The sequence below is a fragment of the Mauremys reevesii genome, linkage group 16 (assembly GCF_016161935.1).
Source record: "Mauremys reevesii isolate NIE-2019 linkage group 16, ASM1616193v1, whole genome shotgun sequence".
NCBI classification, from domain to species: domain Eukaryota; kingdom Metazoa; phylum Chordata; order Testudines; family Geoemydidae; genus Mauremys; species Mauremys reevesii.
The window spans coordinates 11,347,118-11,450,124 of record NC_052638.1 but is presented as its reverse complement, the minus strand read 5'-3'; the positions used below and the strand labels follow the sequence as shown (position 1 = coordinate 11,450,124).

General features: G+C 39.9%; 3 protein-coding genes across 8 annotated transcripts; 1 reads left to right on the top strand and 2 right to left on the bottom strand.

Annotated features, from left to right (window-relative positions):
* Window positions 1-783: 783 nt before the first annotated feature.
* On the bottom strand, window positions 784-44,401 carry MBTPS1 (membrane bound transcription factor peptidase, site 1). Of its 2 annotated transcripts, XM_039503403.1 has the most exons (24): window positions 44,258-44,342; window positions 38,077-38,302; window positions 35,699-36,198; window positions 34,633-34,890; window positions 33,131-33,334; window positions 30,087-30,197; window positions 28,786-28,895; window positions 28,202-28,318; window positions 26,950-27,017; window positions 26,303-26,405; window positions 24,359-24,510; window positions 21,391-21,552; window positions 20,516-20,660; window positions 19,150-19,338; window positions 18,322-18,494; window positions 16,627-16,742; window positions 14,024-14,180; window positions 12,870-12,994; window positions 11,659-11,736; window positions 7,740-7,880; window positions 4,905-5,036; window positions 4,244-4,370; window positions 3,352-3,482; window positions 784-1,606 (listed from the first exon to the last, which is right to left on the bottom strand). In XM_039503403.1, exons 3-24 carry the CDS (start codon window positions 35,883-35,885, stop codon window positions 1,410-1,412), a joined length of 3,183 nt encoding a protein of 1,060 aa, XP_039359337.1. In that variant the 5' UTR covers window positions 35,886-36,198; window positions 38,077-38,302; window positions 44,258-44,342; the 3' UTR covers window positions 784-1,409. The 2 variants fall into 2 exon arrangements, with proteins under 2 accessions (XP_039359337.1, XP_039359336.1); XM_039503402.1 differs by lacking the exon at window positions 38,077-38,302 and having other exon boundaries at window positions 44,258-44,401.
* Window positions 44,402-48,037: 3,636 nt separating this feature from the next.
* Window positions 48,038-67,635, bottom strand: HSDL1 (hydroxysteroid dehydrogenase like 1). 3 transcript variants are annotated; one of them, XM_039503530.1, is made up of 6 exons: window positions 67,502-67,520; window positions 65,750-65,858; window positions 53,843-54,075; window positions 52,545-52,990; window positions 50,371-50,601; window positions 48,038-49,078 (listed from the first exon to the last, which is right to left on the bottom strand). In XM_039503530.1, exons 3-6 carry the CDS (start codon window positions 54,060-54,062, stop codon window positions 48,977-48,979), a joined length of 999 nt encoding a protein of 332 aa, XP_039359464.1. In that variant the 5' UTR covers window positions 54,063-54,075; window positions 65,750-65,858; window positions 67,502-67,520; the 3' UTR covers window positions 48,038-48,976. The 3 variants fall into 3 exon arrangements, with proteins under 3 accessions (XP_039359464.1, XP_039359465.1, XP_039359463.1); XM_039503531.1 differs by lacking the exon at window positions 67,502-67,520 and adding an exon at window positions 61,640-61,695 and having other exon boundaries at window positions 65,750-65,975; XM_039503529.1 differs by lacking the exon at window positions 65,750-65,858 and having other exon boundaries at window positions 67,502-67,635.
* On the top strand, window positions 67,579-101,211 carry DNAAF1 (dynein axonemal assembly factor 1). Of its 3 annotated transcripts, none has more exons than XM_039503528.1 (14): window positions 67,579-67,726; window positions 71,950-72,099; window positions 77,880-78,014; window positions 78,531-78,669; window positions 82,474-82,565; window positions 86,034-86,255; window positions 87,024-87,190; window positions 88,248-88,369; window positions 90,904-91,118; window positions 92,460-92,717; window positions 93,410-93,519; window positions 97,592-97,660; window positions 100,288-100,669; window positions 101,009-101,211. In XM_039503528.1, the coding sequence occupies exons 2-14, from the start codon at window positions 71,958-71,960 to the stop codon at window positions 101,110-101,112; spliced, it is 2,157 nt and encodes a 718-aa protein (XP_039359462.1). In that variant the 5' UTR covers window positions 67,579-67,726; window positions 71,950-71,957; the 3' UTR covers window positions 101,113-101,211. The 3 variants fall into 3 exon arrangements, with proteins under 3 accessions (XP_039359462.1, XP_039359461.1, XP_039359460.1); XM_039503527.1 differs by having other exon boundaries at window positions 67,633-67,726; window positions 71,724-72,099; window positions 78,534-78,669; XM_039503526.1 differs by having other exon boundaries at window positions 67,633-67,726; window positions 71,724-72,099.
* Window positions 101,212-103,007: the final 1,796 nt, after the last annotated feature.

Here is a 103,007-nt window from a genome sequence, read left to right as displayed (position 1 = left end):
GGTATATTTTAACAACAGCAAGAGTGTTAATCCAGGGGCATGTCATAAAGCCAGATGCACTGTGTGGCGGGGCCTTAATTCTAACCGATACCAAAAATAGTAGACCATAAATTAGAAAGAACAAAACTTTCACATAGTCAAGGTTTTAGTTTGGCTATTTATGTCAGTTACCATACGGTTCGATATTAGCCACACTACAGATTTTTAACCGAGTTGTAACTCCTTCTTGAGACAGCATATTGTAGCAAAGTCTCCTGGTGTGGTTCAGTGATTCGGGGCTTGTCTACGTGAACATCTGGTTTGCACGAACAATCAGTTTCTGGCAAGGTGGGATGTGAATCTACTCCATACTAGCCCGTGCACATCAACTGTCTGTATGGACCTGCTGATGCACATTAATAACTCGTTAATGCGCCTTTGTCTAGTCCCATTTCAAAGGAGACTAGATGATTAACAAACTGTTAATGCACATCGGCAAAGTCCACATGGACAGTCCATGGCAGGCTAGTATGGGATAGATTCATACCCCAGCTTCCCGCATACTGATTGCTCATGCAGACAAACCCTCAGAATGACTCTAAAACATTAAAATGAATTTTAAGAAGATAACAAACATGTGAGGCTGTCAGGTTAAATACTTAAAAGCAGAAATCCTGGTTTTATGACACTGCTCACTAATATGCAAAATGGAAGGGGAAAAACATAAAATAGGCATCAGAATTACTCTCTATTTTGGCAGCCTGCTCTCCAGGCTGGCATGGGAAAGAACCATTAGTGGGCACATTTTTTTCAGCGTCATATAGATAACATATTTATTGAAAATTTGCTCCACCAACAATGGTGAAATCATGACCAAAAATTACAAAACATCATGGTAGTTGGCTTTATAAAAATAAACAAACAGATATGTCTCATTGATTTGTACCAGTTTCCCTCCTCTTACATCGTTAAAGGAGTAAGATATAATTTCTACTCTTCGTCACAACACAGTATTACAAAATTGCATTCCATCTGAAAAAAATGATTTTGCTTCCAAATAGCAGAGGTCCTTAAAGTGACTTTTCTCCCCCTTCCCAAAAATAAATATAGAAAATAGCTTTTACAAACAAATTTTAGTTTGGTCAGTTGGGAGGGAAAAAAAAAAAAAAAGGTCCTTTCCCCTCTCTTGTAATGACTGAGCAGGCTTTTAAACAGTGTTCAAGTCTTTGGTGAGTTTAGCTGCTGAAAATCGTAGTTCTATGTATATACGATCAAATTAGTCCCTTTTGTCAGAAGCCAAAGACTATGAGATGATGTCACATGTGAATCACTGGTTACAATCACCATATATGATGAATCGTCATCAGGAGCAACCACCTGTCCAGTAAAGCAGCCAATAAGAGAAGGTCATCTTTGGCAAGCGTGGTCTGTCAAACGGAAGGCGTCTTTGGTGGATGAACCTGTTGCATAAGTTGTGGTCGCTTGACTCTTGGTTTCCGTCTCTTTGGCCTGCTCTTAGCTTTGTTGATCTGCACCACAAAGAACGCAAGAACCACCATCGCACCAAGGAAAGCAAAGACAGGTATTGTCTGTCCCACATCCTGGTTATAGCGGCCAGGCATTATACCTGTCAGAGGGAGCGGTGGGGAAAGAGAACAATTAAGAAATGTACCTGTTTCAATACTTTTTCAACAGCATTTACATTCTTTATCTACAGAACATGCCATACAGTAACTATTCTTAACTAAAGCAGAGACCAATTCACTCAGATTACATTTTTAAAAGGCAGATTAATAAACGCAGAGCAACTACTGCAGAAGAGGAGGATCGATAAATCTGCAAGAGAACACAAGAGATTTCATCTGGAGCTAGTTTTGACAAATGAAGACCTAGCCTGGATCCGTATATAAAGTTTCCCCAGAGATAGCAATATCTTGCTTCTTATAAAAAGAAAAAGCAAGTTTAAAAAACAAACCAACCCACCTTAACCATTAATTTACTACCAGATATATATTTTACATTGAAACAATACATTAACTACAAATTCTGATGCAGTGAAAGGATTGGTTTTGCACTCAGCTCAAGCTGGTGTAGAGAGAAGGACAATTTTGGGCTTGGTTTTTTTTTTTTAATTCCCTTAGTTCTAGAACCCTGGAACTGAAGGCTCTGCTCTTGGTGGAATACACACACAAACGGCTTTGAAATGGGCTCTTGCAGGGCATATGATGTCACGGTGAAGGCAAATCCCATGAAGGAGAATACACGATATTCAAACTGAAGACTCTGCTAACTACCCTACAATTCCTCACCAGAACCTCTTTCCCAAACCACAGTTCATGCAAACTATCTTGGAGTCAATTTTCAACTCAGTGCACTTGGTTCTTTTTATCTTAATGGGAGCTGCTATCCACTAATGTTGAGTACAAAACAGACACCAGAATGCAATTTAAAAAGCTCCCCTGTAAATTATCAACATCCAGTAGCTAGCACCCAGGCAAAATAATCTAGGCCCTGCAAAGAGCACTCATCATAAAAAGTTTGATTTCTACTTCAGTACATTGTGGTCAATGGATACTTCAGCAGAAAAAGGTTGACGATAATCTATTTTGACTTATGTAAAAAGGGTCTATTTGCTGATTTGAGAGGCACCATTAGTTTGCAGTGGAGCCCCAGGACAGGGTGAATGCCAGATGAACATGGTATTGTTAACATAATATGTTACAGAAAACTAGACTACTCTGAATTTTTACAGTATCAGATTCTGTAGCTTAAGCTATACCAAATGTTTGCTGCTGTTTCAGTTCTATGGGTGAAGAGTTCTTCCTAGTAGTTGCATAGTATGAAAATGCTTAACATTAATTACATTACATAATGTAGCATGAAGTCACTGAATGACAGTTAAAAATATACTTACAAAACCTGTTAAAGTGCATACAACTTTAAAGGCACCCCAAGCATATTCAGTTGCATTCAGATCACCTTAATTTATTGTAGGTAATATAACTAGTATTATAATAGATCTTTAAGTCTTAAAAATAGCATCTACTTGTTAAATTTCAAGAGTCAATATTGAATTGCTTCTAGCCCCATACTGAAGGTAATAAAACTCATGAACAACAATTCCTACACAATCTGAAAGCTACAAAGTTATTACAAACAACTGTCAGTATTCCTTTGCCTCCAATTAACCACCTTTGTTAACATTCAGTACAAGCTTATTTTGAACAAATAAACTTACAAAAGTTAATTTTAATTTTCAACACAAACTTTTATACTGTGGCAGTCACTGACATTTCTGAGCGCTTTAAACATTTTAAAGAAAACATGTAAAATCTCTGTCTCTCTCTGTCCCCCAGGCAGATTGATATTCACCTCCTGGAATGTCCCACGCTCCACTTTCTCCAGGGGATAAAGGTCTTACTTGGGGTCGGTTCTGTCGAAAGCTGGGTAAAGCCACTTTATCCAAATCAATTGACAATAATTTTTGATGTTTCCAAAGGTTGCTGGAAGAAATTAAAATATAAAAGCATTTATACATTGGTCCAAGAAGTCCAATGAATTCTGCAGAAATGTTATAGATTTAATTATATAACATTACATACAAATGTATAAAAAGAAATTATAGAAAAAGATCATCTGAACCAATAAATAACTCACTAAATTGGATGCACAGATTACTGTGTAATTAATTTTATTGGTTTCAAAGTTCTCAAGTATACAAAATTCAAATCAAATACTGTAGATACAAAGTCCGTTAGGTATCTACTTACCTACAAATTTGTCTCTTAGGGGTAGCCTACCAAAAGTTACCCATAATGGTTTAGTGATCCATTAATGGAGATATTGGTTTGTCTACCTCTAAACTACCAACAGATGATACACTGGAAAGTAAAGTTAATCAAAAAGTGATTGAGAAATATTTTTCTGAAAAAACATGAATTTTTATTGCTGTTATTTGCAAGATCATATTAATTGTAGTTTGGGGCACTCAGATAACTACCATTTTATTTCTGGAAATGTCTGTAAATTCCCTAACTTTCATAAATCATAGTATGAATGATGAGTTAGCCAAAAATTTGTATCAGAAGTACATTAACCATTATTTCCTATTTATTATTCATCTTTTGTTGTTCTCCTATTTAAGAAGTTCCCTGTCATCCACTCAGAAAGCAGAGACAATACCATTTGATTTAAGTGACTTTTTGATCAAATTCAAACCTGAAAATTTCTTATTAAAAACATTTAAAAGAATAAATATAATAACCTGGGTGCAGTTTCATTCAAAGGCTGTGGTTTTGCCCAGGACAAGTGAGGACAAGCTGGAAGAGAACGGGGTTTGGGGTCTCCCAAGTGAGCCTCCAGCACCTTTGAATACCGATGAAGATGGTTACCTGTAATTCCATATTACACAGACAAAGAGAGTTACACCTGACAAACTATGAGGACATAAAATTTGTGTAAGATTTTCAAATATTTGTATTATACCAAACAGCATTGTGATTAAGAAAGAGTTTCATATATAAAATGCCTTAGAGCTAAACCTCATTCTTATAAATAAAAGTATCTTATAAAACAGAATTGTGAATGTACAATGAGTTGCTAGGCAACTTTAAAATCTCTAGGTTTTGGTAGTCAGCATATTAGATAAAACTGAGTGCTTTAAATACACACTGTATCTATCAATTGGTATTTACACTTAGAAGAACAATTTGCATACAGTGCTACAGATAACAAAAACTGTATATTTAAAATTACTGCACTGTGATTTTAATAATTGCTGATGTTTTTAAATATGCACATACTCTGAAAATGCAGTGTTAAGAAAACAAGAACATTGAGGGAGCTACTCCTATTTCCTAAAGTACCACAGGATTAAGATGGTACTAAATTCTAGCAGGCTCTGCTAAGAAACCAAACACTCTCACCTTCCATCCTCTCTGGAAGAGAGTATCCTGCTCCTGTTGGTGGTCGTTGTCTGTTTTCAGAATGACTGAGACTTGGTGGCATCACCCCATAGGAAGTGTACTGAAGAAGAGAATCTAGCAGCCAAAAGCAGTCTGTGTGGATTTAATGGCCCCCCCGGTTCCCAAAAACAACACACATTATGATACAGTTTGGTCTTTTAAATAAATAAATAAATAAATAAATAAGAAAAGTTTTAACTAATGAATATGACTGTGTTTTAACCAGGATACCTAAAGCTTTAACACCTGGTCAGTTTCTCTCTTTCTTTTTGCTTTACAAGTAGTACAAGTAGGGTTGTTTCTTTTGGCATACCCAAGAAAAAATATCCCTCTTTTCACATATGGGGTGGGTTTTAAAGTGTCGAAATTACAACGAACTGTTCAATTTTAAAGGAAAATATTTTCTTCTTTTCTGAACTAAACAAATGTTTAGCTCTTAATGCTGAGAGTAGGTTATTTAGCAACTGCATCAAGGATGGGAACTTTGGTTTGGGCAAGACTTAGAGCTTATGATGCCTCGAGTGAGATGCCCCCCAAAACAGCAGGTTATTTGCGTGTATATGGAAGTTATCAATTTTACTGATGTGGCAATGTAGGAAGCACAAAGCTTAAAACTTTGCTTTCATCATTTAGAGACACAGCTGTAGCTGTTCTTACATGGACAAAGTATATTTTTGGTGGGAGATGATTCTAAAGGGCAGAGGTTCTCAACCTGCTATTATGCCCCACAGAAGTGTGCCAAACACTTATCAGGGATCCCGATCACCCTGCTCTTCCCATACTGCTAAGTAGGATGGGGGTCCTGCCTAGACCCCAGCATCCCAGCTATAGGTGAGGTGGCTCCCACAGTGATCCCAATATGGAAAAGGGACTTGTGATATGGAAAAAGCTGGGAAACACTGAGTAGCAAATTTTTTTCCGAGTGTTCTTTACACTCTAGTACTGCTCATGAGCACTGGTTTCAAATGTTGCTAAAACTGTCCTGGTCTTGCTGTAGAGCTTGCTGTTGCTAAAATTATGATCCCAGGTCTCAAGCTGTCTGAAATTTTAGTTTGTAGAATAAGGACAAGTGACTCTTCTCATTCATTTTTAACATAGAGCCAAAAAAAAAAAAATCTCACAATTCTTTGCTTGAACAGCTGTTTGGTGGGAATGGAAGTTAATCTTCATAATCCTGATAACACTTAACCCTCACCTTTGATTTTTAAAGAGGTCAGTCAACCACATTTTAAGGATTTATAGTCACATATGTGAAGAATTTAACAGCTTAAGGTCAATGTCTTAAGCAGGAGATATAGCTCTTAATTCGTAACTTAAAAGCCAATTTAATGGAATTCTTTAAAGCTTTCCAGACTGCTTGCTACACAGAGTTACACCAAATATAACAGCATCAGTGTTCAAAAGGCACAGCATTCTATGACTTATATCATTGTTAAAATATCTGTCCTTGCAGTAAAGGCTTTTAATAACCTTTAGTGAAGCTGTAAAGCTCTGGTGTCACCACACTTGGGTATTAATATGATGCCCAGAATTTATCATTAACAGAAAAGTATCGAAAAAAATTGGAGGAAGTGATTTATGAGAAAAGATGGAAAGAGAATTTCACTGAGTGATGGTCTAACATAAAACATGATAATCTACAAATATTTGTTGGGTTTGAAAATTAAGTCAGGAAATGAATTCTTTAATGTTATATACTGATGCATTACTTGTACTAAAAGGAATAAAATTAATAAAAGGAAAAATTAGGCTGAATATCAAGAAATATCTCTTGATACTGAGACCTACCAGATTGTAGCTTAGTCTCACAAGGGAAATGATAGAAAAACAACTGCTTCAGAATTTTAAAATCTAGACTAGACAAAGCACTAGATAATGGACCATAAGGAATAATCATGGTTTGCAGGGAAATAGATTGTGTGATCCGATAAGTCTTTTACACCTCTATCTTCCATGATTCTATGAACCTGTTACCGATCAATTTAAATAATTAAAGGTTCTTCAAGGAGCAATATTTAATTTCTCACAGAGCTACCGTAACAGTTCTGTGTGAGATGCAGAGTAAAATAGGGCAGCACAGCTGGGAAGCCTTGTTATATAAATCTACACTGCAACATGTTCTGAAAAGGATAAAGGCTAATGCGTCCTTAAGTTTTGCTAGACCTACTGATAAAAAACAGTAATGCAAAAATACAGTTTAAACAACAATTATACTATGCAAAGGACACTATAAAAATAGGATCCTGGGGTACCATATTTGTGTCTCAATGACTCCAAATCAGACATGCCCTCAATTTACAAGTTTTTTAACTGCTAATCCTGGAAATCCACCCTGATATCTCAAAGAAATGCTATGTTCTATTAGAAACGGGTTCAGAATACAGACAGGAATCTGTATAACTACAAGGATCAGAACTACTGGATATCATGAGGTTATTTTACATAGTCACTCTTCTAGCCATAACTGGATTTTACAAATATACTAGATAGAGCATATTCAATACAGCTATGAAGAAATCAGACTGCCCTATGATTGGTGGCATTTAGATTTTTTTTCATAGCAAATATAAATTTTGCTGATGGGAGCTGTAAACCAGCCAGCACCGCAGGTGTCAATATATAAAAGCATACATCCAACGAAGTGGGTATTCACCCACGAAAGCTCATGCTCCAATACGTCTGTTAGTCTATAAGGTGCCACAGGACTCTTTGCTGCTTTTACAGATCCAGACTAACATGGCTACCCCTCTGATACTATATTAAAAAAGTCCATTCTGCATATCTCAGTTCATATACCTTTTTGCCGATGACTATCATCTAAACAGTTAGAGTCTCCATACAGAACTAGTCTGCCTCCACCTTCAGAAGGAATTTGGTACAGTCCCAAAATGGGGACATTTTCAACTACAGCAGTCTCCTGCTTTAAAACTTCAAGACCTAGAACAGAGGGAGAAGGAATTTTAAATTTTACTAAAAGCCATATGCAATTTAAACCTGATTTCCCCCCTCTCTCCCCGCTCAGGATACACAATCCCCCACATTGTACAAGCTATAAATAACAAACATTCAATAAATGCAGTTGTCTGGCTCTTAATTTGAGATTACATTCAAGAGAAAATTTCCTAGACAAATTTGGCAACAAATTAAACCACTCCAAGGCCTTGGTTTTGTCAGTCCTACACTGAGTTTTTAATTTTCTTTACTTTAGTGCAGTTGCAGAATCAAGACTCAAGTGTTTCACTGTTTTTAACGTTCTTTAATGAAAAATCCTAAAATTTCACCTACAATTCTCCTAATTTCCCATGTTTTAAAATAGCAGATAATTAAGGTTTTCTACATACGGTTTTTTCCCATTGAGAAGAGTGAATTTTTTATGAAGAGTTTAAAGGGACTTTATGAAATTAATTTCTTGTAAGGGTGTGCAATATCTACTAATTTAAACACTGACCATTATAAAACATTTTGCTTAACATCCACATACATGGCTGCCATGTTTAAATATTATTAGATGCCAAGCACTGTTCATGGAATTAGAAGCAAGAATACAGTAGTCTCAAAGTAAGGCATTCCCTCTTTTTGTAAAGAGTAACAAAATGGAATTTCTAACTGAAGAATGTTCATATACAACATGTTTAATAGTAGGGGTTATGAGGAATAAAGGCAATTGTTTTCCAATGTGTGCATCTCATTATGTCTATGCACTACAAACTTCTGTTGTATTTAAACTCCTGTTAAACTTTCAATTTATGAACAAAATACTAAGTTTACAATGGAGAAATATGCCAAAAAGAAAACTATTTAGTTTAAAATCAGGCACTCATAACTCAAAAGGGCACTAACTGTACCATTGTAAGATACATTCAAACTTGTGCAGTTTTTAGTTCACGATAAATAAAAAGGGGAAAAAAATCATGATCCATAAAGAAACAAAAGGTATTATAAAATATGCACAACATTACTTCTTGATAAAATGCTTTTCTGCTTCCAGTCAGAGATTATCTGAAGAACTGAAACAGCAATATAAACTCCAAAAACACAGTGATTGCAAATTCCTCCAGTTAACACATTATCTCCAGACTAGACTAGAGAAATATACAGCAATGTCTTTCTTTTGAAAGTGAACTGAAAGGGGCTCAGTAAAATAAGAAGACCTAACTGACTACTTACCAAACTTTATGCATCTCTTAATGATGCTAAAATATGTCACCATAAAAAAACCCAAAACAAACAGAATTCCTGAGTACTAAACATCTTCCAAAATGCTCACAGCTTTTCTCCACTGTGGCAGAATTCTAATGAAAAGTAATTATATGCCTCTTTTACATCCTAGTAATCACCAACAAAATAAACTCAAAGTCCTAACTTCATTTGAAGAGGACAAAGACATGTCAGTCACAATACACACATCTTCTGTGACTGTCCACAGATTAAAACACTCAAGTCATATACACATAAAAATTCACAGGAAACTTCTGACACCAAGTATGATAAAAATGGAATTTATTATATCCTGGAAGACACTCTGCTGAATCACAGAAATGTAGGGCTGGAAGGGATCTTCAAAGGTCATGAAGTCCATCCCTCTGCGCTGAGGCAGGATTACGTAAACCTAGACCATCTCTGACAGGTGTTTGTCCAACCTGCTCTTAAAAACCTCCAATGACGAGGATTCCACAGCTTCTCTTTAAACTCTATTCCACAGTTTAACTACCCTTATATGTGGAAAAGTTTTCTAATATTTAATCCAAGTCTCCCTTGTTGCAAATTAAGCCTATTACTTCTTGTCCTTCCTCCAGCGGACATGGGGAAAATCACCATCCTCTTTATAACAGTTCTTAACATATTTGAAGACTTATCAGGTCTCTCCCACCTTCCCCCAAGTCTTCTTTTCTCAAGACTAAACATACCCAGTTTTTTTTTAAGCCATTCCTAATAGGTCAGGTTTTCTAAATCATTCATCATTTTTGTTGTTCTCCTCTGGACTCTCTCCAATTTATCCGCCTCTTTCCTAAAGTGTGGCACCTAGAACTGAACACAGCACTCCAGTTGAAGCCTCACCAGTGCCAAGTAGAGCAAGGTAATTACCTCCTGTGTCTTACATGTGATACTCTCTTAAATATATCCCAGAATGATATTAGTAGGGTGACCAGATGTCCCAATTTTTGTGTCTTTTTCTTATATAGGCTCCTTTTACCCACCGTCCCAATTTTTCACATTTGCTGTCAGTAGTACCACTTAGCCAGTTATTCCCCATTTTGTAGTGGTGCTTATGGTTTTTCCTTCCTAACTGAAGTACTTTGCACTTGTCTTTATTAAATTTCATCTTGTTGATTTCAGACCAATTCTCCAATTTGTAAAGGTCATTTTGAATTCTAATCCTGTCCTCCAAAGTGCTTACAACCCTGCCCATCCACATATTTTAGAAGCATACTCTCCACTTCATTATCCAAGTCATTAAGGAAAATAGTGACTATTTGGTGTCACTAAAATAGTGGTGTCACTAAAATTCACCAATAGTAAATATGTGGTGTCATCCACATATTTTAGAAGCATACTCTCCACTTCATTATCCAAGTCATTAAGGAAAATAGTGACTAGTACCAGACCCAGGACTAATCCCGGCAGGACTCCACTAGATATGCCCTCCCAGTTTGACAGTGAACAATTGATAACTAGTCTTTGAGTATGGTCTTTCAACCAGTTATGCACCACCTTACAGACTATATTTCTCTAGTTTGCTTATGAGAGTATCATGGGAGACTGGGTCAAAACTCTTACTAAAATCAAGATATCTCACGAACAATGTTTCACCCATCCACTAGGCCAATAACTCCATCAAAGAAGGAAATTAGGTTGATTTGGCAGGATCTATTCTTGACAAATCCATGCTGGCTATTTCTTATAACCCTATTATCCTCTAGGTGTTTACAAATTGATTGATCAATAGTTTGTTCCAGTATCTTTCCAAGTATTAAAGATAAGATGACTGGCCTATAATCCCCTAGCTCCTCTGTATTCTTGCTTTTAAAGATAGGTACTATGTTTGCCTTTCTTCAGTCCTCTGGGACCTGACCTGTCCTCCACGGGTTCTCACAGATAACTGCTAACAACAAAATGTGATACTCGTTCAAAACATTAGCTATAGCTTTATGATAAATGCATCACCAATTTATGGCTTGGAAAAGAAAATCCTAAACTGAGATATAGCTAAAGATAATATAAAAAAAAATAGAAGATACTGTCAAATTTGATAGTACCAAGTGTCTGAGTTTAAAGACATTTAGACTTCAGCTATCACTTTAACTGAAATGTACAAGCAACAATCTGAACTAAAACTGCACACACAAAAAATCACACTCAGAAAGGACACTAATAATTACCTATGCCCCTAGATGCACACACAATTTCTGCTACATCTGTAAGTGTATATATAGATACACAGAGAGAGCAGTGTTACAATAAATGTGTGTATATAGTTGCATATAACTGTCTTATATCAAAAACATGCCTGTACCTGGTTATAACAGTGATGCATGAATTGCTTGTGTCCTAAACTGTGTGTAAGAATGCTATACCAAAAGAAACAACTTATCTACTTAATTATTCTGCATATTTCTGGTAACTTTTGCACTCAATTATAAATGTTTGCCTATGTACCTACCTAGAAATACCATTAATAAAAAAATAATAAAAATAAGGAAATGCAGCTGTATACCTTGGTCCTTAAAAGTGTGTGAAATTACAATGCCATCTTCTGGAAACTTAGCAATACTGCATCCTGATGCATAGTTCACTGAAAAACAGACATATGAAGTTACAATGCATAGGCTAACAATGAATGCTCTTTTCTCTCTCCCCCACCCCTTATTCAGTTAACTGTGAAGGTCAATAAAGAGAAGAAATGCATCAATCATGCTTATATGAGTTCTCATATTCCGATTAAAATCACCATATAATCTGCACAGTCAGTGAGGTTTTGTTTTTTTTTCCAATTAACTATTGAAGAATTTCCAAGCAAAGCTTTCAAATATTTCATTTCATATATTTCACTCAAGTATACGCTCATTTTAGAAGTTATGATGTTATAATCTTTCTCAAACCCAAAAGAGAAGCTTAATTATATTATCTTTTACAAGCCGCTGTTATCACTATGAAAGGTAATTGTTATTTGTATTCCAGTGGCCCATGCCAACAATCAGGGATTGTACAAACAAAATTAGAGGCTGAAGAGCTTACAGTCTAAATAAACAGAATAGACAAAGGGTGTGAAAAAAGGAAACAATATACAAGTAGAAGATTGGAAACTAAGGCAAAGGGAGATTAAGTGACTTGTCCAAGGTCAACTAGAAAGCCTGTGGCAGAGCTATAAACTGAATCCAGATTTCCTGATCCCCAGTCCAGTGTCTTTCATCCATCATAATAGCTATAACCTCAAACAATGAAACATATCAATCTATATGGGTAGACATATTTAAAAATCAATCAATTATGGGTAAAGAATTCAAAGGTCAAGAGGGCAAGATGTGCTAAAGAACATCCAAAAATTATATATATGTGTCAAAAGTGGAATGTTTTGAGGAATGACTCCACAAGAGAAAGAACTTCAAAATTCAATTTAAAATATTAAGTTAAAATAGGACAAACCGGAACCTTGATATCTGTATATTTCTAATTAGTAAGCAACTATAGTTTCAAATTAAAAAATAAATAAAACACTCAGAACATCTGGAATGCAAATACAAAGAAGACCATAGAGTTTATTATACAGATATTAATCTAAAATCTAATAGATTTTTTTTTTCATATAATTCCATAGGGGTGTTAGAGTTGCAGTATCTCTGAAAGTCACATGTCCCATAAATATAACTATTTCCCCAAAGAACATTCTGTTCTTGGAGTAGTCAAGTACTGTATTCCATGACTTACTTTCATGGTTTGCCATGGTAAAATCCCCTTCGTACAGCCCATCACTAAAGGCCATGTTCCAGACAGAGAGAAGATCATTGAGAGCTGGAATATTAGCACCTCCAGTATCTGGCATCCACCACTGCCTACAAAATTAGAGCATGGCACAGGTTATTAGTATAGAAGATCTAAAATTTTGTTTCATAACAGAAGTCCAATATCTTCCTGGATGATATTCAGAATGCACCAAAGCAATCAGTACCAAGGGCATAAATGTCAATGTTTATTTGGTAGTGACAATTTGAACACGATGACTGGGATTTTCAAAGAGGTCTGAAGTGATTTATGTGCCCAAACCCCAGTGCATTTCTGTGAGATACAGGCACCTTTAGGCTCCTTTGAAAATCACAGCCTAAGTTAATTAACATTACAAATGTGGTCCAGCTTTACAGTGAAACGAAGTGTGCTTTACCAGAACAGGACAAAAAACACCTTGAAATAAAACAGTTTGACATATATGTCTACTTGGTTTGGCAAGGAAGGAAAAAAGCCAACGGCCCAAATTATTTAAAAGCTGTCTGAAAGAATGAGGAACTTCTGATATCTCTAATAACAGAAAATATTGTTTGTTAACGGTTGGATAATTTCTGTTAAAAATAACACAAAGCTGACTGATGAGTTTTCTAATCTTTAGTTATTTTTAACCCCACAAATATTAAATGTTTCATTATTAGTGATGCTAACATATTTCCCCCTTTATAAAATATATAGGAATTATTTCAGATACTTGAATACTGGGTCATTTAGCTAATTGATATCATTCATAATCTACGTTCTCCTTCCCATTTGCCTCCCAAAAACTGACAACTGAGAACTTAAGTAGTCATTGTTTTTTCTAGTCACTGTATTTGTGACATATGTTGCCTTAAGATTATATATAAATTTACAGCAATTGCTGTTAAAAACATGCCCATTTGCCATTAGATAAAGACAAAGTGAATTTAGCACCTGCAGTATTCCCTTCCTTATACATATTGTGGGAAACACTGTAAATACTAAAATAATGTTACTTCATTATTTAAGACAATTGACACTTTTTTTTTTAGATGACCTCCTTATAAAGAGCAATTATGTTAAGTTGTGGTTCCCACAGACCCTCCCCGACAAACTGATACCTTGTGTTTTCATCGTAGAACTTGACTTTTCTCATCACTGAAGTATTGTACCAATCACTGAACACTATTAGCGAGAGTCCATTATCAACATCCCTCCTTAGCTTGGTGATTTCTTCAGGAAAATATTCTTCCTCACTGTCCACCATCAGTAAGGTCCCTACATAAACAGGGCAAACAGAATTCATAATCTCTGACGGTCTAACCAATGTAATGTTACCTCTAGCCACAGAACTTATGCAGAAGGTAACATCTGTGCAGTGTCCCCATGCTGTCCTAACTGACTTGAAGGAGCCACCTTTAGGGTGTCATGGTCTCCATGCATTTCTCCATGTCCTTTCAATCCCTAGTTTCTTGCAAGAATGCCAATAAGAAGTGTCAATTGTAATGATGGTTTCTAGGCTGTAGATACTGGATTAAGACCACCAGCTTCTTTAATGTGTCATGCTACAGAGGAAGTTATAGCAAAGAATAAAGGATGCACTGATAGTGACTCTATAGTTATGTTTCAGCCAGGATTTTTCCTTTGACAAGACCTTAAAATCTTTCAAACAAAATCAGTGGTTTGCCATCCTAAGCGGGAACATACAGCCATTAAAACAGGAAGGCTTCAACATGTGTAAGAAAATACCAACATGAAAACAACTCAGTAGTGAATATTACATGGATCAGTGTTTGTTTTGAAGCTGTGCATATGTAGGGGAAGAGGAATTCTGCAATGTCTCTAATGTAAATACACAAACCAGTGATTAACTCTTTACATGAGACAGACTGGATGTCCTTTAATATGTAAAGCGTTTTACTTTGATGAGAAATTTAATTTTTAGGCTTGATAATACAAGAACGAAGAATGACTCCTGGCCAAAGAAACAGTATAAGATTTGAATGGTAATTGCTTGCTTTAATACAGAAGACTGTAAGCTTAGTGATCTATCTCCATGTTTTCCTTCTGTTCAAATACTAGCTTTTATTACTGTGGCTGCTGTGAAGTCATAACAGCTAGATTTAAAAAAACACCGAGACTTCTTGCTGCCTTTTTGATGCAGAAAATTAAAAAACAGTCTTGTTTATTTCATTTAGATATGCCCCTGAGTATGTCACAATGTTGTTATAAATAACCAAACAAAATAAGAAGGTGACTAATTTGCCCCACAGGAAAAGTAATTGGAAAAATATACTTGATGCCCTGGATAAACAAGTGAGATGTTACATTGCTACTAGTTATCGAGGCACCTTAATTCTTCACTCTCTCTGTAATAAACATTTCCTAATAAGAGGTACATTAACATTTTTCTTTCTTTCTTCTAATATCGCAAGAGCTCTTCTTTCAAAGCTGTCTGTTGGAATTGTTTTTTCCCCTCCTATTTGCTTTGTTGTATATAAAATGGTAATAGGACAAAAGCATTTCAACTAGAAGTGTTAACAAATTGCAGCATCACCAAGAACACAGAAGAGAATCCCATCACCTCCTCCCCTTTCTGAAAATGTCCTTATACAGAAAATGCTATTCAATATATTGGACAGTTGTGTAGAATGAACATCAAATTAATTTCCACTTTTGACTGAAAGTAATGTTGTATATTTATCCATATGTGACAGGATATCCTTTAGAGTTTATACATTTATGCAAAAGAACAGTCCTATTCTAATTTCTGAAAGCCCAACAGGCCATTTGCTTTTTCAGATAATGCTGTACAGTTTAAATATTAAATTCCTCAAATTGTGTTAATGAAATCTCTATGTAAGTTAGAGTATTTAAATGCATAAGGCTGAAACAAAGTTCGGTGTCATGCAAAAGAACCTTGTTTGGCAGCACCCATGTGATTATGTCACCAGAGACCCATTCATGTAGGTGTCCCTTTCAAGAGGCATTTATCTGAGCTACACTGGCCTTTGTCTTAAGGGCTTCCTATTTTCCAGCAGTGAAATGAAGACAGCATGCAAGGTGGTTCCACTTATTATTGCAAACCCTATATTAAGGTTGCCTAATGCTGTCCATGAGAAAGGATTCTTGCAACCTTTTCTTTAAGGTCTCACACTTTCCTTATTTGCAGCAGTCCTTTGATATTTGGGGGGAGGAGGGGAGGGATGCCCGAAGGCGATCAACGTGCCTTCTCTTTGTCCCATGAACTGTAAACTGTTGAACACTGCCATTCCCCTTCTCTCACTTGCCTTCCTTGGGAAGATTTTGGCAGCCTGCCATAAGATTAAACAAACCCATGAACAATGTAAGACCAAGATTCACCACCAAAGCAACGGCCCCAGACACTGTAGTGAGAATACATTTCTAGGATTCGATATACTATGCGATACAGGGGCTAGGGAAATCAGAACATTATGGCAGATCGAGTGATGAGTTTTCCTCCTTCACAGCCTATTAAATATTTTTGGATACAACAAAGGGGGAATTGACTGATTTTACTGCCGAAAATGGAATACTACAGAGAAACTTCCTTTGTAAAATTAAACACATATTTATAATGCATGCGGTTATTTTTCTAATAGCATGTACTCCTCTAGTATTTTTTCAAATCTTTTCAATCCCTTACAAAGATAAGAAAGCTTCTAAAAGAAATTAACCAAACAAATAATGCATGACTGCTTACCATACTGACTAGCATCAAAACATGTAAACGGTGAACCAAGAACTTCAACAAAATATCCCATGCTTCTTAGATGCTGGTACATATCCCTGAAGTTTGTATGTATGTGGTCACCATTCCTAATAAAAATAAAAGTAAACAAAAATAGTGGTCAAGAAATGTAAACATCACATGCACAAACCTAAACTACATTATCTTGTTATAGCGTCAAAGTTTATTTTCTTTTCCAGAAGAGACATTTTCAAATGATGGCTTCTAATTATCCATGCATAATCAATTCTATGCACAATTATGTGCAAACTGTATCATCTGTGATCGCAGTAACAGAGTGCAATGAATTACACAAACAACACTAAGGGCTGGGTTGAGGCCTCTTATGAAATACGTTAGTATCTGTTTATTACACATCACAAAAAGAAAAAATTACCCCATATTAAAACCAGCTGCTTACTGACTTTCCTTCCCACAGAAGAGCTGGTGAGAGCAACGCCAGCTACCAGGAGATGAAGCAAGTAAGTGGGACTGACTTTGGAGAACTGCTGAAACCAGTGGAAGCTGCTCCTGGCCACTTGCCAAGAGCCATTCTAGGGAGACAGGAGTATCCCTGTCCCCCAGGCAGCTGTTCAGAAGACACCCAGCACCTGTAACCTGCTTGGTTCCCACTGCTTTCTCACTGTATGCTCCCTCCCACACAGTGCCCACAGTCCTTGTCTCCACCCAAGTCAGACTCTGGAGTAGGTTCCCTTTTTGGTACTAACATCAACTTCTTTAGGAGTGAGGGACCAATATGGAGACATTTCTGAAAAAGCAGGGGCCCTAGTCTGGAATCTCTCAGGTTACTTTGATGTGTGCCAACACAGACAATAATGTGTACACCAGTTCCCTATCACGAAGAGGATAGAGGAGCTGAGAAAATGCCTTATTCAATCTGTAATTAAACTAAACTGTTACGTTATTTTTAAAAATGAGCCTTCAGTTTGAGTTTTCTATAATGAATCTAGCTGAATTTGTAAAGGTGTTTTGTTTTTCAAAGGAGAGCAAAACACTTTAAAAAGATGAATCCTTAGTTTTCAAATACACTTCACTCTTTACAGATGTCAAACTTTTCTTCAGAAATCCAGGAAATAATTTAAATAAGTTGTTAATAAACCACAAATAAAGCTCGAAAACTCCATCCAGACGCTGTATTGTTTTCTATGAAATTATTAGAAAATAAAATTCCCCATGTTATGCTGGAAGTGGGATTGTGTTCCCTAGACAATAAAGGTACAACACACCCTCGCTATAACGAACCCCTGAGGATCCAAGCCATTTGGTTCTTATAGCCAGGGGTTCATTATAGGGAAAGAAACCTGCTGTGGGGGTCGGGGGGAGGAGAAGGGGTTGCTGATACCTTGAGCCCTGCAGAACTGAGAGCTCCTCCAGCCCCGGGGCCACAGCAGACAGCTCCTCCGGCAGCAGAAGGAGCTGTGTGCCCCCACGTCCCCGCAGCCCTGGAGCCAGAGGAATTGTCAGCCCCCTGCTGCAGTAGGCAGGGCTGGAGATGGGATCTAAGGGCCGGGTTCACTATAGCCCAAGGTTTACTATTATGAAGGTGTTATAGTGAGGTTGTACTGTACTGCATGTCATTAACATATAATCAATAAACAAACCCAAGGAATTAGTTACGATTTCTCAGATAAAACCGAAGAGACACACCAATCTAAAGGATCATTCTTCATCCTCAAATTATCTCTGGGGAAGTATCCTGGTGGATAACGAAGATTGTGATACTGATCCCAAAGGACTCGCTTGCTACGAGGAGGGGTAGGAATGATCTTTACTTTTATTGGGAGCTTCACAGTAGAAGTCTGCTCTGCACCACTTTTAGACTGGAAGAAAAAACGGAAAACAAAAATAATGAAATGTTTTTCCTAAGAGTATTTACAATTTCATTTAGGATTATAAAGGTCCAGAAATACTGAAGAATGATTTTTGATTTTTATTTGCCAAGTTTACCCACTAAATCCAGGAACAGTTTCCCAGTGCCAGCAACGAATGTTCAGAGATGAAGGTCTAACCCCATAAAATCACACAAGTATTGTAACTCTATTATAAAAAATCCTTTGTATATTCAGTGGTTTACATTTATGCTTAGAATTTAAAATATTGAAAAAAAAGCTTCAGTGCTACAGATGCTTTAAACATTTGAGACTTTAGAAGGGTCTCCAAAACAATTAGTTCTTTTTTTGGAGAGAAAAATAATTCTAATTTATTATCAATCTCTATATTCCACCAGTTTAATTACAATTTATATTAGCCTTATCTCTCTATGGAGTTGGCCATGTGAATGGGTTTTTTGTTTCTTTGTTTGAGTGCATTCATTTCATGTTTATATCATGCCCTCAACTGTTAGATTTCTTGCTCAGACTACTAAACCTTGTCCCCAAATTCAACTGCACCCAAGATTATAAACCTAAACCAACCACTTAGAGGGATATTCATTTAATCACTACATAATAAAACACTGAAATGAGGTAAACTTACTTCATTTTCTGCAGGGGACAACACTGTGACCATGACATGACCTTGAGCAATGCCTTCCCAAGATGCTGCTTTCTTTGCTACAGAGATAGAAATTGCTAGGTATCCTGACCAAGGCCATAACACTGGGGAATAGGAGAAAGCCACTTCAATATTATCTCCATTCTGTGGTAAATAGGGCTGCCAGTCTGGCTGCAGAGTAGAAAACAGAAAGTGTTGGTAATTATTTTAAAATGTTGATGAAGGAATATTTGTTGTCAAAAATAATCTACTAAATTTTATATACACTGCTTAAAAACAAAAACACATTACTGGAGATCATGTTGTGCTCAATTATAAAATATAAAGTCTGGAAGTCAAATTTTGTATTAATTATTCCTTGCATCAATTATTTAGACAGTGAGCTCCTGGGCTGCCTTTAACAAGTATTTGTACAATCACCAGAACAAATGGGTACTTCTCTACTAAAAATAATAATCAATAGAAACAGTTTTCCTCCAATAACAAAAACGGATGACTAAAGGGTGTCCACGCAAATTATACAAACTTAGTCTAAGTGTTAATGCTAGCCAGGATGATGGGAAAGGACTGCAACATGCATCAATTTTTTTTAAAGATTTAATGTGTAACAGTGCGTTACCGACCTGTTCAAGGACTATTCATTGTCATACATAATGGCAATAGCCATTGACCAGGGAAAAAGAGTTAAGGTTGACTATCACCTGGTAATTAGGTCACTCATTTAGGACATGGGAAACCCAAATTCAAATCCCTGATCCAATGACTAATTACTCATAAAAACTGGAACAGCTTCAGCAGGAGAGGTTGAGCCCAGTAGTGAGGGTGCTCTCCTGCAATGTGGGAGACTCAAGTTCAAATTGTTTCTCCACAGCAAACAGATGGGGGACTGAACCCTGGACTCCCACATCCCAGGCGAGAGCCTTAAGCACTGGGTTAAAGCTGATAAGGGAGCCATCCCATCTTCTAGACATGTTACAACTCCAGTCCTCCCTTGCTTTTGTCAAAATTCCCCAAATTGAAACAAAATCCTTTGAGTTGGGTTGTAGTTTCAACTGGTTTAACCCAGCTCAACATTTTTTGACTTTCTGAATTGCTGAAAAAAATTGTTTTCAGTTCGACCCAAAACGAAACAGGTTTTGATTTTTCAGAATTGCTAACAATTCAAAAAATCCATTATTCACACAGCTCTAGGTGTACCAGGTTTATCATGCGAAATAGGAAAGTGAGCACAAAGTATTATCCTCTCTCCAGTGTGAAAGGATGAAATAGCCTTGACTTGGGAAAGGACTGGCAGCAGCACTTCAATGTGAAACATTATTGTTCCAAGTCATGGCTATTTATGTCTTACCTTGTCTACAATTCTCCCAGTGACACCCATACCATTAAGGATGGTAATATTAACAATAGTTGGCATTCCTCCATAATAAATAGGTTGGGAGCAATAGGGCCACATGTAGGGGCATTCTGTCAAGTCAATGTAGCTTGGACTCAAACTGAAAAAAAAGAATACATACAGTAAATTAAAAAAAGTACATACAACTCAATCATGTTAAAAAGTCAGAGGTAAAATTAGCAAGCTACAGTCACTCTCACGGCTCTGATCTTTCTTCCCAATGAGTCTGAGACATAAAAACCATGATTAAATTAAAATAGAACATGAGAAAGTTTTATGTCAGGGATGGTCTGGTGATACTTAAGCCAGCCACAGCATGGGGGAATGCATTTGATGATCTTTGAGGTCCCTTCCAGCTCTACATTTCTATGTGAAATAAAGTTGTTCTTTTTATTTTTAGAAAGAAGAAAAAGAAAAAGTAACCGGACATAATTTAGCACAAAAAATAATAATCTGGTGTTGGATAACTAGAATTGGACTATTTCTCTATTTAACTGCTGTATTCACAATACTTGTTAACATAGTGCTAAATTTTCCACTACACACCCAGGGGATTAAATTAAGTAAGGGAAGAAAATGTAGAAACCTTCATAATAAAGAGGTGAGAGATTCATGCCCCTATTCTTCTCTAATTTTAGCAACATGGCGGCTTCTGACAAGAGGCTTTTCATTAAACTCTTCTATTTGAATTATGTAATCTATATGTGAGTTCTCGTCATCATGTGAGCATGCAGACTGCTCAGCTGAGCAAGATGTGTGACTTTCTTTTAAAAGAAATATTCAGAACACAACGAATATGAATAGATTATTAACTAAGAATTAACACTCACCTGGCCTGTGGCTTATAGCTATTAAGGATCTGGTAGGCTCTAAGAAGATCCAGTTTGCCATGCCCTTGTTCAAACATGTTAACGCCAGGAAGCCTACGTGCAGATGCAATCAGGGCTTGCTTCATACTAGCTGGATTCACCATTTCACGCTTCTGAACTGTGCTAAAAATGACAAATGATTATTAGATTATATTTAATAGGAACTGTTCTGGTCTCAGGCTAGGCATAGAATGAGAAATGAGACTAAGGCCAGGTCTACACTCAAAAGTTAAGTCAATGCAGCTACATTGCTCAGGCATGTGAAAAATTCACACTGCTGAGCAAAGTAGTTCAGCCAACTTAACTCTCAGCATAGACATCACTAGGTCGACAGAATAATTCTTCTGTCAAACTAGCAGCCACTTTTCAGGAAGCGGATTTACTATGACAACAGGAGAATCCCTCCTGCCACAGTAGTGAGCGGCTACAGCTGTGCTGCTGTCGCGTTTCAAGTGTAAACAAGCCCTAAACTTATTCTAACCCATTCAATTTAAGCAAAATGTAACTGATGTTAATCTGTTATATGCATAACCTATGGTTAAAACTGGAGAATATCACTTGAGTGACTTTTCAATGGAAAAGCTTAAGATTAAAATGGAAATGGCAATTTCGCCACATATTGGTCCTTAAAACGTATAATTTTTCATTTCTACAACCCAATATGCTCAACTGACAACAATATTTTCAGCCCAAGAGATATTTTGTTCCATGTCAGAAGTATACTTGAAGTTGAAAACATCTAGCCCCGTTCTCTGGAAATCTAAATCTTTATATATCTTTCTCCTTAATAAATACCCACTTCTTTTTAAGGAAAACAGAAAAAACGTACTTGACTATTATGTTTGAAGAAAACAATTGCAATTATATTCAAGAAATATACAGGCTACTAATACATGTGAATAGTTAAATTTGGGGGGATGAAGTTTTCTAAGGATTGCATGTGGGCCATTTTTAAACTACTGCAAGATATTCTTAAATTATTGTAATATTATTGCAAGTTCAATGTAAAAAATGAAAAATCCTCTTTTTCATACAGCTATTTAGTGCTTAGCAGAAAGACTTAAGAAGCCGTATAATTATATAAACAACCAATACGCCCACCACCCCCGCATACATAAAATGTATAGTATTCAGGCACCTGGTGTAAGAGCAAAATGCAAACATCTCCCTTTTTTTAACAGAACAAATGGACAAGTAAAGTTCAATGACTGAAACAAGCTATTAAAAAGCTATTAAAAAGTATGGCAAAAATGGATCAATATTATAAAATATTTATTTAAATCTGGTATATCTAATAGGGCTGTCAAGCAATTAAAAAAATTAATCGTGATTAATCGCATGATTAATTGCGCTGTTAAACAATAATAGACTACCATTTACTTAAATACTTTTGGATGTTTTCTGAATTTTCAAATATACTGATTTCAATTACAACACAGAATATAAAGTGCACAGCGCTCATTTTATTTTTTTATTACAACTAATTCAAATACTATAGTGCAATCTCTATCATGAAAGTTGAACTTACAAATGTAGAATTATGTGCAAAAAATAATTGCATTCAAAAATAAAACAATGTAAAACTTTAGCGCCTACGAGTCCACTCAGTCCTACTTCTCGTTCAGCCAATCGCTCAGACAAACAAGTGTGTTCACATTTGCAGGAGATAATGTTGGCCACTTCTTGTTTACAATGTCACCTGAAAGTCAGAACAGGCGTTTGCATGGCACTGCTGTAGCTGGTGTTGAAAGATATTTATGTACCAGATGCGCTAAAGATTCATACGTCCCTTCATGCTTCAACCACCATTCCAGAGGACATGTCCATCCTGATGACGGGTTCTGCTTGCTAATGATCCAAAGCAATATGGACCAATGCATGTTCATTTTCATCATCTGAGTCAGATGCCACCAGCAGAAGGTTGGTTTTCTTTTTTGGTAGTTCGGGTTACGTAGTTTCTGCATCGGAATATTACTCTTTTAAGGTTTCTGAAAGCACGCTCCACATCTTGCCCTTCTCAGCTTTTGGAAGGCACTTCAGATTCTTAAACCTTGGGTCATGTGCTGTATCTTTAGAAATTTTACATTGGTAACTTCTTTGAGTTTTGTCAAATCTGCAGTGAAAGTGTTCTTAAAACGAACAACATGTGCTGGGTCATCATCCAAGACTGCTATAACATGAAATATATGGCAGACTGCAGGTAAAACAGAGCAGGAGACATACAATTCTCTCCCAAGGAATTCAGTCACAAAGTCAGTTAATGCTTGTTAAAAAAATAATGTATCATCAGAATGGAAGCATGTCCTATGGAATGGTGACCAAAGCATTGTTTGGTTTTTGAGTGCAGTTATGTGGGGGGGCGGGAGGGGGGCGGCGGGGAATCTACATTTGTAAGCTGCACTTTCATGATAAAGAGAATGCACTACAGTACTTGTATGACGTGACTTGAGAAATACTATTTCTTTTATCATTTTTTACAGTGCAAACACTGCAAAAAACAGCGCAAACAAATTAATATAAAGTGAGCAATGTACACTTTGTATTCTGTGTTGTAACTGAAATCAATATATTTGAAAATGTAGAAAAAAATCCAAAAATATTTAATAAATTTCAATTGATATTCTATTGTTTAACAGTGTGATTAAAGCTGCGGTTAATTTTTTTAGTTAATCGCGTGAGTTAACTGTGATTAATCGACAGCCCTAAAATCTAAATATTAGGCCCAATAGTTTTCAGGCTTTCACCCCATAGATATAAACTATTAGAGACAATTTAATGTCTCAAACGGAAAAACTGTTTGTTGTTCTTCAGAAAGTTAGTTTTCATAAGTGCAGAAAAATACTTTTAATTGAGGGGTTTTTTAAAAGTCAATTTACAGATCTTGTTAATCAAATGCATTTGAGATATGTGTTCTTCATTTAATTATTACCTTACTAGCAAAGTGACTGCACCCGCCACTACAGGAGAGGCAACACTTGTCCCAGAGAGGGAGCGGCATCCACCCTTCATACCAGAACCTCTCACTCCAGAGCCATAAGTAACAATGTCAGGCTTCACTCTACCATAACCTCCTGGCAGTTCCTATGAATTAATTAAAAAAACAGTTTATGTTTATATCAACATATCATTTACTGGTGCTGGCCTATATCAGAGACAGGATACTGGACAAGATAGACCCCAGATCTAATTCAACCTGGGCAATTCCTATGTAATTAAAACTATTCTGTATGTGTTTTAAATTAACAGTTCATATAAATTTTTCACATTTTTTTTTTAAGTAGAAAATTAAATTCAGAAAATTGTAGACTTCTTCAGACAGCTTAAAATCATAAGTCTTAATCAGTCACATGCAAGACAAAGGAGGTAATTATTCCACTCTACCAGACAGTGTTCCTTCTAATTTTTCCCACCCACGTACGGAATTAATTTTGCTATGTGCACCAATATGGAGGTGATGTGTGACACATCACATTCATATTGGTGCACATAACAAAATTCATGTGATGGGGCCGAAGGGTTCGGAGTGTCGGAAGGGGCTCAGGGCTGGGACAGAGGGTTGGGGTACAGGGGTGTGAGGGCTCCAGCTTGGGGTGCAGGCTCTGGGGTGGGGCCGGGGATGAGGGTTTGGGGTGCACGAGGGTGCTCCGGGGCTACGGCAGGGAGAGAGGACTCCCCCCAGCTCTCTCTTCCCACAGCAGCACCTGTGCTGGCGGGGGAGAGGCACCTCTCCCTGCTGTGGAGGGATAGGCGCCTCTCCCCCGGCAGGCTCAGGCCTGAGGGAGGGGTGCCGTGACAGGTCCGGGGAGGGCCACCCCAGCCGGGTCTGTGCCTGGCTGGGCTGCCCTGGCAGTTTGGGGCCGGACTAGGCTGGGGCCGAGGCACCCCTCCCTTGGCTGCTACAGGTCCTCGGGCGGGTTCCCTGAGCACCTGTGTGGTGCTAAGGCGGCTGCTGTGTGGCTGCACAACTTACAGGGAACTTAGCTACCAGGTAATGGTGAGGCCTTAGCTAGTATTGTCCTGGACTCTGGGTGCTGCTCTTTACGAAAGAGGTGGACAAATTGGAGAGACTCCAGAGCAGAGCAACAAAAATGATAAAAGGTTTAGAAAACCTCACCTACGAGGAAAGGTTAAAAACCCTGGACATGTTTAGTCTTGAGAAAAGAATAAAGGGGGACCTGATAATCTTCAAATATGTTAAGGGCTGTTATAAACAGCAATCAATTGTGATCAGTTGTCTTCCATGTCCATGGAAGGTAAAACAGGAAGTAATGGGCTTAATCTGCAGCAAGGGAGATTTAGGTTAAAAATCTTTTCTAATAAGGGTAGCAAAGGGCTTGCACAGCTTCTAGAGACAAGCACTCAGCCCATATTTGCTCCTCAAGTTAACAGACGGCCTAAGGATAGTGCTGACAGTGGAGCTAGGATCCCACAAAGAGAATGAGGTGGAATGAAGCAGTAACCACAGCATCCTGCACAGTGAGTAACAAATCTGGGTGATTTGAGGGCAGACATGATGCACCTCATCAAAAGGCATAAAAGGGTCCCTCTGGCTCACTTCCATGTAGCACTGAAAACCTAAAAGCCCATTACAATAAAGTTCTGTTTAAGGATTTACTTTTATCACCTAAAAAGGAACTTCATTTAATTGAAGTCAGTTTGTGATTAGAGACTCATTTAGTCAATTCTCCTGTACCTATTACAGTTCAATACTTTGCACATTTTACCTTTTCAACCACATGAACTAATTTAATCCCAGATGACTGGAGCTACTGAGATTTAAAAAAGCTAACATAGGAGAGAGGGCATCTCTGTTAGAATGAGAAAGTTTATGTTAAATGTTTTGAAGCCATGCATATTTTATATTTGAGCTTACCCAAGTGGTCATTCCCCTCGATGAGAAACGAGCTATATTATCTTCAAAGTCAATTCCTCCTACTCCAATCACATCCATCTGGTCAGCAGGGTTATTGAGAGTGCTAAAATGAGTGAGCAGAGGGAGGGAGACAATAAAAATAATGGGCACATCACCACCAGGTTTTCTTTGTCTGTTTAGGTTCTGCAGCTTTGACAACTGACAACCTTGGATAGTTGGGTGAATTATTTCTGACAACTTCATTTACAGCAACTATTCAAGCAATCCCGTAAAATATCAAAACATATACCAAGAAAAGGAGCGATATTTATTGTAATATTATTAAATGAGGGGCCAAAAAGCAATCAATACATTTCTTAGATTTTCCCTGCAGTTTGAGATTTGCATGCATGAAAGTTTGTTCATATTGACAGGCAAACATCAGTTTTAAGGACTCACTGACTTCTTTTATGGGTTTACATACTATCAAAACTACTGAATTAAATAGCTGCCGCTAATCTAATTCAGGAATGTGCTCCTCAGGTAAAAGAAAAATCTACAGTGGAAAAAACAGCCTGACTCATTCTCAAAAGACAGAATAATCTGATTCTTGGGAATATACCTCGGATACAGGAAATTTTTAATCAAACACTTTTAAAGAAACTTACCCATATAAAGGGCCATCATTGCCAATAGCAGAAACCATGATCACATTGTTAGCTGTCAGTTCCCATACCTGCAAAGCCAACAAAGATAGACACTTTATTTAAAGAAATGTACTGAAGCCAGTTAAAGAAAGAAAGAAATTATATACACACGTACTGCACTGGTCTGACGACAACAATTTCCTTAAATCCATACTTTTTATTTTAATGGTACTTGAATCACACATACCATTGACACTTTCACTAATATAATTCTCAGTCTCAACGAGTAAGAATAAACATAACTGTCAGTGCAGGCCAAGATTTTCAAAAGAGACAAATGATTTGCATGCCTTCAGCTAAGACATGTAATTTTTAATATTAAGTTATATGCTCAATAATCCACCAGTAATTGCACCCTTGCATAACAACATGTACATTCTAGACACCTAAATCAAATACTACTTTCCACCCAAATTTTCCAAGGAAAGCGGTAAATGTTTGATTGTCAAATTAAACTGAATTAAGGTAATTTAGAGAGCATTTGGAACAGTACAAATTATTTTCATGTGCCAAGCTACCTACATAGCCCTTTCCAAAGCAGGTTTTTAGTTTTTGGTTCTTTATAAACATTTTAATTAATTTAGTGCTTTTGAAAGATTGGTTCCCATGGCTGTCAGTCTAAGTCATATTTCTTCATGATTCAGGTACAGTTCTGCAGTTTTTACTACAGATGAATGTGGGCTTAACAATTTTTAAAGATAAAATGTAATTGCTAATTTTTAAAAGTTATTTTTCAATGCTGACTTACTTTGAAAAAGACTCGTAGTCACATATTCCAGCCTATTAACTCTACTTCTAATTAAATCAAGTTTCCTCATATAAAATTTGCAATTGAACTTCTGATAAATGGATTCTGATTACAAAATTAGCCAACCATTCAGGAGTAAATTTTTCAAAAGCAGCAATGGATTTTAGCCAACAACTTTCCATTTAAGCTGTTGAGAGTCACACTACTAATACTTCACCTAGCACTTTGAAAACTTTACCCATCAGTCTGTATACATGGGCTTTTTAATAGAAACCATTCCAATAAAAATAGTGGCCAGTAAAGCGCTGATCTTGTAAGCTGCTCTGCAAGGACAGATGCCTGAATCTGTGCAGAGCTTCACTGATGCCAATGGAACTCTGCACAGTCATAAGGGTCTGTCCACACAGAACAGATTTCAGAATCGGGACCATGCTAAATATATATGTTCGTAGTTTTTGCACTTACCTTGTCAACAAAAGGATGATCCATAAAGTCTGGACCACCAATACTAAGGTTTAATACATCTATCTTCTTTAAGATGGCGTAGTTAAAGGCATCCAGAAACCAAGATGTATAGGAGACCTGTTTAATAAAGTACAACAAAAGCAACTATTTAGAAATCAAATGAGAATGTAACAAAATAAAGCGAGGTATTAAAAGAAATAGAAATTTAAGGGTAGAAAACAGACAAAAGTAGAGTGCTGAAACAAAAAAAATCCTATTTTGTTTTTTTCTTTGGTATTTAAAATAAAAAGTTCATTTGATTTTTTTTTAAATCCTTCATTAAAACAACACTAAAAGTAAGAGGTAGTGGCCTTGTGTGAAGTTGATTTTAATTTCAAATGAGAATTTGGTAATAAACTCCAGAAGGCAATTCTAAAATCTGTGTAAATGTACATAATTCTGTTAAAAAAAATAAAAAAACACCCTCTCTTTACAAAAGGAAATACTTTAAAGTTCATGGGAATTAACCGTATTTTTAATATAAGGGTTAATATTGTGTTATTCCAGAAAGGTTTGAATTAAAATAAAACATTTACAATATCTACCTGATTATTTGTGAAGACCCTAAAAATGTGCAGCTCTGCATTTGGAGCAAATCCCTGGCATTCCCGCATGCTGGCTATAACACCTGCCACAAACGTCCCATGGCCCAGACCTGTTGCAAATTAGTAGTAGTATAAAGTTAATAAAATAAAATGTTAAAGGCCAAACCATTTCACTGTAAAATTTAAAAAATCCAGACATTTTGTATGCATATCCAATTGCTTATCTCTTTCATCCTTAGGAAATTTTAAGTTTATTTTAAAAAGCAACAGAAATGTTGGTCCAAGTTGAGAACTTGTTTCACTTTGATCTAAAAGACATTGCAATAGATGCTAAGAGATTCCTACCATCAAGAATTTCTACAATTGAAACTGCATATATTGGGTGAAATCCTGGCCTCACTGAAGCGAAGTTTTCCTACTGATTTCAGTGGGGGGAAACAGAGGAAAAAGGATATCCTACAGACAGGAAATATTTTCTATCCCTCAAGTTTACTTGTTAAATGTTTTGGTCAACTCTAAACAATATTTCCCCCCCCCCCCCCGCCCCCAAGTGTTTTGATTCGGCTGTTCGGGTGTTTTTCAACCTTTGTGTGTGTGTGTAGTTTTGCTTTTGTTTTTTTAATTGACCAAATTTGAAATCAAAATACCATTTTGAATAAAAAATGTTGCATAAAGTTAAGTATTTGCATATTTGCAGCACTGGTATATAAGATGGGGCAAATACAAGAAGACAAGAGACAATCATACAAAGGCAGATAAAAAGAAATGCGGAATATTGGCATGGATCTGCAGAGTTTATGTTGGTACCACAATTTTACTTTTCCACTGAAAAATTATGTCGATTACTAATGTTTAAAGGAGCGCTGCCAAAACTGTGATAACTCACTAGATTACCTGAAAATGAATCAAAATATTATCCCTGATAAATGGAAAAAATTAACGCACTAATACTAAAAAATAGGGGCAAAGAAAAAAATGCATGGGAGTTGCCTCACCCCCTGGTATTTCTACTTTGCATTTCTGCTTGGATAATATTTTGTCCCCTAGCCCTTTCTTAAAATCCTTGAAGAAATATGGCATATGACTCAGCGGAGATAACACAAAATCTTGGGAGGTGTTGAGCCACCAGTGAATTTAGTGAGAGTTCAGAGCACTCAACACATTGCAGAATTAGGTCCATTATCTGGGAAGACATGTAGTTCTAATCTCAAATAAACAATTTTACTTCATAATCCAGGATGCAACATGTGATGTAAAATACATGGTCTATAGTTTCAGCAATGCTGTATATTTAAACCTACCATCATCCAAAGTTCTTTCATTAGTCCAGTTTGTTCTTTCTTTTACATTTTTGAAATGTGGATGTTTCTCACTCAGTCCAGTATCAAAGACAGCAACTCTTACACCAGCACCTATTTCCATAAAAGAGGACTGGTTTGCAAACATATTTCCTTGATTTAGCACTTGTATCAGTTTATTCTGGTATGTAAAAGAAGTCTCCTGTGTGCTTAATGCACTACACTTTCATGTCTTCCAAAACGAAAAGTCTAAGTTCACTCTAGAAATTCACCTAAAGAGCATTAGTTCCTTTCAGTTTCATAAAGGCAGAGATTAATTTCATAGAGTCTGGGGGAAAAAAAAGTAAAGCCAATTTTGACCCCATGAGGGATTTGGATCAAGGTAAGTAGATCAATAAATTGATCTCCTTTTACTTTTACAGGCATACAAGTATAACTGAAAGTTATACATGTATCTTGGTTTTTCAACAAAAATGATTTTGTATATTTTTCTAAAGAACTATTTTAAAAGAATATTAAGTTTACAAAAATGAAACACTTGAAAGATCAGGAAATATAAAATATAGTTGCCTGTGCAACTTTAACTTTTCCAACATGCACTTATGTACACTAAAAGCTCTTTCATCCGACACCTCACCAACCAGCAAGCTCTATAAACCAGCATTTCTGATCTGCATTAAAAGTCTGGTTTATAGTGCAATTGGTGCAGGGCCAGCAGGGGGTTGGGATGTGGGAGGGGCTGCAGGGCATGCTCTGGGAAGGAGTTTGGGTACGGGAGAGGACTTGGGTCGGGGGGTTGGGGTGCCAGATTTGGGGGAGGGGAGGTGCTCACCTCCAGCAGCTCCCCGTCCCTGCTGTTTCTGGCAGAGGCACGGCCAAGTGGCTCTGCAGGCACACTGCCTCTATTCCCGCCCCCCCCTCAAGTGCTTACTCTGCGGCTCCCAGCCCATTGGCCGGGAACCACAGCCAATGGGAGCTGCGGGGGGGCGATGCCTGCAGACAGAGGTAGTGTGCCTGCTTGCACAGCTGCCTGGCCGTACCTCCGCCAGGAGCAACATGGACAGGGAGCCGCTTGCAGGGAGCTGCTGGAGGTGAGTGTACCCCCCTACCCCGCACTCGGCATCCCGAGCTCCCTCCCACGACCCAAGTCCCCTCTCGGACCCAAACTCCCTCCCAGTGCCTGTGCCCCGCAGCCCCTCCCACATCCCTGCCCTACACGCACACACGCACTCCAGACCCCCTCCCTCTGAGTTAACTGGCATTTTTAATTTACCAGCACTCCCCATTCCCCCAGCATGCTGGTTAAAAAAGCTTTTACTGTATTATGAGAAAGTACCTCCACAAGAAATTTCCAACATAGAACCAACCACAATGCTCACACAAAATACCTCTACATTACATCCAGAGCACCTACAAAATCCTCTGTATCAGTGGTTCTCAACCAAGGGTTTGGGGTGCTCTGGGGGGCCACAAGCAGGTTTCAGGGGGTGCGCAAAGCAGGGCCAGCATTAGAATCATTGGGACCCAGGGTAGAAAGCCAAAGCCCCATTGCATGGGGCCGAAGCCCAGAGCCCCACCACCTGGGGCTGAAGCTGAAGCCTTATCAATGTAGCTTCCCAGCAGCCCCTGTGGTGTGGGGCCCCAGGCAACTGTCCCGCTTGCTAACCCCTAATGCTGGCTGTGGCTTTTATATGCAGAAAAACAGTTTCTGTGACACTGGTAGGCCGTGGAGTTTTTATAGCATGTTGGGGAGGGACCTCAGAAAGAGAAAGGTTGAGAACCCCTGCTCTATATTACATCCAAAGCCCAGCCTTGGACCTCTACAGCAACAGCTAAATTATAATATATTTATATACATATATAGTAAAGTCTCTAATGTTATTTTCACAAGAAAAACTGTGAGACTGGAATAAGAGTTGTGCGTTTTGAGTGCAAGGTGGAAAAAATTAGTGTTTGACTTACAGCTGGCTAGTTGGTGGAACTGCAAGGCAGCTGTTGTGCAGATGTACTGTGAGAACATTCAAGTAATGTGAAGTTTGGGTGTTTAAGGTAACCTTCATATGCATGCCTTAACTTGTGATTTCCTTTATTTATTTATTTTTTAGTGATTGTATTGGTAGATCAGTGTTGACAATTACTGACATGATTAGCTATCAATATTGATATCTGAGTCTCTGTAGTGGGCTAAGGTGGATAACAATGTCCCCTACACCTTCCACAGCTGAATTCCTTCCCACATCCCTCAGCCCCAACTATGCCTAACACAGAGACATACACTCTACCTTACATGCTTGCTCTTCACCATCTCCCCCTACCACATTAAGCTTTTAAAAGTTGATAGATATCAACATTTAAAAGTTTAACGTAGCAGGGAAACTGGGAGGGAAGCTGGGAAGGAAGCATGTTGAGAAGTGGGGCTGTAGGGGGACAGAAAAAAAGATGACATGGGTGGAAAGAAGAATTTGGAGCTGTGGGAAAAATTTGGGCTGTGTGTTCTCTTTAACCATTTAAAAATAACTGATTTCATTTTTCAGCTAAAGAAAAGCTGCACCGAGTCTGGTCTGCATAAATACAAATGGTATATAGCACTTTCCATCAAGTCAGCAATGTTCAATAAATGTATCACAAAACTAAGTACCTCTCAGGCCAGGTCTGCACTACAAAATGTTGCTAGCATATTACATAACCAACCATATACTGGTTAAGGGTGGGGAGAGATGTGAACAGTGACCATCGTGGCTATGCTGGCAAAGCCCCTAGTATAGACAGTTATACCAGTAAAACTGCACTTATGCTGATATAGCTTATTTTGCTCAGGGGGGCTGAAATAAGCCATGCCAGCAAAAGTGCAAGCATTCCTAATATAGACCTGGCCTCAGTCTCTAGAGAATTTAGACACATCTGTAATGGCTTAATAAATACAAAAAGGGAAATGGTTGTGTATCCTTATTACTACATGAGTATTTTCTTCTCACTTGTTTCAGAGAGAGACATTTTTTTTGTTTTCTAGCCAGGCAGTTATCCCAAACCAACAGACAAAAGCATACCTGTATAACCCATTTGCCAGAGCACATCTGCCTGCAGGGTTTGAGCAACTTGCCGTGGTATAGCTCTCAATAAACGCCTGCTTGAATGTCTGCCTGTTGCATGCCAAAATCCAGAGCCTAATGATAGGCTTGCTCTTCTCAGAGGACGAGATGACTGCCATTTTTGAGTCCATCTGGTTTCATTGCATGGCAATGTAGGATCAGCTAGATATAATTTGGATGGAGAAAAGAAAAACAAAACACATTTTATTTTCTATACTATGAAATATATAAACATGTTATTAGTACACGTTAGCCCTACTGTGAACAAAAATTTTAAACAGAAAAATTTTCACTTTTCAGACATTCGTCTGACCCAAATTTGATTTAAATCCTTAATATATCCTCTAAATACAAAAGCTTCATTTTAAAAGCTAATTACTACAGCTCCTATACTGAATATATTACACACGTTTAACTTAAGCATGTTAATAAATTAACTGAAGTCAATAGGTGAAATCCTGACCCCATTGAAGTCAGCAGGAATTTTGTCCATTAAATCCCTAGTAGATTGAATCTATAACATACTGTGTTATGTCACAACAGAAAATACAGCTTTTAAACCGAATTGAATCCTTGATCACACCTCAGAATAGGTATTCTAAAATAGTGATAGTTTCACAGTTAACGGGATGAGCCTTTATCAGAAATAAATCATAACGTCCAGAAGTCACTGTATTCTCATTTGTATAACATACTCCTGGGGGATTTCTGTGCCATTTGTATAACATATGGGATTTCTGTGCCAAAAAATTAAAAGTTCTGCGCACAATATTTTGAAATTCTGCAACATTCTGCATATTTTATTTGTCAAAATAACACAATATAATCACTTCAGTTTCAATTATTTTGGTAATTTATTTCAAAATACCTGTCAACAAATATGTCAATAATAGAGACAACAGCAAAAAAAATTCCCCAAGGAGTAGAGAGTTAAAGAAACCCCAACAACCCAGTTCCAGATGGGGGGTGCTGGAGGGAGCTGTGTGGGGCTCCCAGAGCCCAGACACCTGTACTCCCATCCCTGCAGTGCCTAGCTGCGGAGCAGCCCCCGGCACAGACACCAGCACCCCCAGAGCCTTTACTTCACCCAGCTTCTTTACTGTCTCGCCGGGGACATGGGGTGATGCAGCCGTGCCCTTCCTCACCCTCTGCCAGAACTGGCTGGGTCTCCCAGGCCCTTCCCCATCCCCAGGAGAATAAGGATCAAAGAGCGTGCAGCCTCCAGCCCCGCCAGGCTGGACGCTCTGCTCACTGTGCTCTGCAGAGTCCAGCAGCCCCTAGTGGCGGCCAGAAATTCTGCAGGGCAACCAGGGAATTCTGCATTCCGCAGTGACGGAGAATCCCCCCCGGAGTAGTAACACTAATTTTGTGGGACTGGAAAAAGCCTACTGATTTTTTAAAAATTAACTTAGTGCCATCGGAGATTAGGAACAGCTCTTTTGAAGGATGAATATACTTACGCTCTGAATACTTGAGAGAGCGAAATACTTTCCGCTGGGGGGTTACTCGTTTGATGTTTGGGTGGTCTTCTAGTGTCAGTACTCCATCCTTCTGTTTCTCTTTGATCTGGATCACCTCAAAATCACTAGGGTAGTCACTGGCTGGGTTGTTGCGAGGTACAATCCTCCAGTTCTCTATATCACTGTTCTGCAGTGCACTTGAAATAAATTTACTTCTAGCTTTAGCTGTAAAGTATCCATTGAAAGCCACAATATATTCTGCAAGCAGAACACCACACGTTAGAAATGACATTTCAACCATACATTACAAAAGGCACATCTATACCACCACCAAGAACTGAATCTTCTTCCTTACTATCAAAACAAATGTCTCCACCTCCCAAATGAAAATATTATGATTCCATTACTAAGAATATTATGGTAACTTGGATTTACTATTTATATAGGTTATGATTTTCAAAACAGTCTAGGGGTTTTAAAACACATTAGACAAATATCGTACCTTCCATTAAAATTAATTATGCCCAGACTGTTTGGAAAACCTCATACATAGCTTAGTTCAGAAACTGTCACGAAAATATAAAATACTGAACACTTTTTGTTTTATATGGCTTTTTTGCTGTGGAATTTGTAAAACATCCAGAAAAAATATTTAAATTGTCTTTATATCTGCATTTTGATGTGCATTAAAAATAAGCCAACTAATGACGATGTCAGAGACAAACCCGTTCCCTCCAAAAACAACCTTCTAAACAATTTGGAACCATCAAATTGTGCACACTGTTAGCCTACATAATCCCATGATATTTTTACCATTAGCTTGTCTCCTACTCCCACCCCCTCCTATTATTTGTCATGCTTTCTTTATGTATCTTGTTTTCAGTTAGACTGTAACTGAAGGGGAACGGGACGGAACCTTCCTATATGACTGTAAAGGACTTTGCACAACAGGACCCCATATCTGATTGGGGTCTTTGAGCACTATGTTAAGACAAATAATACATAAATCATCAGCAGCATGTATCTAAACTTTAAACACATTTTAAAAAACTGGATTCTTTATTACCATGTTCTACTACTGTCGAAGAGAATTCCACTTTCAAAGTAAGACGAGAGCATCCAGGACATAGGTGGGCCTCATGAGAGGAATTTCCTAGTCTTGTACCCAGGTGTTTTTTGCCACAGAGTAAAATTACAATCAGGATCAACCAGATGTTTGCAAACTTCATGGTCATAAGAGAATATGGTTTCATTCCAAAAATTCCATATATTCAAATGACACGTTTTCTCTTTATAAATTAGTTCAATTTTGTATCAATAAATGTTGCCTTTGCTGTGCTGTTCAACTGGATAGTCTCAAAGTTTTGTCCAAGTTAAGCAAAAATCTAGATTTCATGGTTTTTTGAGGTTAAGCCTAGTAAACAGGCTTATTTCTTTCTACGTTTTTTCTCCATTTTGGATTAAAGGATTCTCTCACTCAGAATGTGATAGCTGAGTCCTGTACTCCATTTTTTGATGGGAAAGGTAAGCCCAAAGTAGAATTAAGCAAGTGTTTTGCAATCCGACCTGTAAAATAAACAAACCCACCAACAAAAATTATTTAGATTTGCAAACATACAAAAACGTATATTAAAACAATAACTGACATTCAGCAATTATTATCGGAGAGAAACCATTTCATTTTAGATTATGCCCCCCAGCAATAGGAAGAGTTTGGGTGGGGGTATTGGCCACTGTTGCTGGCCAATGGGAGCTGCAGAGCTAGCAGTGCGCGGAGCTAGGAGCTAAGGGGGGACATGTTGCCGCTATCTGAGAAGCCGGGGAGGGAACCTGCCAGCTCTGCCAACCTTCCGCCCCAGCACCAGCAGGGGTTCTGGGCTGCTCACCCTCGTGGAACTCCACAGACCAACCCCCCGGCACCCTTCGGACTGACCCTCCCACCCCAGCACCTGTGGCACTCCCAATATGTACTCAGGGATATAGTACAAGTCATGGATGGGTCACAGGCCATGCATTTTGCATTTTTGTTTACTACCCGTGACCTGTCCATGACTTTTACTACAAATACCCATGACAAAAATGTAGCCTTAACTATGGTTAGCAGAGATGCTAACAGCTGACCAAAGCACTCCAAACATTTCACTTTAGCTGGCCTTGCTTTCTACAGATACTCAGAGTAACTGGTCATCAGTTGAGGGAACAAAAAGCAAACTATGACTTTGGTTGTGCTTTAATTCATACTATTACAGAGGTTATCAGCCAGATGACTCCTATAAGTTATCTCAATGCTTGTTTTAAGTATGTACTGGGAGAGGGTAAGCTGATTTTACAATGTTACACATTTGCGCAATACATATGATAAAAAATAATAATATGTGGACATTTAGCTAAAGTGATTTTCTACTGATGTCAAGAAGTTTTTCTTGTATGTTTCTGCAGCATGATTTTCAGTACACCATATTTTACTAGACAGTGCACTAAAAGAGGTAGCACAATATGTACAGAAACAACAGATATTCTTCATTTAAAACATTCTTGGATTTGATCATGAAATAGTGATTGAGAGTAAACAGGGAGCAACTTGCACAATTCAACTTTTGTTAAACTGATTTCATCACCTAGTCTCGAAAAAGATGATCAGGAGAATGTAAATTCTCCTCCAGACATATATTAGGGTGCTGAATTGCAGGAAATATTGTTCAAGTATGTCTCAATAAGACCATTATGGAGTGGCAATGTGCTACATGCAATAAAATGCCCACTAACAAGGGACAGTAATACCACTGTTAAAAAAACTGGTTCAGAATACTGAAAAAACAAGATCTGAATGACAAACTCCTTGAAGAGCTTCAGAGTTTGTGGAAATTATTAAAGACACAATTAAAGGTAAACCATGTGCAACTTCTATAGGCATCTTGCATAACTGTAACAGGAAGCAGAAGTCTAAGAAGAAAGTAGCTGACGTTGTTGCTGATTTAGATATTCCAAAGCATCTCACTCAAGTTGAGACCTGAAATAAATGTCCACCAGAACTGAGACAAATATTTTAAGGCTCCTCAAGGGCAGCTGCATAAACCAAAACATTGGTTGGCCTGTCCTCCATAGAGTGTGTGGCCAAACTGAAGAAAGGCAAGGTGATATTCACCAACACATGCCCAAGGGATAATCTACTGAACATCATTAATATAAAAATTAAAAAATATCAGGCAGTAAAAACTGAGGTTGAACTACACCTCTACCCCAATATAACACTGTCCTCGGGAGCCAAAAAATCTTACCGCAATATAGGTGAAACCACGTTATATCCAACTTGCTTTGATCTGCCGGAGCATGCTGCCCAGCCCCCCCAGAGCGCTGCTTTACTGCGTTATATCCAAAATTGTGTTATATTGGGGGTAGAGGTGTATTTCAAAATAGAGATGAAGTGCTGCAAAGACTACTTACAATGAGCGAAGCATTTAACAACAACTGGACTGCAAGGAAATTATGATGGTTTACTCAGTTTCAGAAATCAAGTATCAGAGGGGTAGCCGTGTTAGTCTTACATCCGACGAAGTGGGTATTCACCCACGAAAGCTCATGGTGCAAAACGTCTGTTGGTCTATAAGGTGCCACAGGATTCTTTGCTGCTTCAGTTTCAGAAATTTACAGGAAGGAGTGTGTGCGATTGCTATGGAAGGGAAGGAGATACGGTGACTTCCCACCTCTCATAGACTCATAGACTTTAAGGTCAGAAGGGACCATTATGATCATCTAGTCTGACCTCCTGCACAATGCAGGCCACAGAATCTCACCCATCCACTTCTAGAACAACCCCCTGACCTATGTCTGAGTTATTGAAGTCCTCAAATTGTGGTTTGAAGACCTCAAGCTGCAAAGAATCCTCCAGTAAGTGACCCATGCCCCATGCTGCAGAGGAAGGCGAAAAACCTCCAGGGACTCTGCCAATCTGCCCTGGAGGAAAATTCCTTCCCGACCCCAAATATGTCGATCAGTTAAACCCTGAGCATGTGGGCAAGACTCACCAGCCAGCACCCAGGAAAGAATTCTCTGTAGTAACTCAGATCCCAACCCATGTAACATCCCATCACAGGCCACTGGGCATACTTATCTGCTGATAATCAAAGATCAATTGCCAAATTAATTGCCAAAATTAGCCTATCCCATCATACCATCCCCTCCATAAACTTATCAAGCTTAGTCTTGAAGCCAGATATGTCTTTTGCCCCCACTACTCCCCTTGGAAGGCTGTTCCAGAACTTCACTCTTCTAATGGTTAGAAACCTTCGTCTAATTTCAAGTCTAAACTTCCTAGTGTCCAGTTTATATCCATTTGTTCTTGTGTCCACATTGGTACTAAGCTTAAATAATTCCTCTCCCTCTCTAATATTAATCCCTCTGATATATTTATAAAGAGCAATCATATCCCCCTCAACCTTCTTTTGGTTAGGCTAAACAAGCCCAGGTCTTTGAGTCTCCTTTCATAAGACAGGTTTTCCATTCCTTGGATCATCCTAGTAGCCCATCTCTGAACCTGTTCCAGTTTGAATTCATCCTTCTTAAACATGGGCTCTCCTATTTCTTTACCACAATGCAGTGTTCTATGTGTAGTAGTTAAAATTTCCCTCCAAAAGAACATGAAATAACACTATTTAGTGTATGATAGGTATATATTCTCACATTATATAATATCCCTCTACCAAGCACCAATTATGGTAATTTACAGGTAATTTTTAAAGACAGACTTTCATTCCTATGCATTCGAAATTGATCACTGAAAGATGACCTTTTATTTGAGCAAAAACGTGCATATACTCCAACCTATGCACATGCACTTTCTGGGTTAGCATGTGACTGCATGCACGTTCTAGAATTTTTACATACAACCCTGTTAGTCTTTGTGCATGTGGGCAGATTTTGGATTCTTCAAATTGCACACACAGAAGTGCTAGATTTTTTTTTTTCCTGTGTGTGTTGGTGTAATTTTTTTTTCTTTTTTGAGCGGGGGCCAGACAGCAAGTTTTTATGAAATGTACTTAATATTGTAAATACTGTAGTATTTCTTCATTTTTTCTCATATTATTAATTATATTAAATTTGCTCTCTGGCTTATACTGTATTACGACCATTAATTATATTTTTAAAAATCCTTGGTAATTATATATAAAATACACAATAAAGCACGTAATAATGGTTTAATATCAACAGTACTTTGGGGTTATGACTAAAGCTTGCTGGGCTTTCTTTTTCTTTTGGAAAATGAAAATTTGTGAAAACAAAACTATTGTGTGAAAGGGTGGATTCCAAAAAAAGTCACTGTGAAGATTTCAGTCTCTCTCTCTCTCTCTCTCTCTCTCTCTGGCCTAATTAATATAATTATGCAGGTGGAACAGCTTCAACAGGAGAGATTGAGAAAAACAAAGATGCTGACTCTACAGATGGGTAGTTTGGGTACTTGCCTGGGGTGCAAGAGACCCAGGTTCAAGTCCCTAATTCAGAGTCAGACTCTCCCCTGTGAAGCTGTTCTTCTTTGTATAAATATTTATATTCCATGGGCCAAACAGAGAGACAGACTCACTCTGTGCTCACCCAGGTCTATGTCCTCACTAAAAAAATCAAACAGAGCAGAGACTTGAACCTAGGTCTCCCACCCCTTTAGCGTCCTAACCTCCAAATTATTGGCTGTGCCTGTGTTTCTATTTTTCTGCAAAATATTTGGAAAGATCTCAGTTTTGTCCAGATGCAGAATGAAAACCAATTCTGAAACCTTCAACTTCTTTTTTCGTGAAGAAAAATCCATTTTCTGGTCCGCTGTAGTTAGAAGGCGCTATGTAAAATGCAGTGCTGTCGTAAAACAAATGTGCATTTAATAATCTGACTATTGTTGCTCCTCCATAACGAGTTTGAAAATGTTATAAAAATAAATACAAACTTTATAAACTGAAAAATAAGGCTTTTCACAAATTAGTGAAAATGTTGGTCAAAATTTAAAAGTCTGCAACTTGTCAAATACACAAATCTTATTTAAGTCAGTGGAAGCTGCGTACAGCCAGCACTTTTGAAAATCAGGCCACTTTTACCGTCATGCACAAATGTGGGTCTGAAGCATAACTTCAAATACTAAAGTTTTAAAACTTTGCCCTATACTACACCATTTTGCTATTTGTGGCGCATTTAAACTGACTAAACGGTACATGTTACAGAAGCTTGTTTTATGTACTCTAATTCATTGATAACGTTACTTTGGCCTGGTCTACACTACACAGTTAGGTCGATGCAACGCAGCTTATGTTGACCTAGCTGTGGATGTTATCTACACTTAAATTTCACTTCTGCTGATGTAACTGCCCCACTACACTCACTTTATAACACCACTTCTCCAAGTGGCATAGAGTCAAGGTCAATGTAGTAAAGTCGACACAGTGTCAGTGTAGATAGTGTGTTACTTACAGTTGACTGTTACTGGTCTATAGGAGCTATCCCATAATGCCCCCCCGCTCCTGCGTCGGGGGGAAGGGAGAAGAGGCTATGTGGGCACAGCTCTGATCCAGCCATAAAAACGCAGACATCTATGAGCAGTTTGCTTGGGGCATGGAGGAGAAGGGCTATAAGAGGGACCACCAGCAGTGCTGTGTGAAAGCCAAGGGAGGCCAACAATAGATCTGGGGTGGAGCCACAGACATGTTGCTTTTACAAAGAGCTGCATGCCATCCTCAACAGAGATTCCACCATCACCTCCAAAAGCCCCATGGATATTTTGGAGAAGCCGGAGTCACAGGTCCCCACCATGAACAGTGACCAGTGATCCAGCTGGGGACAGGTGACCGGGTGATCGAGCTGGGCAGCGAGCCAGGACATGTTTTGACTCCACTGCAGCCTAGCCAGTCCTGACAGTCAAGCACGTGCGAGCCTGATGCAGGGAGAGGAAACCACCGACAAGTATGCAGTTTGCTTTGAAATTACTGAGATGGAACCCCCAAATTAGCAACACACGTCTGTCAATTTACTCTCTTTTACTTGTGCTAAAAGAGGTAATGAAACAAACGAGATGTAATATTGCTTTCTGCTTTTCATTCCCCTCTAGAGTTAGGCAGAGGGGGCCATGTGAAGCAGTTTGTTTGTGTGTACTGGGATGTCCTGCAATATACACAACAAAAATAATATGAAGGAAGAGCATAGGCACATTTGACCCCCAAATAACCATGCTTATTAACTACAGGTCTCTCACAACTTACGCGCATTTAACATGCGCGATTTCAGCTTTACGCTGAAAGGCCTGGAGTCCCGGAGGGGGCGTGGCCTCAAGATTTAAAGGTCCTGGGGCATCAGCTGTGGCTGGGAGTCCCAGGGCCTTTAAATCACTCAGGGAGCTCCCAGCTGCAGAGGTGGCTGGTAGCCCCTGGGGCGAATTAAAGGGCCCGAGGCTCCAGCCACCATGGAGCTTCGGGACCTTTAAATGCCCCGCCCCCCCCCCGTCCTGCCGCCGGAGCTGCGGGCGGGATTTAAAGGGCTCCTCCGGACTCCCCACCAGGGCGGGAAGCCTGGTGGAGCCCTTTAAATCCCGCCCACGGCTCCGGGAGGGGGGGGCATTTAAAGCCTGCGGAGCCCTTTAAATGCCCCCTCCCCCCGTCCCGCAGTCCGGAGCTGCGGGCAGGATTTAAAGGGCTTGAGGTTCTGACTAGACGCAGTTTTTGCTTTACGCGATAACCGCGGAACGGAACCCCCGCCTAAGATGCAACAGACCTGTATGTACAAACACATAAAAATTAGCTGAATGCATGCTGCAGTTCTGATTGGTTTCTGATGGCTTACAGAATGCAGTGAGCACTCTAGAGGAATTGCAATCCACTTAAAGGGATATTACTCTATTGTAATGCACTACAATTAGTTGAACTAGTGAGTGGCTTTAGTGTTGCACTGAGACTTGTGCAGTTGCAGTGTGGCTTGGTACACTTTGATTTTTTTTTAGAAATGGGAGAACTCTTCATTTGTGGCTGGACCATCTCCACTTCCTTAGTCATAACTAAGACTGCGTGTCTGTCACAGAGGTCATAGCTTCTGTGACCTTTGCAGTGGCCGGTGCGGCTGGCTCAAGGGATTCCTGAGCTGGGCAGCCCCTGGGCTGGCAGCAGTAGTTTGAGTGAGGGAGGGGGCTCAGGGCTGGGGCAGGGGTGCAGGGCGGCGCTTACCTTGGGTGAGGGGGGTGCTCCCCAGAAGTGGCCAGCATGTTTCTGACCCTCTTAGGCGGAGACACAACCCCCACAGCTCCCATTGACGGTGGTTCCTGGTTAATGGGAGCTATGGAGCCAGCACTCATGGCGGGGGCAGCACACGGAGCCCCCTCGGCCTTCCTTCCCCCTAGTAGCTGCAGGGACATGCCGGCCACTTCCGAGGAGCTGAGCAGAGCCAGGCAGGGAGCCTGCCAACTCTTCCCTACCCCAAGCACCCCTCAGTGTCCCCAGACCGTTCCCCACAGAGCACTCACTGCCCCCCATCCCAACTTTTAGTTACAGGTCACTGGCCATGAATTTCTGTTTACTGCCCGTGACCTGTCCATGACTTTTACTAAAAATACCTCTGACTAAAACATAACCTTCGTCATAACAAATGTTGGGACAAATTCATAACAAATGTATTACACATTTAAATTTTGATAAATGTAGCTATTTTCCTGTTCACAGTTTGTTTAGAAACCTTTATGTGTAATCATAGACTTCCTAATGTCTAGATGTCCATATAATTTCTGTGAGATCGTTACAGATCAATTTGCGACAAACTAGTTAAATACTTTAGTGAAAGCTATTTGGGAGAGTTTACCTCAGAAATGAAGCTTTTGTTATGGATAGAACATATCCCAGCTCCTTGAGAACCATCTGATGGTCACTAGAATGGGTCACTTCAGGTGACCCAATATTTGTTTTTTCACATACAGTCAAAACCCAGCTCCTTATTCAAACACCACTTAACTGTAAAAGTGGGGTGAAGGAGTGACTTGGCAGGATACTGCTCAGGAACAAAGCTTTGGGGTGGGAGGGTGGCATGTCCCAGTTCCTTCACTACAGTCTGACATCGTTGGCCACAGGGACATGTCACTTGGGATGTCCCAAGAAGCATTTTGTCATGTACATTCAGTTGTTAGCTAGCTAATTACTGGTTCTGATGATCAAAATGTTACTGTGATGGCATTTCTAACAAATTACCCTTACCCTGATGGATGTTTGAATAGTTTGGGCCTTTGAATAAGGAGCTGGGAAAATGGAAACAAACCAACTGCAGGCTCGTTGAGAACCGTTCGCCGCTCTCCCCAAATCCCCCTCCCTAACACAGCCCTACATGCCTCCACCAAGCCGTTATGCAGCTTCTTCACCCCGCGAGGCCCCCTCACCTCAGCAATGCGAGACCCCTTGTCCCCATATATGTCCCCCATGGTTCCCTCAGCCCTTCGGGCCCCGCTGGGGCCAGGCCTGCGGCCACCCCCTCCTCACGCGCACACAGCACAACCGTAGCTCTCCCCCTGCCCTCTGTGGCCCCCCACAGTCCGCTCCATCACCCCTCCCCCTGGTGAAGCGCCGCCTCCCGAGACGGCAACACCCGCCCTAAGTCGCCACCCCCCGCCGCCTCTAACCGTGTCTCCGCCGACGCACCGCGCCCAGGGCCTCCACACGCCATTTTGAGCCGTGTTTACTAACAACGTCTCGCGAGAAGACGGCGGCCAACAGACTCGGGAACAAGACCTGACGCTCAACGTCGGGAGTGGGGGGGAGGAGGGAAGAGGCGAGGCGCATGTGCAAGACTCCGGAGCCGTTCACAGGACTATAGGCGCGCATGTGCCTCGGAAGTCTCGCGAGGCTTGGGGCGGGATGCAGGTCTTGCAGGGTAGCTGTGGGTCACGTGGGTGCAGGGCGAACCCACAGCAGCCCGGGGCTCGCCTCGGGCAGCCGCCACCGTGTCCTCCCGGGGACTCGCGTGTTCTCCACGCTGCCGCTGCCGGGAGGATTTGAGCCCCTCCGTAGTGCCCTGCTGTGGAGGGCCTGGGGGGACAGAGCAGAGCAGGGCTGCTGCTGTGCGGGTGTAACGCCTGCGTGGGTGGCAAGTTTGTAAAAAATTTGGTGGTGCCCAGAACCCGCCCCCCAACTCCGCCCCCACCTGCCTAAGGCTCTGCGAGGGGGCTTGGCGGGGGAGGTCTAGGGTGCAGGAGAGGTGCAGGCTTTGGGATGGAGTTTGGGTGCTGGGTGCAGGCTCTGGGCTGGGGCAGGGGGTGGGTGTGCAGGAGGGGGTGAAGGGTGCAGGCTTTGGGATGGAGTTTGGGGTTGGGAAGGGGAAGGAGTTTGGGAATAGGAGGGAGTGCAGGGTGAGGGCTGTGGGGCGGAGGATGTGGGGTTTATGATGCAGGAGGGGGCTCAGGGCTAGGGAAGAGGGTTGGGCTGTGGATGAGGGTTTCATGATGTGGAGGGGCTCAGGGCTAGGGCAGAGGGTTGGGATGTGGGGCAAGGGCTGTGGATGAGGGGTTCATGCTGCGGGGCTAAGGGCTGGGACAGAGGATTAGGGTGTGGGGATGAGGTGGGGAGGCGGGGTTCATGTGGGGGGAGGCTCAGGACTGGGGCTGAGGATTAGGGTGCAGGGGGATGAGGGCTCTGGCTGGGGCTCAGGATTAGGGTGCAGGGGGATGAGGGCTTCATGTTGCATGGGGGGGCTCAGGGCTGGGGCAGAGGATTAAGGTGCGAGGGGATGAGGGTTCTGGCTGGGGCTGGGGGATCATGATGAGGGGGCACTCAGGGCTGAGGATGAGGATTACGGTGCGGGGGGGATGAGGGGTTCATGATGTGGGGGCGCTCAGGGCTGGGGATGAGGATTAGGGTGTAGGGGAATGAGGGCTCTGGCTGGGGCTGAGGATTAGAGTACAAAAATAAGACCAGCTTTGTTCTCTTCTGACTCTGGGAGAGTGAAGGCTCCAGCTAATATATATATGATAAACAGCATTACAAGCTTCTCTGCTGCCACTATACTTTAAAACTGATCTGGAAGGACCACTTCTGCAAATGAGTAGTGCATTGCAAATACACGGGTATCTACTTTAGATTTGCAAATGGGGATATCCATGGGACCATTTCTGCAGATACCAGCACAGATAGAGATACAAATTTTGTATCCGTGCATGGCTTTGACGGTAAGAGCAGGGTAGGCAGCTGAGAGCAACCAGCGTGTGGATCCTCCACCTGCCCTGGGCAGAGGGCCTGGGGCAGCAGCAGGGCAAGGGGCTGCTCAGGCCCCATACCCAGAGCAGGTGGAGGGTCTGCCATGGCTCCCCCCAGCTGTCTGGTTCATACATAATCAGCTAATTATTTTTAAGCTAGCAATGATGCACAAGCTGGGGGAAGGGAAACAACTTTCCGCTCCTACACGAGTCTTGACTGCTTGTAGTTAAGAAGAAAAGTATTATCTTCTATCAGTTGAGCACATTTAATCTGGAATTACTCACAAATATTGAATCCCTCGGTGGCAATTTTAGTCACTTTTTCAGTTACAACCATAGTTTTATGACAAAGTATATTATTATAATTAATGAATACATTAAACAGTTTTTATTTGACAGTATAGAGATAGTTTCATATATATATTGTGTCTTGGAAAGCTGTACAAAGATGCACTATATACAGTAGGGTTAACTAGAAAGCTTTAACTTCACTTTATCACTTGTACAGGTAGATTCCCCTCCCCACTTTAAATAATTTAGTAATTTAAATTCTAATGAAGGTCAGAAATTGACGACACTAGCTAAAGCAGGAAATCACATTAGAAAGAGACAGTGCAAGGTTCTTCGCAGTGCTATCCCAGTGCAAGATATGCATTATTTTGCAATACAGACAACAGATACTTGAGACCAAACTAATGTCACAAATGATCACAACTTAATTTGTCTTAAACATGGGCAGCCTAGTCCATCCTTAACCTACTGTTTCTCTCACTTATATCTAATTCTTTGTTTTTGAAGTGCTCTGACTTGGCTGTTTAATTTCTAAGGAACCTTTATTTGATGTTACATTCACATGATATTTATATCACATTCCTTTTTTAGTAATTAATATTTGTGGTATTTAACTTGATTTCAATTACTTTTCAGAAGTGTGTAGGCTTTAGCTGCATTTGCCATTTGACTTTTATAAAAATCAGTACCATAAATTAAACTTCTGATTTAACGTTTTTACATATAGTTTGAGAGTGGGCAAAATTAAAGAGTTTGTTTATTCACAGGTCACTGCCTAGGACCCCAATTCCTGCAAAGACTTTAGGCCCATACTCAAACTATTCACATCCTTTTCATGTGCTTAAAGTTGAAGTTTTTTTGAAGAACCATTTTATCAGTGTTTTCTTGAAGACAAAAGTTTGTCTTTCTTTAATAAAATGTGTAGTTTGTTTACACCATTTTTGCATGTACCCACACTTACCTAAATCAATCTTGTTCATGAGCATGAGTCAATACCCAAACCATATAAGCTTATATGAAACAAATAAATTAGAGTTGTTGGACCCAACTGAATTTCACTCTAGGCAGTAACTCAGCCAGCCAATTGCTAATTAGCATTGCAAATATACTGAGTCATAAAGCACTTTGTCTCATTTTTATATAATACAAACCTTTGGGAGGTTTCACAGTATGAACTATCTGTATATTGGACTTTAAAGATATCTGACCAAAAATACCACAAGATATGTTTTAGAATTAGCCACCTTGTAACAGGTTTGTAATTAGTCACATCGGCACCCATCCTTTATTCAATGGGCTGAATTCTAATCCCCCTGTATGGTAAGTGGAGTTGGGTGGAGGGGGAGAATCCTGCTTTCCGAACCCACAACTGGCATGAAGGAGTCAGTTTTATTTTGCAGCCACAACTGCATCAGCTGGGTCCTATCAGAGGCTATAACCTGCTATATTGCCCTCCACCATGGGGTTTTGGGCAATGGATAGATGTAGTTTTTGGACCCATGTGAACTCTCCCCCCATGTTGCTGCCAAGAAGCACTGCTCTGCTGTAAAAGAGGCGCAGAGTACTCCTGCATGGTCTCCCTCCCTCCCGCAGTGGAACTGTACATTGTTGCTACTGCTCTTTAGGCCTGTATCCCACACAAGAGGTTGGCATTGAATGTAGGGCAAATCCTGGCCTCGTGGGTAACGGATCTATTAACACAAAGTAGAAGATACCGACTGCTCTACCAGATACTATGTGAAGTTACTTTTGCATCATTATTCTATATTTTTAATGGTCTCACTATAACAGTTAAGGGGGTGGTAATACAGAATCGTAATGATATTACATAGAAAACTGAGTGAAAAATCTACTATGCATAATTCAGATTCTGGTTTAACATGGGATTTATATGTAGACAACAACATAAAAAATAGCACATTTGACTCCCAGAAAATTTAGTTTTTGTGGTATTTACACCATAGTATATGGTACAAGGTAGGCAGAAAGTAGTAAAAAATGCTACACTACTAGCAACATAAAAGCAAATGTTACAAAATTAAATAGTTTTCACTTACAGAAGAAAGAAGACCTAAATATATTTTTAAAAGATCAAAAGACTCCACCTTAAATCATGGACTTTTTAAAATAGTTTAAGTATCTGATTAAATTCTTTAGACGTCACAGATTATTAATGGAGTATCCACTTGAAAATTGGATCAAAACCTTTCAAACTTGGTATAGGAAAGCAAGCAAACATTTTTATTTGAACTTTATTGCTGCTCTATCAGAACACACACAAACAAAAGAATTAACTAACTAAAAAGGCTTAAATGCATTCTACCTTTCTCCCAGTTTTGAAAAGTAACCGTATACATTTTTCAACATAACATCTGCAATGACAAGATTGGAAAATCAACACAAGATAGTCCACTGTAAAGAGATTTAGTTCATTTAAAATCTGAGATTGTCTTTATAACACAACATGATTAGGGATCCCCTTCAATTCTTCCAGTGCCCAATCATGCAAAACACCGGGCTATCTAAATTCCCATTCATATTACTAGGATTTCCATGGCAAGTCAATTCCATGCAGGATCAGCACACCGCCCACTCTCATTCAATTGCATGAGAAACTCAGAGATTTAACTATCTGAACTGTACTCGACAAAAATCAGTTATGTCCTGCTCAGCTGTTGCTCTGGGCCCAGCAGTACAAAAGAGGGGCAGGATCCAGGCTTCTCTGGTAACTATATTCGTATATTGTTTATGATGAAAACATATTAGCAAACTGTTTGGTTTTTTAAAGAGAGTTCTTCCAATGCTCAAAGTAGGCTAGTGCAGTAGTTTAGCACATTGGCTATTTCCTAGATGATATTCCTAATATATTCCATGGGATACGGCTTCCCGACGTAGAGCACTGTTGAGAATCTGCATTCCCCAAACCCAGAACCATTCTGGCATATATTGTACAAGCAGAAACTACAAAAGAGAGGGAGAAAAAGGATGAAAGGATCAGTTCTTTCTAGGTAAACTTGTACTTTCATGGTAGTTCGAAAAACTGCAATTCCTTTTCTGAACATCAACACTTGTTATTTTACATTAAAATAGAACTACAGTATATGATAATTCAAATTAAAAAACAAATGCTGTAACTAAATATATGTTATGAACCTCAGAACCACCTTACTCATACAGGTGTAAGATCAGGCTCTGCAAATATATCTTAGTTGTTTATTCATAAATTCCATGCTCTCCCCTTCATTTCTTCCTAATCTCCACCCCTTACGTCCCTCCTTCTTTCACAGTTTACAAAATGATCAAAATTAGCCAGGAGACGTCATTAGTGCTCACGCCAGTCCTTTTGCAAAGTGAGGTTATGGTCACATACTGTGCAATAAAGAAAAAAGGAAATCTACATTAAACAGACATTTTCAGGTAGTTGTGGCTAAAGATGTGGATTTTGTAACAATTTTTTAAACACAACAAATATTTTCAGGGAATTTTAAGTGTAATTCAATGAAAACAGTTACTGAACTGTGACATATTCAAGTTAAGAGAGGTGCAAGATGTTATAATGTTATGTTATTAAGAACATAAGAACGGCCATACTGGGTCAGACCAAAGATCCATCTAGCCCAGTAGCCTATCTTCCGACAGTGGCTAATGCCAGATGTCCCATAGGGAATTAACAGAACAGGTAATCGTCAAGTGATCCATTCCCAGCTTCTGGAAAACAGAAGCTAGGGACACCATCCCTGCCCATCAAAGCTAATAGCTATTGATGGACCTATCCTCCATGAACTTACCTAGTTCTTTTTGAACCCTGTTTTAGTCTTGGCTTTCACAATATCCTCCGGCAAGGAGTTCCACAGACTGACTGTGTGTTGTGTGAAAAAAGACGTCCTTTTGTTTGTTTTAAACCTGCTGCCTATTAATTTCATTTGGTAACCCCTCGTGTTTTTTAATGCAATTTTTTAAAATTTGGACTGCAAATTAAAAGTAGCAATCAGATTCTCCCTCTCCTTCTAAGGCAAAATATGTAGTCCAGTCATAATTTGATTAAATATGGAAGCGGTCAAGAAATATGGAGCAGTGCCTCTGGTTTAGGTTAATTGGTTTGTGCTGCTGATTAGAAATAAATGTCCAAGACTTTGCACTTGTTTTAGCTTCTGGACTCCCATGAAAATCAATAGAAGCCACAAAATTAAAATTCCCCCTTTGAAAAGGTAATGAGATTTACTAATGTAAACTAGTTGGATTAATTATGTTACCTGAATAGAATGGATCCAGTATCCTGTAGTCCTTCTGGATATCCCAAGGGTGGAAACAGCATGATGTGCATATACTTTAGCTGACGGCATAAAAAAAACCTTGTTTGACAGAATGCGATCACCAAATTGTGTCATGTTTGTGGAGATGTATAATGGGATTAAACTCTGAACAAAGATTCCTTTTGAAGCATATTCGTAATGTAGTGCTCTACTGAAGTGGTCCAAGTAGGCCTGGTAAGATAAAAGCAGAAAAATAGGATTCCTCAATTTTGCATGGGGAGGAGGGGGGTAATAAAGTCTTATTAAAACTAGTATCTTGGACAAGTATACTACTATTCTGACAAAAGGGTTATAAAAAAAGAAAAACCTATATTTTGACATAAATACTAGAAAAATCCAAAATATGTTTTTATAGCATGACCATGATTTCTAGTTTTCAGCATCTGTTTGTTTTATTTCAGCAAATTGTAGGAGACCCAGTTAATTAGTTTAAAGGTATGTCAATTTTAAAAAGACACACAGTTCTGGCTGAACTTTTTGTTGTACTGAAACCTACTATTGTTGCAAACACTACCTGAATTTACAACTAAAATATTTTTTCTTTAATACCCATTTTTTCCCCAGTTTACTTGGTGCATTAGACACCAGTGTGCGTAGTCATTTAAGTTCTGCTCCTGCAAACATTATACATGAGCTTAACTTTTCATAGCCACGTAGCCTCATTGAAGCTAACAGAAGTACTCATGTGTAAAATTACATACATGCATGTTTACAGAATTAAGGCCTAAATTTGTGGGCATGGCCCAAACACTTTCCTCAGCTCATTTTACTCCCCAATGTAAAAACTAACCTTTGGCATCATAAACCTAATAGTGGGGACTATGGAAATCAAGCACAGCACAATAAATAAGTTTGGCGCACTCTTATCAGTAGTAACATTGCTGTAATGTTATCTGCTGCACTGCTACCATGGTAAATGGTTAGTCAGATGCCTCCAATATCAGAGCAGTGCTGGTAACTAAGTGGCCAGCCAGTACGATCCTGGATTCCCACATGTGCACATACTTTCTGCATTGCTCCATGACTCATGGATTCTCTCCCACAGTTGCTCATCATGGGGCATAGTGGGAAGAAGGGAGTCATCTTCCCTTCTCAAACTCACTCTGCTTGTGGAGGGGAAACAAACTAAACATTAAAAACCACCCCCCTCAAAAAAAAACAAAAAACCACCTTTAAAAATAAAAATAATATGCCTGAAGCAGAAACTGAACCTGCAATGTCAATAGCCCCACTAGTGCTTCTCTAACTCCTGGCACCCTTGGCCGTAATCCTGCAAACACTTAGCCTGTTAGTAGTTCAACTGAAGTCGGTGGGATTACTCATATGCTTAAAATTAATAAAGTGTTTAAAGGATTGGGGCTTTCGTAATCCTACCCCTTCATAGGATCTTGTATGGAGGAGGCAGGAAGTGTCTGATACTAGTTCTACTGCTATCACGGGGATTTTGGACACTTCTAAACTTCTAGGCAGTACTGTAATATTAGTGTATGAAATTCCACATCTAGGTAAGTGAGACATTAAGGCACATCCTTTTCTCTAAATTTTGCAAAAAGTAGCACTTTACTGTTCTGAAACTGACATTTAATAAAGGATTAATTTAACAACAAAAAGAACTACCAGCAGGAAGCTACGCTAACCTACTTTTAGAGGTTTACTAGTTTACTGTAATCCACAGCAAATTACTGGGAACACTTTGCCACACACTTAAAAAATTAGCATTATCTGAGAATCTGAGAGTCTCTTATGTTTTAGTTAGGTAGAATATATCTTAAAACATCTGAAATGACCTGGGACTTGCCCTGTGGGGGTGGCTAGAGGAGAGAGGTGGAGAATGAAGTCCAGAGCCTTCCCTCTTCCTCTCCTTGTGTAAGGAGAAGGCACAGTCCTTGTACTTCAGATGGCCCAGGCTAGCATCATTTGTGACACCAGCCACTCTAAATGGACCAACAGGTAAAGCTATTTTTTGTACAGCATTTACCAAATGGTGCCCTGATCCATGACTGGCGCTCTTAAGCACTACCACAATACAAATAAATAGCCTCACGCCCCTCTGCACAAGTTAGTGAAGCTCAATTGGCACGGTAGGGTTAAGCACATTCTGCACCCTGGCTTACCTTGGAGGCTGAATATGCTGCCATCTGTGGTGTGGGTTTGCAGCAGGATCCAGAAGAAACATTCACAATCGCACCTCTTTTCCTCTGTACCATCCCTGGCAGCACTATATGCACCATCATGTTAGCAGCAGCAATATTTACATTGACAATTTCCCATAGTTTGTCCTCAGACAACCTGGTAAAATATTCCGGGTAGGTATAAAACACTCCTACGTTATTCACCAAAATCCCAATGTCTTTGTCTCTGAGGGCTTCCTTAATGGAAGAGTAAATCTCACGACCTTTGCTGAAATCTGCTACTATAACAGCAGTTTCAACTTTATAGGTTTCGGCTATCTCTTTAGCTACGGCCTCCAGCTTCTTTTTGCTCCGGCTGATTAAGATAATGTTGATACCACGGTTTGCCAGTTCTTCAGCATAAGCTTTTCCGACGCCAGCTGTGCTACCTACAGTAGAAAGTAAGATAGTAATGTGGAGATACAGCAGCTAGTATGGTGACCCCAGTTTTCTGTTTCCACTTTTATTTCATTATGATATTGTTCCCCCCCTTAAGGTGATAAGAAATAAGTGATCAGCCCTGATCTCAATAAAACCATGCCAGAGAGAGACTTGTCTGTTACAATCAGTTAAAACCCCAAATCAAGTAGTAAATGTACCCCAAAGTAGTAAACGTAACTATAAGAGTGGTGTAGGTTTTAGACACAGGATTAGAAGACTGAGGCAAGTCTGGTGAAGAGAGTATGTCAGAGGTGCAAACTTTGCCCTGAGCCAAATCTGAGTGCTTTGTGTAAGTCATTATACAAAGAATGTGAACAAGATAGTGGGTACATATCTGCCTGCCATTCTGCTACTCCAATAGTCACTTTTCAACTAGAGATCTTCTTAGATGTCAACAGCTTCTGAGTCTGATCAGACACGCAGAAGCAGCAGAGTGGCTAACTAAAGGAAAAAGAATGGCAAAATCCAGTAATATTTGCACGGAAAGAGGTTGTGTCAGATTGTAAGAGCACAACTGAAGTCAGTAGGACTCCCTAAGCACTGAGAGACTGGATCCTCTGTTTAAAAGGGATGAAAAGTATTGCTGGAGAGTTTAATTGTCAATGCTGTTATTTCAGGGCCAGTATTTACTATGAAAGGTCCCGATTCATCTGAAAAATAGCTCCACAAAATATAGTACATATATCACCAAAGAGTAGATAATTACTAAGGGCAAGGAAGGGGAAAGCATCTTTCAAATCAAACACAAGTACGACTGGCTTTCAGATAAAAATAACAGACATGCTGTTGCGTTCTCTTACCAGTGACTACAGCCCATCTTCCATACTGCTTGACAAAATCAGCCCTGCTCACCAGCTTGGGGATGAAATGCAACCTGATCAAGCTGTAAGAATCACACACAAGAGTGAAGCATTTTCTGGCCATATACCAGGCTCCAACTAAAGCCAGTGCCTCCATATAACAACTGCAGGAACGACCGATCTCCCTGTACAAGAGGTAGAAACTGTCAACTGCAGCCATGGCAATCAGAAATCTAAAAAAAGAAAACACAGGTGATATATAAGCAATTATCAAACCCCCTCTGTTTACCGGAACATAAATATTACACTGACCATAGCTTTAGAACAGAGAATAATCTGATTAAAATTCCACCTCATTTCACTCTTTTTGTACTGATGTTTAGTAAAATTTCAAGATGGAAGGAAGCCAGGGCACCAACACAGAACCATGCAACTGTTGAGCATTTGGAAAGTCCACCGTTAACATCAGCAGTCTGACTTTCTTTTTCCCATAATGTAAGCCAGTTTATCACCACCTCCCCCCAAAATAAGATTGTTTCAAATCCACCCTACTTAAAATCCTGATCCATAGTTCATCTTTTCTTGGCTTCTTTATTGCAACGCTTCCCCAGACAGCAACAAAAATGAAAAAGATTTAGAAAACCTGATCTATTAGGAACGGTAAAAAATGTGTATATTTAGTCTTGAGATAAGATGACTAATGGGGGACCTGATAACCTTCAAATATGTTACAAAGAGGATGTTGATCAATTGTTCTCCATGTCTAGTGAAGGTAAAGCAAGAACTAAGGGGCTTAATCTGAAGCAAGGAAGATTTTGGTTAGATATTTGGAAAATCTTTCTAATGATAAGGGTAGTTGAGCACTAGAATAGCCTTCCAGGGGAGGCTGTGGAATCCCCATCATTGGAGGGTTTTAGGTATTTGTCCAACCTGTTCTTATCAGGGATGGTCTATGTTTACTTGGTCCTGCCTCAGGACAGAGGACTGGACTTCATCCCTTCCAGCCCTACATTCCTATGATTCTTGGTGTCCCAAGTCCGATCTCCAGACTGTCACATGAATGATGATTTCACCCATCCTACTGCATGTTCCCACACATGGGCAATACCCTACACGACCTCTAATTCCCTATTACCTCCAAGATCAAAACTGCAGTCCTTGTTTTGAAGATACTACATGGCCTTGCACTGGCCTCGTGCTCATTCCTTCATGCCTACTTCTGCTCATTCTACACCTACCTCTTCTTTCTGTCCCAGCCCCCCACCAATTTCACCATGATTGGTGCAAAGTCCTTCTACTTTTCTACTCCCAACTACCTACAATTGTTTCCCTTTATCTATCACCTCCTCTCCCCACCCCACCCCCCTTTTTTCCTTTCCATTTCTTTTCGAATCTCAGGTGAAAAGATCACTTTCATCTCTCCTATGTATTATTTAATTTCCTCTCTGCTATTGTTTTGGATTTCTCTGTAATTGTATTATTTACTCCTATGAAACATTTGGGCATGCAAGACATTCAGGCTTGGCAGAATTCAATTTTTATTTTTTTCTAATTTTGACAGATAATATCAATGTTTATTTTTAAGCTTTTTTCTATTTTTATCAACTTACATTTTCATAGTTTCACAAAATTGGGGGTTTAAAGCTTTTTTTAATTACCTATTTATATTTGCACTGTTGTAGGAAAGTGTTGGGGTGTCAGACAATTATTTAATAACAGCCTCTAACAAGTTCTCAAGAAGAATTTCTCTTAGTTTGCTAATCTTTAAATTTCAACTATCTACGGAAGTACTGTTTAGTCAGTTTGTGTGTGGTGAAATAGATACCCACATTTACGATAAAAATCTAATCTTTCCCAGCCTAAAGATGCTACATACAGCATATAGTTGCAACATATTATACATATTCTACTCCTACAAGTGCTTGTAAAATGTTTTGCCTATGAACATTATTGTTTTCTGCTACGGTGATTGCAACACATACGAACTGGCAAGAGATTAGGATTAAAAAGAGGGAGTTAGAATTCCACAAGAGGGTGGGTCAAAATGTTTACCTCAAATTCTAGTTTGTTGCCCAAAAGAGCATAAAGTTAATGCAGTACTAATGTAAAATGTAGTTTTGTGCACGTGACTTGTTACCATATAAAAGGCTGAATTCAGCTACATGAGTCTTTTCAACAGCCTATTGTTATTTATTCTGCAGCCATTAATTACTCTTTCACTGATTATAAGTGACCATCAGTTTACAATTTAGTCATTTCAAAAACTGATTTTGAAATCATGTCAGATACTACACATACTGCTGATTCATCATGCCAATATTTGTGGTTTTACAAATATATTTTCTGAAGTTTTATCCTGCCGTAATATTTTAACATTCTATATTGCTGTGAGAGAGAGACCCACCCACACCAAAGGGCAAACAATCTATGCAGGAGATACTGTTGAAACTGATGATATACAAAGTGCTGTAAAACACAAACTTGAGAAGGAAAAAAAAATCATTTTTTCTGCTAACCTCTTTCAGCTAGTCATTACTCGTAATAGAAGCAGGTAATACAAACAGAAAGGCAGTTTTTAACTTGATGTTATCCCTTTAACTCCCCTCATAGATTTAATGCTCTTATCAGATAATCCCTGCAAGTTGTTTGCTTCTAGAATGCTTCTAGTCCGGTCCACCAAACCACCACCCTCTCTGCATTCAAATGCTGCCTTAAAACTGCAACAGCCACAAGTGATTCCATTATAATATTCTAAACAACTTTGTTTTCCCACCCGTTTGTACACATACCTAAACTGAATTACCATATGATCTACTATTTACTAGTATCACCCCACTGCCATAGTATCCAAGTACCTTCTGACTATTTCAAAACAGAAATAGTCTCTCTCTTCCCTCTCATCCTGATGGAAAAATAATGTGGCTAGTTTGCCTGTTAACCCTTGTTCTTCCCCTCCCTATTATTTGTACCTTCACTCACCATATCATATCTATTATAAATGTGTAAGTTCTTCAAATGGAAAGATAAGGTCCCTGCCCTGTTCTCCAAATCATCTACTGCACTTCTAGCCATTTTGAAATAAATGATAATTCTTCGAAGTCATAAAAATCTCAAATGCCTGTGAGAGTCTGAATTTATTTTTTCCAAACTAAGTAAAGTAAAACGCATTTTGTATTCATTTAAATCTGAAAACTGAAATTAACTTCACATTTTTAAGGAGGAGGAATATCTTCTATCAGATGCTGCTGTGAGGGGCTCTAATTGAAAAGTAAAATCATTTAAATTTTAAATTTATTTCTATAAAGGCAGTGGCAAAACTAATAAGATAAACCTCCAGTTTTAGGGATCAATCTGTGGTGGTGTTTTCAACAAAATATGTTAAAACAACTTCAGGAATGATTGAAGGATTAGACCCTTTTGAATAGTATTAAACATGCTGAAGTCTGCATGAGGAACATTCATGTTTTACTGGCATTGGACATCAAACAGAAAAAAAATGGACTCCCAGTTAGGGTTGCCACCTGTCCAGGTTTTCCCAGGATCATCCCTTTTTTGAGGTAGTTGTCCCAAGAAACCTGTAAGGGGGCTTAGTACACATTGGCAGCTGTCCAGTTTTATGGGCTCAGGATCATACTGACATGGCTGTCCCTTTTTTTGTGCCTCAGAGGTGGCAACCCTTTTTCACTGCACATGGGAAGGATTAAGGGATTGGGGAAAACAATACATTGGTTTAAAAAAAAATCTGGTCTTTAACTGACCTAAAAGTGCCCCTTTAATCTAATGCATGCATGAAGCTCTCAGTACAAGAGGCATTTTAAGAGGAAAAAAATTCAAGATCAATACAGTATAAAAGAACCTCTGCTTGTTAATAAAACTCTCCATAAGACTCTACGAAAGCCTGACCAAGCTAATAGCTCTTACACCAGTGGTTCTCAAACTTTTATACTGGTGACCCCTTTCACATAGCAAGCCTCTGAGTGTGATTCCGCTTTATAAATTAAAAACACTTTTTTACATATTTAACACCATTATAAATGCTGGAGGCAAAGTGGGGTTGGGGTGGAGATTGACAGCTTGCGACCCCCATATAACCTCGCGACCCCCTGAGGGGTCCCAAACCCCAGTTTGAGAACCCCTGTCTTACACTATGTCCAGAGGGCTGCCAAACGCAGATTCCGGTGAACTGCTGAGGACAGCAGACTATACAAGCATGCTCAACTGTGAAAGTCCTGCCACCAGCACTGGAAAGTAATCCCAGAACTGACCTGAAGATCTCAACTTCCATGGTGGGCCATTTTCATTTCTTATTCATAGAGCACTGTAAGTGTACGTGACACTTTCCAGAACACACAGAAGGCTTAGGTTCCTGTCCTGAAGGGGTTACAATCTAATTTTAACAAATACAATACTGTATATAGCACAAGTACACACAGAAGAACCATTGTGGAGGAGATTAATAATGAAAGATTACAAAAATAGGTAGGGTTTAAAGCGATGAAGGAAGCTGCTTGGCATTCAGGAAAGGGGGCTGCATGAGAGATGGTGAAAAACCAGGAGTAAGAGGAAACCAAAGAAGTTAGAGAGGATATGGAGGACAAGAGAGGGGAAGATTATGATGAAATGACATTTGAGATGTATTAAAAATAGTAAATGGTTAAAACTCCTTAACTCCCTTTTAAAAAGTGGATTGTTCTATCTTTATTTCATTCACCAATATTGACATTTTGATCTATTTTAACAATTACCTCCTGAGTAAATATATTCAGGATAAACTGCTTCTATTTTATCGTCATCTTTGTAAATTATCCAACTAAAACAGCTGTCTTCAGTCCTTATCTTTACACAAGACACTGTTGCTTATGTGTTTCATGTTATTGAAACATGGTGTTTCATGTTATTACTCTACAGAAAACACAGAACCACAGAGTCACTGGCCCAAGGAACTCCCAATTTATACAAACATAAAATACAAATCAGATAGAAAATACAAGTAACCAGAGGATGGATTCTGCACAGTGCAGGTTTTATGTAAATAATATAAAAGTATAACAGATTTTACATCTAGAAATGTGACAACTAGATACTCACACATCCATGGCTTAAAGGAGTAGCACAGAAATGCTAGGTCTCTTATCACTTCTTGGAATTTTACTCGTTCTTTAATATGTTATGGCTGGCTCAACTGAACTTCCCTAACTGCAACTCTAATACTACTGCACCTTTAAGAGAGCATACGGCTGTATTTTTAATCCTTGAGATCAGAAGCATCAGAGCTTGGCATTACAGTCTGAATTCATTACTTGGGATGCCCTACAGCTATATTAGCTATTAAATGGAGATGAAAGCAATGCAGAAAAGTAATGCAGCAGAGTCTGGTGTAATGCTCCTCAGTTGCCAAGTAGCAGGATTGCCATGACCAACATAAATAAAAAGATTTACTTCCAGCCTGATGCACACAAGATCTATTCCCTGCATACACACACACTTGTGCCCTATGAGTTCAGTAAAGCACCATCTCGCTTTGAAAATATCCTGGGACAGTCAATGCTACGTTCTTTGCAAATCAGATAATCTTGCTTCAAAATTGGCCATGTTTCTCCTCCCCCACCACTCCAGTCACCATCTGTACCCCCATGTCTTTTGCCCACAAACTCTTCAGTCCCCACAATTCTCTATTTTATCTTCCAGCCCATTTGAAGCCTGCGTGCATATATTATATCCCAAAATTACGCTTTCTTGCTTTGCTGCTTTAAGATGTTGTACAGCCACATTTAATGCACTATTGACAAACACCTCCCGATATTTCTCTTGGCTTCTTTGTATTATTCTTCCTTGTATGCTATCAGCTAAGTCGACTCAAGCTCTTTGCTGACAGCAGCAGATGGAGATCTCTGGCAGCATACAGAATGGTAGGGGGCTGCAGGTGGGTAGCATTGGTTGAAGAGGATGCAGGGTCAGAGCAGCTAGAAGATGTGTTGATCCAGCACATCCTATAACAGCAGGCTTCCCCCTGACATAATTGAGAGCTGCCTTTTCCCAGTGGCAACTGTGATGGAGCAGTACTACCACCTGTTCTCTCTGGTTGAATCACCCCCCTGTTGATCACAGCAGGAATGAATCTGACCATATGCCTACTTTTGGTTCTCTCATCAATCACTCAATTTACACTGAAATTCACACAGCACTCTCCCGTGAATATTCCTCTCTCTACTTCTCTTTATTCACTTGTGTAAGTCAAGGCCATTTGCGTAAAAAAGACAGAAGTGGGACTGACACCCAGGAAATATCCCCCTTTTCATCCTGAATGATTTCCCTTTGCTAACTCTGCCCTCTCTCTAGGCCAGTGGTTGTCAAATTTTTATATTGGTGACTCCTTTCACATAGCAAGACTCTGAGTGTGACACTCCCCTTATAAATTAAAAACACTTTTTAATATATGTAACACCATTATAAATGCTGGAGGCAAGGCGGGGTTGGAGTGGAGGTTAACAGCTCGCAACCTCTCATATAATAACCTCGCGACCCCCTGAGGGGTCCCAAACCCCAGTTTGAGAACCCCTGCTCCTAGGCCATTTTCTCAGATCAATACTTTTCTATTCTAAGCTTTTTGACCCTGTCAGTTTCCTACCTTGCAGAATTTTTACCTGTAAATTATTTAAAAAAAACACAAATGCCTCCCCTCCAGCTTCCCAATAAATAATTCATTCCGAAAAGAGGCTGATTTTAGGTGGCATAAGCATGCTCGCTTTATTTTTAATAGGTTTTCTCTTACCTGATAAGTCCAGATATTACATCAGAACACAAGTCAAGAAACCCATGAATTTTACATACCCTGTGAAAAATTGGTCCAAGGTTTCTGGTTATACTTTTGAAGGCATTTTCTATTAAATAATAAACCATGAAGCAAATCCTCTCCTAAGTTCTGCTCATTGCTTTAATAGTTTCAGCGTGAGAAGCTCCAAGATCAGAGTAAAACCTGGATAGTGGATTCTCACATTGCCTGGCAAGTGTATCAAGAGCATCACTGGCAAACTACAGGTCATAAAGATCCAAAATCCAGGTTTTCTGATGTTCAAATTTTAAAGAGAAGCAGCAAGTCTGACATTTCTAAGTCCTGCATATGCTATAAAAAAGGTAAGCGGCAAAATTATGTTTGTAGTGTAGCCATTATACAATACACTGATATTACTTGAAGATTTTAAGGCTAGGACCCAACCATAGTTCACCTGGATTTCTTTTGGGGAAAAATAGTATTTATAATATCATTGACGTAGATACCTTAAAAGAACCTGGATATAAAAGTGATAAACCCACAATAGAATGAGTCAGTCACTTGGTAATCCTGGGACATATTTATTCCTACTGAAAGACAGAGTAATTTCAGAGACTTCAATTGAATTATACCTTTTTCAGCCACTCTAAATTTGGCCCATTACATTTTTTTGCTACGGAAAACAAAATGCTTGCTTTTGTTTCATTTTTCCAAAGATGGAAATGAAATTTGTGAGCGTCACGACACTAGGGACAAACTGGGAGACGGATGTTAACTTTTTTTTTAATAGAGAAAAATGGAAATTCAAGAGACAAAAATCCTACTTAAGTCAACTATACATTACAAATATCAAGAGCATGGGTATAACTGACACAATTTTGTTATGGTTCCTAAACATTTTGAGCAGTCAATACACAATGATTATGAACGTTAAAGAAATTATCAACAAACAGATTATCATTATTCATGTAATACTAACAATAAGACTTAGTGCTATATGGAAAGAGCAAAGTATTGTTATATACCATTTTCATCCATGAGTGTGGAAGTAATTTATGAAGTGGGAAGAGCATCTCAATCCCTATTTGGCAGATGGGAAAAAATGAAGCAGAAAATCATCTCCTGGGCTTCCAATGCAATGCCCTACCACTGGACACTTAGGCTCCAATTCAGTAAAGCACTTATGGATGTGCTTAACTGTATACAAAAAAAAGTGTACAAGTCCATCTTTGTCAAGCAAAACACTAACTCATGCTTAGTGCAGCACACAATATCTGCATTATATAAATACTTCATGCAAAGCACAGTCAAGCACTCAAAAGCCAAGAAAAGCCTAATTATTGTCACATACAAAGGCCTAACTCTGCGAGGCTGAAATTGGTTCCTTGTCTGTGCTTCTCAGTTCCCCCATACACTACATGTGGATAAGGAGGCAGTTGTTAGTTGCATAATATTAATTTAGAATGATCATTTCCTTATTCAGCACACAAGACACATGATGCACAGTGAATGAGAAAGAGGTACAGCCCTTATTTTAAACAGCTTACTAAAAATAGACGCAAAGAAGAAAACAATTGGTTTCAAAGAATTTTAAAAATATTAATTCCCACTGGGAAAATTATCTACTTATTTTAATAAATGAAATATACTGAAAAATTATTATTTCAGTGCATTACTGTATCTTCCCTGTTCAATGACTGCATCCCTGCTTCATTCACAGAGCACCATCCAACCTGAATGAGGCAAAGCAATTACCAAGAAATAGTGACTGTAGAATACTGTAATATATGTTCTCCTCTCACCCAGACCTCCTCTCTCCACCCACATCCAGAACCAGAATCACCAAGGTTATAACCTAATCATTCAGGATTCAGTGGGCAAAAGGGGAAGGGAAGTGACACTCCATGTCAAAAATGACATTACCTGCTTCTAAATCACTGACAACTTGGAAGAAAATGATCTTGAATGCTTATGGATCAGTGTCCTAACAGATGAAGCACAAGATAGGGTACCAGTTGGTATCTGCCACAAACTATCCTTAGTGTGATTTGAACAGGATGACCAGCTCCTTAGGAACGTATAGAAAAAAGGCTGCATGATGATGGGGGACTTCAGTCTGAGCAACAGACACTGGAGGTTTCATATGCTGCCAGAACTAAAACATCCTCAGAATTTCAAAACAGACAATTTCCTATCTCAAAAGCATTGCAGCCAACACAGGGGAATTCTATATTAGATCTTCTCCTGATAGAAAAAGGAAATGATCACAGAACTAAAATTTTGGGGTAGCTTAGATACAAGTGATCACATTTGTTATGTGCAAACCAAATAAAGTTCAAACCAGTAATATATATACTTGGTGCTTTATAAGGGCTAATTTCATAAAAACTAAAAACTATTACATACCAAATCACATTTAAACAGAAAAACATGAATAATTGGAAATTGTTCAAGAATATTTTACTAGAGGCCCAAAAAGCCACAGTCTCACAATTGAGAAAAAAGATTGTACTGGCTAAAAAAACAACTTGGCTTAGAGGGGAAGAAAAGGCAACTGTAACAAACAAAAACAAATTGAAGGGGAGGTTGATTAAATCAGAAACTAGGAATTGTAGAACACTGATAAGGGAAGCTGAAAGAAACAAGGAACAATCTACAGGCAGTAGAGTTAAGGAAAATAAGGAGAGGGTTTTTTGTTTTTCTTTTAAGAATATTAGGAACAAAAAGAATCCTAACAATGGTGTCAGTCCATTACTAGATGGAAATGGTAGAGCCTTCAATAATAATACAGAAAGTTCAATAAATATTTCTGTTCTGTATTTGGGGGGAAAAACAGAGATAATGTAGTTATCTCATATGATAAAGAAACACTTTCCATTCTAATAGTAACACAGAAGGATGTTAAACAGCAGCTACCAAAGTTAAACATTTTAAAATCAGCAAGTCTGGGTAACTTGAATCCAAGAGATTTAAAAGAGCCGGCCAAGGAGTTTGCTGGACCATTTGTGTCGATTTTCAACAACTCTTGGAACACTGGGGAAATTCCAGAAAACTGGAAGAAAGCTAATGCACCAACATTTTAAAAGGGTAAACAAGATGATTCAGGTAACCATAGACCTGTCAGCCTGATATCAATCCTGAGCAAAAAATAATAGTGTGGCTGATACAGGACTCAAATAATAAAGAATTAAAGGAAAGTAATAATTAATACCATTCATCATGTGTTTATGGAAAATAGATCCTGTCAAACTAACTTGATATAGTCTGTTTGGTTTTTTAAATGAAGTTAGAAGTTTGTTTGATAAAGATAATAGTGTTGTTGCAACATACATGGACTTCTGTAAGGCAGTTGATTTAGTACCACATCTTTTCATTAAAAGATTAAAATGTTACAAAACTAACCTGGCACACATTAAATGGATTAAAAACTGGCTAATTTACAGGTTTCATAATGTAGTCGTAAAAGGGGAATAGCATTGTGTGGGTGTGTACAGGGACTGGTTTTGGGCCTATGCTATTTAACATTTTTATCAATGAGCTGGAAGAAAACAAATCACTGAAAAAGTTTAAAGATGACACAAAAATTGGGTGCATGGTAAATAATGAAGAGAACAGGTCACTGGTATAGAGCGATCTGGATTGCTGGGAAGCTGGGCGAAAATAAACAGTATGCATTTTAATATGACCAAACGTAAAGTCATGAATCTAGGAAAAAAGAATGTAGCCCATACTTACAGGATCAACTGAACATGAGCTTACAGTGATATACTATGGCCAAAAGGGCTGATACAATTCTTGGATGTATGAACAGGGAAATCTCAAATAAGAGTATTTAGGTTATGCTACCTCTATATTTGGCACTGGTGTGACAAATTGGAGAGAGTTCAAAGGAAGACACACAAAAGCAATTAAAGGATTGGAAAACATGCTTTATAGCGAGAGAATCAAGGCACTAAATTCACTGTCCTTAATTAAGAGAAGATTATGGGCTGACTTGATCACAGTTTATAATACTTACACGAGGAACAATTATTTGATAACAGGCTTGTTAGTAATGATAATATAGTATTTAGGCCTGTTTATTTGCCTGAGATAAAATTTTAGGTTTTGTTTGCCCATTTGTATTTTGAAGTTTTTAAAATACAACTGTTTGTGTCTTATATTCTTACTAACATAAGTGAACAAAGGCAGTGTGTGTTGCTTCTGCCTACAGCCAGATGGGTTTTTAGTAAAATGAGAAAAGATAAGAAATAGAGTTAAAGTGTTGCTGGGTAGGGTGGGAGTTTAATATACAAATGTACAATTGAAGGAAAGTTCTGCCTCAACTACTCTCCCAAGACAAGGTTAAGCAACCAGTTGGGAGGGGCAAGGAGGATGAGGGGAGAGGTATAAGAAACACAAAAAGTAAAAGAAACGGTGCCCCGGCTGGTACATAATCTCACTCCCTACCCCTCCCCATGGGGTACAAAAGAGGTGATACCAAAGCCCCCATACTCAAGACCCTCCAAAACAGAACATGACCATAAATTGTAAGGGATGAGCACTACAGGTAGAGTTAAGCCTGTTAATGGGGGGGGGAAGAGCTCTAAGGATGTACAGAGATGTACATATGCTTGCTTGTTAACCCCAATAAACATCACATTGCCTGCACTTTGGTCTATGACCTTCTGCTTTCTTTCTGCGGGACAAGACCCAAGAGAGGGTGTGGGAGCCCTAATGGGCTCTGCAAGCTAGCAGAAAATAGGCTTGCCAACTGTCTAATCACACAAACCCAAACACCCTTGCCCCACCCCTACACTGAGGCCCCTTCCCCTGCTACACACTTCCCCCAAGGCTCTGCCCTGCTCACTCCATCCCCTCTTCCTCTGTCGCTCGCTCTACCCCACCCTCACTCACTTTCACCAGGCTGAGGCTGGAGGTTGGGGTATAGAGGGGGTGCAGGGTGCAAGCTCTGGGAGGGAGTTTGGATGCTGGATGGGTCTCAAGGCTCGGGCAGGGGATTGGGGTGCAGGAGGACATGAGGGGTGCAGGCTCCAGAAGGGAGTTTTGGTGCAGGAGGGGGTGGGGTACAGGAGAGGACTCAGGGCTGGGGCAGGGGTGCAGGAGGGGGTGGGCTCCAGCCAGGAGGCGCTTACCTCAGGAGGCTCCTGGTTGGCTGCGCAGCAGAGCTAAGGCAGGCTCCCTGCCTACCCTGGCCCTGCGCCGCTCCTGGAAGAGGCTGACATGTCCCTTTGGCAACGGCTCCTAGGTTGGGGGGAGCAGGGGGTCTTCCACACACTGTCTATGCTCATAGGCACCACCCCCACAGCTCAAATTGGTTGCAGTTCCCAGCCAATGGGAGCTGTGGAGTCAGCACACAGGACAGGGGCAGCGCATGGAGCCCCGAGCCCCCTGTCCCCACCCCTCCTCCCACCTAGGAGCCAGACCCCCCCTTCCCCTCTACCCAGACCCTCCTCCTCCACACATACCCCCCCTAAGCCCAGACACCCTTTCTCCTCTGCCCAGACCCCCCTCCCCAATGCAGACCAGGGGTCAGCAGCCTTTCAGAAGTGCTGTGCCAAGTCTTCATTTATTCACTCTAATTTAAGATTTTGCGTGCCGGTGATACCTTTTTAGAAGGTTTCTTTCTATAAGTCTATAATATATAACTACACTATCATTGTATGTAAAGTAAATAAGGTTTTTAAAATATTTAAGAAGCTTTATTTAAAATTAAATTAAATGCAGAGCCCCCAGGACCGGTGGCCAGGACCCAGGCAGCGTGAGTGCCAGTGAAAATCAGCTTGTGTGCTGTCTTCGGCACCCGTGCCATAGGTTGCCTACCCCTGCCCTGGACCCTCACTCCCCACATATCCCACACCCCGTCCAGACCCCGCTTCCCCTCACCCAGACCCTCCTCCTCCTCCACCTATACCCCCTAAGCCCAGCCCCCTCTGCCCAAACTCCCTACCCAATCCCCATCTCCCTCTACCCTCACTCCCCACATATCCCACACCCTGTCCAGACCCCCCCTTCCCCTCACCCAGACCCTCCTCCTCCTCCACCTATACCCCCTAAGCCCAGCCCCCTCTGCCCAAACCCGCTACCCAATCCCCATCTCCCTCTACCCTCACTCCCCACATATCCCACACCCTGTCCAGACCCCCCCTTCCCCTCACCCAGACCCTCCTCCTCCTCCACCTATACCCCCTAAGCCCAGCCCCCTCTGCCCAAACCCCCACCCAATCCCCATCTCCCTAGACCCTCACTCCCCACATATCCCACACCCTGTCCAGACCCCCCCTTTCCCTCACCCAGACCCTCCTCCTCCACCTATACCCCCTAAGCCCAGCCCCCTCTGCCCAAACCCCCACCCAATCCCCATCTCCCTAGACCCTCACTCCCCATATATCCCACACCCTGTCCAGACCTCTCCTTCCCCTCACCCAGACCCTCCTCCTCCACATACACCCCCTAAGCCCAGCCCCTCTGCCCAAACCCCACCCAATCCCCTCTCTCCTAGACCCTCACCCCCCCATATCCACACCTGTCCAGACCCCCTTCCCCTCACCCAGACCTCACCCAGACCCTCCTCCTCCACATACACCCCTAAGCCCAGCCCCCTCTGCCCAAACCCCCACCCAATCCCCATCTCCCTAGACCCTCACTCCCCATATATCCCACACCCTGTCCAGACCTCTCCTTCCCCTCACCCAGACCCTCCTCCTCCACATACACCCCCTAAGCCCAGCCCCCTCTGCCCAAACCCCCACCCAATCCCCATCTCCCTAGACCCTCACTCCCCACATATCCCACACCCTGTCCAGACCCTCCTCCCCCACACATGCCCCCTTCCCTTGTACCTCCCTCGCCCAGCCCCTGCTGACTCCCCGCCCACACCCCCGTACCTGCGCGCGCGGAGGACGGGGACTGGGCCGGCCTACTTCCAGTTCTCCTCCAGCACCGGCCCCGCCCACTCCCAGACCACCTGACTCCTTGTTGGTAAGGTCCGGGGGCGGGACGCTCCGGACGCCGTTGCTAGAGGGCGCCGCGCAGGGGCTTCTGGTCCCGCCGTAGGGGTCGCCATGGTTACGGGAGAAGCGGTTGGTAGCGGTTGAGGCGGAGGGAAGCGGGTGAGTCTCCGCTGCGGGAAGGGGGAGGAAATTTGCCTGACCCCCCCCCCCGGGGGAGGGTCTGTACCCTACACACACAGGGTAGGGAATCTGTGAGACGCCCATAGGCATCGTTTGATTTCTGTGTTTGAGGGGAGCAGCTCCAGTCAGGCCAGTGGGACTGTGCGGGGGGGGAGGGGGAGCAGTGTATCTAATTCTTATATAAAGAAAGAAAATGAAATATTAAAAAAAATTAGACCCACTCAGCTCTAATACTAACACGTTCTGACATCCCCTAGTTAGGTTTAAAATTATAATGACTATTCTTACTCAGACACGCTTACTGAAGTCAGACGTTTCAGAGTGGCAGCCGTGTGAGTCCGTATCCGCAAAAAGAACAGGAGCGCTCGTGGCACCTTAGAGACTAACACGTTTATTTAAGCATAAGCTTTCGTGGGCTAAAACCCACTTCATCGGCTGCAAGTCTGTATCTGTACGAGTTTTTTTCATGAAGCTGATGGATTTCCACTTCATACAGCTAAATGCAGTGCCTTGCATGGTGACCGGTTTCAGAGTGGTAGCCGAGTTAGTCTGTATCAGCAAAAAGAACGAGGAGTCCTTGTGGCACCTTAGAGACTAACAAATTTAAGCTTATGCTTAAATAAATGTGTTAGTCTCTAAGGTGCCACAAGTACTCCTCGTTCTTTTTGCTGAAATCAGAAGTGACCATCATGATCATCGAGTCTGACCTTCTGCACCTTGCAGGCCATAGAACCTCACCCACTCAGTCCTGTAATAGACCCCTAACCTCTGGCTGAGTTACTGAAGTACTCACCTAATGGTTTAAAGACTAGAGTTACAGATAACTCATCATTTACACTAGTTTAAACCTGCAAGTGACCCATGCTGTAGAGGAAGGAAAAAAAACAACCTTAGGGTCTCTGCCAATCTGATCTGGGGGAAAATTCCTTCCCAACCCCAAATAAAGTTATCAGTTAGATCCTGAGAAAGTGGGCAAGACCCAGCAGGAAGATACCTGGGAAAGAATTCTCTGTAGTAACTCAGAGCCCTCCCCCTCTAGTGTTGCATCTCTATCTGTTGGGGAGTTCTGCTACAGGCATCAATGATGGGCCACATGCCATTGGTAGGCAGTCCTGTCATACCATCCCCTTTATAAAGTTTTCAAGCTCAATTTTGAAGTCAGGTTTTTTGCTCCCACTGCTTCCTTTGGGAGGCTGGTCCAGAACGTCGCTCCTCTAATGGTTACAAACCTTCGCCTAATTTAAAGCCTAAACTTGTTGATGACCAGTTTATATCTATTTGTTCTGGGGTCCACATTGGTGCTTAACTTAAAGAACTCCTCTCCCTCCCTGGTATTTATTCCTCTGATGCATTTATAGAAAGCAATCATCTCTCCTCTCAGCCTTCTTTTTGTTAAACTAAACAAGCCAAGCTCTCTGAGTTTCCTGTCATAAGGTAGGTTTTCCATTCCTCAGATCATCCTAGTAGCCCTTCTCTGCAACCAATTTGAATTCATCTTTCTTAAACATGGGAGACCAGAATTGCACACACTACTCCAGATGAGATATCACCAGTGCCTTGTATAATGGTACTAACACTTCCCTATCTCTACTGGAAATACCTCATCTGGTGTACCCCAGGACCGTGTTGGCCTTTTTCACGTCTGCATCACATTGATAGCTCATAGTCATCCTGTGATCAACCAATATACCGAGGTCTTTCTCTTCCTCTGTCACTTCCAACCGATAAATCCCCAGTTTATAGCAAAAATTCTTGTTAGTCCCCAAATGCATGACTTTGCACTATTAAGTTTCATTCCATTTCTGTTACTCCAGTTTACAAGGTCATCCAGATCTTCTTGTATGATATTCCGGTCCTCCTCCATATTGGCAATACCTCCCAACTTTGTGTCATTTGCAGACTTTATTAACACATGCCCATTTTTTGTGCTAAGATCAGTAATAAAAATGTTAAATGAGGAACTCCACTAGTAACCTCCCTTCATTCTGACAGTTCACCTTTCAGTATGACCTGTTGCAGTCTCCCCTTTAATCAGTTCTTTATCCACCTTTTGGTTCTCATATTAATCCCGATCTTCTCCAGTTTAATTAATAATTTCCCATGTGGAACTGTATCAGATGCCTTACTGACATCCAGGTAGATTATATCTACGCATTTCTTTTGTCTAAAAAATCATCTTCTCAAAGAAAGATATTAGTAATTTTGTTACTATCTCTTGAATACAACAATTGAAACAGTTGTAGAAAAATCTACAATTACTTTCTATCATTTAGGCTACTTACTTTTTGCAGTTCACTGAGCTTGGAAGAGATCATTTAACTTTAGGAAACATCCTAACAGCTCTTTCTTATCTTATCTTAATTCCCTATTAATCAATATGTTTATAAACAAAATTCTGATTCCCTGCTTCAGGGGCATAAGCTGGAAGCAGTCTTCTGTCTCCTCTGCAGAACTCGTTATATTGCACACTCAGGCTGCCTTGCCCCACTCCAAATCTGCCCATGATGACACCCCCCATATGTGGATGAAAGCTGTTCATGTGATACCCCCGTATAGGAAGGAAGGTTTGGTACCTCCACCCACAGGGTAGGGAATTTGTGTGACACCTCATATGGGAAGCAGGAGGTTAGGTGATACACCCCACAAGAGAGGGAGTTGGATGGAACCCCCACAGAGTAGGGGATCTGTGAGGGACACCCTCTTGAGATTGGCATGTAGTACGTTAGTGTGGGTGAGATTCATATGACATGCCCAGCCTAGCCCAGCTGCTATTAGAAATAAATAAAAATATTAATTTCAGGTTCAAAATGACCCAACAGCCTCTACGCAGGACTCGGACCCATAGTAGTTCATGTCTTCTGATATTGGAGAAACATTACAAGCTCAGAGCTGTGTATGGTTTCCAAGCTTCATATCACCACTGTCTGTTTTATACAGCACTCATCATCATATCTAAGAATTATAATTCAGCCCAGTTTGTTTGATCAAGAAGTCAAAATGAACCTTTGTTATTTAATATTTATACTGTGATAATGCCCACTGCCACCATTCTGCAGCTGTAGAAGAAGATATGGACCTGCACCAAAGAGTTTACAATCTAAAATGATAAAAGATAAAGAAAGTGGGGGAAAGGATCCACATACAAGCAATGGGTTAAATTGTCCCTGGCATTTACTCAGATACACAGAGGAGTAAGATTCCACCCTCTTACTTCCCCATCTGACTGAGTTCATAGAATCAATCATAGATTATTAGAGTTTGGAAGGGACCTCAGGAGATCATCTAGTCCAATCCCCTGCTCAAAGCAGGACCAATCCCCAAATGGTCCCCTCAAGGATTGAACTCATAACCCTGGGTTTTTCCTTGCAACTCACTTTGTTGCTCTGACCCTGGGAGTGTGGTGAGGGGAGAGTAAAGGCTGTTCATCCAGTAATCCCTCCAGCAAGCAAGTGGTCAGGGGAAAATTGGAGAGGGATAGAGAAGTGGGAGGAGATTTTGGTTATTCCCCAGCCAGAGTAGCCACTCAGGTACATAAGGGGCAGTAAATAACACCCTGAAAAGGGATGAAGAAACTTACTTCCTCTTAGGGCAAGAGAGGAATTATGTCTCCTTGAGGCACAATTCTTTCCTGTGCTCCTTTTGGTGTGGCACAATTTATGCTCTGCCCTTTTCTCTGGGCTGAGCCTAAGGGCTCTATCTAGCATGAAGTGACCAGGGTGCTGAGAGGCACACAATTTGATAGTTATGTATTGTATTTATGTTGATAGGCATGGGAGTTTTGTTTTTTAAATATAACCTTACTATGATCTTACGTGACTACTGTGTGTGTTTAACTTTTTGTTTGGTTTAATCCTTGCTTATTTACTCTGTTTTAGTGCTTGCTTTTTTTCATCCTTCTCTCAAAAAACACATCAGGATGGTTTTCATGAAAGATTTTGAAAATAATGCATTTTTTTTCACAATATGTTTTTTTCAGTCTTGTTTTAGGTCTCAATTCTGCAATCGGGTCCCTGTGATTGTACCTTCCTGCCCACAAAGTCACAGGTTCAAATGTCTGCCCACATCAATCCAACTGCAGGACTGGAGTTTTGGTCCTTACTCATGCAATACTCCCATTGAAGCCACTGGAAATTTTGTATGAGTAAAAGTAATAGGATTGGCTAATAGGTCATACCCTAACTTGTCATCCATCTAAATGGCAGAGCTTAAAATGCGACCACCATATGGAGAGACTGGTCCAGAAAAGGGAATCAAGCAGGAAGTTAATGAGCAAGATATGTCAGAAGAGTCTCCAAGTGATTGCAGAAATGGAGATATCCAGACAAACAATGAAAATAGTCTTGTAAAAACAGGTAATTGAAAGGAAAAGCTACATTAACACTTGACCATAGTGTTTTCTGCTAGTATGAATTTACTGATCATGTGGCTACTTAATTTTTGTTTTCTTAAGCAGGTGATATTTTACCAATTGAACTCTTAATGTCCACTCCTGCCCTTACTCACAGGGATACAGCTTGCATTGGGCTATATCCTGCTCTGTTATGCTAGTGTGATTGGGATCAAAATATGGTTCCTGCTCCCACCAAACTCAGTGAGTTTTGCCCTAACTGAGGCCAGAATAGGAACCTTAATGACAGGGTGGATAAAAATCAATGATTTAAAAATTTTTTTAAAAAATCTGATTTTTTTTATTTAAATCAGATTTTTTTTGAGAAAATGCTTTTCGAGGGAAAAAAAATCTAAGGATAGTTTTAATTAAGATACCTTATAGCTCAAAGATCTCTCATCATGGGATAGGGATTATACATTCTAATTCTATAGTATGAGACAATATATTAATGTAATGTTTAAGAAAAGTTTTGTAAATGAGTTCCAATAGTTCATGGATTAGGGACCCAATCTTACGGAGTTCCAGGAGGTTCTGTATAGATCAGGGGTCGGCAACCTTTCAGAAGTGGTGTCACTCTGATTTAAGGTTTTGCATGCCAGTAATACATTTTAATGTTTTTAGAAGGTGTCTTTCTGTAAGTCTATAATATATATAACTAAATTGTTGTTGTAAGTAAAGAAAATAAGGTTTTTAAAATGTTTAAGAAGTTTCATTTAAAATTAAATTAAAATGCAGAGCCCCCCCCCCCCCGCCCCCCGACTGGTGGCCAGGACCTGACGGTGTGAGTGCCACTGAAAATCAGCTCGCGTGACATCTTCGGCACGCGTCCCATATGTTGCCTACCCCGGTATAGATTATTTAGGTTAATCTTTCTATTTACCCAATGGGACTCAGTGCTCAGTCTAGAAGATACCATCAGAGATGCTTAGTTTTGCAGTTCTCAAATTGTGAATTTGTGTCTCCAGAGATAACATGCTTGTTGACAGCAAAAATGTTTTAAAATAAATAACTACATAGAGGTGAGAAATAACAGACCTCAACCCTATTGTCCCTCTGCAAATTTGTGTACACAGAGTTAATCCCTTATCTCTCTCTAGAAGTGCAAAGTTTCAAAAAGTTCAATGAATAGAACAGTGGTTCCCAAACTGGGGTTCATGAATCCCTGGGGGTTCGCGAAATGTTACAGGGGGTTCTTGGGAAAAAATTCCCTAATGGTGGACAGAGCTGTCCCTAGGGACCCCAGGCAGCACAGGGCCAGCAGCCCGGAACCCCTGGACTTCCAAGAGCTAAGCAGATCAAAGCAAGCCTATCTATCACACTGAGGAGATTTAAATTTCAAGACTCCTTATAAGAAATGGAAAGGGAGGTGAATTTTTTTTTGCTGTTTTTTAAATTAAATAGGCAGCTAGAATTGTTTTTAAAATTATTATGAAGAACAAGTTTAAGCTTTGTTGTAATGTGCGCTGTTTGCCTGGACTGCTCAAGACCTGAATGCTTGTGTAGGAGGAACTCTTTTGAGTTGGCTTCTTAAATACCTTCATGCTGTTTCACATCTGATACTCCTTGATGAAACATAGGAGCCTTGTCTTATAACGGGCTTATTCAAAGTGATACAAACTACGAAAGTGAGATCTTTGAAGAGTGTTGCCATTTTCATAATGTAATAAAAATAGTGTAATGATAAATAATAATTAATAATAAATAGTGTGTGGTAAGCATGTCATAAAACAAATTTTATATTTCCAAGATCACTGCTTTTATAATTTATACTCAGGTAAAAGAGAAAATCCCTGCAAATATTCATTTTTCAGAGGGGGTTTGCAAGACTTGACGTGCAAGTGAAAGGGGTTCACAAGCTGTTAAAGACTGGGAAACACTGGAACAGAAGATTGTTGGGGGTGGAATAGATCTGGACAAGGAGAAGAAGTCTAGAGATAAATGTGAGAAGGGAGGGACAGGCAGTAGAAACAAAAGTAAAACTGTTTGAGCAGCATATTCCAGAAGTCTTGAGGTCTTTCTGAGTGTAGCCTTCATTGATTTGAGATCTACCATACCATTCTCTCACTAAAATGGAAGACCTATAATGGCATCAGACCGTAAAAGATACCCAATTTGGGAATATTTTAATGAAGTTCATCTACCTGTGGGTAAGACAGGCATGCGTGCAAAATGCAAACAAGTGCAACAAAGAAATGCAAGGTCTGGTTGTCTAAATGAAACAACATCATGAGAAGTATTCCTTCTCAAGAGGAAGCTGTGTTGAAGATGATGAAAGGAACATGTCTGAACATGCAAGATCTTCAGGTTGGTAAACCTTTTCATTTCATACTTCTTTCTTAAGGACTGCCTGTCTTCCTTCTGGACTATTCTTGAATTCTCATGTTTGAGCAAAGAATATAGTTGTTACTCTATGGTACTATCATTTTAGATGCAGTTGTAATAAAAAATAAACAGCTGGAATAGGCAGATCTTCCTTTTACAATTTCACCTTTAAAGTAGTACTGAGTGGCAGTGAATGCAATTCTAAATTGTAAGTAATTCTAAATGAACAGTATGGTAGTAATAATTAAATAATTGTATTGACTTATTTTGTTTAGGAGAATCCATCCTTAACATACAGGATTCTGAAGACTATCCACCTTCAAGATCACCATCATTTTCTATAGTTTCTGAGTTATCTGCCAATGGTAGTGTTTCAGTCACAGCATGTATGTCACATAGCCACAGTATATCACCTATAGCAAAAAGAAAAAAAAATTCTCCATCGTCCAGAAACAACCATAGATAAGTTTGTGATAAAAATCAGCAGTATACAAAAAGAGGTTATTGATGAAAAAATTGCCCGGTTTGTTTATGCAACAAACTCGCCTTTCCATATGATTGAGGACCCACACTTCATTAACATGGTTCAGTCATTAAAACTAGGATACAGTCCACCCAACAGAGCAGATGTTGCAGGCAAATTGCTGGATAAAGCGTATGAAAGAGAAACTGAGTAGTGTGCAAAAGGTCTAGAGGGTAAAATTGTTAACCCGTGTCTTGATGGATGGAGCAATGTCCACAATGATCCTGTTGTAGTTGCTTGTCTGACAACAGAAGAAGGGAATGTCTTCCTTACAGAAACAATTGATACATCAGGAAACACACACAGCAGAATACTTACAAGAAGTAGCAGTAAAAGCTATAACAAACTGTGAAAAAAAATTCAAATGTCTAGTACACAGCTTGGTCACAGACAATGCTGCAAATATATCCAAGATGAGGAGAAATTATTTAGAGGAGAGTGACAAGAGTCCCAAGCTAATAACATACGGTTGCAGTGCTCATTTGATGCATCTCCTAACCAAATACTTCAGTGTTCCAGAAATAAAGGTTAATGTTGTTGAAATTGCAAAACACTTATGTAACAACCACTTTGCAGCAGCTGCTCTGAAAAAACAAGGGAGGAACCAAGCTAACTCTCCCACAAGATGTGCAATGGAACTCAGTAGTGGACTGTTTTGAGCACTATGTCAAGAACTGGCCTAATCTGATGACAGTTTGTGAACAAAATCGTGAAAAATAGATGGCACTGTCACAACCAAAGTTCTCAACATTGGGCTTAAAAGAAACGTTGAACACATGCTGAGTACCCTGAAGCCTATTACTGTAACCTTGAACAAAATGCAGAGAAATAGCTATTTTATTGCTGACGCTGTTGAAATTTGGAAGGAACTGAGTAAGATCTTAAAAAGAGAAATATGCAATGACAGAGTTAAATTACAAGCATTAAAAACAAGCACTATCTCCAGCTAATTTTCTTGCAAATATTCTCAATACTTGGTACCAGGGTCAAACCTTAACTGCTGAAGAAGAGGAGTTGGCTATGACTTGGACATCCAGAAATCATCCCTCTGTAATGCCAGCTATAATAAACTTCAGAGCTAAGGGTAAACCATTCAAGAAATATATCTTTGCTGATGATGTTTTAAAGAAAGTCACACCAGTGAACTAGTGGAAGTCACTTAAGCACTTGGATACAGAAGCTGTTGAAGTGAATTAGTCCACTTAATCTCACTTTTAACAGCAGTAGCTTCTTCTGCCAGTCTAGAAAAAAAAAATTCTTCCTTTGGACTAATTCATTCCAAACTGAGAAATCGTTTGGGACCTGAAAAAGCAGGAAAGCTTGTTTCTTTTCCAGATTATGAACAAAGAGGAAAATGAAGGTGAAGACGACTGAGTTAGCTGCAGAAGCCAATATTTTAAGTTTCTCATGTTGACCTGGCTGACAGTCAATTTAATTTTTGTTTTTTTTAAATAGTTCATTTAACTATTTTAGTTAAAAACAATTTTAACAAAAACAAACCTGATTTTAAAAAACGTCAATGTTTAAATTCAAAAATTCATATGCTTGTTTTGTTAAAATATTATATGTTTGCTGATGAAGAAAAAAATCCAGAATACATAGTGTTGTTGTTTTAGTTAAATAAAACAATTTAAATGTCTGTCTGGTGATGTTCTCCTCCTAATACAGCATGGCAAGAAAATCCTCCAAATATTAATGATTAACCTGTTGAATTGGAGACAGTTCACCTCCCAATGACTTCATAAATATCTTCTTCAGTTACCTTTGGTAAATGAAATAACCAAACAATCATTCATTTTCTGATATAGCTGAAAATTTTTCAAAATAAATCACTTAAAAAATGTATAGCATGTACCTTCTAAAAATGAAATCTACATCTATCTCTGAGTTGTGAAGAATATGTATTAAGGTTATAACAACCAACAAGAATGAACTTTTATGATTAAATCAAGTCTCCCTGACTAGTGATTTAAATCAAATCCACCCTGCTTAATGACTTTCCAATTTTTACTGTGGAATTAATTCTGCCCTTTGTTATAATCAGACAGCTTCCATGAATTCCCAACTGGTGTAACTGAAAGCCTAATTTAGCTCTGTACACACCTCTACCCTGATAGAACGCGACCTGATATAACACAAATTCAGATATAATGTGATAAAGCAGCGGGGAGCCCCAGGCCCTTTAAAGTGCCACCCGAGCCCCTCTGCTTTACCGCGTTATATCCGAATTCATGTGGAGCCCCAGGCCCTTTAAATCACTGCCCGAGTCCCACTGCCAGAACTCCGGCGGTGATTTAAAGGGCCCGGGGATCCCCACAGCTTCTGTAGCACCAGGCCCTTTAAATCCCTGCCGGGGCTCAGGCAGCTGGGCTCAGGTGGTGATTTAAAGGGCCTGGGGCTCTGGCTGCTGTGAGGAGCCCTGGGCCCTTTAAATCCCCGCCCAAGCCCCGCTGCCAGAGCTCCGGCTTTGATTTAAAAGGCCCGGGGCTCCCCTGCAGTGGCTGGAGCACTGGGCCCTTTAAATCCCCACCTGGGCTCTGGCAGCCGGGCTCGGGCGGTGATTTAAAGGGCCAGAGGCTCCAGCTGCTGAGAGGAGCTCCAGGCCCTTTAAATCCCCGCACAAGCCCTGCTGCCAGAGCTCCGGCAGTGATTTAAAGGGCCCAGGGCTCCCCGCAGCGGCTGGAGCACCGGGACCTTTAAATCACCGCTGGGGAAGCCAGTCCAGTCCGGCACAGCATACCAGCTCTTGCCGGTACACCGTACCAGACCAAGCCCAATATAATGCGGTCTCACCTATAAGGCGGTGAGATTTTTTGGCTCCTGAGGACCATGTTATATCGGGGTAGATGTGTATTTATATATTTGCTGAGGCCATCTTGTTTATCTCTAAATGGCAGAACTACAGTCCCAATCACAAGATGTAGAGCCAGAGCCTGAAGAGGGAATCAAAGATGATGTGACTGTACAAAGGAAGTCAGAAGAGATTTTGAATGATTACAGTACTGGAGATACCATGATAGCTGTAAAAACAGGTAATTGTATGGAAAAGCTACATTAACAATTAAGGTGCACTGTAATAATATGGATGTACTATTATTTTAGTTTCTTTACATGCAAGGTTGGCAGTCCTATACTAATACCAAATCACCAGTAATTAAGAGGATAGCTGTAATATGCAGCAATCATATATCATTGCAACAAGAAACTACAAGAGCTCTGATACTAATGCTCCCATTGTTACCATTCATTTTTGGAGTCATAGATACTACCATATCAAAGCTCACTTCAAGTTTATCTAGAGGTAAGCAATACATAAAATATTGGAATATTCTTAGTCTGTGATTAATAGCTACTGCTTCTAAAAAAGGTGCAATTTTCTTTAATTAAAAAACGTTAACAAAAATGTTTTTTTGCAACAAACTACTTTTACTTGAACATTTTTATGGAAATGGACTTTTTAAAAATTAATATTTCTCTTTAGAAAGTAAACAATGTAAATTTCACATTCATACTGTTATATGGCAATATTTTTTCTTACATAAAACAAGAAGATACTAAATCTGAAGAGAAAACCATGTACACTGTGTCCAAAATATATCAACATAATGAGCAGCAGTCAGGTGGTGATCATAAACCAGTGACCAATTCATCCAGTGTCAAGGCAGAAGAAAACAAAGGTTGCCTTCGGTAATTTATTTTAATGTTATTAATGAGTGAAACTGTGGTTCCATTGAAGTAAATGGAAGTTTTGTCATTGACTTGAGTAGAGCCAAGATCTCGCTGTCTGTGTTTATCTTAAATTATGCAGCAGAATGGTATATAAGATGAACCTGATGCCAGTCAAGAAATCAAAAATTGTCCTTGACATTTTACAAAATTCATACTGCTTTTTGATGTCCGTAGTAGCAAACTGCATTTTGAATACACCATGAAGGGTTATTTAATGGCTTCAGGGACAATTGCGCAAACTTAATGGTAGCTTTGTCTGTAGGATTGGACCCTTTCTCAGTACCACTTCAGACAATACATTGTTTAGCAACCTGAGTATGAATATTTCAAATTCAGAGAAAATTTTTAACAAAGAAAACGTAGTAAGTGGCTCAAAGGGATGGAATGTAAATCTTTTCTTTTTCTCTAAGGATTTTGGTTCAAATCTGTCCTGAGTTAGTATAGATTTTTACCATCTGAAGGTTATGCAGTGGCAAATGTGAAATGAGCTAGTTTTCTTAGTCCATTTCCCCTCTCTGGACAGATGTGCACGTCACAAAATCTGCCACTATAACTAGTACTAATTGGTAACCTTGTTGAAAGTTTCAGCAGGCAGATCAATTACTAAATGGACATGATATATGAATTACAGTTGTTAACGTGTTGGTAGGAGATAATATGGGGAACATTGCATTTCTGTTAGCTCTAACATACCTGATCTGCAGCGTTTTTTAAAGTGAAAGGAAAGAGTGCAACTGACTTCATCAGGATGTGGATCAGGCTGTAGATATATACAGAATTTCAGTCCCTTGGGTTACCAGCCAACACCTTTCAGAAGAACTGAAGGGAACATATGCTGTATATAGTGGCATTATTTGTGTTTCCAAAGGAAGTAGCATATTTTATTATGAGCCTATACATTGCCTGGAGGTGCCAAGAATTTAATTCAAGAGCTTCAAATAGTGTAGATTCATACCCAAAAGCAGTGAAATGTTACAAATAAATAAAACAAAACACTATGATCTATCATGCATAAAATAGTTTGTATTGTCTACTAACACTAAAGAATGATCTAGATGTAGAGGTTTTGCTCAATGTTTATAAACCCCTTCAGTTCTTATTGAATCTTCAGTCCTTCTGGGATTATTTCAGCCCCATAATGTTTATAGGGACTTAGTTACATTCTGACAGTTGCCCACATTTTATATTGCCTCATGAATTCAAGTGACCAGTCAGTTGTGTCAGAACTATTTGTTTCTCAGAAATATTGAATTATTCCAGTGTAATAAGTAAAACTCTAAATGCAGTTTATTAAGGTCCTGATTCTACCAGTTTTCCTCAGCTTTACTGTGTTAGTTTGGGCCTGCCTTCCTGCCAAGAATATCTTACCATTTTAAGCCCCAATCCTGCAAAAATTTAAGCAATTGAGTAGTGCCATTCAATGTATAAAGTTAAGCACATGCTTAAATCTTTGCAGGACTGGGGCTTTAAGGTTCAACCTGTGCGGTTTTTGTATTAACAGGAATATACAGTAGTAATGCTGAAATATGATTTTGTAATGTCTAATACAGGGGTCCCCAACGTGGCGCCCATGGGGGCATCTAAATGCGCCCGCGTCCTGGCCAGCGGTGGAGCACCCGCCGAAATGCCGCTGAATTTCTGTGAGAGGCGGCGAGGCCAAAATGCCGCAGAAATTCGGCGGGTGCTCCACCGCCGCCACGGTCCTTCGTTTGGCGCCCGCCAGACGAAAAGGTTGGGGACCACTGGTCTAATACTTGTTATAAACTAATCACAACAAAACTAGATACAAGTTTGTAATGTATGTAGGGATAAATTAATAAAGTTTTCTTTTAACCTTTTAGACAGGTTTATTTTAGTAAAATCTAGTCTTCTCAAAGACAAAAATATTTTCAGCTTGTTTCAAATACAGTAACTCTTCACTTAACGTTGTAGTTATGTTCCTGAAAAATGTGACTAAGCGAAACGATGTTAAGCGAATCCAATTTCCCCATAAGAATTAATTATCAGAGGGGTAGCCGTGTTAGTCTGGATCTGTAAAAGCAGCAAAGAGTCTTGTGGCACCTTATAGACTAACAGACGTTTGGGAGCATGAGCTTTCGTGGGTGAATACATCCGACGAAGTGGGTATTCACCCACGAAAGCTCATGCTCCCAAACGTCTGTTAGTCTATAAGGTGCCATAAGAATTAATGTAAATGGTGGGGGGGAAGGTTAGGTTCCAGGGAAAAAATTTTCACCAGACAAAAAACTATATAGTATATAGATACACACAGTATATGTTTTAAACAAACAATTTAATACTATTCACAGCTATGATGATTGTGAAGCTTGGTTGAGGTGGTGAAGTTAGAGGGTGGAAGAGGGTGGGATATTTCCCAGGGAATGCCTTGCTGCTAAATGATGAACTAGCACTCGGCTGAGCCCTCAAGGGTTAAAACGTTGTTAATGTAGCCTCTCACACAAGGCAGCACAAACACAGGGGGAGGGGAGACAGCGTAGCAGACAGAGACAGACACACACCTTGTGTGTGGGAGAGAGCGAGAGATGCATACTGCCCCTTTAAGTAAGCTGACCCACTCTTAAGTGCATTGTCTTTTTAATTGGATCATGAAGTTGAGGCACCAGCTGCTGCCCCAAGCTCTTTATGTCTCTCTCCCTCCACGTCCCCTCCCTGCTCTATATGGAGAAGGGGTAAGCGGGGTGCAGGAGCAGGGGGAAGGGGGACACCCTGACATTAGCCCTCCCCTTCTCTCCCTGCAGAGCAAGCAGGAGTCTCTGGGAGCAGCTCCAAGGCAGAGGGCAGGAGCAGCACATGGCAGTGGGGGGAGGGACAGCTGAACTGCCAGTAATTGATAGCCTGCTGGGCGGCTGCAGCATAGGGAACTTAGGGGAGTGGGGAGCTGATAGGGGGGCTGCCAGTCCACCCTGGCTACAAGCCCCCACCAGCTAGCTGCTACGGGCTGCTCTTCCTGCAGGCACTGGACAAAGCAGGCAGCTGCCAAACCACGTTAGAGGGGAGCATTGCACAACTTTAAACCAGCATGCTCCCTAATTGATCAGCAATGTAACAACGAAACAACGTTAACAGGGACGACTTTAAGTGAGGAGTTACTGTATATTCTATATATGTTAAATATTTAAGTTTAAAAGCTTACATATTAAAACAGTTCTGTTTTTGATAATACCCAACATGTGTTAGGTGATACACAGATTACTAAAAGAGACAGGGGCACTGATCCTGCATGTGGGGCTCCACATGGGTAGATCACAGTGCCCATGCAGAGCCTCGTTTACTTCAATGGGGCTGTACATGGACACTGGGGTCTGCCTGCCAGTAATAGATTCAGGGGCTAAATAACAACAAGACACAACAAATGGAAACAAAAAAATTAAGGGGTGGTTAGAGGAAGAGAAAAAGAAGTTCTAACAAAAAGGATCATGTGGTTGCTTAACTAATTAAATTCATGAGGAAATATTAATAGCCTATGTAATTTCTTGTTTGTTTTCTTTTTTTAGCAGCATAGAAATGATAAGCAAAACATCTGCACTCTAAACAAGCAGAAATGGAAAGCAGTTCTAAAATAACTACTATATGATTCCTCTGAGTAATGTTCCGAAAGGGTAAAGCAGCTAATGAGTTACATGTCGTTGAGGAAGCAGATTGTTCAGCTATATGAAGTCAGGCAGATATTAAAGCTTTCAGAATGTGTTTTATAATTTAAAGTTTTTTTATGTTGTTCATACTTCCTGTTAATAATTTTAGAATGACGAAAAAGCTCCTGCGAGACATCTGCAAACAGCAAAAATTATACATGACCCCAAGTTTGAATGATACACTATATTTACATTATAAAGGTAAGCCACACACACACACACACACACACACAAAAATCACATTTCAGAATTATTGTTCTAACTAGCAATATAGCAGGGGATCTGGATAAGGTTCATTGAGGGAAGGTATCTGAAAATTGTATTAGAAATATAATTTAATTTGATGGGAAAATTTAATTAGGGGTGGAGCTGAGTCAATAGCAATGTACAAAAGTACTTCAGCATCAGTGTTAAAGCCTGATCCTGGAAGATCTTGCAGCTTCCATTAAATTCACCGGGAGCTGAGGATGTTCAATGTAGCGTAGGATAAGATTCTAATGACCAAGGCTAGCGGATTCAGCAACAACTTTGATTAATTTTGTGGCATTTGTGTATCAGCCAGTTATGTGATTCTTCATTTAAAGACAACAAATTTAAAATTGATATAAGGAAATGCTCGTTCTTTACACACTGTTTAGTCAGCTGTGATATTCATCATCAGCTGAAATCAATCGGATTTATGGCTTTTTTGGAATTTTGAGAGAGAGTTTATATACATATATGAAAAAAACCCAGCACATGTAGCTACATGAGCTGGCTAGATAGGCAAAAAATACTAGGGTTATTATGCCTCATGGTTAAGGTTATACTACTTTCTGTGGGGGTTAGAAAGCAATTTTTTCTGTTATGATAAAATATTGCACTGTTGCCTAGGTGCCTTTTTGGAGTGTTTTCAACTTATTTTGAAACATGCCAGTATTGGAGGCAAGATACTGAAACTGAGGGAGTACTGACATGTATTGGTTTGACAATTTTGATGTTGCTACAGACAACCAGTTAATCTAAATTTGAATCTTACTCTTTTAAATGTACTTTTAACTTCTAAACTGTGACCAACAATATTCATGAAAAACAAGTTACTATAAATTAAGGAGGGATCTAGGTGGCACATTGAATCAAAACACTAGCTTCTCACTTCTAAAGACTTGGTTTAAAATATTGGTCTTGAATATCTCATGAGCAAAAATGAACCTTATTCCTTCTTAAATGTTCTTTTAGAAAAAGACTGTTTTTCAGCTACAGGATCCTATGTACTGATGCATAAAGAATGCCCAGAAAAAAATATATAAGCACATTGCATTCACATACCATCAGTTTTATTATTAGTGAACAATACCCAAATGTGGATACTTCACTTTCTGCATTCTAGTATTAATAAAGGGAAAAAAGAGTTCCTAGAGCTAATGTGAATGGTGCCCTTTGTTGTCTTTAAGGACATTTTTATGTGGTATAGCCAGGGGCGGCTCTAGGAATTTGGCCGCCCCAAGCACGCCGGCATGCCGCGGGGGGCGCGCTGCCGGTCGCCGGTCCCGCGGCTCCGGGGGACCTCTTGCAGACGTGCCTACGGAGGGTGCGCTGGTCCCGCGGCTCCGGTGGAGCATCCGCAGGCATGCCTGCGGGAGGTCCACCCAAGCCACGGGACCAGCAAACCCTCCGCAGTCATGCCTGCGGGAGGTCCACCGGAGCCGCGGGACCAGCGGACCCTCCGCAGTCATGCCTGGGGGAGGTCTGCTGGTCCGCGGCTCCGGTGGACCTCCCGCAGGCATGACTACGGAAGATCCGCTGGAGCTGTCTGCCGCCCTGCCGGCAAAATGCCGCCCCAAGCACACGCTTGACGCGCTGGGGTCTGGAGCCGGCCCTGGGTATAGCTAGCCTTTCCATAACAGCTTAAAAGTGGTTATATATATGACATGCTAGTCTCTAGAGAGCCCATCTCCCATTTAGTGGCACTATTTGTGCCATTATGCCAACATATTTTCTTTGACATTTAAAATCATTACCTTTGTAAATCTTTAAGCTTCCTTTCTGATGGGCCTGATTCTTGAAGTCACTGGGAGTTTTGCCATTGACTTCAATGGGAGCAGTTCCTAGATTCCAAAGCCAGAAAAGACCATTGTGATCATCTAGTCTGACCTCCTGTGTAACAAAGGCCATAGGACTTCCCTGAATTAATTCCTGTTTGTTTGATTCTAATCTTGATTTTAAAATTGCCAGTAATGAGAATCCACTACAACCTTTGATAAATTGTACCGGTGGCTAATTACACTTGTAGCAATTAGTTTATTTAATCATTTTATAGAGATTTATTGTTGTGACTAAGTATAATTAATTATAATGTGTGATGGTCAGGTTTAAGTATGATAGGATCATAGGAGTATAAGATTGACAAGCCTGCATGAGCGATGAATGTGTATTAGATATATAAGCAAAGTAAAGCTATAATACTAGGCCTACACGCTAAGCTGAAATCTTACAGGCCTCAGCCATACTGGGCCTAAAGACAGTTGACATAAGTAGGTGACCCAGAAATAATCCTTAACCAGTAAAGTTACAGGATTACTGTAAAGAATGTGCTAATGGGTAATGTTTGGGAAAACAACCACAACAATAAATCTTCTAAGAAATTATTAAATACACTAATTGACTACAAGCCCCCTTCTTTGATGGGATGAATATTATGGAAAAATAAGAAATTCATCACACGCAAATTATATATCAATAGGAAGCAAACACTATAATTCACTACAAATATAATTTAAAACTTGTATATGTTTAATTAAGGGCTAGTAGTTTCTTCATATGGAAGCTGGGGGGATTGATACAGTGTTTCTACAGGCTGTTGGTGATGTACAGAAACATATGGAGGTTCTGGTACTTGATATGGTTTTATGCTATGTATATCTTCATAAATACTCTCTACTGTGACTATGGATACTGCTGCTGGATTAATTGTGGCTTGACGAGGGATAGAAACAGGTTGGACTGAACCAGGCTGGTCTCTGTGCATTTCTTCGCTTAAAGTCCTAATCTTTCCTCCCATATAACCTAAGGCAAAAATAATGCCTGTAGTGAGGATACTTTGGACAACAATCCATCCCTACAGGGGTGGTTAATACTGCATCCGTTCCATCTAATAATTTGTTCAATGTTTGCTTTGCTTGATCCATATTACTAATTTCAATTAGATGCCAATTTTTCCTTTCTAACACCTGTTTTAGCTGTAAATCTAATGGTCATATGTGTACAGAATACCGTGCTGGGTATTGCATGGGCTCTTTCAGGTTTTGTATATGTGTTGGTGATTGTAACATTGATTATCTGTTTAGTGAAACTTATAATATGGACAACATTCCTTATTTGTGACTGTGTTTGTGGCCATTGTATTAATTCTTTGTGTGCTCCTAGGGAGTCTCCAGACCTAAGAAAATCTCCCAGGGTCACTCTCACCCCGCTGATTTTAAAACTGTAGCTTCACAGGTGACAGACTCACTCACTAGGGACACTGTGGTTTAACACAGAACTATTGATCACTATGTCAATTCAATTGAAATACTGTAAAAGCTATACCCTCACTGTCATGGATCACAGGTTACATCAGCATCATTACTTAATTTTTCTCTATACTCATTTTCAGCCAATCTCTTCTTATTTAAACCCTGTTTTCTGCAGGATTTGACCGCCTTGAGAATCTTGAAGAGTATACAGGATTAAAGTGTCTATGGCTTGAATGCAATGGTTTAACAAAAATTGAGAACCTGGAGGCTCAGACAGAGTTGCGCTGCCTGTACTTGCACCTCAATTTAATTAATAAAATTGAAAACCTGGAACCCCTGCAAAAGCTGGATTCGCTCAACCTCAGTAACAATTATATCAAGATTATTGAAAACCTCTGTAAGTATTTCTAGTGTAGTGTTTCATTTATGTTGTATTCATTTTTCCATGCATCAACTTACTAATTACTAGTGATCATATTTTGCAGGGTTTTTTTAACTGGGTTAAAATATTTGCAAAAAGTGCAGAAGCAATTTCAGGGAGGCTTTTGGATGGAAAGTCAAACCTATGTGTTTAAAATTTAAATTTTGGAGGGGTTAATTGATCAAAAGAACAGGTTTTACAGTTACTGACAGTGATGACTTGAACAATTTATATAAAGTTATTCCTTATCTTGGAATACCTACTGAATCCTTTGATTTCATTCCTCTTTACCTAGCACTTTTTCATTTGTGTTTTAAGTTGGATGTGCACTAGTGGCCAAGGACATGATAGCCAAATCTTTCCTGACTACAGAGGAATTTATGCCATGTTGAGGTAGCTACACTTGACATGATAAAGAGGGATTTCTGTGCACCACCACTTGTGTGTTTTAGAACTAACTTGAAATAGTGGCTCTTGCTTCTGTGTAATTGACTATTTCAAAAGATAAATATGCATTTAAAACATACTCAGGCATTCTAGGCTTTGTGATAAAGAAACAGAAATGGTGTGGGGGGGAAAGGCTTGAAAATACATTGCCAGACATCAAATATATATGAAACAGTCACAAAGTGAAAAATAGTCATGATATTTAAAGCAGCAGTTTTCTACTCTGTCCAGAAAATTCTCCTTGCACAGAAGGCTGTGAATTAATTTTCCTTTCATTGTATTGTTATTGTCCAACAGCTTGTCTGAGTGTTCTGCACACTCTGCAGATTGCTCACAATAAGTTACAAACAGTGGAAGACATACAGCACCTGCAGGAGTGCCCAACCATCTGTGTCCTTGACCTTTCTCACAACAAGTTAGATGATCCAAATATTCTAAATATCCTGGAGACCATGCCTGATTTGGTAAGCAAAATATACATGAGGATTTTGTATATGTTCACCTACATGAGTTAGAGACAATAGCCTCATTAAATTGTCTTATCAGAGAGAACCCAATACACAATAATAGTAGAACTTCATCTTCATTAGACGAAGGTGTTTTAGAGAAAAAGTATATGGTTAGTAGCACTGGGCAAATAATTGAATTTTTGGTTCACTGAAAAAGTCACATATCGTTTTGGGTTGAACAAAATGTTTTGCCCAAAAATGATACATTTAGACATCAGGTGTTTTTGGTTATTTTTAAACACACAGCTCCCCCACCCCCTTTTTTAGTTTTTAGTTAAACCTAGCTAAAATTCAAAATAAAATGTTTCAACTTCTTTGGAATAATTTTTCCTCATCTGAAACTGTTCACTAAATTCAACCCAAATTCATAAACAGTTTCAGTCAACCTGAAGCTGCATTTTTCGGCAAATAAAGTATTTTCCCCCAAAAATTCACCCAGCTCCATTGATTTGTTATAGTCTCTAAATATTTTCTCTGATTCTTCCCCTGAACTTTTAAAAGAAGTTCCATAGATTATTTGAATTCTAGGGAAAAAAACTAAGTATTGTACAGTTAGAAAAGCTCCAAATTGTTGTCAAAGACCCTTATTGTAATCTTAATGCTACCTACTGTAGTCTCATGGACATTTTTTTCTCTGTATTGTATGTGCAAGTTTGGTTTCTTTGTAAAAACAAAGATAGCCCTGATGAGATGGAAAATAATTTTTATACTGTAATTTAAACTGAACCTTAACTACCAAAAAACTGCTTGGAGATAGCTAGATTGAATAGGAAATTAGTAAGATTAGGTCTGTGATTATCAGCAAATACTACTGTAGCAATTTTTAAAAAAATTAAATGTTATTATTAATGCAAGTTTGTCCATGATTGGAGGTTTTCCCCATGTTGTTTGCATTCTGGGGTATATCACTCTTTTTTTTTTAAGCCTCTTGGGTTCACAGATTATAGAGAAAGTGCCTATCAGGAGTTAATTTTTACCTCTTTTTTAAAAACTATGTACCTTGCTTTTATAGCGTGTGCTGAATTTGATGGGAAATGAAGTGATTAAGAAAATTCCTAATTATAGAAGGACACTTACTATTCGACTAAAACAGTTAACATACCTGGATGATAGGCCAGTTTTTCCAAAGGACAGGTGAGAAATAGTGAAGTCTTCTTTACATAGCAATGCAGATTAAATACTAATTATCACACATTCCATTTTTATCAATATTTTTGTCATGCATGGAGAAGAAGAATGTGACCAAAGTAAGGCATCCCAGGATAAGAGGGAAGGCCCTTTTGTTTATGAGTAACTGGTTAAAAGGCAGAAAACAAAGAATAGGAATAAATGGTCAGTTTTCAGAATGGAAAGAGGTAAATAGTGGAGTCTCCCAGGAGTCTGTTCTCAGACCAGTGCTGTTCAATATATCCATAAATGATCTGGAAAAAGGGGTAAATCAGTGAGGTGCCAAAATTTACAAATGATAAAAAATTACTCAAGATAGTTAAGTCAAAAGCAGACCGTGAAGAGTTACAAAGGGATCTCACAAAACTGGGTGACCGGGTAACAAAATGGCAGAAGAAATTCAGTGTTGATAAGTATTGCACATTGGAAAACATATAATCCCAGCTACATGTACAAAATGATGAGGTCTAAATTAGCTCTTAACTGTCAAGAAAGAGATCTTGGAATTCTTGTGGATAGTTCTCTGAAAACTTCTGCTCAATATCCAGCAGCAGTCAAAAAAAGCAAACATGATGTTAGTCACCAGTAACTGCACACCGCACCATAGTAACTCTAGCTCAGGAACCAACCCATGCAACAAACCTCGATGCCAACTCTGCCCACATATCTACACCAGTAACACCATCACAGGACCTAACCAGATCAGCCACACCATCACCGGTTCATTCACCTGCACGTCCACCAATGTAATATATGCCATCATATGCCAGCAATGCCCCTCTGCTATGTACATCGGCCAAACTGGACAGTCTCTAAGGAAAAGGATAAATGGACACAAATCAGATATTAGGAATGGCAATATGCAAAAACCTGTAGGAGAACACTTCAACCTCCCTGGCCACACAATAGCAGATCTTAAGGTGGCCATCCTGCAGCAAAAAAACTTCAGGACCAGACTTCAAAGAGAAACTGCTAAGCTCCAGTTCATCTGCAAATTTGACACCATCAGCTCAGGATTAAACAAAGACTGTGAATGGCTTGCCAATTACAGAACCAGTTTCTCCTCCCTTGGTTTTCACACCTCAACTGCTAGAACAGGGCCTCATCCTCCCTGATTGAACTAACCTCGTTATCTCTAGCTTGCTTCTTGCTTGCATATATAAACCTGCCCCTGGAAATTTCCACCACTTGCATCTGAAGAAGTGGGTATTCACCCACGAAAGCTCATGCTGCAGAACGTCTGTTAGTCTATAAGGTGCCACAGGATTCTTTGTTGCTTTTACATGGTGTTAGGAACCATTAAGAAAGGGATAGATAATAAGACAGTAAATATCATAATGCCACTATAGAAATCCATGGTATGTCCACACCTTAAATACTGTGTGCCGTTCTGGTCGCTCCATCTCAAAAAAGATATGTTGGAATTGGAAAAGATACAGAGAAGGGCAACAAAAATTATTAGAGATATGGAACAGCTTTTGTATGAAGAGAGATTAAAAAGACTTGGACTGTTCATCTTGGGAAAGAGATGACCAAGGAGATATGACAGAGGTCTATAAAATTGTGACTGGTGTGGAGAAAATGAATAAGGAAGTGTTATTTAGTCTTTCACATAACACAAGAACTAGGGGGCACCCAATGAAATCAATAGGCAGCAGGTTTAAAACAAAGGGAAGTATTTCATACAGTGCAGTCAACCTGTGGAACTCATTGCCAGGGGATGTTGTGAAGGCTAAAACTATAACAGGGTTGAAAAAAGAACTAGATGAGTTCATGGAGGATAGGCTATTAGCCACGATGGTCAGGGATGCAACCCCATGCTCTGAGTGTCCCTAGCCTCTGTTTGCTAAAAGCTGGGAGTGGAAGACAGGGGATGGATCACTCTTTGATTGCCTGTTCTGTTCATTCCCTCTGAAGCACCTGGCATTTGCCACTGTTGGAAGGCAGGATACAGGGCTAGATGGACCCTTGGTCTGACCCAATGTGGCCAGTCTTATGTTCTTATGACCATAGGTTATAAGTGGGGATAGGTGGCCTTGTGTACACTAGTATCTTACAGTTAAGAGCTCTGCATTCTAAATTCTTAATATAAGGAAACACAATATCTTCCTCAGAATGGGGTATATTCCTATACATAATTGCTTTTCTCCATAATCAGTAGCCCAAACTCTGCTCATGATGTCAGAGTGCTAGCACAGAAGGCATAAAGATCAGAATTTGGGACTTATTTAAAATTTTACTAACAAAAGATGCAAACTCTGTTGTTGTAATCACTAGCCTTTACAAACTTGTGTTCCTTATCTGTTCTGTTTCACCTACAAAATATCTGTACCTTACATAGCAGTCCTTGCTGCTCAGGGAAGCATTTTTTCTGATGCTCATCTGCTCAGTAACTTTTCTTCTCTTGCAAATAGACATTTGAAGGCTCCCTTTCCTCATGAACACACTGTGCCACTGTATTTACAAAACTATGTTACAGTGGTCTTGTCTATTGTCATTAGAGCCTGTGCAGAAGCCTGGGCCATGGGTGGGCGTGAAGCAGAGAAGAGTGAAAGGGAAAAATGGGAGACCAGGGAGAGAAAGAAGATCCAAGACAGCATTGATGCGCTAACAGCGATCAGGCGAAAAGCTGAAGAGAAGAAAAGACAAAGAGAAAAGGAAGAAAGAGATATACTTAGAAAGTGTGAAAATAGAGGCACAACAGAGGCCCAGGAAGGTTTGTGATAAGCTTTTGGATAAAGCTCCTGTTTCTCTCTGCTTTAAGTCTAATTGACATTCTAACTGCCTAATATTACCTTACTTTGACATTACTTTTTATCAAGCAATGATCAGTGCACAAAATTCTCTTCTTATTTTCATGAGTGTACATCCAGAGTAATTCTACTGACTTCAGTGGAGTTACAACAGTATATGTCTGTAGAAAATGAGAACAGAATTTGACAAGTTGACTATAGCTTAGACGATTTAATGCAGCCCTGATGCTGCAATAATAAAGATGATATCTTACACTGATCTAAAAGACAAGGTGGGTTAGGTAATATCTTTTATTGCACTAGCTCCAGTTGGTGAGAGAGAGAAGCTTTGGAGTTATACAGGTCTGGGAAAGGCACTCAGAGAGTACCAACACCCACCTTGTATCTATAATATCCTAGGACTGACACAGCTACACCAACACTGCATAGAAAGTGATTTTAGAAGGAATCAAGCAGTTATTTTCCCCATATATTGATATTTTAAAATAAATCAATATTCCCAAAGGTTCCTAAATACATTAAGGTAAAAAGGATCTTTAAAAAAAACCAGACAGTTTTCTGTCCGTATCTCAGCTATCATTCTCTACTATATTAATTGACAGTCAGGACTGGAGCCTGTAACTTATCAGCAGTCACTGTTATGCAAGCTGTGTGTGGATGATTTTAACAACTCACTTCACTTTCTGCCATCTCTACACCATGGAATCTCCTTCCACATTACTTAACATAAGCAGTGTATGAATAGTAAAACTTCCCAGCTGAGACTTCGGGTAACAGCAAATAGGTTGCAAGATGGCCAAAACACCGCCCACAAGCCAAGTGTAGCCAGAGTGTTTGCCTACAAAGCATATTTTCAGGGATCTACCCACTGATTAAAATTTTAGAGATTAGAGGCAGTTTTGCAACAAATAGATGAGATCTCAGAGTTATGAAATTTATGTAAGGAACTCCCTCTTTGGTTCTTATCCAGAAAAATGCTGAACCATGTACTTAATTTCAGGTACATAAGTAATCCTTTTGAAATCATTGGCTTAAATTCAAATACTTAAAGTTAAGCATTTGCTTAAATGCTTTTCCTGGATCAGCTCTTTTGACTGGGCACTGGCAGATGGGCAAACCACTTGCACAACATGTCTATAGCACCTGAGAGATATTGATTCCTGAATGACAGACCAAATAGAAAAGAGCTTTTTGGTGTGTGTTTGAGAGCTAAGGGTGAAGACCATATATTACAGCCTGAATACTCTTACCCTGCAAGAACTTGCTCTACTGCTTTACTTTTATTGACTTTCCTACTGCTTTAGGAGAGGTTCCACCCACAAGTTACAGCAGCGATGTGACTAACAATACTTCAGGGATTTCAAATGCTTCTGACGAGACAGAAACTCAGAAGATTAAGAAATTTGTAAATGAAAGCATGGAGGCCCATGATGAAGTTTTAGCTGAAACATCAAGTAAAGAAGAGCTGGATCGCCTGCATACTAACGTTACTGGTAACATTCAGAAGGATGGGCAAGAAGCTAATTCTCACAAATACCCAAATTTCAGTACTAATGAAGAAGGTAATGTATGCTGTAAAGAGCCAAACAGAAGTGAAGAGAAACAGATTGATGAGCCAAACTTTTTGCTGATATACATCCCCAGTGACCTGATTGAATTCATTGGGGTTGCCTGGGATGTAAGAATGAGGAACTTGGCTTAGCATCTTTCCACAGTATGAAACTGAGGAAAATGGAGTTTTGGGTAACATGGCATTAAACACCAATAAAGTTTTTTTTAAAAAGGGGGAAGGGGGCTGATACTTTGGTGCCTTTATAAGTGAAACAATTGCGTTGACCTACATTTCAATTTCTTTCTTTCAAAATGCAAAAATCAACTTATATAATTCAAAGGCATTCACTGGTATGATGTAAAGACAGAAAAGTGAGATACGGCTGGATTGGGTGCAAAACTTTGGAAATCTATAATGAAAGAAAAGATTCATCATGTCGGGTCTAATAACACTTTCCTAATCTTAAAAATTTCTCATGTACTTTGGACCTAATTCTGCAAGTTAGACATACTCTTATATTTTCTAACACATTGAGTTTCATGAATGCAGAAAAATCCAAATTTCCTTGGCATAGACAAGGCCAGAGACTGGAGATAAGATGAATTTAGATCAGTGATAGCTTTGAATATCAGAAGGGAGACAGACCTGAATTAGGGACTTAACAGACAAATAACTGACTAAATATTTTTCCTTTTTCCTTAGCGATACTAGTAGGGAATATGGCTACCGAAGGTGCCCTGGTTACTGAACTGGATGAGTCTGCAGAAACAGAGCAAATTAAACTGGAGATACCAGAGAAGCTTTTCATTGATGTATGTATTAGGGCTGAGTATATAATCATTTGTTTTGTATTTTGAGGGATCCAAATTTAGATCACATCTGTTGCCCACAAATTCACTCCTCTTATATACTGGCTAAACAATTGTGTGAGGCCCAGGTTTTGTAGAAACTTTTCACTGCCAACAAAAATTCCCTGGAAAAAAATATGAAGGACAATGCAACATCTCCTGCTAGGAACTTCATGGCATCTGGCGAGGTTTTCTGAAGTTCCCTTGGTAAATTTCTTGACACATCTTCCACATCTCATCTGCTCTGTTGCAAATAGTAGTTCTAAAGTCAAACTCTTTAGAACTCTGAAATCTACTTTCATTTTGTAAAAAAAAAAAAAAAAGTTTTCAATTTTAAAAACATCTCAATTACAATATAATTATTGTATTATTGTATTGTATTATTACAATTCTCATTGGGAAAAAATGTATCCAAGAGTTAGCCAAAACCCAAATCTAATGTACAATGAAAAATATAAACTACTGAACAAAAAATTATGAGGAATAAATAGCCACCCAGCCATTTTGTATACATATTATTTGAGTCTAGAGCAATAGGTAATCCTTCAACAATAGTTATATTTAAAAAAAATAAAGAAATATACATTAGCCAATATATATAATGAAAGATTACCAATCTAATACCCTTTTTCTGTTATTTGGGCCCTGAGTATGTAGATAATTATAGTTACTTATTTGTTTAACTTTAAGGATATGAGTAATCCCACTGAAAAAAAATCTCTCTATATGTAATAGCATAGAGAATCTAAAGTAACCAAAAAAGAAAAAAAATCATTTTTAAACTTTAAGGGATGCAGATTCTGCCCCTACTGACAAACCCAGAATTCTGAAATTATTATTTTTCAAAGCACTCTCTCTGTTCTCTTATTTAGAATCAGGATGCAGTAAATTGTGTTTTATTAGCAATGTATCTTTTAATTGTCTTTTAGTTTCTCTTTCCCTAAGGGGGGGGGCACTTTTTGCCTTGGTGGAATGCTCGCTACAATGTACTCCCACTGGTTACTTTATACTTTATCCTTCTGTGAATATTTGCTGGATCAAGCCCTTAATCTGCAATTTGTATGGTATCAGTTTAGAGTGCAGATTTTGAAGCCACTCAAAAACTAGCTTAAAAGCAATCTCAGTATTGTGTGCACCCTCACTGGGAAAATCACCTGGGCTATGAGTCGGGCCCTACCAAATTCATGGCCATGAAAAACACGTCATGAACTGTGAAATCTGGTCTCCCCCCATGAAATCTGGTCTTTTGTGTGTTTTTGCCCTATACTATACAGATTTCATGGGGGAGACCAGCATTTCTCAAATTGGTGGTCCTGACCCAAAAGGGAGTTGCAGGGGGGTCACAAGGTTATTTTAGGGGGGTCATGGTATTGCCACCCTTACTTCTGCACTGACATCAGAGCAGGGCGGCCGGAGAGCAGTGGCTGTTGGCTAGGTGCCCAGCTCTGAAGGCAGTGCCACACCACCAGCAGCACAGAAGTAAGGGTGGGAATACCATACCATGCCATCCTTACTTCTGCGCTGCAGCTGGCAGTGGTTCTGCCTTCAGAGCTGGGCTCCCAGCCAGCAGCCGCTGCTGCTCTCCAGCTGTCCAGCACCGAAGGCAGTGCCTCCACCAGCTGCAGCACAGAAGTAAGGGTAGCAGTTCTGCAACGCCCCCTACAATAACCTTGCAAAAAAACCAAACAAACTTCTTTTTGGGTCAGGACCCCTACAATTACACCACAGTGACACTTCAGTTTTAAATAGCTATAATAATGAAATTTACCATTTTTTAAATCTCATGACCATGAAATTGCCCAAAATGGACCATGAATTTGGTAGGGCCCTAGCTATGAAGGATTTCTTTTCATGGGGCTACCTGTCCGCAGATCAAGCCCCTTTGCAGTTGCCCTCATAGTTGGTTAAAAAGTATTCAATACCATTCTCATGAATTTGTTTCATTCAGATTGAGAAAGATATGTTTAAAAGAACTCAGTGATGCATGAAAAATAAAAATAGGTACTATAGCTTCCTCCTAAAAAAAGGGTATAACAACGTCTTGTTGCATGAGTTTCCTTTGACTCTTAGGAGACATTCATCTCTGAGCTATACAGACAAAGAAACAAGACCGAGATAAAATGCTAACAAATGCCAGTGCCCTACAGTTCTCTATTCTGCAGCTGTTTTCAGAATTGCTCAACAGTAGAGACACATTCTGGCAGCAACATCCAATACTCGTGCTACTGCACTCATCAGTGACATCAATAGGAAGGACAGTGATGAGACCAGTGGAGAGAAGCTCTACCAATAGTACAATACCCAGCACTCCTGCCATGGTGTTTACAGTGGTACTTAGAAGTGACTTAAGTAGGAAGGATAGAGGGAACCCTTTGCAAAGGGGCTGTGCCAGTGCCAGCCAGCAGATCCCTTTATCCTGTAGCAGTTCCACATCATTTTATCAACCAGTAACAAGCAGGAAGAGCAGGGAGTGTGGGAGCCTAGAAGCTCCAGCAGCAACCCCCTTCATTTTTAAAAATTAATCTGTGCGTTCTATTGCTTCAGTATTGCCAACCTCAAGAGATCAAAAATCACGAGTTGGACCCAAAAATCATGAGATTTAAAAAAAATCAAATCAAGTTTTTTGGTCAGTCTTTGGATTTTTAAACTCCCCTCTACTACTCTGCCAATGTGTGTGAGATAATGTGAGGTTGAAGAGTTAACCTTGAACTTACGTAAAAATGCATGCCTCTCCCTGGGTGCTCAGATGGAGACTCCACTTACCCTTTCCTGACCTCTATGCGAGGGGAACTGCCATCCATTTCCTATTATTGTGTTGGCTCTCTCCTCTCTTAGTTTATTTCCTTTGATAAAAGAAGGGCTGAATGGTAAATCGTTTGAGAACACTCACATGTAGAATTTATATTACTTTTTCACGTTGCTGAGTCATGGATATACATATTACAGACCTTTCCATTGACTTCTGCTTTCTGAATTTAGCTGAGCGGGGTGCAGAGGAGTGTCAGGAGATGGGGGGCTCCATTCTGTTATCTCTGTTGTCAACTGGCTTGTAAATTCCTTTGGGTCACTTATCCCTCTTGTGTAGTACCCTTATATGACCTAGGTACCACTGTGCTTTAACGTTGGCTGCATAGGGGCCGGTACCAGCGGCCTCGTCTTACCAGTATGCCATACCAGCCCACTTTCACCCCTGCATAGTAGTGCAATAAAAGAACAGGTGACTAATCAATATTAGCTAATGGGCAGCTAACGAGTAACCAGCATCTTTAGGGAGCACAGTGTTATGAAAATATTTGTAAATGATCTTATATAACGGCAGTGTTTGTGTGCAAAAATGTAGGTCAGTCATTCATATAAGCAATAATTTCATAGTAAAAGCAATACGGGATTGGGTGAGCCTTTTGCAAGAAGCTACACTTCCCTCACTCCCACCTGCCTTCCATTCCTCATAGAGCTTACCCAGAAGCCATGCTGCTATTACATCCCCCCACTTTAGTTGCAGATGACCACCTCTGAGAGGAATAGATGTCACAAAAGGGGAGTGGAGTAGGAAGCAGCATTAACATTTCTATGTAGAAATCTCTTGGGTTTGAGCAGCACATACGCAGTGCAGATGTTCCCTGGAGAGCCCCAAATCAGCCTATGCCCTAGAGATCCCCCCCTACCTGACAGTGGGCATGTAGATGGGTTTCTGTGGGCTGACATGCAGGAGTGAACACTGCTTCTTCTTCTTCACTATCTTTTTAGAGCTGTCCTATCCTTTTCTCCTTCCTTCCTCCTGCATGGTAGTAGAGTGGATTTGGCACTCTAAACTATTGCTAGCCTGATTTTGGAAGCAGATATTCTATTCCATACTAGGCATGCATTTGAAAGACAAGGCTGCCATTTTGGAGGGGGGACACAATTGTGGGGAGTTCTAATTCGAGTGTCTGTTTTAAAAGTTTTGCTTCAGAGCTCAGGTTTCAAATAGGGTTTTGCTTTTTAGGAGTTAAAAATTGCTTATACGGTTGATAAGCTATTTTGTGATCTTCTTCAGGAACTGCCTGATTTAGAAGATGTGGATGTTAGTGAATTCTCACCAGTAGAGGAAAACTCAATCAGAAAGGTGAGCTTCTTGCTAATTATTCTTATCAGGCTGGTGCTCTTCTACTCACATTTACTAATACGTTATAATATGTACAATAAAGTACAAATGGTGCATTTCTGTTCGAGAGGTGAAATAGTGATTTAATTTATAAAATGTGATTGGCAAAATTTACCAGCACATTCTCTATACATTAAAACGATGAGTTGCATGTTACCTTTCAATTTGAATTGCCACATTATCACACTGTAACAATAAAAGGATAGTAATGTGAAACCTAAATAAGATGAACCTCTTAAGAGTGTATTGTATTTCATTTTTACTTATAAAATGTAAAAGAATGATATACATTTACTGTAATGAACTGGTTTGATTGACAAACTGCCCTCTACCGAATAAAATAAGAAGTTCTCAATTGGATTTCGTAGGCCCAATGCTGCAAACAGCCATAAGATATAGTCTTATTCTGCTCTGTTGGTAGGAGCCTGCAGTTAGTTTTAAACCCACAGTTGCCAATGAGATTCCAAATGAGCAAAATGTGCAGCATAGTGGCAGCTGTCAAGTCCCAGGTGAATGTCAATTTTTATAGTATTACATATAAATGATACAATATGGTATTTTTCTGTCCTGGTGTTATATAGAAGCTATTAATATTGGCTTAATTGGATACACTATATAACTAGATACATTAAAATTGGAAAGCTACCTAAGAAAATATTTCTCATCACTAGTCACCTCCCCATTCTTCAGTCACTTATACCCAGGGGATGGCAACAATAGAAGCACCTTCAGAAACTTTCCAGAATTTTTAGTCCCCCTTCACATGAGGCAGGAGTCTACTTTATGCAATCTTAAAAGGACCTTTGATTCGCTTATAACAGAAAAATCCATGTGGTTTTTTCTTCTCCTCTGGACTTGAATCTGGAAACATAGAAAGAATTTATTTGGGAATGCTCTAATCCTCAATTAATAATTTGTTCTGATGCAAATACTTGACCAGATCTACTATTTGGTCAGCTTGCACTGCATTTTAATCTGTTAGAATAGTGCCATCTTGTGAAAGAAAGACTCAGTACACATTTGTACAGGCAGTGCTGGGGAATGAGACACAATCATTTACGCATAGTTATTGAGGTTAACAGCTGACAGAAAATCAAATAGGGAGAAAAACTAGCAAGATTGCAGCCTTAGACTGTAACTAGTCCCATGTGTAATTTTCCATGCTGGCTTCATCCCTTCCTTCTTTACATGGACCCTTGGGAGTAAGCCCACTCCCCAAAATTTTCCCTCCTGCAAAGAATAAACATTCATCAAAAGGATGTCCAGTTTGTATTTAGCTTAATAGCCCTCCATCCATAGAAATCAAAACTGCGGTTCTCAGCCCAAATTTACCCCCATTCTTGTATGTGGGACTGGCATAGGTAAATGGCTCTTTCAGGGCCCCCCACTGCACTGTATTGATCCCACATCACCTGTCCCTCCAGGGGAAGAGGAGGAAAATCAGGAGCAGGAGGGATCCTTGGGCACCTGCCTCCCACAGCACACTGTAACTCACCCACAGGTGCTAATGGAGGGTCCCTACCAGGATCATCCTCAATTTGTCCACCCTCCCTCACTTGTCCCTGGATTAGGGGAAGCCAACCAGCACTCTGACTCCAGCAGAGCTGAAGCCAAGTGCAAGATAAAGGCTGTCATTCAGACACAAACCCCAATGGAGAGCACTTCCAGGAGGGCCCCACAGGGTCACCCTGGGGCTGCCACAGTACCCTAGCTCTGATCAGAAGTCCCAATGGAGATCCCATGCTGCTGCTCTGCCTGTAGCCCCAAGTGTACCCTGGTCTTGTTCCATGTAATCTCTGCCCCCTGACATCATGTGACTTCTGAGCTTTGATGCAAATGACCTGACTTAGAGCAGGCTGAATCCCTGAGGAGCTGGGATCAGGGAGCCAGCCAACTTCCCCGTGGCCCAGGAATGGGCCAATCGGAACCACTGGAGACAGGCAAGAGAGCCTGACAAGACTGCCAGAAATACTGCATGAGAACCTCTCCCCTAAGGCTGAAAAAAAGCACAGGGCCCAAGAAGTCCCACTCCATAAGTGGGACAGGCACAAGTAACCTCAACTGCTTTGCCATTTATACAGCTTTGATTTGTTTTGATTGTTTTAATTAAAAAATCTGAAAGACATAATTTATTGGTACTTCAATTTGGTGACTGACTCCTGGCATACATTAGAAATTTATATTCTTTAAAAACAAAAAACAAATAGTTTTTTATGAATAGTTTCTGATCATTTTAGTTAGCGGCGGCATCTAGAAAGTTTTATAGGCTGTAGATCCTCCAACATTGAAAACTGCTTAATCAAGTGTGCCTCCTGAACTGTAATTAGTTTATGACATGCCAGTTAAGACTGATGTCTGATAACTGATTGGGGGAAAAATCAGCTCTTTTCCACCAGGCAACCCTGATATTTCTGCTTTCCTTGGTCTCTGTATGAAGTGGATGTTGCGTGGGGAAGCAGGGTATTAAAACTGAGAACTGTCTCCTGGATCTAAAAGCAGAAGTTTGCCTTTGAATTGTAATAGTCCATCCCTTAGTGGCTACTTCAGTAGTAACAGATTATTTTCAATTATGTTGTCTACCTTTATAGCAAGCATGTCATCCAAAGATTGAAATCATTTCTGAAGTGAGTGATGACAAGGACTCTGCTTCAGAGGAAAACAAAACCTTATTTGGGGACTCAATAACCGAAGAGATCCCAACAGCCATCTTTTCAAATATATGTAAGGTACCTGAAGACAGTCAAAGGGAAACCACAAGACTCCTTGTAGAAGGTTTAGCAGAGCCTTGGAGTCCAGAGAGAGACTTAGAGATCAAAGTCAAACAAGCCAAACCTTTGAAACCATTGATACAAGAGATTATTGCTGAACCAATGGATGAGATACTGACATCAGCAGCCTACAGTAAAGTGGATGACCTAACCCCAGAGGAATTGGACAACAAAGACAGTCACATCAAACCCTCCTGCCCTGGTAAGATTATAACAGAATTTAAAAGGGGGGACAAAGCAGGTAAACAAGCGGGGAAATGGAGATGATGGCTGTATTTTGAAAGAAGGAGTTTGTTCACCCATTGTCAGTGACTTTAGCTAGTTAGGACTTGGGGAAAGAAGGGACTGAGGAAATCCCTGAGTGCTCTCTTCCCCCAAGTTTGTTATACCCTACTGGGATCCCAGTAGGTTGAGACAGAGTATTTTTCTGTGACTATTTCCATGCAAATGTTCATAGTAGGTTTCAATAATTGGGATTTGTTTCTTTTTCCAGTAATAAAGATGATTAATCACAATTTCACTTGTCTTCATGCTTTAACAGAGAACAGCACTGAGGACAAAATGGTGCAGTGCCTGGCAGAAAATGGAGGATCCCCTCATAAACCACAACAAGATAACGAGGACATCGAGTATGGGTTAGATTAAGTGATGAATAAAAATGGACCAAATATGGAATACACCATCCAGCCCACTATTTGTGGTTACTCCTACAGTGGGTCCCTCAGTAAAACACCTGAAAATACACTTTGTGTGATGTCATTCATCAAATGACTGCCTTAATATAGGAACTTTGTGTTCTATCACAAAGTCAGCCAGTCATGGCCAACATAACCGTATAGCTCTCTGCAGCACTACATTAAAGTCAAGTATTTCTGTGAATGATGCCAGACAAAACTGTGCCACACTGCTATGCAGAAGAGAGGGGCTAATTGCCAGCTTACCCACCAGTACCAAGTGCATTGTGGTCTGATTTTCAAAGGTGCTGAGCACCTATAGCGCCCATTGCAGTCAATCACTTGTGAGCGCTCAGTACCTTCAAAAAATCAGGTCAGTAATGTTTAAAGGTTGAATTCAGGTTTCTTTTGAGAAGTTATTTCTTTCAAAAAATAGGGATGTTAAATGTTTCATTTATTGCTGTAGTTTTAATCCACTGTGTTACATTTATTTTTGTTCGGTCTAAAGAAAATCCGGTTATTAAGGTGTTGCATTGTTAATTTGTACAATATCCATGTGTGTATATTCCAGCAAATACTTACCAAACGTGCTCACTGAAAATAAAGTTAGTTTGCTTCTTAGTAGGATACGTTAAGATTGTAAAGTTCTGATATTCATAATTATATGCAGAAAGTGTACAGAAATACTGTGTTCCTGCATGCAAATTATGGGTGGACATTTTTGCACACAGAGTTAGGGCCACTTGAACCTAACTTATCAAAGAACTGTGATGAAGATGCACCCCCACATCACACTTCTATACATGGAACAAGTCTCAGCCCCGAGAATTAAGACTTTTCAGTTCATTTTTAAAAAATTAAAATAGATTAAAATATTTACCTGCTAGGGACGTCTGAGATGAAGAGGGCACACAATATTGTTGTTGGTAGGCTCTCTCTAAACTGCCCAAATTCTGGGACTAGCTCCACAAATCTTTTAGGGAAATAACAAGTCAGTCAGCAACAACAGGCCTGAAGTTTCTACTATTATGTTGGAGGCCAGAAGAAAGCTGTACCGAGGGGAACCATTTCTTCTGTTCTAGGCTTCTCTTTTACCCTGTAGTGGCAGCCTTGTGCCAAAATTAAGTGTGGGCTCAGCTGAGACTCTGAGCTCTGTCCCCTCCTCATTCAGTACTGCTGAACACTAGGACAGGACTGCAGGAATTTATGCAAGGGGTTCACTCTAGTGCTTTGCTTCCTTTGTGCCATTGTAGAGGGGAAGTTTGGGAGAACAACCAGTGGAAACACAATTTCATGGATCCACTTAGCTCATGGCCTCCAAAATCTATGTGGTTAAATTCCTTCTTCACCCCCACACTCCCTCTGTACCTCACCACACACATTGAATTGCTGCATAAGGTGATTCCCTTGCAAATCCCAATCTGATGAAGCACTACACCCAGCTAATCAGAAACAGCTAAGTTCCTCTTATGAGTTGAGGTGGCAGAGCACCTAGAAATCCTATAATAGGAAATTAAAAAAGAGGGAGAGGGAGAGATTGCTAGAAACTCCAACCAATTCCTCCACATACCACCCTGTGAAAAGCATTCCCACTTTCAGTGATTGCACATGTCCCATCCACTTCAGGTGTGTGTGCACTTCCAGTTCACCCAAGCTGGCTAGTTTTTCCTCATAATGGTAGCCACTGTAGCGTCCATGAATTCCCCACTTGCTTGTGCTTCTAAGCTGGTGGTATAAAGGGGAGGGGCCTCCCTGACCTTCTCTCAGTTCCGTCTCACGACCTATGGCCGGGTAGAGTGTGTGTACCTGCTCACACAAATTCCTGAATCGGGTGTCCTCAAGTGGTATTTGCAAGGCTGCAACCTG

Excerpts from the sequence above, each read along its gene's own strand:
- MBTPS1 (XM_039503402.1), bottom strand. The coding sequence starts at position 35,885 with ATGAAACCATATTCTCTTATGACCATGAAGTTTGCAAACATCTGGTTG. Across the intron at positions 27,018-28,201 it reads ATCATCCTTTTGTTGACAAG|GTATGGGAACTGACAGCTAA; the intron begins GTAAGTGCAAAA and ends TTGGCTTTGCAG. Across the intron at positions 16,743-18,321 it reads AAGAATGATCCTTTAGATTG|GAATGGTGACCACATACATA; the intron begins GTGTGTCTCTTC and ends TATTTTTATTAG.
- HSDL1 (XM_039503529.1), bottom strand. The coding sequence starts at position 54,062 with ATGGCTGCAGTTGACAGTTTCTACCTCTTGTACAGGGAGATCGGTCGT. Across the intron at positions 50,602-52,544 it reads CAGCATATTCAGCCTCCAAG|GCCTACTTGGACCACTTCAG; the intron begins GTAAGCCAGGGT and ends TTATCTTACCAG. Across the intron at positions 49,079-50,370 it reads ACTGGATCCATTCTATTCAG|TTTCTGCTTGTACAATATAT; the intron begins GTAACATAATTA and ends TCTCTTTTGTAG.
- DNAAF1 (XM_039503526.1), top strand. The coding sequence starts at position 71,943 with ATGGCAGAGCTTAAAATGCGACCACCATATGGAGAGACTGGTCCAGAA. Across the intron at positions 91,119-92,459 it reads CACAACAGAGGCCCAGGAAG|GAGAGGTTCCACCCACAAGT; the intron begins GTTTGTGATAAG and ends CTACTGCTTTAG. Across the intron at positions 100,670-101,008 it reads CATCAAACCCTCCTGCCCTG|AGAACAGCACTGAGGACAAA; the intron begins GTAAGATTATAA and ends ATGCTTTAACAG.